General features: G+C 38.0%; 11 protein-coding genes and 2 pseudogenes across 36 annotated transcripts; 9 read left to right on the forward strand and 4 right to left on the reverse strand.

Moving 5' to 3' along the window:
- The first annotated feature begins 2,062 nt into the window (after window positions 1-2,062).
- LOC107269463 (cytochrome P450 6A1) lies at window positions 2,063-6,342 on the forward strand. 6 transcript variants are annotated; one of them, XM_025086709.1, is made up of 7 exons: window positions 2,907-3,112; window positions 3,194-3,378; window positions 3,749-3,877; window positions 4,247-5,141; window positions 5,225-5,446; window positions 5,624-5,875; window positions 6,053-6,342. In XM_025086709.1, exons 4-7 carry the CDS (start codon window positions 4,283-4,285, stop codon window positions 6,220-6,222), a joined length of 1,503 nt encoding a protein of 500 aa, XP_024942477.1. In that variant the 5' UTR covers window positions 2,907-3,112; window positions 3,194-3,378; window positions 3,749-3,877; window positions 4,247-4,282; the 3' UTR covers window positions 6,223-6,342. The 6 variants fall into 6 exon arrangements, with proteins under 6 accessions (XP_015598816.1, XP_015598817.1, XP_024942478.1 ...); XM_015743329.2 differs by lacking the exon at window positions 3,749-3,877 and having other exon boundaries at window positions 2,908-3,112; XM_015743330.2 differs by lacking the exons at window positions 2,907-3,112; window positions 3,194-3,378; window positions 3,749-3,877 and adding an exon at window positions 2,063-2,183.
- Window positions 6,343-9,155: 2,813 nt separating this feature from the next.
- Window positions 9,156-10,080, forward strand: LOC112494594 (annotated as a pseudogene).
- On the forward strand, window positions 9,159-11,541 carry LOC112494592 (annotated as a pseudogene).
- Window positions 11,542-16,998: 5,457 nt separating this feature from the next.
- On the forward strand, window positions 16,999-19,148 carry LOC107269443 (PI-PLC X domain-containing protein 3). The gene is made up of 2 exons (XM_015743292.2): window positions 16,999-17,666; window positions 18,118-19,148. The coding sequence occupies exons 1-2, from the start codon at window positions 17,540-17,542 to the stop codon at window positions 19,008-19,010; spliced, it is 1,020 nt and encodes a 339-aa protein (XP_015598778.1). The 5' UTR covers window positions 16,999-17,539; the 3' UTR covers window positions 19,011-19,148.
- Window positions 19,149-19,495: 347 nt separating this feature from the next.
- Window positions 19,496-22,914, reverse strand: LOC107269442 (coiled-coil domain-containing protein 47). 2 transcript variants are annotated; one of them, XM_015743291.2, is made up of 4 exons: window positions 22,774-22,914; window positions 21,052-22,048; window positions 20,668-20,839; window positions 20,346-20,585 (listed from the first exon to the last, which is right to left on the reverse strand). In XM_015743291.2, exons 2-4 carry the CDS (start codon window positions 22,041-22,043, stop codon window positions 20,346-20,348), a joined length of 1,404 nt encoding a protein of 467 aa, XP_015598777.1. In that variant the 5' UTR covers window positions 22,044-22,048; window positions 22,774-22,914. The 2 variants fall into 2 exon arrangements, with proteins under 2 accessions (XP_015598776.1, XP_015598777.1); XM_015743290.1 differs by lacking the exon at window positions 22,774-22,914 and having other exon boundaries at window positions 19,496-20,585; window positions 21,052-22,043.
- Window positions 22,915-23,052: 138 nt separating this feature from the next.
- Window positions 23,053-26,694, forward strand: LOC107269441 (kinesin-like protein KIF3B). Of its 2 annotated transcripts, none has more exons than XM_015743288.2 (2): window positions 23,053-23,696; window positions 24,210-26,694. In XM_015743288.2, exon 2 carries the CDS (start codon window positions 24,227-24,229, stop codon window positions 26,393-26,395), a length of 2,169 nt encoding a protein of 722 aa, XP_015598774.1. In that variant the 5' UTR covers window positions 23,053-23,696; window positions 24,210-24,226; the 3' UTR covers window positions 26,396-26,694. The 2 variants fall into 2 exon arrangements, with proteins under 2 accessions (XP_015598774.1, XP_015598773.1); XM_015743287.2 differs by having other exon boundaries at window positions 23,054-23,932.
- Window positions 26,695-26,747: 53 nt separating this feature from the next.
- Window positions 26,748-33,975, reverse strand: LOC107269440 (uncharacterized protein CG7065). Of its 5 annotated transcripts, XM_025086738.1 has the most exons (6): window positions 33,825-33,940; window positions 32,106-32,265; window positions 30,805-31,526; window positions 30,528-30,625; window positions 30,344-30,452; window positions 27,578-30,254 (listed from the first exon to the last, which is right to left on the reverse strand). In XM_025086738.1, exons 1-6 carry the CDS (start codon window positions 33,896-33,898, stop codon window positions 27,578-27,580), a joined length of 3,840 nt encoding a protein of 1,279 aa, XP_024942506.1. In that variant the 5' UTR covers window positions 33,899-33,940. The 5 variants fall into 5 exon arrangements, with proteins under 5 accessions (XP_015598769.1, XP_024942507.1, XP_024942505.1 ...); XM_015743283.2 differs by having other exon boundaries at window positions 26,748-30,254; window positions 30,344-30,625; window positions 32,106-32,218; window positions 33,825-33,975; XM_025086739.1 differs by having other exon boundaries at window positions 26,748-30,254; window positions 30,344-30,625; window positions 32,106-32,275; window positions 33,825-33,943.
- Window positions 33,976-34,037: 62 nt separating this feature from the next.
- On the forward strand, window positions 34,038-39,127 carry LOC107269457. Of its 3 annotated transcripts, none has more exons than XM_015743320.2 (6): window positions 34,038-35,652; window positions 36,181-36,330; window positions 37,375-37,535; window positions 37,747-37,849; window positions 37,921-38,330; window positions 38,465-39,127. In XM_015743320.2, the coding sequence occupies exons 1-6, from the start codon at window positions 35,373-35,375 to the stop codon at window positions 38,681-38,683; spliced, it is 1,323 nt and encodes a 440-aa protein (XP_015598806.1). In that variant the 5' UTR covers window positions 34,038-35,372; the 3' UTR covers window positions 38,684-39,127. The 3 variants fall into 3 exon arrangements, with proteins under 3 accessions (XP_015598806.1, XP_024942514.1, XP_015598807.1); XM_025086746.1 differs by having other exon boundaries at window positions 37,921-38,274; window positions 38,465-38,673; XM_015743321.2 differs by lacking the exon at window positions 36,181-36,330.
- Window positions 39,128-39,262: 135 nt separating this feature from the next.
- LOC107269456 (potassium voltage-gated channel protein Shaw) lies at window positions 39,263-47,824 on the reverse strand. 10 transcript variants are annotated; one of them, XR_003060182.1, is made up of 5 exons: window positions 45,259-46,283; window positions 43,920-44,114; window positions 42,563-43,550; window positions 42,034-42,097; window positions 39,263-41,944 (listed from the first exon to the last, which is right to left on the reverse strand). XR_003060182.1 is itself a non-coding variant. In XM_025086742.1 (5 exons), the coding sequence occupies exons 2-5, from the start codon at window positions 45,583-45,585 to the stop codon at window positions 42,098-42,100; spliced, it is 1,596 nt and encodes a 531-aa protein (XP_024942510.1). In that variant the 5' UTR covers window positions 45,586-45,617; window positions 47,391-47,824; the 3' UTR covers window positions 39,263-42,097. The 10 variants fall into 10 exon arrangements, 8 of the variants coding, with proteins under 8 accessions (XP_024942510.1, XP_024942513.1, XP_024942512.1 ...); XR_003060181.1 differs by having other exon boundaries at window positions 42,034-42,183; XM_025086742.1 differs by adding an exon at window positions 47,391-47,824 and having other exon boundaries at window positions 39,263-42,183; window positions 45,259-45,617.
- A 3,078-nt stretch (window positions 47,825-50,902) lies between these two features.
- Window positions 50,903-55,219, reverse strand: LOC107269424 (potassium voltage-gated channel protein Shaw). The gene is made up of 5 exons (XM_015743246.2): window positions 54,335-55,219; window positions 52,221-52,661; window positions 51,723-52,010; window positions 51,219-51,611; window positions 50,903-51,140 (listed from the first exon to the last, which is right to left on the reverse strand). Exons 1-5 carry the CDS (start codon window positions 54,611-54,613, stop codon window positions 50,946-50,948), a joined length of 1,596 nt encoding a protein of 531 aa, XP_015598732.1. The 5' UTR covers window positions 54,614-55,219; the 3' UTR covers window positions 50,903-50,945.
- Window positions 55,220-56,083: 864 nt separating this feature from the next.
- LOC107269459 (gamma-2-syntrophin) lies at window positions 56,084-74,815 on the forward strand. 3 transcript variants are annotated; one of them, XM_025086708.1, is made up of 17 exons: window positions 56,084-56,789; window positions 58,311-58,732; window positions 59,669-59,961; window positions 60,560-60,957; window positions 61,046-61,381; window positions 61,438-61,582; window positions 62,061-62,418; window positions 62,620-62,965; window positions 63,359-63,571; window positions 63,882-64,367; window positions 64,516-64,821; window positions 65,039-65,327; window positions 65,505-65,774; window positions 72,254-72,672; window positions 72,798-72,983; window positions 73,139-73,476; window positions 73,889-74,815. In XM_025086708.1, the coding sequence occupies exons 1-17, from the start codon at window positions 56,631-56,633 to the stop codon at window positions 73,938-73,940; spliced, it is 5,016 nt and encodes a 1,671-aa protein (XP_024942476.1). In that variant the 5' UTR covers window positions 56,084-56,630; the 3' UTR covers window positions 73,941-74,815. The 3 variants fall into 3 exon arrangements, with proteins under 3 accessions (XP_024942476.1, XP_015598809.2, XP_015598811.1); XM_015743323.2 differs by lacking the exon at window positions 56,084-56,789 and having other exon boundaries at window positions 58,404-58,545; window positions 58,602-58,732; XM_015743325.2 differs by lacking the exons at window positions 56,084-56,789; window positions 58,311-58,732; window positions 59,669-59,961; ... (8 more) ...; window positions 65,039-65,327; window positions 65,505-65,774 and adding an exon at window positions 68,622-69,173.
- Window positions 74,816-80,342: 5,527 nt separating this feature from the next.
- On the forward strand, window positions 80,343-86,526 carry LOC107269464 (protein bowel). The gene is made up of 3 exons (XM_015743333.2): window positions 80,343-80,977; window positions 81,645-82,401; window positions 82,653-86,526. The coding sequence occupies exons 2-3, from the start codon at window positions 81,656-81,658 to the stop codon at window positions 83,497-83,499; spliced, it is 1,593 nt and encodes a 530-aa protein (XP_015598819.1). The 5' UTR covers window positions 80,343-80,977; window positions 81,645-81,655; the 3' UTR covers window positions 83,500-86,526.
- Window positions 86,527-102,162: 15,636 nt separating this feature from the next.
- LOC107269465 (protein drumstick) lies at window positions 102,163-112,048 on the forward strand. 2 transcript variants are annotated; one of them, XM_015743334.2, is made up of 3 exons: window positions 102,163-102,728; window positions 105,986-106,602; window positions 109,255-112,048. In XM_015743334.2, exons 2-3 carry the CDS (start codon window positions 106,373-106,375, stop codon window positions 109,328-109,330), a joined length of 306 nt encoding a protein of 101 aa, XP_015598820.1. In that variant the 5' UTR covers window positions 102,163-102,728; window positions 105,986-106,372; the 3' UTR covers window positions 109,331-112,048. The 2 variants fall into 2 exon arrangements, with proteins under 2 accessions (XP_015598820.1, XP_015598821.1); XM_015743335.2 differs by having other exon boundaries at window positions 102,167-102,728; window positions 108,764-112,048.
- The last annotated feature ends 3,923 nt before the right edge of the window (window positions 112,049-115,971 follow it).

Consider the following 115,971-nt stretch of genomic DNA (forward strand, 5'->3'; position numbering starts at 1 on the left):
GAAACTTTGATTTTCGTTTTGAAAATGAAATTCACCTACCATGACTATTGTTTTAAAGTTTTCATTGTGAATGAAAATGTAACCTTAAATGTGATGTGAACCTGATGTTTCTTTGAATTGTTGTTCAAAAATTGTTTTTCTTCAAACGCATTACGTTTAACACCCTATGCAACTCGGTATCGATGCACAATTACCTATAACGATAAATTTATTTATTTGTCTCATTGTATCTAGCATTAGTGCATGTTATACAATGAAACCTCATTTATGTTCAAGATAATAAACCTAGCTTTTGTATATATCAGCATGATGCATTTATATCGCTGTAATCATTTAGTCATTTCCACCGTGTAGAAATATGATACGTGTACACAGAATGATGAATTGCAAGCAAGAAAAGTATGAATATCATCAATCTCCTCTGATTTTTTTTTTATTATTGTTGCGCCTCGAAACATTAGTACTTGGGCACTTCTCATTCAATAAAGAAATAGCAACAGTCTTCACTTGGAATAACCTTTCCAACAGACACATAAGGTCGGGCCAGTGATGGGCACTTACTGGCCCATTGCATCTATCAATGAACTAGTAACAGTTGCGTGAGCCGTTCTTGTGTGTTTACTGCGTTAGTATATATAATTATAGGTTAATAGTAGAATATTATAACAATAAAGTGAATAGTATAATTACTGTTATAAAAAGTAACGTCATATCGGAATGTACATTTGTCGTGTAGTTTAATCGCTTCGTGAGTACTAACAGTCGTTTGTTATCAGCGTTATATAAATAAAAAATAGTTTCCAAAAAGTTACGGCGCAGAATGTAGATAACGCACATACAATGTTCATACATTGTATTTACCCACTATCGTTGCGTTACTATGCGTTCGAGGGAAATCATGAAACTAAATCGAAATTAAATCTCATAGTAATTACAGTGGTTATCGATGTCCTATTTTAATGATTTTGTTCCATATCATTCATATTTGATGATTGTGAGTCAGCACAAATATGACTGGTGTGACGTGTACCGTTCATCGGCGTCGCCTACAAATAATCCGTGGCTGCTCCCAACGTGCTGTAATCGAAGAAAAGATCCGAAGATCTAATTTTTGGGCGCCATGTGCGGCTTTCCCGCACCACCATCCCTCACGACGGCCGTTTTCAGATTTCCCGGCGGCTCAGCCTCAGCGCACTGAAAATGGTAGAGGGGAACATGGGGGCGACGAGAGAGAATTTCGGAGTCAACGGATAGGCGCGCAAAATGATAAAACAGCGAGTAGGATACCGTTCCGTTTATTACCATCAAATAAACGGCGGATTTTACAATACAAATCCCGTCGCGTACAGTGTGTCCTCCAACGGCGGCTCACGACTATTCCTAGTTGTGATTTCTAGCCTGCCCCAGACCTGTCCCTATCTCGGTGTCCCTACCGAATCCGCGAATCCCCTCGCGGCGCGATTCGCGATCCTAACAGGTCTCGTTGGAGACGAGCCTTTCCTTCCTCGGGAGTGTGCCCTCTGACGTCGGTAGCCACCTGAGGCCTCCGTGTGTCGGCACCACTCCCGCTCGGCTATCTCCTCGCGCAAGATATTCTCTAAATAAGACCGCCCCCGCGGTACTTACCGAGAGCTGGCTGTCCCGTCAGTCCCGTACCAAATCCAAATCGTGGTCGCCGTGTCCCTTCGAAGAAAATCAAAATCAAAAGAAAATCAAAAGAAATCTCCTCTCCGGCGCCCTTCCCGCGGACCCGCAAACCGTAGCCGTTCAAAGTTCCCGGGGTACCGGCAGTGCGTCCTGGCGGTTGAGCACCCCTTGCATGCGGGCTCTCAACCCAAAAGGGCCCCGTGCCTCCGCTGCCAGTCCACTACTTTCCCCCGTTCCCTCCACCCGAACCACGGACCTACGAACTCTTTGGAGATGGAAGCCGGAGACACTGCCGTGCTGTCGGCAGCGCTCATTCCACTACTTTCCCCCGTTCCCTCCTCCCAAACCACGGACTCACGAATTCTTTGGAGATGGAGGCCGTAGGCACTGCCGTGCTGTAGGCAGCGCGCGGAGGTGCGGGGCTTTTGTAATGTGTTGTCCTGACGCCACGTTACACTGGATATATTCTTTCAAAAGTTAGAGCTAAACGTATAGTAGAAAAGTGCTAGTATCTCTCGTGTCACCGTGGAATACGGGTCGGTGTAAATTTACGGCTAATTGTGATCAGTGCTCACGGATTAGTAAAATAGACTCAATAATAAATACTATAACAATTTTTATTACTTTCTCGTACATATTATTAGAGTAATATTTTATCTTAATCGGTACAATCAGACAGGTAATTACATTACACTGATGTTGAACATGGATATACATATAGTTCTGAATTGAGCATAAATTTGAGAGTGGTTAAAACATTAAAACAGAGAAAGAGCGAGTGAAAATAATATTTGGAGATACGCTCTTATCAGTCTTCCCTCAAAAAATAGTCTCTTTATCTTTTTTGTTTCATGTTCCCATTTTTTTTTTAGATGCGATTTCATAAATGTTTGTATAAACGTAGGTGTGTAAGTTAGAACGACCCTTGTACCTTATACGTGATCCCCCCAAACATACTTACGTCTAAAAAAAACTATGCCAAGTATAGGGGTGGTGTAAATTCCTCTAATAAAAAGTATTGAAATCATATTATTAATTCCAAGTACATAAGTCACTACATATCTGCTTATTATATGATCTAGCACTAGCCCATCATTTTAATTGTATTTAACAAAAATTCCTATAATGTCTTCTCTACTCTTTTATATTACTACTGCTTTTCGTATGTAATTATGATTTAATGGTCATTTAATAATTAATAAGACTTTAGTTAATTTCTTATCAGGTACTACTTGGCGGATCCGTGCTGAAAACTTCATACTATTGTAACGTATGAGTACGCGAGTGATCTGAGTGTTTCTTTTGTCTGTGTATGAGTGTAGATGCGCCCCACTCAGCATATACTTATTAGGAGTCGCTCGATCCCCACCTAATAGAATCTAAATAATACCGGTCTAGCAAATGGTCGTCCCTTTCACCAACTAACCAGCAAACGAATAACAAGTATCTCCGAAAAATATAATACGTACGAAATTCTCTTTGTTATAATAATGCGCATAATTAGCTCTTATTTTATCATAGTTGTATTCTTATATTCTCTCTATAGGTAATACGCTCTGGGCGATAGGGCCATAAAATATATCATCATCTATATTGTACAAAATTCAGCTAGACAATTGAGGAATAACTGTGATCGGACACGGCGACAATTCAGCTAGATAATACACCGGAGGACCAAAGCAATAAACTACCATTCATCTACATCGATATCAGCGACTAAATAACTAATAGGTATATATATAAGTATTGAATATACAAAATAAATGAAGTGCGTGTTCAGAATATTGAATGAAAACTTTTATAAGTATGACTGTGGGAAGGCTGGCCTCATATTATTAATTAATTTGATCTAATGTATGACTTAGTTTTTAATAGATAATGATTTCGCTTAATATAATCATTCGCAAGATAATATATATAGATAATTTGGTTTGATCATATAAAAAATTAATCTTTTGGTCATTTTGTTACTATAATTTTCGAAAATTTATTTAGTTCATTGATATTAATGAAATGAACACATATACTATTAACTTCTAGCGAATTAACGTATTCATTGCTAATATTGCAAACGTTGTTATATATCGTTATATACATATAGATGCATATGAGAGAGATGGCATCATTCTTACCGTCTGTCAGTGAATTTCAAAAGGCATACTGAAGACTCATTTGTTTTGTGTAAGGCACGGACTCGCCAAGTAGTACTCGATATGGAATCACCTAACACGTAATTATTTATTAATTACAACTAATTTGATAATATAATTACTTTGATAATATAATTAATTATGTTAAATCATAATTAGATAGAAGCACCAGTAGTAACAAAAGAGTAGTGAAAGCGTTAGAGGAACTCTTGCTAGATCATATAATAAGCAGATTTGTAGTGATTTATGTATGTACTTGTCATTATAAATGTGATTACAATTTTTTTTATCTGTTAGGCACGTTTTTATATACGAAATTGTTTTGTTGTTACCAGTTGACTCGGGTAAAGAGTCTTGGCGGACCGTGCCCTGTATAGCCGGTTGTCTGTACCTGGCGCGAAACTCGACCGAGTCTCTTGATACGTTTATACATATTTTTCTTATTTTAGTGTCTTCACGTCAATAATAACTGCAACCACGATAAAATGGCAGCACTTGAGATAGTGTGTGGTGTCGCTGTCACATTTCTGTTGATCTATTATTACTTGACAAAAAATTATGGTTTTTGGAAGCAACGTGGCGTCGTAGGTCCTGTACCGTCGGTTCCCTTTGGAAACATCAAAGACACAATATTAGGAAAGTTTGCATTTGGGATTCTATTGAAACAGTTCTATGATAAATACAAAGGAGAACAAATGGTTGGTATCTTTGTCAGAAGCACACCGGCACTGGTCCTACGTGATCCTGAGCTAATAAAAGACGTGCTCATCAAAGACTTTACGGTATTTGCCAATAGAGGATTAAAGCACAATGCCAAAGTTGATCCACTCTCCGCAAATCTTGTATTTCTCGATGAGAAGGAATGGCGGCCACTACGTAAGAAACTCACTCCCGTCTTCAATTCCGGAAAACTGAAGCAGATGTTCTACTTGCTATTGGAATGCGGAGACATGTTCGACAAGTATTTGGATCATCTTTCTGAAAAGAATGAACCGATAGACTGTCGTGATATTACAGCAAAGTTCGCTACGGAGGTCATTAGTGCGGTTGCATTTGGTTTGAAGACAAATTCGATTGCTGATGGGAATAATGAATTTCGCAAAATGGGAATCAAAGTATTTGAGCCGAGCTTGAAGAAAACAACGAACGATCTTATGCGCGAAGCAATGCCCTGGCTCTACAGCATCTTGGGAAAATATCTTGTTAATGGGGAATGTATCGATTTCTTCACCAAGTGCATTAAGGACACTATGGAATATAGAAAACAGAACAAAATCGTCAGGCATGACTTTGTCGATCTTCTCGTAGATATCAAAGAACATGCCGACGACATCACTGACATTGGTTTGTGCCCAAGTGCAATGAATATCATTGATATTCAACACTCCTTCGTTCTAACTGATTTCATTCTTCGCCTCCCTTTGCAGAAATCACGGACGCACTTCTTACCGCCCAGGCTTTTGTTTTCTTTACTGGTGGATTTGAAGCCTCTTCAATAACCATGGGCAATGCTTTGTACGAAATGGCACTTCATCAAGAGATGCAGGATAAGCTTCGCCAAGAGATAAAAGAAGAGATCAAAAAGAACAACGGCGAATTGACCTATGAAGGCGTAATGAATATGCAATACCTCGATATGGTATTTAAAGGTGAATAAGGTTTATTCTGAAGTCATTCAATTTTTAGGGACGATCGCATGGAACGTGCGACAGTTTCTTACGCATTCGTCGTCGCAGAAGCAACAAATGCATGAGGTGCTGTCGCATGGTTGAAGCGATCGGCCGTTGGGGTGAACCTGTTTTCAACTGCTTTTTTTATTTTAATAGAAACTATGAGGAAATATCCACCTGGAGCATTAGTAGCGAGAGAGTCGTCTCAACCGTACACATTTCGCGAAACCAAGATTACAATTCCCAAGAAATTTAAAATTTTTATTCCGATTCTTGGATTACATCGTGATCCAGAAATATATCCTTCTCCGGAAACTTTCGATCCGGAAAGATTCACCAAAAAAGCCATTGCTGCCCGACATCCAATGTCCTATCTACCATTTGGGGATGGTCCTAGAAAATGCATTGGTAAATACTTTTTTTTTCAATTCCTCAATACAAAATTTGGAAATATCTTAAATTTCTACCAAACCATTGGGCTGTTCCATAACATCCTAATATTACACGTATAATCTGAATGCTCTCAAATATTTATTTCAATAACTAATTACAATAGATATATTGAAGTATCCTATTATTTTACAGGCGCCAGATTTGCCTTGTATCAATCAAAAATAGGCTTGATTAAGTTTTTGTTGAGGCACAAAGTAAATAAATGTGATAAAACAAAAGTTCCCTACGAGTTTCATCCAAGAACTACCGTTCTGTCACCAAAGGATGGTATTTACGTGAAAATATCGACAGTAAGCGTATAGCGATATAGTAAAGTTCTATTACAAGGAACAGAATTTTATTAAATGCGATACCATCATAAATGACAATGTCTAAGACGTATTCTAGAGGCGAGAATAAAGGTTGTTTCCTTATTACATATATTAATATTAGAAATGTGTCCCTCATTGAACATTGGATACACGCTGTATAATGTTAGTGTTGAATTAATATGGGAAAAAGTGTATTTGTTAAAATAAAAAGCAGGTATGGATTTCAACTAGCGCTTGTCTACCAAATACTTTTCTGTATCTAATTAATATACTTATACATTATAAAAATCTATAAGAAGAAACGATTAAACATTTATTGAACACAAAATTGTTAAATATGTATGAAAATTAAAAATTACACTAGATCATCTTATATGTAACATACTCTTCAGTTCACATTAAAAAAAATTGAGTACTATTGTAATACTGGAACCATACTTTCTATTATTTCTGTCACACAAGATTATACTGATAGTTGGTCCGAAGTGAAGATATAATCGATTATTTAGGGAAAACATTATGTAGAAGGGAAATATTCCAAACTAAAAATATGACATTATTCTCAAGATATGGGAACTTGTTTCCTATTAGTTTTATGGATTCGTCGCTTCCACGATTTCGCCCGTAGAGGGCTTTGTTGGGAATCGGGCATGTCCCGAGAATCTTCTACACGGGTTGCCAGAGAGAAACTGAGGACACGTATAGCAATATAGTTTGGTGAACATAACGCCCAGACAAACATTAGTAATCGTAATTAGGTTCTTCCAGCCTTGGACTTTGGTCGCTGTTACTTGTACTGGCAGATTTTGTGGAATTGACATACGTTAAAATGTGCCTGAGACGGCATATATTTATTTCGTGTTATTTCCAATGCCATTTCAGACACTTTTCTTCTATTTTCGAAAATCAATTTGGTACTAATTATACATGTATGTAGCATTATGTTAGAAAATTTTCTTCTTATTCTTATCTATTATTAAATACCGAAACTATCCATATCCAATGACTATCAGTTTAATGGATATTGTTAATAGAATAGTCGCAATACATACCAGTACGGTCAACATTACTATGATGTTCATATCAGATCTTTGATACAAAATATCGTTAATTGCAGTAGACTGACGACATACTATAGTGCACCGTTATGGCGAATCACTAGTTCCGTCCAGCAGAATGCATTTTACAAAGGATCATAAAATTTATCTTTTACAAGAACATTTAGTTAAACCATAGTTTCTTTGTGCTTGAAAAAAAATATGTATGGATTTTGACTTAAATTTTTTTTGCATATTTTTGAATATGTATACTTTAAGAAAATATAAACGAAAAAATTCGAAATTTTCGACCCGTCACAGTAGCTTTTTTCCTTGAGCACCTGTGATCAAACTACAGACGCGCCTTTGAGTGGGGGGAAGTTTAGTTCTCAACGGAGTGGAACAGTGGAGAAACGATCACTTATCGACTGGTGACTGTATTGATACAGTAAGCCTCTTGCATATACTATATGTAGATAATAATATTTTAATAATCATCGTGATCGTTAAAACACGAAATATTGTTTCGAAAATTATATCTAAACGCAGCACTTGATAGAGAAGTGCTAGTATCACCCGAGTGGCCGGGGAAGGCAGGTTGATGTAAATTTACAGCTAGTTATCATCATGTATAAATAAAACGGATTTCATGATAAGTGTTACGTAATTTCATTTGTTTTTACGGACATTACTCGAATAACTTTCCATTTAAGGACAAGGAGAGCGCATCATAACTTCAAAACAGATTATTGTAATTTATAAAAACGTTTATTAATTCTCATGCAAAGGCATTTTGCAAGCTGTTTATTATTATGCGATATAATTCAAAAACGAAAATGTAAGTTGCATGCAAATTTGACGTGTAAGATGTGCCTGTCGAAATTTCCTATAATTCCGATGCCCTTATTTCATAAATATTCCTAGCAAAAGTGCCATTTCAGTCATCATGAAACTTTCACAAATGCATCCATTTCAGTTTGATAAAGACAATTCATCAATTTCATGTAATTAACGATTTTCGTGATTGGAGATTCAAGATTAAAAATTTATTTACTTAAAACAATGTTAGTATGTAATCATACTATAGAAGCTTCTACCCTTATTACAGGAAACACATCTTGTAACAGTTAAAATCTCATTTACAGTAAATTCCATGTTTTATTACTACGTGTAATAGTGGCAATCACGATAACTGTGTTTACTGGGAAATAAATCCATTTCAAAAAATTATTGTTAGTAGCACGTTGTAATACGAGTGTGCACTTTTTGCCGCAGCTTCTGTGCTTTGTAAGAAATGCACAAAATCTCCCATTTTTTTCATGTCTGTGGTGTGGCGAAAGCTTGTGAAATTGTAACTAAAGTTTTTAAAAAGTGCGTATAAAAGTAACTAGCGTGATTTTAAAGGCATTTTTTGTAATACATGCACAAAATTTCCCTTTTTCGTGCTTGTAAAATGTAGCGAAAGTGGCGCTTCTTTGAGAGATCCACGTTCATTATTTAACTGCCACCTAGTCGACAAACTTTAAACGAGACAATTCACAATTCGTTAAATGTATCAAGATTGATCTATTCTAGTCTGAATTACATAACAGCCACGTTTTTTGTTTGCTGGATAGGGAGTGATTGAAATAATAACACAAAGAAAGAGAAAGCGCAAGAATAATATTTAAAGGTAGACGCTCTTATCAGTCTTCCCAAAAAATTAATCTCTTTATGCTATCCCTGTCATAATGTTTTATTTGCTTCCGATACTATGCCCACTTGATATTACATATCTAGGTTTGATTAGTTAAATTTTTTAATAACCATAGACAAGACCAGGTGTGTATGAAATGTTTATACGTAATTTTATTTTTTGCAGTATCTTCACCTTGATAACAACTTCTGTTACTGCACAATGGCAGTTCTCGAGATATTGTGCAGCATCGTTGCCATATGCGTGCTGTTCTATTATTACTCTATAAGAAATTATATTTTCTTGAACGAACGCGGTGTTCCAGGCCCTGAACCACCGTTTCCTTTCGGAACCATAAAAGATACAGTGGCTGGAAAATTGTCAACTGAAGTTCAATTGAAAGAATTCTATGATCAATACAAAGGAGAGCCAATGATTGGTATCTTTATGAGAAGCACAGCGGTTCTGGCTGCTACGTCATCCTGAGCTAACAAAGGATGCGATTATCAAGGACTTTGCTGCATTTGCGAATAAAGGAATAAATTACAACACGGAAGTTGATCCAAGTCTCAGAACCTTGTATTTCTGAATGAGAAGGAATGGCGGCCATTACGCCGGAAACTCACTCCCGTCTTTATTTTCGGAAAACTGAAGCAGATATTCCACTTGTTGTTGGAATGCGGAAATATGTTCGACAAGTTTCTGGATTCTCTTGCTGAAAAGTATTAACCAATAGTGTCGTGATATTACAGCATAGCTCGCTACAGAGGTCATTGGTACACGTGCATTTGTTTTGAAGACCAATACGATTGCCGATGGGGATAGCGAGTTTCGGAAATTGGGCATTAAAGAATTTAATGTGGACACAAGGAACGTTATACAGTTCTTTTGACGTTAAAAGTCGCCCTGGCTCTATAGCTTGGTGGGTTCACTTTTAGTCGGTTGGGAATTTGTCAATTTTTTCACCAAGATCATGAAGGACACTATTGAACACAGAAAAAAAGAATAACATTGTCAGGCAGGACTTTGTCTATCTTCTCATGGAGATAAAAGAAAGTTCCAAAAACTTTACTTATATTGGTACGTCCCCACATAGAATGGAATATGCTTGATATTTTATACTGATTCTTTTCTTGTTCCAATTGCTTATAATACCCTCTTGTGTTAGGTTAATTACACTTCGTTTCTCCTTGCGGAAATCACGGACAGTCTTCTTACTGATCAAGCTTTTATTTTCTTTAGTGTCGGCTTTGAAACCTCTTGAATGGCCATGAACAGTGTCCTGTACGAATGGCACTTGATCAAGACATACAGGATAAGCTTCGCAAGGAAATCAAAGAAGAAATCAATAAGAACAAAGGCGAATTAACGTATGAAGGCGCAAAGAATATGAAATACCTTGATAAAGTATTTTAAGATTATTAAGATTTATTCTTTTCATTTTATTTCTTACATTAAAAAATATTTGTTAAATCACAATTCCTTCATCGTAGACTAATATGATATTTTCTGGGAGATTTATGTGTTACGTATTACCGTCGGCTATATTTCCATTGGAATCGAATTGATAGTTGATATACTTGTCTAGGTATTATTAAAGTATATTATTAATAGTAAAATACCTATAGATATAGAAACCATATCAAGAAATCGATTGTGATCGGAACGTATAGTGGATTCACGAATTCGATTTGTTTTTTGACAGATCAATGAAGTCTCTAGTAAGGAACACGTGACACTACCTAAAATATTTGTTACAAAGTATAGGTTTGCTTATGTTTCGATTTTCTATTTTAGCATATATTTATGTTATTATTTGGAAAACCACGTGTGATTTGCTAAAGATAGCATTGCTTGCGAACTACCATATAAAGAAAACACATTGAACTTGTGGACTGACTATAGCCTTTATTATAATTGTATAGCTAAGAAGTTTTGTCGAATATAATGTACATAGTGATTTCTTTTTTTTTTTTTTAAACTTTGAGGAAATTTCCACTTGCGGCCATGACAGTAAGAGAATCGACTCAACCATACACATTCCGTTGAACTAATGTTACAATTCCCGAGAAATCGAAACTCTTTATTTCCATTTTGGCACTCCATCGTAATGCGGAACTATTTCCGTCCACGGATACTTTCGATCAGGAAAGATTTACTGAAGAAGCTATTGCGGCTCGACATCTGATGCACTGTACATATACCATTTGAGGATGGTCCCAGAAATTGCACATCTTCTTCGTTTTTTTCATTAAAAGATTGTCGAAATGTCATAAATTTCTCTCAAATCATATAAATTTTTTACAATATTGTGATTATATGTATTGCGATTATATTGTGATTATATGTACAATATAACCTGAATATTTTGAAATTTTTTTTTTATATCTCATTATTGCACATTTTTAATAGTATCTTACTATCTTACAAGCTCCAGATTTGCCATATATCAGTCAAAAGTAGGTTTGATTAAATTTCTGCTAAGGCACAAAGAAGTAATATCTGAAAAAATAAAAGTCCCCTTCGAGTATGATCCAAGATCTGGCATCCTAACATCAAAGGATGGTATTTACGTGAACATTACCACATTAAATGAATAGCGATATGGTATAATGAAAGAAATCCAATAAGATCTTACGCAGCAAATGTCGACAGAACGTCTTCGCAGAATGTTGTTTTGCTTCTTGACGTCGCTTACCAAAAAAAGACTTTCTTTTGATACGAACCGTAATAATTATTTTAATTATTATACAAAATAAACGTCGTTGAGATACGAAACGTAATGATTATTTTAATTAATATACTACATCCAATGCCCAACTAATACAATTTTATACTAAAAATAATATTTAAAAAATATTGTTGTGTACATGTGAATCCACGGCTGGTGGACACATCTATTTTTCAAATCAACTGACGTATGTATATGTAAATATTGAATATGTATAATGTAACAATGCATTTACTACAATTTTACAGTTTCTTATACAGTCCCGTGGTTAAAATTACTTACGATTTCGAGTTTTTGCGTTTTTTGTCGCATTCAAGTCTACAGGTCTGTTAAAGAATTTCTATTGGTCGACAAAATCATATGATCTTCGGTTAGGGGGGACCCACTTGCGCACAGACCCAATTAGACACAATTAATTTTTTACTGCAAATTCTGTCGAGTTTTAAATAGACGGGATAGAATTAAGTATCTTATTATAGTATATTGCATATGATTTTACATTAGTTTACGCTAGGTTTTGTTAGGTAAGGTTAGGATGGGGTGGAATGTTCAAACTTCGGCGACTGGATATGTTAGTAGATAAGTATATCGTTGGCGAGCAAGCGAACTGAGTGAGTCCGACTGAACAAAACATTAAATGTTCGAAAAGGTTTTGTACGATACAGATAGCTTATAATATTATTGAATGACTGGTGGAAGATCAATTTATTGTGTCTGTGCGCAATGTACATACATAATTTCTTTTCAAAACTGCATAAATACGCTTACTAACCTTCACATGTTATTGCGATAATATTTATCTCCGGGCAGTGGCCTATAATATATTGTATCCCTAATAGCTTGAAAACGAGTTTGCATGTAAAAATGAATTAACCTTACTATTGGAATTACTCGTATTAATGTATTTCATTCAATTATTTCCAAAATTGGATCATAAATTTTTCCTGCCTTAATGCTGGGATTTTATTTATTCTCCAAGTTGTTCTAATAATAGTAATTTGTTTTATAAAGAGGCTACAAATATTATATGTACCTATAATGAACAGTGGAACATCGATTCACTGGGTGGACGTTATCCGTGTGGCGGGTTAAGGGAATGCGCATGCACATCATGGCAATGAAGGGATACAAATTTCTCTTAAATATGACGTCGCAAAGATTTCTGAAAGAAGAGGTCGGATTTCTGTCGGTAATCAACGCATAAGACATCTTTAAAAAACAGGAACTACAAATGAAAGAAATAGTGATTCGATTACGGTGTTCACAGTTTACTTAAAAACATAGTTAACGACTCGAGTGTTTTATTCGTTTGTTTAATATTGTTATTGTTTTTAGTCTTTATTGTTGGGACGAAAGCAAGCATGTTTAAACTATGTATGACTTTGGATAGGATTCATTAACTTTTGGAAACTAATGTAATCTCTATTGTTGAGAACAAACAGTCGGTAATTACAATATAATGTAGTTGAGATATTGGTGACGAATTATTCAGAGAAATGAAGCATTTTTTGTAACTGAATGATATGGTTTTGATTTTAATTTATAGCGTTTAATTAGTTCGACAAGAAATGCAAATAAATTGTAATCAGTCGAACCGAATAAAATGTTATTGTGTTTAACGAATAGTGTATATTTATCAGTACCTACCTTGGCTAGAATAGGAATTGAAATAATGTCTGAAAGCAGGACGTAAGAAAAAAAAAAGATTTAGTCAAGAGTTAAGGGAATGAAAAATTTACAGTAAGAAAGGTGTTTTTAAAGTAAGAATACATGGAAATCAGAAGCAAAGCTGAAAATAGACTAAAAAAGAAGGAAAGAGACCAATGGAGATAAAGAAAAAAGTAGGAAGATGTAAGGACTAGAATGATGTAGAAGATTGCAATGAATGAGAAATCAGTATGTAAAAAAAAAAGGTAAAGAGAGTTGGAAGAGATGATATGAAAGAAGAAAGATTAAGGATTTGGTTAAAAGGGAGAAAGGATAACGAGTGAAAGAATTATACTAACAGAAAGTAGAATGAAAAATAACGGAAAAGGGAGCGAAATAAGGCCCATCCCGCCTATTTCCGTGGGAACCACCTCCACACAACGGAGCTGCGACCCCTCCGAGGCCCAACAAGGGACCGTGTTTTTTTTTAATTGAGGAAAACACCGAGTCCTGCGGTTAATGCGTATAGAACTAGGTCGGCAACGTCAGAAAAGAGAGAAAGTCGGGTCGAGCGACAAGGAAGACGCAAAAGGTAAATTAGCCGCAACGAAAGACCACGGGCGTAAGACCCGATGGTGCCCTTGCAAGCACCGCCAGGACGTCTCCAAGGACGAGACATATGACGCTACAACCTTCACCACTTGCCACCGACCAAGCTCAGTGGGTTAGGCGTAAAGGACTGCGTCCGTCGGCGGCGGATCCGGACAACTGTTGATCCTCGCGCAAAATGTCTCCGACAGAGGGTGACTTCAGATTAGCAGGTGCTCAATAGCATCTGATAGTTTACAATTTCAATTCAATTTTTATCTTTATATTTTGCGAGTTTGATTTAGCCTCAATTTTATATTCTGAATAGATTTTGAAAGTGAGTCAAGATTCAATAATATTTAGTAACATTCTCAGGTCTTGAACAATATAATGATGTTATGATAGTTAGTGACATAGTTAAAACAATGACACGTTTCAGACGATTGAGTATTATCTGGGGACTTGCATGATATTGCAAATCGGGAAATAAAAGGCGTTAGTATTCACTAGTTTATATACAAGAATCATTAACGCCTAATACTACCGTATCAAATTAAACTCTATTTTTTTTTTGTATACCGTTCTATATTTCAGATTTTGTTTTGAATGAATTCAAAAACTATTGTTTAACCCAATTTTTGAATATAACAGGAAGCTTGGGTCAGCACCATTAATATTGATTAATATTGCATTTTCCAGAAAAGAGTAAGAAAATGAAACAAGCGTAATTGCGGTCTCCAGGTCAGTTTGACAAGTCAAAAAAATACACGTACTCTACATCCAAGACGTTGTTCTTGAAAAAAAAAAGATTTCTGAATCCTAAATCGAGCTGATTCAAAATTTTTCTCGTGTTAAGAAAGTAGTTGATCTAATATTTTAGTTATTTAATTGTAAAAGAAAAAGAATAACATCTTCTATTGTTTGATATCAAAATGATGATATAACTTTTATTTCTGCTGATAGCAACTTGAAAAAGATTAAAAATAACAAGTAATTCGTGACATCTAACATCTGACCTTGTGATGAATAAAAGCAGAAATCAGAAAGAAATCTATATGACGATTCTAATCTAGTGACCCCAATTCAGTTTTTGTGTCACGAATTAATTCGAAGTAACAGCACAAAGTGCGGTTACAGCCACTTTTCTAGAAGTAAGAAAAGAAAAGGATCGATTTCATGTCGTAACTAATTCTATATCAGTATAAGTTGTAGGTGGGCCTCTGTAAAGAAGTTTAAATATACAATTTTGATATTTTATTTATTTCTAGCTTCGTGCCTTATCAATTAAAGACTATCTCAGATCAATAGTCTTTAATTCAATGTATCTAACGTCGCATTAGTGTATAGTCCGAAAAATTAATATTATCCCGTCATCATAGCCAACTATAAAGTATTCATACGATCAGTTTATTTAGAACAGATTTATGTATATGGAAAATTAATACTTCATAGTGTGTAAAAAATCAACACATACTTATATGTAAATACAGTAGAACCTCAATTATTCAAGCCATTGCAGACTGACCCTAGCTCGGATAATCATCAAACTTTCGGGTAATACGAGTTCAACTTTGTAAGGAAATAAAAGCACATTTTATGTATTTAGGCACAGCTAATCAAGAGACTTAATCGAGTCTTGCGCCAAGTACAGGCAACCGGCGGTACAGGCAATTCAGTCTATTGCAAACGCCCCAGTCAATGCATGTCATACGGTGTGCACAGCACATCAGTCTTGACGAGCTCGGATAATATGGTTTACACAAATATAATCCGAGCTCGATAATCGTAAACGCAGATAAAAAGAGCTTAAATAATATCAATTCTACAGTAGGTACCAAAAATTTAAGTTTAATAATGTATTTGCAGTGGACAATAACATCAAAATAACCAAACATATTTCTTACATTTAATTGTCAGTTTGCACGATAGATACATTGTATTCACGAAAATATTCTTATTCAAAAATTTATGACAATTTATTTTAACTCTGGAATATATCGTGTTGTTGAAAATTCGTAACAGCGTTGTACGAAATATAACAGGATATAAGGTTATGGTCATTAAAAATAGGGCCGTATCTATAGTAAGTCCACGAGTTCGGTGTGGTTTTTTGACAGATCGAAAACTATGAAATCCCTAGCCTGCAACATGTGCTTTCATGAGGCCTGCACCAGTAATTTCTTCTAAAAGCATGTCATGCTTTAATTTATACTTTTGCTCTTGTATAGTAAGAAGAATAAGATATAATTACACACCAAACTGCTGCATAATTGTTTGATATAATGAAATTGCGGTATTAATATTACGAAAATATTTTCTACCAGTAATGTTGGCAGTAATAGAATGACTGCAAAGAAAATCCAGTGCCGTCTCTGGCCGTGGTAGCCATATGACACATGTATGTTCCATGTTCATGAATGCATATAATTTCGTCCACAGCATGAAGTAGTAACTTTAAAAAAATGGTTTCTAATAAAAATATGATTCATGTTCATGAATTTGCGGTATTAATATTACGAAAATATTTTCTACCAGTAATGTTGGCAGTAATAGAATGACTGCAAAGAAAATCCAGTGCCGTCTCTGGCCGTGGTAGCCATATGACACATGTATGTTCCATGTTCATGAATGCATATAATTTCGTCCACAGCATGAAGTAGTAACTTTAAAAAAATGGTTTCTAATAAAAATATGATTAGTATATCATAGAATATGTAGGAGAGAGTTTCTAGGAAACAAAATTTTTTAGATCTTTAAGGAACCCTTTTCTAATACGTCAATGTTCTAAAATGAAGTGCGGTAGCACATTTTACTGCGCCCGTTAAAGTAGTGTGTGTATAAATTTATGAAATCAAATATATGATCATTTTATTTACATATGTGAATTAATAATAAAACTTAAACGTTTATTTCAATTATTTTGACAGACTGACGATAAGAACTTTAACTCTACGTATACTTTTTGATCACCTCGCGTGTTGTTTAAAATCATAGATCGACCCGTATTGGTGAGGGGTGGGGACGGAGGCTTGAACGCGTAGTAAAACCATTCAAAGTAACTAGGGACTACTTTCGTATGCTGCCAATTGCCTACACTGAACTCGTGGATATACTATAGGTACAGGTGATTTAGTCGTATAGAAAGGTTGGTACAAAACGACGCATGGCATATAGGAATTTTTGACGTAACCAACGCGATACATCACTCTATCGATTCTTTTGCTTTTGTTAACGATACACGCTACTCAATTACCGTTGGATGGTTGTGACACGCGTTCACACTTTTCGTTCGCTTCTGTACAAATAACACACTCGTATTTGATTAATAAAGGAATACATTTCAATCCATTCCGAATAACCGCTGGGCTCAGCGTCGCACTTTTCTTTTTTCTCCCGTCGTCTCCTTGAAAAGATCGTTTTTCTTTATGCCCGATGAGCATGCGCGACGCACCAACTTCCCTCCAACTTGCCCTCTCCAACTTCCAGCACTCTTTTAATACTCTTAATCATATCTGAAGATTGAGAAGTTTTCACTCTTAGTATTTCACTCTCGAAAAACAATCTTACTCGCGAGAAGCAGACGCGGATTACAGTTACATCGTTGAGCCACGTGAAACTTACTGCCAAACAATGGAGAACATAGACGGGATAATGGAAAATGAGGAGGAGCCAATTCTAAGCAGGAATCTTGAGTTTTGGATGAGTCAACTTCCAGCGACCCTTAAATCTCTACCTATAATACATTTGGCTATTCCCGGTAAGGTTTAAACATATCACTAATATATATTTGATCTGTATAAAAATACTTGAACATAGTTAAATTTTCAAAAAACAAGTACACTTAGAAATTTCAGTAAAATATATGTGTCCAAAATACAGTGTGTTCGTGAATATGAAAGATTTTTGAGCATTTGTTCTTATTGTGATCTCACAATCGATTAACATTTCGTTATACTAATTTCATATCAAGTAAAAAGTTAGGATTATAGAATAGTATGATAATGAAATGATACAAAACCTTGTTAATATGTTTAAAAAATACTAATATTAAAATATTATAAAAAATGTATGTGTCAATATGTAAGACCAGTATATAAATATAAATAGAGTCAACTTACGTGATTCATTACAAATCATACGTTAGAATTAAGGAAAATAGAATTGTATAGAACAATGAACAGATCTTAATAGCCTTCGACCTGCACTAGGTTCCCACGACACGATGACTTACACAATTGAAAAGCATGATGATGTGGGGCCAGACGTACCTGTCTTCGTTAGATTTTTGGGTCGATATTTCTCGTGCATCTCTAAACGGATAATCTTCAACTGGTCTGTCACCCAGTATGAAAATGTGACGCAACAACTCAATGGTGGAATTCGTTATTTGGATTTACGCGTTGCTTGGAAATTCAATAACAACATACACTTCCTGCATGGTCTATATGGCGCTGAAATTACTAAGCCACTTGAGGAAGTGGCTTATTGGCTGACAGCTCATCCTGGAGAAATAGTAATTCTGGATTTTCAACACTTTTACAAATTTCAACACGATCATCACGAGATTCTAATAGACAAAATACATTCAATTTTTAAAGGGAAAATATGTCCGGTCTTCGCCAACTTTAACCACATATCTTTACAGTGGCTCTTCCTGGAGAAATATCAAGTTTTTGTGATTTACAGATCTCCTATAGCTAAGAATTATACAAATATGTGGTCGAGCGGTATGTGGCCCAATCCTTGGCCAAATACCTTTCACCCTGATTGTTTGATCAATTTTTTGAATGACAAATTACATACAAAATCATCTGATGTTGCATTTATATTTCAATGTCTACTTACTCCAGATACTGCTTATGTTATCAAACATTTTTGGGGCAGTTTGCAAACGGATCTTGCTGCTGAGTGTAGAAACACCATTTTACCTTGGATTAATCAACAGATACCTGGCAGTGGAGGATTGAACATAGTGATCACTGACTATGTGTCTCATAACAATTTTCAATTTACGAAAACAGTTATTCAGCGTAACGCTAAGTTCCTAAGAAGAAAAACGGAGAATTCTTCCACAAAGTACATAGAAGTAAAACCTAAGTAGGGGATTATATAATAGTATATTATTAAATTGAAAATTTAATTATGATTAAATCTACAACGATTTGCCCATTAAATATAAGACGTAAGTATGTTACTACGTAAAATAATAAACCTGCCTTGGTATAAGTTCTAAAAAAAAGGAATAACTTAATCTACTATAAATGTGCCTAATTCATTTCAACAAGGGGTGTGTTCCGAAATTTACTGACAGTACTGTAAAAGTAATTGCATCTCTCTTAGATGCGTATGGATGAATAAGGACATAGCGTTAGTTAGAGTACTGGCAGTACATTTCGGAACACACCCAAGTTGTACATACTTTTCATAAAATAAAAAAACTACCATTTGCAGTAATACGACATTGCTCATTATAATAGGTTATAATTTTGTATTATTAATGTATTACGTATTTATACATATTACAATGATTCAACGATTTCCCTGTTAAAACATTTTGGTTATTAGAATAATCGGATATTAATGTGGTTTACAGAGTAAGAGTATTTATTGTTATTTACAATAAATTATACATGCACATTACTGTTACAAATGTATATGCACGCAGAGAAGGTTCTAGAAAATTCAAATTCCTTTTAAGATAGTAAGTTGTATCAGGTGGGGTACTTGTCGATTTAATTGGAAAAAAGACTTTAAATATATTAATGACGACCATACTCCTGCAGAAAAATCAATGTTCCTACAAGAGTTACAGATAGATAAGAACGTTTAATTAGTATCAAAAAGATAACAATGTTTTTATTTGCCTTGGCAACTGTAATAGTTGAGAATTCAATGATAGATGCAATGGATTGTTCTTTTAAATACCAATAAATGCTTCTATTCTACTAGTTTTTTATTAACAGGGCCATCTCCTTGTATTTTCATAATAATAAGAACGTAATGGTTCCGCAGTTTAAATATGCTTCTAGTATTTTTTTTAATTCTCATATCACAATCGTATGAAAAAATCATGTCAAAGATCTTGACACTCGGATGACGATAAAATCATAAATTGGCAGTAGTATACTGTAATGGTAGTTACATATAAATTGACAACAACGTGAAAATCACTATTTTGAGTATGAGCAAGAAATTATTTGCTCCATACGTCAAATTACTTCGTAAGTTACTTATCAGGCTTAAATGACTTACTCATGTCCCTATCCAGGTACCATCAAAGGTACATTAAACTTTTCCAAAATGTTTCCGTAGAAGAGATCGCTACTAAACCCATTCTTCTTCATACTGTGTGTTTGGGTTAAAGAGAACAACAAAAAAAAATAAAGAAAACTTACGGCTCTCTAGAATTCATAAACTGACTATCATTTTTGTTGGGTCACAAAGCTTTGACCTTAAGTTGTTTCATTCTAGGTGCTCGTTTCTTTGCCAGTCTACGTTGTTCCTTCTCTTCCCATTTTCTTTGTTTGTCTGGATCCTCTTCTTGCAGGATGCGGTCTTTTTCGGCTCTACGACGCTCCTCTCGTCTTTGTGCTGCAGCCTCAGCCCGTGCAGCATGAGTCGTTTTTAGAAAAGCCTCCTCTACACGTAAACGATTTTTTTCAGCCTTATTTTTCCCCTGAAATGCAAAATAAAACAGCATTACAGCAATTTCATATTTTAAAAAACTGATTACAGATAAGTAAATCGAAATACAATACCTCCTTAGAAAGCTTAAAACGACGCAATTTGTCTATAAGATAGAATGTCAATTGGAGCAAAGGTCTCATTTGTTCTTGTGTTTCAGCATTAGGCATACGCCCTTTGATACTTATGTTAAGACCTACTAAAAGAACTTTCTTGACCTCAGGCATGGTCAATTGTGTTGCATCTCTGAAAGCCAATATTTTATTTGTTTCAATAAAAAGTGTAAATTTTTATTTAACGCGTTCAATGGCATGTGAGTTTCTTTTGTCTTGCCAGCTACGCTAAAATTTTTGAAATACGAAACATCGCTGGAGCTAATCACGCGTGACCTTCATAACATTGAACACATTAATTAAGTTCTAGGTTTTTAAATTAATTTTGTCAATTTCTAGACTCACTCTTGTTGTTTGGGCCCACTGTATTGATCACTGATGTGGATGTAGTCAATGTATGGAGCATATTTGTTGAAGGCTTGAAGAACTCTTGTGTCCAGAATAGCTGAGGCAGCTTCTGCAATTTCTGACATAATTTGGAATCCTGCTGGTAAACCAAACTTTTCTCCAGGTCTTTTTTCTGGACAATATACACTAATGTCTGCCATATCTCTTGCTAAATGCATGGCTGTTCTCTTCGCTGCTATAGCCAGAACAAAGTTTTCCGCCTCATCCTTTGCCAATTCGATTCTTAAATGGGCTTGATCATTTTGTGGCCTAATTAATTGCGCCAAAACTGCTACTAGATCTTGTCTCTTGATTAATTTTAGTTCTATTAACAGTGAATCACATCCTACTCTGCCAGAACAGTAGAGACTGTACTGGGATTCACTCTCCTTAAACAAATCACTTTCTGTAGTTTCTTCGCTATTCTTCCCATTGTCTCCAACCAGTGAAAAGTTATCTAGGAGCAGTTGCTTGTAATTAGCTAACCATGACTCAGCAAGACGACAGTTTTTAGATCTACCAGCTATATAGTTTATAAAGTAAACCAAAAGTCCAGCAACCATTAGTATTTCCAGATAGAAACTGTCCCATCTTGCTCGTAAATGCAATGGAACTTTTGTAATTGTTAAAGTGGATGGTTCATCAGGTTTTGAGCCAGGGCTTGCACCTGTTGCATCCAGACCTTCGAACTCTTCTTCATCTTGAAAATGATCAAATTCACTATCTCCATCCTCGACTAAAACGTCGTCTTCTTCAAACCCCTGAGTTATATCTGCTTCTTCAAATTGTTCTGGAACATCGACAGGCTGTACCGGAACACTAGGCTCTTCTTCAAAATCCTCAAATTCTGCAAATTCATTGTCTTCTGGAAGATCTTCTTGAAAGTGTGCAGTTACCCATAAATTTGTCCCAACCAGCACTATATGAAGTGCCACCAGCCACAATCTCATGTTAACTACAACAGAAATAACGCAACCACTATTTATAAAAACTTTCAATTGCCAAACAATATTATCAATGAGAAAAAATGTATATATATATTTCAGTATATTCAAAATTAGTTGTAATTACACATGGATTCAAAATAGCAAAAGCAACATAATTGTTAACAATAAATTATAAATAATAGTAACAAATTCAATGAGTTGATTGGTTGAAATAAATACAAATGACAATATGTAAAGAGTCTGTCATTATGCAAGGTTACAATTATTAGAGTATTGTAAGAAATAATAGAAGCCTTAAACAAACAGTTGCATAATGAATTGATACTTAGAGATAAGATTCAGATATATAAATAACCAAACAGGTTTATAATCATGTTCATAGTAGTTCTGACATATAAACTACACAATACCTATATTTTTAAAATAAAACTTATTTGGATGCAATAGTTACATCTAAATTTAATGTTTCATTAACAGTAAAAGTACCTGGAACCAACCATGCATTGACTGTTTTAATTTACACATTGATGTCATTCGATGTCTAAATTAATATGAAAGGTGTGATATTTCACTTGCAGGTACATAATTTGCCAAAACAAGTTCTTTTTGAATAGATAACAAATATTGAACAGTTTCAAAGAATTTGATTTAATAAGTGTTTTTTATTGAATAAACGATACTTTCTATATATCTGAAGAATATTTCTTAATTAATAAGGAAATTATAACAGTACCTTATTTTTTTTGAAAAATGGATATATATCCAAGTCTTTTAATTTTCAAGCATGGGACTAATTAACTAGGCCAACTATCACAAGTGTAGTAAACTGTAGCAGAAAGGTGACTTGCACCATATGAAGGTTGCTGCAAAGCAATTCTCAACTCGATTCGTCATATCCGGTAACACGACTACCTACCTACTTTTGGATTTAAATTAATATGTAGAGAATTATGATCATTATGCTATCAAATAATCTTCTCAGACTTTTTATTGCATTAGTTTTAACAAGTCTTATATCGTACTTATACATTATATTTTATTTGTTACAATATCCTTAAAATAATTTTTACAGTAATAGATTTATTCAACAGTGTAATTTTTATCCCAATTAGTTTTTATTTCGTATGCATTTTACAGTTTTACGTCAAGAAGATACTAGTAGAAGGGCTCCTTGGTGCTGTTAATAACATATTAGACGTGAATATATCTCAATTTCTTTAGATATATATATAAAAAAAAATATACATATTTCTTATTGATCTGTTATCTCATCTCAGAAATGGGTAAGTTATGTGCACGAATTCCTACATGGCCAAAAGAAGGTTGGCAATGAATTTAATAAATCATTTGACTTTGTTTTAAATATTTTATGTTAAATATTTGTATAGAGATCTCTCGGATGGTAAAGTAGATCAAGAACTTCATTTGTCTCTTAATGTTCACTGACATGGCATAACCCATGACCTGAAACGCGAAACATCGATTCTGAAAATCTACGAAATTGACATTTACCTAAGGAAACTTCACCGCGCAAGCTCAGGAAGTTGAATGTTTTTCCTGAGAAAGTACGGCAATGCGTTTTCCACATAAACTTCATCTGCGGTGTTAAGAATTGTCACAGCATCGGAATCTTGATGCTTGGAGTTACTTCTGACAGTGAGGGCTATTATTTTGTATTGTTAATTAGAATTTCTAGCGCAGGATCGATAACTTGTGGATACAAAGGGTGCGTGTTAGCAGTAGAGTACAAGTATTCAACCAAACAATGGATCAATAGCAAATGTTCGCGTCGGATACGCAGTCACCACGGAAAATAATTCCTTCCTGTTGTTGAGTCTTGACGTTTCTTAAAGATTACTCAAGTGGGTTTATAAAGTTTTTGGCAACAGCTGGTAAATATTCTGTCTTTACTTTCTGTATCATCTACTACCCTCAATGACGTACACTTAGTAATTACATGAAATAACACAATTTCTTAAATACCATTGTATTATGTAGTAATTTTTAAAATATTAATGTCAAACTAAATTGTACTAATAGTGTGCACTCCATATTTCTCTATTATGTAGTCAGTGTTTGATATTAAGTCTTGAGAGGAATTCTACACAGATTGCAATTTCTATAAAATATATATTCTCAAAGTATGTACAATTGAATATTTTGTTATAGGTAATTATTGACACAGAATGGAGAAAGTTGATAAATCGTTAAAAAAAAGAGACACCAGGATGACAATGTCCACAGATGGAGGTACTCAGTGTGTCCAAGTTGTTGTCAGATGTAGACCCATGGATGAGAAAGAAACGGCTCGGGGTTATTCTCGAGTAGTTGATGTTATTCCATCCAGAGGTGTTGTTGAAATACGTCATCCCCGTGAGGATCCATCACGAGACAATGTTAAAGTCTTTACATTTGATGCTGTTTACGATTGGCACTCCAAGCAGCAGGACCTGTATGAAGAGACAGTGAGACCGTTAGTCTCATCAGTTTTAGATGGATTTAATGGGACTATTTTTGCATATGGACAAACTGGCACTGGAAAGACATATACTATGGAAGGCACAAAGTGTGATATAGAAAGACGAGGAATTATTCCAAGGTCATTTGAGCATATTTTCAATCATATTGGGAGAACAGAAAACATGCAGTATCTCGTGCGAGCCAGTTATTTAGAAATCTATCAAGAAGAAATCAGAGACTTATTACATAAAGATCAAAGTTTAAGATTCGAATTGAAAGAAAAGCCTGACACTGGTATCTTTGTCAAAGATTTGTCAACTGCTGTGTGCAAGAGTGCAACTGAAATTCAACAGTTAATGAATATGGGAAACCAAAATCGGACCATAGGAGCTACCAACATGAATGAGCATAGCTCACGATCTCATGCGATTTTTCTTATCACGATAGAAATGGGCTCCATTGGTGATAGTGCGGGAATAAGAGTGGGCAGACTGAATTTGGTAGATTTGGCAGGAAGTGAAAGACAAAGTAAAACTGGAGCTCGCGGAGAGAGACTAAAAGAAGCTAGTAAAATTAATTTAAGCCTTTCTGCACTCGGTAATGTAATTTCCGCTCTTGTTGATGGAAAAACCACACACATTCCATATCGCGATTCTAAACTCACAAGGCTTCTTCAAGATTCTCTCGGTGGGAATTCAAAAACTATAATGGTTGCTAATATCGGACCAGCCAGTTACAATTATGACGAAACACTGACAACTCTGCGTTATGCGAATCGTGCAAAGAACATCAAAAACAAGCCGAGAATAAACGAGGATCCCAAAGATGCTTTATTGAGACAATACCAGGAAGAAATAAATCGTCTAAAGGAAAAACTTGCTCAGAAGGGAACAGTGCAACGGAAAAAAAGGAAACCTCGAAGAAAGAAGGAAGATGAGACGGCTGAGACAGATTCTGAGACTGAAGATAGTAGAGAGGACAATAAAATAACAGAAGCTGATAAGAAATTAATAGCTGAACAACTGAAGGCCGAAAAACAGGAAGCTGAAAACCTCATTCTGAGGATAAAAGATCTGGAAAGCAAGATGTTATGCGGTGGTAAGAATATTATAGACCATACAAACGAGCAGCAAAGAGCCCTGGAGCAAAGATCTGCAGAAATAGCAGAACGAAAGAAACGTGAAGTTGAGATGCAACAAAAACTCGAAGATGAGGAATTAACAACCCTAGGAGTGCGAGAAACATATACGACTCTACAACAGGAAGTGGAGGTTAAATCTAGAAAACTGAAAAAATGCTTCACCAAATTACAAGCTTTAAAACAAGAACTTCACGACGTTACCGGAGAATTTAACAGAGATAGAAGAGACCTGGAGCAGACACAACATGAGCTAATGAAGGAATTGAAGTTGAAGTATCTAATAATAGACAATTTCATACCGGTGGAGGAAAAGCATAAAATCTTATCTCGAGTTCGCTTCGACGAGGATGAAGATTGCTGGGTAGTAAAGGACCCGGAGCCAAACAGCATGGAATTGATAAAACGTCCTACTTCAGTTCCTGGTGCAAGAAGACCGATATCAGAGTATGCACGTATAGCTCTAGCAATGGGCCGTGGTCAGCGCTATGCTGGTGAAAATATATTAAATTTAGAGCTCGACATGCCACCCAGGACTACTTTAGATTATCAAGGACCTGCTATAGCGCCAACTATACAAGCTGTCCTAGAGGAAGCTCTACGCGATGAAGGTGACATTGATGTAGACGCTTCGAATACCAGGCTCAGATCGAAGACTCGACTTCAATCTGCAAAAGTTCGACCCAAAAGCGTGGGAAGGATACAACAGATGCCGGTTCCAGTTTATCCGAAAACTAGAGGACTCGTGCCTAAGTAGTTTAGCTTCTTGGTTAACTTAATCTTTATCATTATTATCAAAGACACGTTTTGTAAATATTTACGAACGTGGTTTATGCTTATTTAATTTATTGACGTCTTATTCTTTGTGATACGGTTAACCTGGAGATGGTTTAACTCTAGACTGAATCCTTGTAACTCTCTAGTCAATGTGCAATGTCAGTTGCTTACTACGAGTACCGACTTACCTAACTGCTATAATAAAACATCGTATCGCTACATCGATAACTTTCCGATGCTCTTTTTTAAACATTTTCCAATAAATATGTTCTACTGGTATCATGTTGAAAATTGGAGGATATGGAACTTTGGATTCTGATTTACACGTATCATTTAAAAGATCTGTTCATATATTTGTATCTATCTGTTTTTTATGATACATTCAAATTATATCGTATATTACCTAATTCTAGGCAATAGGTAATAGGATTTTATAATCTATGTCTAACATAACATAATACATGTCATTCATCCGTTTGATTGTATAAAAACGAGTACACTGTTTAGTAGCTTCCAAACGTTTCAAACATCTCAAACATTTATTTAACCGCCAAGTACGCATATTAATAATTAATTATTTATGAATCTGCAGCAAGTACGCTTTTGTACAAAAGTTTAGACCAATATAAAATTCCATTTATACTTTCCCGCAGAATGTAATTCTCGGTTAATAATATTAAAGTAGATACCTGGAAAAAAAAAGTAAGTTTATCTGACAAAGACTTGTCGCACGTTAAATGCTCAATTGTTGAGTTTTCATCAAATAAATACGGGCGATGGGAGTGATGGTTTTTATACAATATTACGTCTTTGTGGGAACAGCCATTAAAAAAAATATCTTTTACTAAAAGTTATTATAAAGATCTGCCTTTATGTGCATTAGAGGAATTTATGTTGTAGCATTCATAAATTTTTCACAATTCACATGGAATTGCACAAAAATATTTTCCAGTTTTCAACCTGGAAATCTTTATCGTTGCTACTTGTGACAAATTCAAATTTTACAACCAAGTCACCCCCTTAAAAGTTATCGACTGAAAATTCATACTATAGCACTAGATGTGATTCCACGATCTAAAACGGAGATCGGTTACCGATGAATTCGCATACTTTGTCCATTTTGTTCTTTCTTTCAATAGAAAGTCACACTATGCATATTCCTTCAATAGAAACGTTGTTGAGTGTAATTTCCGTATTGCTGTTGCTGTTGTTGTTGTGGATATGTTGTTGAAGTACTAGATTGAGTTCCGCTATAGGGTGCTCCACCGTATACTTGCTGTGGATATTGATTAGGCATAGAGGCTTGATTGTATTGGCCTTGAGTAGGCATATTAGAGTATCCCTGATTATAGTTATATCCGTTATTCATGTAGCCAGAATTACTATCAAACATTTGTTGCTGTGGTTGATAATTTTGAAACTGTCCAGGCATTGCTTGATAGGACATTTGCGGTGGAGCTTGTTGAGGTGTTTGTTGCGGGTTCTGTCCATAACCTTGAGTATAAAGATTCGGTATTGTTACGTTTATAGATCCTGGTGGTCCCATATCTGGAATTGCTTGCATTCCACTCAAAGTTTCAATATCTTCCTTAACTGGACTTGGAGTAATGTGACATTTTGGCACATACTTGTTCGGCAGGTCGCCCATGATGTTAGCTATCAATCGTTTAGTCTCATTTAAAATAGCATTGGGATCACTGTTCTTGATGATGTCCTTAGGTTTTGAAGTAGGGGACTTTGTACGTGATCTGGAGGTGGATCTGGAATGGGACCAGGATCTTGGTGAACGTGATCTGGATCTGGAGTAAGAACGGGATTTCTTTTTCGCCTTTTCCCTTTCACTTACATTTTTATCAGCAGCCTTGTAAATGTCTTCGAATGTGTAATCATCGTCATCATCAGAGAGATCGATCTTGGGTTTTGATTTTTCAAGTTCCTTTCTTTGCTCTTCTTCATCCTCGTCCGCAAACATATCCAACTTCGGTTTCCACTTGTTCTCATCATCAGGTGGATTCTGACCACCTTTTCTGGTAGAAAAGGGTGAACTACTTCTACCGGCTCTTGGTATTTCTTCCAGTTCAGGAACCGGCGATTCCGACTTGGTTCGATATGGTATAGCAGTGCCCAGATTGACGAATCCTCGAAGCTTCTCAACTCTGGCTGGATCGGTAGCTTCAATTTTTTTCAGAAAATTAATTAGACCGTGCTGCTCGTCTGTTCCTAATTCTTTGAAATTCTGTAAGAGCATCTTGAGATCCATATCCGAGAGAGTTTCCATTCTAGCTGCTTGTAATTCTGTATTATCAAGCACTGCCACTGGTTTTGGAATTACCACTGGCTTAGGTGTGGTATTTGCGGCAGTAAGTCCTTTCACGAAATCAGCTGTTGTAACCGGTTTATCACTGTGTTTAGATGCTTCTGCCATTCCTACTACTGCATTGATTAGAGTTTCTAACTCATCTTGAGAAACATTGCTTCTACCTTGAGCTACTAGAGCAGCAGCTATTTGTTGAGCTATTGCGACCTTATCTACAGATCCAACACCAGGTACACTCACAGGTTCTGATTTTATCGGATTTACATCAATGGTTCTTGAAAATACAGATCTACTAATGTAAGACATGGATTTTGACATTTCTGCGAGTTCTTGTTGCTTCTTTTTCTCTTCTTCCATTTTTCTCTTATTCTCTGCTGCTTTGTGCAGAAGTTGTGCAATATTCTGCACGGCGGTTTTGGTTGGTGTAATAGCCATTTTTTCAATCATGCCAGCAAACAACTGACCTTTTAATTTCTCTTTAACAGTCTCAAAAAGCACATTTACTTCTTCATCGTACAACAATTCCTCAGCTGAATTTGGTTTCACCTTCTCAGCTGCCAACGCTCTGGAAAGTAGGGATACTATCCTTGGCCCCAGAGAACCAAGTTGCCCCTCTAATGCAGTTAGCAGTCTCAAAAGTCCTACGATCTCTAAGTCTTCTGAAAGAACGTCTTCCTTTGGCGGTGAAGGAGACTTGTCCTTCATACTGTATGAGCCGGAATAATGTCGTGGTCTTGGAACACCTCGTGGATAATAACTCCTATACATATTTCCCCCTCTTCCACGATAATACCCATAATCCCTTTCGCGTATCTCATGTCTCTCATGATAATCAGGCTTGACAGTCTTCGTTCCTACGTATTCAACGTCATCATCACTGTCCCGATGTCTACTTCGCTTGATAGGCGGGGACCGGTCCCGTTTACTAGCAGACGTCCACTTCTCTGGAGGTTTATCCTCCGGAAGTTCTAATCTCTTTCTAATCTCTTCCTTCCGTAGTTGTAGCTGTTCGTTATGAAGCTCTCGCATTCTTTTATTCCAAAACTCGATCCATTCGGGTTTAAAGTCATGCTTACTCGGATCCTTACCTTCTGCTTGAAGTTCCTTATACCTTCTGTTCCAGAATTTTTTCCACTCGTCCGGATAGGAGGGATGCTTTTCAGGATTCTTCTCATGGAATTTCAGAGCGCGATCGAGGGTCTCTTCAGCACGTCTTATCTGATCCCTATATTTCTCCCATTTGTCGCGTTCCTTGAGCGGCTCCAGCGAACGGGAACGGGAACGATCTCGGGAATATCGCGGTTTATAACGATATCTGCTGCTTTTATCGGCGGAACTGCCTTTTCTACTTCTACTGGGTGAACGAGACCTAGACCGCGATGGTGATGGACTGCTTGAAATACTTGACAAGGAGGACAACGATTTTACGTCATCCGATGGTCGTACTGGTGACTTTTTTTGCTTTTCTTCAGATTTTTCCATGCCGCGCATGTCCTTGGTGAGAATACGTATTTTGAATGTCCTAGGAAGTATCGTTGTTTTAATGTGAAATTATGTTACTGTAAAATGCTATTGTTTCTTTTATTTTATAGAGTTCAATGATGGACTTACGATTTATTCACTTCTGGTTTCGGCGGGATCGATTTGGACAGGGACTTTTCTAACTTCTTCTCGTCTTTCTTGAACTTCTCTTCGTGTTTTTCTTCGATGTCTGGTGCGTCTTCACGCAAAATTCCAGATAAATCAAGATAGAGATGACTTTCATATGGAAGCATTACCAAATTATTATACTCACCTTTTTTCGACCCACCAGCCATTTCAGCCATCTTCTCTTCAAAGTCCGTAACCCATCGCATATCGTAAACTTCCATAAACGTTAACTCAGGTGTTTCTCTGCACGTAGGAAACAGCCATAATTATATATGGAAAAGATGAAACATTATATGGGCTATGAGTATCACCGACATTCGAAAAATTTGATACATCAGTAAAAAGAAAATAACATGCCGATAGGCGATGATAAATATTGTTATTATTAAAATTTCAAATGAGCTTCACATAATCCAACATACCTAAAATGAAAATCCTGATAGACTCTTTTGATATACTGCATTTTGTTTTTCTCAAATTGATTTTTATCCACCAACTGAGGTTGCAATCTGCCGAAATGCTCTTCAATCTTTCTCGCGACGCTAACGGATATTTCATTAGCGCCACGTTTGAAGTTCGGGGTTCGTGGCAATTCGGTGATGGCACGCGATATTGTCGGAAAGTGCCGGTTCAGGTACGTAACGCGATGGTTGTAACTCGTAATATGCGCCATGACTGTACGAGGATCACCGCGCTTATCACACAAAACACAAGTGTAGCTTGGCTCGCAGGAGTCATTATCAACCAGTTCAAGGAGGTATTCCAAGCCGACCAAGGGCGAGCTTCTGTGACGATCCAGGCTCACTTGAATGGCCGTCGTCCTGGTCAACTGATCCTCCATTCCCGGTGGGACAGGTTCTCCTGGAGCCAGAACGTCCGGAATGGCTACAGCTGGGGCCGGTGCCGTCTTTTTCGCGATGTCTGACCGCTTCGACCATAACAAAACTGGATAGGGCCATTCATCTAACTTTATCTTGTGCCGATTGCATGAGTTGTGGCTGATCAACTTGTGGGAGCCAAAGAGCGCTATGTTGCATATGTGACACCATATGTCGCCATCATCCGTATGAGAATACACTGGTCTCAATGTTCCATCTTCAGCCGTAACACTGCTTCGCATCAAGCGCTTTCGGTCGTGCTCTTCCTGTTGAAAATAGGATACGTATAGAGCAAACGAACGAGTTTAAGATGATTCGCATCTCCCAAACAACATACAAGATTTTCGTTAGGCCTCGACGTAAACGTTACATGCTAGTCTCATTAAATGAATAATGAGAAATAACGACCGTCGTGAAGACCACCTAACGAATTTCCAAAAATAGATGTTCTGGGATACGCGAAGTCGACTCGTTATCGTTGAGTTGGAACCATCCTCGGCTTTATCATCGCACTATTTTTCTTTCTTTTCCACCCCTCATAACCATGGCTGCTCCAACATAATTCCACCACGGCACCAAACACTGGACACTGTAATACATCATACTATGTATGGTGTACTACACTTATTAATATAAATTAGACCCTCACAATTTGAAAAAGCTTCTAGCTCTTTCTTTCTTTCTTGGATTCTCTTTAAAAGCGAGGAGAACGATACTAATTTCGCATCGTTTATTTATTTGTAAATCGGCGTACACACTAATAGTTCACTGGTTAACACTATCGTATGGTAATTATAATATGAAAGTTTTATGGCATACTTATGCTTTTGGCTCACAACTGTTACCTTTTCCCGTTCCTCTTCGGATAGACGGGAAGGGTTACGTCCCTCGATATCGAGATCGTCGAAGTTCGTCTGCATGATTCCTCCAAAAGCAGAATATCTCTTCCAATGATGTTCTGAAAGCACCCAATTGTAATGAGGAAGCGAACCACATAACCCATCACTTCCTCCGTCTTATGATCATTATTGAATTTTTAGCTTTCTCCGCATTTTGAAATTTCTTAAACCACACTGTTAATCCACAGATTTGCCATTTACTTACCATCTTATCACTTGCATTCTATCATTGTCTATTCATACATGAACAGTAAAAGGATCCTAATTGAGCTTTGCTTTTCTCCTTAAATTTATAAGATACAAGCTGCAATTTTGGAACCAAACCACATTTGGTTTAACCAAGAGCTTAATAAAGTATTTTTAAATGGAAGAATTATATGGGATATATTCAACCAGTGGTAATATAAATTTGGATATACTATATAAGTTTTATTATAATTATGGATAATTCATTCCTGTTATATAAGTTTTGAATTTATTGCATTACGTTAATATGTTTTGAAATCAATAAACATGGAAACAGTTCTTGTATACAGGTAATATAAATTATATTAGTTAAATCAGGGGTTGTCTTTTAATTAATGCTACTACTGACATTATTCATATGTGCTGGAATATATTAAATATTCCAGCTACTTACCGAGTGACTGTAAAATATTATTTTTTATGTATAATTTTACTTGCATAAACACTAGTTTCACAAAAACTCAAAATCAATATCATTGATCTCCACTGGCACAAAATTATGATAATCCCACTTCACGCAAGGACAACTTTTATGTTTGCCAAACATACAAACAAAGTCTAACAACAAAATACATTGTATTTTGACAATTTTAGTTATCGTAACGGTGTGACTAGGGCCAAAACAAACTTTTTCTTCTGAACAACAGAATTTGGTGTGAACAACAGAATCACCAATGTGTTTAAGTATGAATATTAATAAATTATTATGATCCCCATTATTAATAATAGCAAATATATACTATACAATTGAGAATTAAAAAAATATGATGTAGCATGAAGTTATCTTTCAAAATCACATTGACCAAACAACCTGTTATATTTTATCATTTCTTTTAGCACATAGCATACTATTTCCTCACCAATCGGTGATTAATGATAGTACTGTTTACATCAATGAAAGCAATGATTTTGTATAAGAATTCTTACAATTTTTCAACACAAATAATATATTATTATGCGGATCACAATGCCCAAATATTCAATGATTTTTTGGGGTAAAAGATACATAGGAATATCAATTCATTATGCACTGTGTCATCGAATAACAATTAACAAGTCTTTCTCAATAAGATTTTGCGACTTTTTATTGCAAAGAGATAATTGATCATAAAACTACTAAGCATTGCTTGAGGCAGAATTGGCCACTCTTATTTCGGAACATTGGTTAACATTGACAATGGGATAAAAATATCGTGTAAATAAAAATTGGCGAATTGAACGATCGATAACACGACAAAAGGGTCAATACGATCGCCAATACCGCAAATATTTGGACGCAAACAAGATTTCAGAAAATTTATATGTTGCGTCCTTCATCCGCGTGAAATATCTCGAAAATTGCACCTGCGGTAGTACAGTTATCTTGTTCGCATTACATTACAATTTTTAAGTATTAGATAAACACGTTGTTGCACTTACCTAAAAGCCGATGCAAAATTTTGCGAAAGGTTACGCGTTGTGACCTTTATTGTATTTCTTAAAGTAGCTTGCATTAGAGCTCAACCAAGGAACGTACAAGGAAAACCATTCCGTCATTGATGCAATACAAAATTATAAGGGCTCAAGATCGGAAACTCACTTGTGCATACCTGGCACTGTTTTATCGACAGAAACCATTTGCGTTTACCGCTTTGTACACTCAGCATCATTAATGCCTGGATATACCGACTGAGTTTACATATTTAAAATACAAGAATGGGAGAGAGAGACAATAATAGCCATTAATGACGCTGGCTGTACTACATATAATTTATTTTTAAACAGAGTGCAATACTGCAAAAAGAAAAGTTTCATTTGCTTTTTCATATATCGTATAATGTAATCATTATAAAGCAGTTATTGTTCCGTGTAAGATTAGATACTCATATAAGCGCCAGCGCTTGATTGTAGTAGTTTGGATTGGTGGATATCAGATGGCAGAAGAAAATTCATAATTTTCTACTAACCAAAGTCTTGTGTTTCAGCGCATATATAAGGTTGTGGCCTAATATTCCGGCGAGAAAAATGTCCATACTCAATGATAAACTTTATATAGGCAATGGATGCAAAATATAGCAAATATTTTATTATTCTTATTATATGCCGTTTCTAGAGTTTTTGTATGCATTTAATAAAGTATATGCACTATAATGAATATTGCCAAGTATATGTTTTTATCACTGATGCCATTTCTAATTCAAGCATTGGTTCTTGAGAATTCTTCCCGACTAATTATTGGTTGGCTCCAAGAGAAAGTTTTCAAAATGACCAATGGTACAACAATACTTAAATTCGAGCAAGCTATAAATTTATAGTACGATTGAGGAATAAACTCCATGCACTATGAATGAAAAATTCTTTTACTTTTATTTTTATTATTTTCGTGTTTATAATTGTGTCTTATATTTGATCAGTCAATTTATCAAGAATGATTTCTTCTTTTTGATTATTTTTCACTATCATTGTTTATACGGTCCATTATGGGTAACCTATAATATCGTTTCAGTTGAAGTTATTCCATTCATTCGATTTGTATTTTAAAATACTTTCAGTTGGTGCAAACTTCTTGAATAACCCTGTATATAATCTAGCTTACTTGAAATATGGATTCATCGATACATTCTACTCATCACATATTAATATTCTATATTATCCTATATACATAAAGATACACAGTTTCTCCTTGTGATCATCACGTTTTATATTTAAATTATTGTAAGGTCCTGTTCCATTTTTTCACAGATCAATAAATGTAGATATAAAAATTGCATAGGTTCCTGCAAGACAATTGGACAGTAACTTGTCGGACTTATAAGAATTGTTGATTATAATATCATCTTACCTGTAGCATAAAATATAACGGAACAATTTGTCGAGTTCACTTTTCATTCTGCATATGCCGAAAAATTAACGAGTACGACATAATACAAATCCATCAGAGATGAGAATATATTGAAATTCACTTGAGTACATAATTAAAAATATACAATGTTTCTGACTATCAACTCTTGGAGTAGGGGCTTGGTGGGACCTTGTTACCTAGTTTGCACGATACTCTGTGTCAGTGCAAAGACCTTGAGACGCGAAAGATCCGTGAAACTTGAGAGAGGAAGGTCTATGGTGTTCAGTTCGGCCATGACCCTGCGGTGGCTCGTGGTACTTCTCCTGGTGGTTCCTAGTTACGAATGGTCGTCCTTTAAACTTTGGTTAGGAATCAAAGATCCTCCCCCCGTAATTTCCCAAGACGAATCCATTCAGAAAGCCAGAGGTATGTGGGGAAAAAATGACAGATTTATCAATTTGTAGCAGTTTTGTTGATAAATTTATATTGTAAATTATTTTCAATAAAGAAGTAAATAATTGATTATAATTATGTGATATATAATTATTTTTAATTATTTCTCACATATATATCAACTCCTTGCACAAATGAATATCTCATTAGTATTTATAATCGACAACAGCCTTTGTGACAGGTCGAAGTGATAACTACATGATAACTTTTCAAAATAATTTTTCTTCGTAGCAAATGTTTTCTTAAAATTCCACGAAAAGTTTTCGCAATGTAAATTTAAAATGTGACTTTCAAATCTTAATGCACGAACTTTTGCAGTCAGAATTCTCTGCTGTTATGAGTGGCAATGTGTACAAATTTAATCACTGCACGTTAAGGGGATTACTTTAGTAGTGTTTTACGTGGTTGTGATATTGGATAGAGCATTTCTATATTTGCAAAGGAATTCCTGCAACGGCAAGCATCCGCTGTGGCGTTTAAAGTGTTTCTGTATATTTACAGTCTTAAATTTCTTCCCTGTTCCTGTTGAGGAGGAGTGCTTATCGTTAGACAAACGTCGAAAAGGAATATGCATGAACACGTACGAGTGCCGCATTCAACACGGCACGTCTCATGGGCCTTGCGCGTTGGGATTTGGGGTTTGTTGTATATGTAGGTATACTTTAATTTAAACAATGTATTTTTAATAAAGAGCAAGAAGATAACCTTACATAGGGAATTAGTCAGTATTACGTATATTCCAAGATATATATATATATATATGTATATAAATATATATATATATATATATATTATTGTATATACATATATATATATTACAGAGGCGTTCAATCACGAAGGCCTTTACATAAAAACATAGCCTGCATAAAATTTGATGTTGCATCTTGATAAGATTGGATATAAAAACTAACAGAATTTGCATGACGCTATATTAACATTACAATGTTGTAGTTTGAAATATACATTATGATATAAACACTTCAATCAAGCAAGAATCTAACGATATAATTAATAATGATATAGTTAGTTAAGGTCTATAAGGTCCATAAGCTGACTAATTGAAGATTATTAATTTTCTTTTTTGCCCTTCGTTATATAGTCGTATTTGATCATAAATCTATGTGGAATCTTACAGTATCATGTAGAATAAAAAAAAAGTAAATTGTTCGCCGAATCGCTCAAATGAAAAACAGTGGATTCGAATGAAACGGCTCCTTGAGGTACAGTTAGTTAGTAGCCTTTCGGTATCCGCGTCCCACATTGCGTGGAAGAAGTTACGCGATGGAAACTGGATCCGCATCAGGGCCGTGTGTTTCGGGTAGCTATAAAGATCCGTGAATTTATATCGTGTGATAGCCGAAATCGTTCCTTAAATTTTTATGAAATTCAACACAGAAACGTATACATTTTCCGAGTGCAAATTTTTAAAATAAATTCATCCTTAACTGGTCGTCTTTAAGTTTCCTCAATATTTTACGGTGGGACTCGTGCAAACATTCTTCGAGGGATGAGTGAATGGAACTTGGGGATCCCGAATAGGTTGAATACCTCAATGGGAACTCGTTATCAGGATTTCAACTCCGAACTGATCCAGGATGCCTTTCGTGCTTCTCGATCCCTCTTGACCTCCCCGAAGCAAAATCAGGTCAGAATTAAACTCATAATTCTGTACCGTTATTATCGCTTTCATTGTAGTCACTACCAGCTGTGGAGGTGAGATCCAGAATAATTTGACATACGTCACTAATCCAGGATTTCCGAATCTGATTGACCAACCTATGAACTGTTCCATCGCTATTAAAAAGGTTGAGCCTCAAGTAAGCCAATTGAGGATCGACTTCTTACATTTTAATATCGTAAGTTAATATATATTATGAATGTTAAGCTAAGGATAAACAATGTTAAATTAAATTTAAAAGGCCAGTGAGTAACGTTTCGTTTGCTCCAATGGCACGTTTAAGATTCATATTTGCCAAGAATAACTTTTAAATGTATTATTTCCATTAGACGTTCTAGATTTTCACGTCAGGATCCTATGTAATAAATAATAATTGTTCATTACAACAGGGTCAGCCAAATCGTAGGACAGGAGTATGCGACCAAGATAGAATGGAAGTTATAACAGGGAACAAAACTTTTCAATTATGTGGATGGAACAGTGGGCAGCACAGTAAGTATAAAAAATGAAAATGAACTAACATATATCTATGAATATAAGAATCTGTTAAAATTTATTTTCAGTTTATATGGACGTCACGGATGGATTAATGAGTCTGGATTTCCGATTGCCAAACACTTATCAATCTCGAATGTGGGAAATCCGAGTAAGCCAACTGGGATTTGAGCAACGTGCCCCTGCAGGATGTCTACAATATTTTGAAAGTCCAAGCGGTGTTCTGAAAACTCTAAATTATCTCCCTAACGGCCGATTTCTAGCTGAGCATGATCATCTCTTATGCGTACGTCAGGCCCAAGGAATGTGCAGTATATCGTACACTCCTTGTACTGCTGACTCCTTCAGAATTGGTCCACCGAGAGTTGATGATAATGATCAGAGCGAAGGATCAGGAACAGGACCAGAGCCTGATACTGCCAGTAAGCGTTGTCGGGATAGAGTTTTGATACCTTGTGATTTTGAAGAATTCATAACGGTACGCCGTCATACAATTATCAAATTCTTTCAGTCTAAACTTGAACCAGTTTAAAGATTGAATTATTTTTAATAAATTTGCATAGTGATTTCGTGTCGACATTATCTACGTGATTTTCTAATGTATTTTTGCAGCCCGGAAACGACGGTGCTGGTATCTGCAATCTCGAACACTGTGGGAGTTCATTGTGTAGTCCAACTGAGGTTGACGAAGATGGAAGTTGTCGAGTGGAAACTTCGGCAACACCCTTTCATATCAGGGTGGCTTTTGGACCCGGCGAAGACACCGGAATTTCGCCGGAAAATAATGCCGGAATGTGCTTGAGTTACGAACAATTACCTTGCAGTCCTTGAAATAGATTTATTTGTGAAATCTGGATTTGCTGATACGGATTGACAAACGGTTAGTTAGGATGACCGAGTCATTGTTAAATATTGAAAATATTTGGCAATTACATAACACTATACTATATACATCATTTCTGTAAGATATATGACAATAACGTAATAGTTATATTCTCAGAAAAGAATGTATACGACTATTGCACTGCTGTGATTAATCGTGTTTCTCGTGTAATATAGCAGCATTAGAATTGCCAGAAAATAATAACTTATTTCTTGATAATTCTTATAAAAGTTGCTAACTGTTACTATTAATATTACACCAATTGATATTTCGTTTGTGTTAATAGAAACGCAGTTATCTCTACGATTAACACATTAATTCTCGAATATTTACGTATTTTCATAAAAATCCATCTTTGTCACTGTACAATATCTATGTTACGTGTATAAAATGTAAAAGGACAACCTACCTAGTTCAGAATGATTTCGTATATCAAAATCATTCTTAATAATTAATTATTGACGTATCAATATAATTATAGTAGAGATCAATGAACATGGTGAGCGAACGAATGATATAGACAATGATTCAAAGAGTCAAATAGTTTATTTACAAACCAGCTATGTTTATCGTAAACGCAGCGCTTAGCCGGCGGTATAATATATAATTCACCTTTACTTATCATAACTTATAGTAACCGTCGTTAATGACTCATCAGCCAGGTCCTTTAACATCCGAGCATTTAATAACGAGATTAATAGTAATCATAATAAATTCGCAGCCACAGACAAGGCGACGTAATTATAATTAAATCGTGACGACAATTTCATAATGATGGCGATACGCAACGGCAACGATAACTCCGAAATATCATCAAAATGACCTCGTCGTAAGAAAAAGTGATAGCTTAACTACGGAGATTAATCGAAAGGGGCATTTTTCAACTATGTTTAATTCGCTTGTTTTTTTTTTTAAACCTTTTTCCAGCCTTCTTGCTCTCTTACAGGATGTCGTGAGAAAAGGGTGTAACGGCTGTCTCCTAGCATACTTTTTTTTTGTTTTCCTTCATTTTTTATAACATGCGTGACCTCGCGTACGTAGCCTGATGTTTGTGTCGATGTCTTTATGTTTGAATTTGTTAATGTATGTGATCGTAAACGATGCATAAAATCGTGCATACGTGCATGCTAGCCCGCCGCGGATATGGTATATTTTTGTTCTTGCTTTACTTGATTTCTGTTGTTGTTACAGTAGCGATATACTTTGGTCTATTGTTTTTCGCGTGTGCTATCGATCTGAACTTTCAAACCCGTTTGGTTTCATGCCATGTACGCTATCTACAGTTGCTATGACGAAACTGCCGAATTCGACCTTCGGATTTACTCGTGTGCGCATGCTTCAATTTAAATCGTATGATCGTGATAGGATATCACGGCTTAAATGGGATTTTATCATAGGCAATTCGTGTCATCGTGTAAAATTAGGTTTCGCCGTTTTTCTCGTGCGATCGTCTGTAATTAGTGTGTCTTTGGATTTGTGTAGCATTAAATATATATATATTTATATATATTCATGTATATATTATATGTATAAGAGTACGTGTCATGAAGGTGCACTAGGGTGTCGTAGGGGTTGATTATAGAGTAAAGAAGGGCTAGGAATAAAGGAATGACGAGAAAAATAATCGTAATAATGAAGATATCGGAAAAATGGAGCTTGGCATTGTCTAACCTTATATAGATAGTTATATACATATAATTATGTATATATGGAAGGATATGTAAGTTTCGATTGAACGTATTTCTCCGTACAGTTGTAGCAACAACCGCAGATTCATTTGGCTTAAACTTTTTGAATTTTTCTTTTTTTTTGAAAGATCTCTTGCGTATCCCCATTGTACAATAGATTTTTTTTTCAGATTCACTTTCTGTTATGTGATATCCCTGTAGGTCCTTGACATCCCTGTATGCACGTGATATGCCTAAAGTCTATAAGGGGTGAACTTAAGTAAAAAAAAGGAAAAACTTTTTTTTACATTTACTCGTTACGGGACACCTCGAATGTATGATCGAGAAGTAAAAAAAAATAGTAAATAATGTATTTATCATAGAAAATACATGACACTCCAATGGCAGATCATAATATATTTTTTTCTTAAAATTGTTAGGTTTTACTGTCAAGCTCCGTTATTCCAAAAATGACATAATTTTTGCAGTCACGACACGTAGGAATGAGGTTTATAGGAATTTTATGTAATTAATAGGGCTTTAGAAAGAGGCGTCCGATTGGTCCCGGCGGCATCAGGGTGCGCAATAAGTGAAAGGGTTAATTACATGAGTCCGCAGTCGAATTAATTGATAGTAAAGTCGTTAACGAATTAGAGTAAGAATGAATTGATATAGAAAAAATGTTTAGAAAATGTCTGAAAAAGGGAGATGAATAAAATACTGCTCACAATGTTTCCAATAGAATTCTCCATCTGTTTTTTTAAACCACAGTCTTTACAAAATTCGACTGGGACAGTAATGGTGTGTTAAAGGATTTTGGGATAGCGTATTCGTGTGAGGAATTCGTGATTTCGTTACGAAGACTTTTCGTGTGATAGTGGATTAGAGGTTTGGTCAAGGGATGGGTGTAGGAGAGGGACAGTGTGGGGTCATAGGGCGCTACACTATGATTGTGATCGATCGAAACGTTTCTGTTTCCTTTATACTCAAGAGTGTAGGGTCAGTTATCCTGATCTCGAGAGTATCCCTGATCATCTCCTGTGATTCTTCCTCTACGTCAGAATTGGGTAAACTAATCGCGAGGCTTTTTTTCATTAAATATAGCTGTGAGGGACGCCTTTGAAACGAGAAGAGAGTGGAAATTAAAATCAACAAGAGAGTAATAAAAGCAATAAAAGAAAGAAGAGAAACAAAGTGACAATGGATGAAGGCAAACTCATCTATACGAAGCCTTGCGAAAAATTTGTCCATTTCTGATTCGCGAAGTTCTTTTTCACTTTTTCGGTTTCTTACTTTCGTCCTTATTTTTAAGGCTGCTTTTCCTTCTCTCTCTCTCTCTCTCTCTCTCTCTCTCTCTCTCTCTCTCTATCTATCTCTAATTCTCTCCAACTTCTTTCTTTTTCTTTCTCCAACTTCCAGTCGTAAGAGAACTCGACGCGTCACGGGCAGTGGAGATTTATCCGGTATAGATTTTCTGTTAGCCCAAGCCTCCGGCTGTCTTGGTCCCGTTGGTTCGCAAGTTAGAATTCCTCCAGTCGTCCTCTAGAACCCAGCGGGGAAAAAAAAAGAAGAGCTAGAGCCATCCGGTCGACCAGCCATTCCGATTCCCCTCTTCTGTACACCCTCCATACCCATCATCATAATCCTGATCCACCTTTAAGCACACCCTAGCGCCACCCGATCTTCAAGGGCACCCTAGTGTTGGGAGTTGGTTAGGAATTTCTTACAGCATTGCGCATCAGTATCGTTGTACTCTATTCTAAGACTCCAACTTCTAACTCCTAGACGCCAGATATATAATCTACACGAATATTTACATCGACCATTTCTACCGACGTTATACCAACACTAGCTTACCCTCGACCAACTTTAGTACGTTCGGTAATAAAGCCAGCGTTGTGTCGAAATAGCAAGCATTGCCGAAGCGCGAAGTTTGAAATCAGTAAAGTCTTGAAATTGATTGGTCTTTTTATTTATAGAATTAAATAATCCTCGAAAGCATCGGATGTTTGTTAATTTTACGTAAAGCACGTAATAGTGACTTGCTGGTAAATATAAATTCAAAGGATATAAAAGTCAATTACGTAATTAGTAATGGCATTATTATGAAACGTACCAAATGGCCGATAGCCCGTGTTTATTCCTCCAGCATGCTCTTACCTGCTTTCGCTGCAAACGGGTCCTTGGGATGGTTGGTCTTGATGGCGTTCATACGTCTATTTTGAGCTGCAGGGGGTTCACCCCCACAGTCCCCCGCCCCCGGGGGTAGGAGGGCTACCTGCTGTCCACAAGCTGGCTGGCCAGAGCCAGGCCCACCGACCCCCGGGGCCCCGAGTGCTCTGACCCGGGGTTGCTCCACCGGAAGCACTCGACGTCTCTTCTTCGGAAGCTTCGCTCGCGCCTGCGTGTGACTGTAATACATCGCAAAGTTGCTGACGATCACGGGCACCGGCAGGGCGATTGTTAGGACACCAGCTAGGGCGCAAAGGGCACCCACGAACATTCCCACGTAAGTCTTCGGCACCATGTCCCCATAGCCGACGGTGGTCATGGTTACCAAGGCCCACCATAGACCCAGTGGTATGCTCTTGAAGTCGTTCTTCGGATTGTATTGGATACGCTCCGCATAATATACGAGACTGGCGAAGATGACGATGCCGAGTACTAAAAAGAACACTAGGAGGGTGAGCTCCTTGGCGGAGGCTCGGAAGGTCTGGATGAGAATCTTCAAGCCTGAGGAGTGTCGGGTCAGCTTGAACAGCCGCATGATCCTGATGATGCTGAAGAACTCGAGGATATCGGCGTTCTCAAGATGCGAGGCGAACTTCTGGAGCGCCAGGTCGATGTAGAAGCTCAAGGTCGCAATCATGTCAATTAGATTGACGGAGCTCTTTATGAACTCGCACCGATTTGGACTTGCGATTATTCGGATTAGAAATTCCAGGGTGAACCAGGCGTTGCAAACGCACTCGATGTAGAAGAAGGCATCATGGGCGTTCGTGTGCGTCTTGTCCAGTGCCCAATATGTAACGTTGGCGCTTTTTACCGTCTTGTTTATTATAACGGGGACGCGCATATCCGGGTGCGTCTTCAGGCAGAAGGACAGGATCGAAACGCAGATGAAGAAGACCGAAACAAGTCCGATTATCTGAAAAACGCAGCGAGAAACAGTTGGTTAAGTTTCCCTTACGGGTTATACCAGGATTATTACTAGATTATTTTAAGACGTCTGTACTTCACAATGCTAGTGAGATAAGATGTCGTTAAAGTTATTTGAACAAAAATTACTCAATTCAATTAATTTTTAATCCACAGCACAACTTAGAATATATAATGTAAAATTTAATTTGACGTACAAGGAAAATATATATTATAGCTCTATCAAATATTTTGCGATTACTGCAAAATTTATTTGTTTACTTATTATACATACTTGTTTGCAAAAATTAAATTGGGAATTTGTAGATTAAAAATTGCCTGTATTATTCGCTTGTCAGCGTAATACAATTGAACGAACCTTGGCAGCATTCGAGGAGTACGGTTCATCGAACAAGGACCACATTTGTGGTTTAAGCTTCTGCCACCAGGATAACGAACCGTCGTAGTAGGCCTCCTCGAATCCAAATTTTCTAGCCAATTCTTCATCGCTTGGCTTTTCTGTATCCAAGTCGAGTCTGTCTAAAACCGCTAAGGTCTCTTGCGTGTCTCGGTGCTAGGAATAAAAATGACGATTAACATACAATTCTGGCCCTAGTCCAGAGGGACTAGAAAGTGGTTCGCAAAAGAAGTTACAATATTCATATCTGGCTCCTTTGAAGATTCCTTGCCACCCCTGGGTTAATCGAACCTCCTAGGAACTGCAAGGACCTTTGAACCAGATTCAGACATTCATCATGCATCACGCTTTGGTATAGTTAAAACTTCAGATACGAGCTATGAAATACAGAAGGAAAAAAAGATAATAGAAAGAAAGGAAGCAAATGTCAATTTATTTCACTCTCGACGATCCTTGATATAAAAAAAAATACAAAATCTGTACTCATTTATGTTCATCTTCCAAGAATCACTGAACCATCCAAATTGATTGTCAATGCACAAACAAGTGACTCAGCGCCCTTTAATTATTAACAATTAACAAGTTTGCGTGACGTAAGAAATAAGAACGTTTGCAAGCCCTGATCTATTTTCTTTCTGGAACGAGCAATCGATAAAATGGGCACTGCGTGTGTGGAAGACAACCTGCCAGACCACAGTTCGCTGGAGGAAATAAAATAAGTTTACCTTAGAAAATTAGATCAGATCAAGATCGTCCTCATGGTCCAAGGACAAAGACAATTCACGTAGATTCGGTCAAGTACATTGACTGCGTGAATCTTTGAAAGAAGTAATCTGCCGAGATATCAGTCGCTTACCAAACATCGTCTTCTGATATGCTAATATATACCCAGGGGAAGAATCAATGACTACCTACTTCATTCCGTATACTAATTAAACTCTGACTCTAATTAAAATCTAATTACAACCAATGTCGGATCACGTTATACCAGTTGAAGTTTGGGAATTTAGAACCTAGTATCGGGGTCCGTAATGAATAGTCCAAAGGAAAACGATAAGTTATCCATAAAACCAAAATTTAAAATAAAATCTCGTATAACCCTCGACAAATTGAAATTGATAATAAACGTGATTTCAGGTCAGAATTTGTTCGTTAATAAGGAATCCCGAGCTAGATTACTAGCTAACCGACTGGTGACGATGTGATCGAACCGAACCAAACTGGTCCTTAGTGGTCAAAACTTTTTGGACGGAAGCTTTTTATAATCACTGGACGATAATTACTCATTAGAATATCGTACCTGTGTGTATGTCATCCAACAGCATGGTTCCACCTGGTTGGAGTCCAAACCCCAAAATTCGAGTTCCTCCTCGAATAGTGGACCGCAGACATCGGTCGGGTAATGAAGTTTCCCCGTCCGATAGTAATTGAGTACCTGGGCGAAGACACCAGGGTGCCTATCGAAAAAGTACTCGTTCAGGATGGGATCGTAATTCGCCAACGCTTCCGTGAGACGTGAGAGTCTTGTCGCCGGGATCTTCTTCAAGGTCGCTTTGTACGTCTCGTGCCGTATACCACCCACGTTCAGAACCACGCGGTTCTCCGCGTCCATGTTTATTAGATTCATTTTGACCACGGCTCTGCTACCGTTGGCCCCAACTGGAACAATAATAGCTGCGGTGAATGCGGACTTTTCAACTCTCGATGTACTCGGTAACATCGGGATGACGATTTCGTCTTCTAAAAAATTCAATTCTTCATCCTGGAAAGTGAAGATGGATCGCTTGTGTCTCTTGTGTCTACGTGGAAACAACCCTTGAATATTTCATACCGCGTAAACGCTTTCTCAGTCTCGGACTCTTTTCGTGCCGCTACTTTCCTAGGTTAGCTCCATCTGCGTTCCCTTTTATCTTACGAACCCTACAGTTCCCATCCCACGATACCATCCTCCCCCTTAAGTACACAGCGACTTCTCAGGAAATTCCGAAACTTCGTTCTGTCTATCCAATAATCCTTGACCAATACCGAAATAGCAAGGCGTCCTAGCAATATAGCCAATAAACAGCTTCCATTATTCATTGGATTGTTACCAAATATGTCTTTACTATGTCGAATAGTATTCCGATACTTTTTCATTAAGCTAAATTTACGCATGGTCGTCAGAAAAAAAAACCCATAAGAAAAAATTAAAGCAATTTCATCATTTTTAATATCACCGCTAAAGGAAAATTTTTTATTAAAAACTATCTTCGCGCGTAATAGTGATTTACAATAATTATTTCACTGATCTAAAAAGTACATTAGATTTGTCGATATAACGTGAAAAAGTACATTTTTGCGATTCAACATGGAGCACAACGCGCAGTGGCGATCGAAACGGTATCTGCTCACCCCCCCGGTGACGTCACACATCGTGCAGGCCAGCCGCGAGAATCGATAGGCTGCGTGCACGCACGCAAGGTCTACCGATAAGCACACTATCATCGTGATTTCCGTGACACTTGTGCCAATTGATCAGCTGGATTAGCGTCGCGACGACACCGTAGGAGAAGAAAGAAGTGGTGGAAAAGAAGAAACCATGGAAGGCGACGTCTGTCGGAAGGGTGTGAGAGGTTAAGATGTAAACAGTCCTGGGTCGAAAGGATTGTTCACTATTAGATGTAATATATGGAGTTACGGTTGACTTCCACTGTCACGATATTCGTGCGATTCACAGTTTCGTAGTCGTGAGTAAACAATGTATTTTCGAGGAATTCAAGAAAGGAACACGCACCCCTAGTAACGGTCGGAGGGACAAAAGGGTATAGGTATAGAAAACAGGAATTGCCTTGCTAACCCTCATATATGAAGTAATAATATTGCAAGTTCAGTCCCGAAAGTAGGGCGAATATAGGTTAGGGTGATCAGAGGCCAGAAAAAAAACCATAGAGCAATATGGTCTAACGTAGCACGCGAACGTCGAACAGGTATAGAAGGAAAAATGAAGGTTTAATATAGAATATTCTAGTGTCTATTAATATTGAGTTTGCCCCGTGGCGTCAAGATCGTATTACCACCATAAAGAAGAAAAAATTGGGGGTGGTTAACGTGTCAGACGCTGAATATATAGGCTACGGTAACGACAAGCAGCGCAGGATAACAAAGAATTGATTGAGAAATAGAAAAATTATAAGTTAATATAAAGTATTAAAAAATATGTTATGTACTTTCGGTTTTGTGGCATATTTACGAACAAGACCAGAATTTGAATATTGTGCAGGTAGCAGATACACAGGACACTGCCGTTAAAAATTACTGGAACAATCACCAGGATAAACGATAACGGTGTCTTCCACCAGGAACCATATTTATCCAATAACGAATCTATGCTTGAAAGCCAAAGAAGTAGATCAAAGGCAGGGATGAAAGGGATTCTCAAGGCACGTCACCCACCCTTGTCTCTTTCATGTCTCACGAATCCTCCGCGACATCTCAGCGGTTCTGGCTCTTCTCCATTTCGAGATTTCTTCCTTGAGGTCGGCACGGCACGAGACCTCCACCAGGTCAGAGTACCGGCTTTAATCGTTCCCGAGATCCCGTACGATCCAGGCACGTAGTGGCGGCCAATACGCGGCGTCAAAGAAGAGGAAGACGTCGCGATGCCTCGTTTATAGCTGATTGGGTATCATCCTTCCTGATTATCGTCCACTAAGTGTCCCATTCGGGGGTACTGATAACGCGAGCAAGAGAGAACGACACAGGATCACGAGGGGAGGATAGGCACGTCCAAGGAGAGGCGGTGGTGCTGATGATGGTGATGATGGCTGGTCTAGGTGGAGACGCGACGCGGCCTCCGGTTGAGCGCAGACTGAACTGACCCCGAGTGAAAGAGACGCCGGGGGCAGAGGACGAAGAGCGCAAACTCACTAGCGTCAACGACGACGTCAACGTCGGCGATACACTTCTCTCCTCTCGCACCACCTCTTGCCCTCTTTACTCAAATCGTCTCTCCAATCATTCCTTACACGCTGGTCCTTTTCAATACTCGCTAACGTACCTTGCCAGTTCTGAGGTCGCCTTTGGCATAAACCTTTTTTCTTTACTTTGTATGAACTTCTCGATCATTTTATATATATCGTCCGACTATATTGAAGTTCTCATTGATTTATGCCTGTAGGATGAGTTCAGTGACATTTCCGACGAATTGCAAGATATTTCCGCTTTAAATGTCATTATAATTACTGAATAATCAGTTTAATGATCAGTGACCTATCAAAGCATTTCATTCGACAGGTATTCATGGTTAGTCTGAAAAAAAGTAATGATAGTATCAAATATACGGTATTTTTGAATCTTTCAATTTTACGATGAATTCACTGTTATCTTTTCCTTTTTAAGTGATTCATATGTGTATTTCTGGATATTTCAATTTTACAATAAATTCGCTTTTATGCTTTCTTTTTTAAGTGATTCATGTGTTGCCTCCTTCCTTTATCTTAAGCGAATATTTCTGCTTTCGATTGACGCCATATTTCATTCGTCTCTCTCGTCTTCGATCAACCATTTGTTACTAGCTATTTCTCTTCTAATCTCCCGAAATTCAAAAAAATATTGTCTACCATTTTCTTCAGGTTACGAGACGAGTATTCAAATATCTCAGGCACATAATAATTAAACACAGACGCGCTAAATCGATAAAATGTTTCATGTATTTTAGCAACTAATTAATTTTCCTTCTATTCAACATCAAATTCTCTCTAAGGCTAGTCGCTTGTTCAGAGATTTCTATCTAGCTTAATTTTCTGTAAATATTCAAAAGATACTATCTTCTCTTGCCAGTCAAATATTATTTGCGAAAATGACATCCCAACCATGCGGAATAATTTAAACAGGTTTATGTACTTGCCTCTTAGGTATTTCGAATTACCATGGAATTTCTTTAAGACTTTCGAACTTCTGGAGCGTGCAAAACTCCTTCGGATCAATAAAGTGTTAAGCCGTTGTTATATGTCAAGACTATCCAACATCATTAAAATATAATTATCGATCCGTACATAATAGTAAACACGCATCAGCTAATTCCGAACTGCAGTTATTATATAATTCCCCTGCAGTTTCAACAAAATTTCCCATCTTGTTTCGTACAGTAAACACATATAAGTCTGACAGTGCAGCAATTCGAATGATTAATTAATAGCGTATCAGTGCCATCACCTAATTCGTGAATAAAAGACGATGATGATCATCATTATAAATACAGCCTCGAAGATCGATACGGGAAAACAAACGATTTCTATTACGTGATGAGCTAAACTGGGTCGTGTTTAGATTCGACGCAGCATCCGTATCTGTTAGAGATCATTGAATTTAAATTGCAATAAACCTTTGTAAGTGTACTAACCAGAAATTTTGAAATTAAAACAGTCGTATCATCATTGTCATAATCGTTAATCAAAATCGCTTAGCATAAGCATACATACTCGGAGCACCTTTAGAATTTCTAAACACTGCATAGTAACCCGAGCGTACTATTATTGAAAAACCAAAGAAACTAAAATCCCCAGCAAACTTCTAAGATAACATGTCTCCACTTTGGAACCCCTATATTAATTACGAGTAATTAACGTCTGTGGACAGTCCTTCAAGGGGGAAAAAGCTAGCGTCGCTCTCAACCAAGAGACAAGTGTAGAAACGACAAGTGGTTAGACAGAGCGGGTAGTATGGGGGGTGCAGGAACGGACGCAGGAAGGACATGGCAGATACGTCACGGGACAGGAAGAAAAGTGACGAAAAGATGATGAAGTAAAAGAAGAAGGAAAAACTAATCAATCTCGAATAGTTGACCAAGTCCAATGTGCTGGAAAGAGACGGATGGAGGGTTGAGGTGGATGAGTAGAGACTATGATGACGCGTACACAGAGGTACGCGGCCACGTTACGTCAGGTTTACCGGTTGAAAGGCAGTTCGAAAACGCGATGGGGATGGGTAGAGGGTGAGGCCAGTACTCCTGAGCAAACGAAGGGACGGTCGATGAGACGCCTGCGCCGTCGCGACCTCAACTTTTAGCCGCAGCGTCGAACTTTACGTATGTACGCAGCACGCTCCACTCAAGAAGCGACCTAACAGTGACGCTGACACTTGACAAGCGTGGCTATCACGATGTTCCTTTTCTAATATAGTAGTTACTCCTTTATACTCTTTCTTGAATATCAGACCTACGAACATTCTCAGACTCGTGAAAATCGCGTATCTTGGCTTTACTGCGTATCTCGACATCTCATCATTTTCTTGGCTCCTTTAAACCGGGAATAGTCGATTTTATTCTTCATTTGAAAAGCATTGAGTTGGGACATCTCAGACACTCCACTCACCTATTCCCAGGTTAACTGAATTACGTTAAGATTTGCGAAGAGATGCTTTTTGTTAGATTAATTTCTTTCTTTTTCTTCACGAACTTTTTATTTTTCGGAATGGCGAATAGGACCAATATAGAAATCCGGATACAGGTTTATTTCTTGTTTATTGGGTAAATATGTCGGGTCACTTTGTTTTCGATCACGAAGGAGTTTGCTCGATTTTAGCTCTTTGATCGTTTCTTTGAAATTCCATTAAGCTTCCTAATCGTTCTGAAAATCTGCTTCCACGAGTAATTTCTCTGAACTTAATTACGCGCTGGTTTAAACTTAGGTTTCTTTATTTGAATTATATTTCTTTTTTCCTAATTCTTATAGGTCATGAGTTTTCTTTCTTGTTTTGTGGCGATGGCGTTATTGACTCCTGTGTTTTATTGAATTTTTCATTATCGTGTTAATGCTTTCAAAGATTTTTTGTGTTAGCGAGCGACATATTAGGTTGAATGAAGGCAACATCAGATTTAGAAAATATATTTGGAATCATATTGCAAAACATATGTTAAGGTGTGAGGAATCATAATGGTAAATTTGAAGGTAATAAAAGACGATTCAATCTTTTCATATTTTATTTGCGAAAATTCAAAACAACATATTTTTAAATTTCTTGCAAGATCGTAGGCGTCAATTCCGAGCCAGGATGATGATCTTGATTCGATTCGATCTTAACTGTCTCAAGGTCCGTCTGCTGAGTTTGGAAATTATTGAAATTATTATTTTCCAATTCGATTGAATCCTTTATATCTACAGAGGAATCTTGATTTCGTTGGGGAAGTGCAGTCACTATACGTGGCTACGAGAACATTTCCAAATGAAATTCAACGTTTCCATATATAACAATTTTTAACATAATTTTGAAAAATAAGCCAACCTGAAGTTGTAACACGGCATCCAAACCTACAGTAGCTGCTCGTGGTGTCAACGGAGTAATGATCCTTGGGTTTGATGATGTCATTTCTGATTCCAAATTATTATTGTGCTTGCTCCTACGAATCCTGCGGGGCACCTCGGCTGGCAAAACTCTTCTTCTTTGTTTTGGAAGCTTACTTCGCGCCTGAGTGTGCGAATAGAACATGGAAAAATTGCTGACGATTACCGGAACCGGAAGCGCTATAGTCAGTACTCCAGCTAGAGCGCAGAAACCACCAACGAACATTCCCGGAAATGTTTTTGGTGTCATATCACCATATCCCACGGTTGTCATGGTAACCAGAGCCCACCATAAACCCTGTGGAATACTGTTGAAATCATTTCCTGGATTTTCCTGAAATATTCAGTAATCCTTATGAGAGATAAAAAACATTCAGCCTTTATTATCGATTTGCGATATATCTCGAGTCATGTTCAATATATATTATTCATGCTATTGTCTTACCTGTAATCGTTCGGCATGAAAAATAAGACTCGCAAAGAGAACAATACCAAGGATCAGAAAAAATACCAGCAAACCCAATTCCCTTGCCGATGCTTTGAAAGTATGTATAAGTATCCGAAGTCCTGGTGAGTGTCTCGTTAACTTGAAGAGTCTCAAAACTCGAACGATAGATATTACTTCTAAGTAAATATTAGACTCCATTAAGAATTCGGTGTAGAAACTTAAAGTTGCAGTCAAATCTATTATATTTACTGGTGATGTAGCAAACTGTCTTAAGTTTGGGCTAACCTGTAACACAGCAAAGAAAAGTTGCAAATGTAATTTGAGTCTAGGCAAAAGGAAAAAGAAGCTATTAACAAAGAATAATTTTCCCTAAATTTAGATAATTATCAAAATTATAAAAACAGACTGAATTAATAATTTGAAAAGTAAACTTTTTTTTTTCAAATTTCTATAAAATTAATTAGTTCTATAAAATTAAGTATTTCGTAATCTTACAAGACAGCGCAATATAATTTCTATTGTGAACCATGCGTTACACGCGTGTTCGATGTAATAAAATACGCGATGAGGTCTTGTTGTTTCTTCGACATCTTCCTCCCTGGCAATCTGATGCATATCGTTATCCGATTCGCGCAACGCTTGGCTGGTTTTTAAGCAAAACGAAAGCACGGATAGGCAGATAAAGAGAATTGAGATGCCGGCTATCCATTTGGCCAATGGAGTTGAATAGGGCTCGTAAAATACGGCCCAAATTCGAGGACGAAGTTGCTGCCATTTAGAAAGACTGCCACGCGCATAGGCCTCCTCGAAACCAAAAAGCCGAGCGATTTCCTCGTCGCTCAGTCTCTCTCCATCGACGTCCAATTTATCCAAAATGGCCAGAGTCGCCTGAGTGTCCCTATGGATGCTGTATGTGCTCCAGCAGCACGGTTCGACCTGCATGAATAAGGACAATCAACGAGGTCTTTGTTATTTACGTTAATACGGATTTATACTCTAATTATTTTATAAATATATAAATTAATAAATTCATGAAATTTATCTTTAGGATATGTCATATTAGAATGACTCAAAATCATTCACACTTATTAATGGTTCTACGATTCAAATATTTTTGTAACTGTTTTTTAACATTTTGCAAGATGATCAATGAAACTTTTCTTTATATTTATACATATATTTCCTTTTTTCATATTTCTTTCCCTTCCGTGAATCTTACACGAATAATTTTTGCCTAGGACGTTACCTCATCCTCTAGGCGTAACAATTCCATATTAAAACATCAAAGAGAAACTGCTTTATGTCTAGATTGTTTGTCCTTCTTCTTGTTAACGTCGAATAACACGCGAGAGCAAGATCATCAAAGAGTTCGGTATTTCTGTTATAATGTTTTTTTAGGTTAGTTTATTCTTCCGTAATCTCACGTATAACAGAAAATCTTGGACGAGACTTAATGCCGCGGATGGTGGTTATCCGATAAGGAAATACAGACCTCTTCCGCGTTACCTATACAATCTATAGAAATGGCGCAAATAACAAGTTTAAAATACATTTCAGGAGATGCAACCATTTATGACCACGCTAAAACGTTAATGTCGGATCTTTACGAGCAGCGGCGTTGTTGTGCGGTTAATGTTTAGACCGGATTGAAATAGAACAAGAACTGCAAGGCGTTTCGTTAAATACCCACCTACCTAACTACCTACGTACAACCATGTTTTAAGGATCAGATTGGTTTAAGAAAAAAAAAAAGAACTTTAGGACACTTTTGATAAGTAGGAATTTTTTCTACTCAAAAATAAGTCGGCTATCTCGTTTAGTTTGTTTCGTAACACAATAGCTAAATACATGCCGTTTAAATCTGAAAAGCGTCATTTTGTTCTTCGTGACAAGTAGATAAGTATTAACGTTTAAAAATATTTCAAACTTTTAAATGACGAATGTAGCATTGTAATGTAGTATCCAGTTCTTGACCACCACCCAGTTTCTGAACCGATGCGTGCATTTTGAATACAAGGAAACTTTAAGAAATCTTATGGCGGTTAGAAATTGGGTTTATAAAGTTACTACATCTTAGCTAAAAATTGTTAAAGGGTCAGAAATTGAGTAGCTTTACGTTATAACAATTTTTAATTTTTTTTAAATTTTAACAACTCTTAATCGTTGATGATTGTACATTTTTTCGAGATTAATTGGTAATTGCATAAGGATGATGTTGTTTATACTTATATCCGCTTAAGTTCTATTCAGCCTTTCATCGTTTCAGGAACTTCTTGTTATCATTCATGCTATCGATTTCCCTTATATTACTCTCCCTTTATTGCTTGGTTCTGCCACTCTGCTATAATATTAAAGTTCGTGATAGAAGAGATAGTAAATCTCAAGGATTATTACATCTTATCGCCTTCACGTATTTAATTTAGCGTTTAAGAAAATTGTAAAAAATATAAAAAATCTTAAGTGTTTTCCCTTATTTTTTTGTCAATGATACAAGAAAATTCAATTTTCTTTTCAAAATTTAGAAACAATTCGATCACTTTTGGGCTTCAGTGCGAAAACCCATAGGAATTTACTGAAAAGTAAAGTGTGAAGTTTTTTTTTTCACATACCTGATTGGAATCCAAACCCCAAAATTCAAGTTCCTCTTCAAAAAGTGGACCGCACACGTCCGTTGGGTAATGAAGTTTTCCTGTACGGTAATAATTAAGAACCTGAGCAAAGACTCCGGGGTGTCTGTCGTAGAAGTATTCGTTGAGAACAGGATCGTAATTTACGAGAGCTTCCGTTAAACGAGAGAGTCTGGTAGCCGGGATTTTCTTAAGGGTTGCTTTGTACGTTTCGTGTCGTACGCCACCCACGTTGAGAACGACTCGATTCTCCGCATCCATTTCTTCTTATTTCGCTAATTTCTTACGGAATTTGTTATTGGAAACGACGCATGTTCTAAGTCTCAATCATGGAATCACGTTACTTGCTCAACTATGATGTAAGATAAAAACAAACTTCTATGTTTGAAGAAGCCAAAAAAATAAGCCGATCTTCTCGATCGACACACACCCCTGTCAGCTTAATCGTTGGATTGCTTAATTCAACCAAGTATTTATCCTTTAATCAGATTTCCTCGAAGCGATCAGTGTTTTTAAAATTATTAAGTCATTCCGATATCAGATGTAGGATATCGGATTAATCAAAGAGCAAATCAAGTTTTTTTTCGAATCATTATTCCCTCTGGTAGGTAGAGTGAATTATCAATAAAAAGTATCAGAATCCGTATATTAAATTTTATATACTTATACTTGTAATAATATAGTCACTAAAACTGGTTTTTGTTATTATCACTAATATACATAATTTTGTCCGTGTAATTTTTTTTATTTTCAAAATTCGTCCTAAACCGTGTGTTCTTCTTATGAAAATTTTCAAAATTCTACATGCGACGCGATTGGTTTGCGCGTGAAAATCGCACTAACCGTCCTTTTGGTTTGCACGCGTAATCCATTGGTCCGTGGCTCCCGCCGTGACTTCAGCTTCTATAAATTCGTCGGCGTTTATTTTTACAGTAAATACAGATGGCGAACGTGCCGTAGTTTTACGATTAATAATTCTTTCTGAGTTCATGCCGTTCAATTCTTTATAGGTTTGCGATACGCCCGCTCTCTGCTCATCAATATATCCACAAATAGTTGCTAATTCATCAATGCCACGCTAGCTCACGATATCTCCGTTTGCATACCGAATCTAAATTTCACTTAGCCTTTCACCTTTTGTCAAATTTGTTGGAATTGCATTGCAGGTACTAACTTCAGAGAGAACAATAAGACTGCGACGTTAGAGGGATTCTGAAGCAAATGTACATTTGTAAACAATACATTTAATTATGAACCATTTTATATTATATTTAATAATCATATTGATTTGATAGATGCTAACCTTTAATTGTGAGTACGTTAAATTATAAAATTTGAAGGAAAATTATTTTCAACTTTTCAGTGCAGTTTCGAAAACTTATACCTATCCGAAATCGATCGATATCATTCAGTAAATATCATAAAAATGGATTAATTAAATTGTCGCGTTGGACGATATAATTATGGAATTCCCCCACGAAGCATTCGGATAAATTCTCAGGTTCGCGTTTCGATCGGTAGGTAAGCACTTATCCCACCCAGTAATTCCAATAGAAGAGAAGTAAAACACCAGGAGTCCTGTTCATATCAGAAAGAAAATATATCACAGACACGAACCATTTTTAACGTAAAGTTAATAAGAAGGAGGTCTTACTTATCGACTCCGTCGTCATGACAACGCTCGACTGGTCCAGAGACGCACGCGCTCGTCGTAACGACGACAATCCACCGTCGACGGTGGCGCTGGCTTGGATCTCGCGTAGGCGTCGCGGTGTGGACGCCGCCCGTTGTCTTCCTGATCCGTGGCGTCGGTCGCGTCGTCTTCGTCAGTCCGTTTGCAAAGTCGCGATACACGAAACGTTCAAGTAATCGACAATCCCAAGGAGACCAAAGTCAAGGGATCACAGAACAGGAATTCAAGGGACCGAAAGGTGGAGCTCTTACGAATTGGTAGAGAGAGAGACAGAGAGAGTGAAGAAAGTGTGATCAAGAAAAAGAGAGGAGAGAATAGGTAAAGAGTAATCACGAGTCAGAGAGAAAGTTGACAAGAGAGAATTACACAGGGATAGAAAAAGAAAGAGCGAGTCTTCATTGAGACGTAACGTAACACGTACACCGTATAGTAACGTAACGTAACGAAAGTGCGGCTGCTACGAGATACATGGATGAGGATGATACGTCGGGGTCGACCACCGTCTACATAGTGTGAATCTCGGTGGGCCCCGTTCGAGTGGGCCCCTAGAAAAGGGCCGATCGATTGGGGCGCGGTCCCGTCGGCATGGCCGGGGCCCCGATTTCGGGGCCCACCGGGCCCCAAGGCATTAGGAAGCCTGCTGAGATTGCCATAGACCCGAGGAACCTTCAGGCTACCACGACTACAAATCTTCGCAATGAGAATTTCCTCGTCGCCAGGTCCACCAACGCCTTTAATCCCCAGGTTAGAATTATAATGGCATAGACCCGTTCTGGTGCATTTGCTTATCATATTTTGTACTTGCACCGTACTCGTTTTTCGTTACCTGTACCTAGGTAGCCTAAAAAGTTGTGTCTATGTCATCGACAGAGATTTCCTCGAAAATGCGCAAGACGTTAAGAGGATATTTGAAAGTAACTTCTTAGCCGAAACTGGAGACGTTAAATGTACTACCCTCGAGTCCCTTATATACATATAGTTGAAACATTTATTTACAATTTGCGTGTTACTTATTTCATCCTTTCATTATCCCGTATATCATTGCACCCTTATGATTAAGCCATGTTTATATGAATTTTTTGATTTGCTTATAATGCACGTTATCCTGTATCCGTTCATCTTTGCTCTGAGAGTAAATAAAACAATTATAATTTAATTCATGTAATTCTTACGTACCAGTAAGTAGCTTATGTATAGTTATGTATAATCTAGTATGAACGAATTGTACTTTTTATTAGTATCGTTCCATAGGCGGATGTCTCGTTTTCATAAATTAGATACGGTTACGTACCACTTTTTGTTTATGTGTTAATAAATGTTATTATTATTAAATATAGTCTATTGATTTTTATTATACTTTTATCGAAAATATATATCATTCTCATTTTAATCATCTAAATCATTTCTACTTTACGTGTATCCTGTATGCATCTGTGTGTTAAATATATATGTATATATAAGATTATAATTAATTATGCGCAACGTTTTATTTATCATTATTCTTACTTTGGCTTGTATCATATTTATATATCACTTGTATCGTTATTCGTGTTAATTACTTCAATATAACATATTTCGTTATTACTAGATTTAATATAGGTACTTGCACTTATTATTCGCGGACAGACTATCGAAGTAATTCATACTTGATTGCGGCAAAGCTAAGGTACACTAAATATATGACAAGTAGTTGATATAATAATAATAATATTCATCAAATCAAATATATGAGAATTAAAATAATCCTTAATTAAAGTTACGGCAAACGTACAGTAAAGTGTATACCACCTATAACATCTCGATGGGTTAATCATTTTTATGAAATTATAATATCTTTTAATAGCATTTATCATACTTCATCTCGATATATTACTTTATCCCCGGTTACGCGTATTTCCAGGAGAAGATAACAATCATCCCCATAGAAAGTAATAACATGATTAGAAGCCTCGTGTCCATGCTTTTATTATTATCTCTTGGTTTACGCTTCTGTTCTGTTCGCACTAGCACGCAGATAATAATAATTATCTTGGCGCAAAATAATGTCCTTCGTTTTACAACACGTATGCATATACATATATAGTACAAGCACAGGGATATATATACATATATATTCATAACCGAGGCTGTCAAGAGGGACAACCATTGGCTGCCTCATCATCATCAAAGATCCTAAAAATATCTTGTAACCGTTTTTTGCGCCCTATTAGTGCTTATGAGGTTAAAGGGGTAGAGAACTGTCCCCTTGCAACTTTCTTTCGAAAGGTGGACGTGTCGACTCAGGTGGATCTGCACGGGGGTGCCAGCCACGTGGACTGGGATCGTCGTGTTACGCCCCTGTACTCTCGTGAGGACATCAAGGAGCAATATTGCATAACGAGCCGGCAATTGGACGCCGTCGAGAAGTCTGGGGGTGGCATATTCGGGTGCCTATCTACCAGAGGTCCATCACCCTGCGGCAGCAGCAGGACATCCTCAATTTTATCCGCGTGTGTTCGAGGTGCACCCAGTGATGAAAATATCTGCGATGCACCCTATCCAAGAAGACCATTGCAGATTATGTACCAGCAGCCTTATCCAAACTGTCCCAGAGGACAACGATATGACCTCGAAGACGAAGACTGGGTCGAGAGTTCCTACTTTCGACGGCGACCCAAATCATTCTGCACCGTTCCTGATCCTAAGAGGTAAAAGAACTAAATCGAGATAAACGGCAGTGCACGCTCGCTGACTTCACTAAGTGCTTTGCAACCCGCTCAACTACTTTACCTTTAACCCTCTACCGTATGTACGATATGGATATAGTATACGGAGTATGCTATACATCATATAAAAGTTTTTTAGCTTCGTACGATACCTAAGAAGCGACTCTCATATATACACAAGTTGTTCAGCCCCAACGCTCCACCTGAAATTGGTACCCATTTGACTCTTATGGTAAAACCATATTCAGTTGGTGCATTTGGGTTGAACAGCCGGATAAGAAGCGGGTACGTTTTGTGTTGCTGGTTAGATGGTATACGAAAGAAAAAATGATGGCTGGTGGGGTGGTCTGTTATTGACAGGGACCGAGAATTTTACTGGAAAGAATGATACGGGGTCGCCTTGCTTGAACGCGATTTCATTATTTAGCGGATATTAAAATTTTCCAGAGTTTCAGATGGCGATAATGGTGTCCAGGGGTGGTTATAACAACTTCTGATTACACTATTACGTTATATCTACCTACTTAGGTACAGGAATTGTGAGGAAGACATTTTTAAGACGAAGGCCACTGGGTGAACCTGATTTTCCAATATCTAGGTTTAACGCTTGTTTATACGTAAAGGTGAGCCTTGAATACAGTAGCAGCGTTCATTATATACACTTTCTGCAGTGCCTATGTATTATGCGTATACATGGGACGCGATGAACGCGAAGCTCAGGGATATTAGTGAGCTTTCACATTTTCTCGAGATAACGCCAGTCACACTCGCTGTATTAGTAAAGCTCATAAAATGCATATACATATAGAAGACCACACAATGGCGTGGCGCATCCTTTAATAGAGAACGTAGTCCTGTAGGTAGGTCTCAAGGATCTTTCTGATCATGATCCATTGACTTCGTCCTGTCTTTTAAAAGGTATACGTGGCTCCCCGAAGATGAGGAGTCAACCAGGTTGGAGGGACCTAGACCAGTTTTACCAGCGGTACCACCTCCACCTCAACTCCCTCAACCGACCAAGACTAAACACGTGAGCTTCGCCAGGTCGCACACTTTGACCTCATTTGAAGTTTCACGCAGCAGAAGTCCCACGAGGCCGCACAATCAGGAACGACTCATCGATTCGCAACCCACCATGCAAGGATCCCTTTCCTCGACTCTACCACTGACGCATCCATATCCCAATGCTGAACCTAGAGTACTCGTTCTAGGTAAGTCGCGCTTGCCATTGATTTTACAGTTCTTGGGATGTCCATTGATATCGCGGAAGGCGAAGACTTTGGATATTTTATGAAAAACCTCCGAATCAATTACGTTATGTATAGCAACATGAAAAACGGGGAAATATATGTAATAATATTGAGAATTTATAGATTTTACAGAATTTATAACGACGAATCGTTATTTTTATAGTTGGTATAAACAGAGAATAGTGAAAAGTAATATTTATTAGTATGTTTAGCAGCGAGTCACAGCACTAACTCGCACTTTATAGCAAAGTATTCTTCACTGAAAAACCCAGTGAGAATTACCTTTGGAACAGTAATGGTTATAGTCTTCTAAATAATCAGTACTGTTTCGTTTCGTTCGTCGCTCATTTTCTGTAATACCTGAAGTTCGATGCTAATCAGGCTAGTAACCATTACTCTACACTATAATTAGGTCAGAATAGATATCGGATGGATATGCTAAGCGTTTAATCATTGAATAGAAATTTTTTATTGGTAATTTTGAACATGATAAATTTCTTTCTAATTCGATTACGTGTTACATGGTGTATGATAAAAGGATTGTGTTGTAATATTATAGAAAAGCCACCTAAGCGTGGCGTTATGAAGACTCAAGCGACGCAGACTGAAATTCCTCAGATACTCCGAGGTCGAGTAGCACCTATAACGTTAAGTCCACGAACCATCCATCGAGTGAAAATGGTGTCTCAAGGAGCTCAAACGAATGGTTTTCTTAACTGTCGAAAACTCACTAAGAGCTACTCGGAAGCTGGACAGTTCCGAGAACCCCTGGGCACTACAGTGCCTGGGGGTGGTTCAGTCAATGGGAAGGAAGAGGTGGAACATGAGCCTTTGCAAAGAACGCAATCTGAAGAGCCACCCAGATCGCCATTTATCGTAAATACACCACCGAGAAGTCCATCGATATCACGATCTATAGATCAGATCAATGGCGACTTAGAGGAACCCGTGGAACAGGTAAGTAAATCGTGTTGTCTAGAATATAAAAAACGTATAAAAAAATTTGATTAGGCACGAGAATAATTGATGAAATTTCGTTCCCCAGGTCCTCGGAAAGAACATCAAGCTGGATGATCAGGAAATCCTTATTGACTTTAAACCAGCTCCTGTGTCGCCGGATGCTCGCGCGCTACTTAACCAAACTCCGAAACCCTGTCGGCGGATATTATCACTGCAGAAGACACTTTCCGATGGTGAAATTCAAGTGGAGAGACGCGAACTCGTTGGAGAGGCTGGCGAACCAAGTTATCCTCATACGTGCAGAAGGAATCATCAGGATCACTGGAATAGAACAGCGAGAGCACCTATTTTGTTCTCTTCAACCCCTGAGGATTTATCCTTGTTGAGAACTCCACCGCCGACAGATGATCATCGCGAAGAGGTCCGTAAGGAGTAAATCAGATTATATTCTTCAGTAGTATAGAATTTATCTTTCAGGAATTCCATGAAAATTTAATACGTCGTGGACTCTTTCGGAAAAGAAGCGTATCCCTCGAGGATGGTGTTCAGGGACTGTCTGCTGGAGAACCGTTGCTACCTAGATCCTTACCTGCATCACCTACAACGCCGTCGTCGGTTCCGGGTCTGTTCACACTCTGTAATGTTTATTTAACTTTTTTTACTGTGCCACGTGATCATTGTTCGCGCTTGCTTTATCTTTTATACCACATCTTAAACAATTTTATGAACGATCTTTCATCGTTTTACGATCACTGATCTTTTTCTTATTTTGAAAGCTTACACAAGAGCTTTTATCTTTCGACGACTCCGAGAAGATAAATACACAGTGGAAAGTTTGAAGGACGATGACGCTCAAATGAACAGTATTAATTGTATAACGTACAATTTTCACGCGAATTCACGTTATCACGATGTTGTATTAATTTGCGGGAAGGCATTGAGCTCTTGTAATTATTGGAAATTGCATAACGACAAGTACCAGTAGGTACTAGAATGCCACCGCGAGTGCCTATTGTTTTGAATGAGGTCGTCTGGAAGAATGGTTAGTTATTCGGCTAATTAATGATTTATTGGATGGATTGCTGGTTCCGTACACGTAGGTCCTCAGAGGGTTACGCAAAGTCCGAAGAGTGAACCAGCCAGTCGTCATCTTTTACATGCCGGTCACATTGTCGGGACGTCTTCGTCCCCGTTCGCATCGAGCGATTCTCTTACGAATGACGCAACACGGGATCACAGTGATGGCATTTGGAACGAATCTCAGGCCACTGTTTTGCAAGTAGACTCGTTAGCCCTTCTTACGCCATCATCGAGGAGAAGACATCTCTTGCTTCTTCAACATCAACAACGATCTTCCATGGACACCGAAGCTTTGGACGCCGAGGATGAAATGGAAGCTTGCCCACCCAGTCCTAGAATACGTTTAGAAGCTGCTACTCCTGCTACTTTGACAACAAGGCAAGCGACCCAATAGTAGATCAGTAGAATTATTTAAAATTCAATTTTACTCTTCGCGAGCAAATTGTGTCCACCTTCTTCTTGAGTAATTAATAAACTTCGTACTCCATTTCTATTTTTATAATCCGACGAAGAATGTCTAATTCAATTTTATTGAATTCCAATAACGCTCACCACTAAATATTAATATTCTATTTTTAGCATCGAATCCTCCGTCTCCATAAGTAATGGCAGACCCAGAAGTGGACTTCATCGACGAAGCCCGGGACCGCCGATTTCGCAACCACATTCTCAATCATCCAGCGAGTTCGGTTTGAGTTTAGCGAGAACAGATTCGGGTGGTAGAACTAATACCGATTTGTCGGAAACGTCCACGACCGAGGACTACGTCACTGCTAATACGTCAACCGGAACAGGGACTACCACGGGTACTTCGGCTACGACGAGCTCTAGATCGCGACAGCCACAACTTCCGAATATGACGCCAACAGCTGAAGGAAGTTCTTTCGAAAGTGCTAGTTCTATTTATAGTCTGGCCAGAAGTGAAGTGAGTCCAAATATTCAGTCATAGTTTATGGGTCATAAGTTAAATGTCTGAGATGATAGTTTATGTTCCCCTAACACAGTAGTGTAGGTGGAATTCAGGATAGCGAGAAATAACTTAACCGTGGGTCAAGCGGTTTAACGTTGAATCACAACTTGCCATTAATTATTACAGTGCTTAATGATATTCTACAATTTTAATAAGGGAAATTCATTTTAGTAATGCATGGACGGTACGATTATAATAGGCGTTATTATGCCTGTACCGAGTTAAATTTATGAAAACGTATGAGTACAGTTAATTCATTGATTGTGATTAATTGATTTACTTTTAAAAATTTAATTTGTTCATACGCTGATGCAGCATGGCCAATATCTATATGTTTTACGTTATCAGCCAGTTGCCGAGGAACCATGCAGTCCTCCAGCCATTTTGGAAGAGACTGAGGTCTCTCCAGCATTGGAACCGCCAGCTTCACCTGCGAGATCAACTAGTAGCAGTAGTTCCGGAAGTTACGATCTTGAGGACGCCATGCCAGATCCTGTACAAGAAACGTATCCCACTGCGCCACTTAGCGGGCACACATCGGAAACTGAATTGGATCATGATGTAAATATAGATATAGACATATTTTCATAACTCCCGACGTTCGTTTTATATTTTTGAAATTCTTCTATGCTATTTATAATCGGCTGAACATTCTTATCATAAATTCTTGTTAGCGAAACCAAAATATAATGGATCTAGTTTATCCTATCGATGGTATGCGTATATATTTTGTAATAAAATTTGCAACCGGTTGTCACTTTGATGCGTATACCATTCGCTTACATTTTTTTATATTTCGAACGTATTGAACAAGTGTTGCGACTTTTCCATTGAGAAGTAAATAATTGAAATTTATAAATAATTTTTATAGGACGGACATCATTCATCCTCCGGAGGTTATGCGGAGTCTCCACCCGATCCTCATATATGGACGGAAGAGGAACGACGCAAAAAGAAGAAAATGTTTACTCTAGATTTTCCAGCAGGTCAAGAGGAAAATGCAGACAGAGCTGGAGAACAGTTACTAGATACCGATGTGAGTCCAACTCCTAGTCATCGACACAGAACCCGTGGGAAGCCTTTGAATAGCAGAAGTCCACATCGAAACAATAAGAGAAGAGATTCTTCTCAGCAACAGCTGATCCGCAGTCCGCAAAAGGAGGAGTGGAGAGAACAAACCGAAGATGGTACACACGTGGCCACTTCGGACGACTCCAGTTGCAGTCATCACTATCATCTTCATCATCATCATCACCACCTACATCGTGAAACCGGTGAAGGTATAAGACACAGAAGAACCAGAGAAAGTCCCAGAAGAAAATCTGGATACGTGTCTGCAAGAAGAAGAAGCAATGAGGTGACATATTGAAAAATCACTAGAAGTGGTTACGTAATTTGCCCAATTTGTTTTTTTCATCGCACCATGTATTATAATATTTCCTTAACATTTGTATATCTGTTTCTTTTTTTTCATTATTGTCTTAAACAGCAATTTAATTTTCTAGGATAAGAACGCTGCATTAACAGGCAGTCTGCCAAGAAGAAGATCCCGTCCTGTTGAGGACGTGTGTTCTAGTCGGTTAAGTCCTGCGGGACGTTACCAAAGAAGTCCTGGGCATAATGGTCACACTGCCGTCATCGTAAAATCACCTAGTCCTGAATCCAGGCTCAAGGCTCTATCTGCTGAGTCTTTGAGATCCGTTAGTCCCGGAAGTGATAGTGTCTTCTATAGTGAGGGTGCCGATCAACCTTGCGTCACTACGAGTTTGGAGCCTCTGGATTCGCATCATTGTCATCACTGTGGTCGGGAGGTACGTGAACGATAGTATTATCACTTCTAATTTTCCAAAAGTCAAATTTTTTACAGAAATTCAAAAAAAGGATCTGAACCTATTATTAGCACAGTACGAAAAAAAGTGACAATCTTGATACCCTTAAAATTGTCTTGGTAGCACTTCTATTTGATGATACGTAGGCCATAATGTATTAAAAGCTGCCGATAATAAAAAAATATTTCCTGATCATCAGGTATCGGAAGAGATTGTACAACCGCCGGCAGGGTTCGCAGATTCACCGGAAGGTCATAGGGTCACTACGAAACACGTGAGTCACCGGCTGTATAAGAAGTTTGATAAGAGGTACAGATCGGAGGATCGTGGAGAACGTAGACATCATCGAAGTAGCGTGAGTCGATCGGATATCAGGGCGAAATCTGAAGAAAGGGGTGGAAGGTCAAGTAGTCGCGGGTCAACCGAGGAAGTCAGTCGTAGGCGACTTCAGGCGCGAAGTACAGATGCCAGTATGGAGATTCTCACAGGTATTGATTTAACTTATGGTCTAAATATAACATATGACATTGTTACTATTTCTCATGCTACTTCTATACGACTTTTGTACTATTATTATTATTCGTTTATTCATACCACACGGTGTGTGTGTGTTGTAGCTGTCTAGGGTCTGATGATGCTAAAAATAAATTTTACCTCATTTTTAGGACGAGAGGACGAAGACAGTTATATTGAACCTTATACGAGTGGCGAATGGATCTACATAAGTGACCTGGAGGAGAGTCACGTGTGGAAACGGCCGGACAGTAAGGACAGCGACGACGAGATCCTTGACAGGAACAAAGATCGGCGAGGATCGCAAGAGTCGACAAGTAGCGAAAAGACCTTCCGTAAAAAGTACCAAGCAGCGACGCATAGAATGGTGCATCGAAAGAGTAGCGGGGAAATGTACAAGAGGATACAGACCAAGAGTTTTGGTAAGTTTTGAGTACATTATTTTTTCTTGATTCTCTGACTCGTTTTAATTTAATGCTATGGTTATAATTTTTAAGTGGTGTTCAAAGCACACAAATTCTCAAGTAGGTACTCGCTGGTATATTAGATTAAGATTTTGACTTTATTCAAGCCCATCCATTGATCTAGGAAGTCGGTATTGGATTAGAGGGCTGATAAATTCGTCAAAGCTTTCGGGGAGCCCTCTTGTCTGGTACTTCAGTGCTATTAGGAAATATAAACAGAGAAAGAAAGTAACTTAGAAGGAGATGGGGAAGGTAAATTAGAGGGTAGAAAAAAAAATTGAATGTAGAGAGGAAACAGTTTATTATTTTCAAATATTAAATGCTATCTAAATAAGTGGAAATCTGTCCTCTTCGTGTGTATCAGTGTAGTCGGTGATTTGTGATAATAATTGATATTAGTTATTTTATACAAATGAAATTATACCTTGACAATATTTTCATAAAATTTATATTTAATACTGTTAGTTTAACTGAGATGTTTAATAGTGTAAGTCAGTTTTAGAAATACAAAATTTAAATAATTTTTTTCAACATGATCGTTTATATCTTCAAATTAGAATTTTTATTGAAAATAGAATATAGTTGTATTTTGTATCGTTTATTGATTTGACAAGAGTATTATATACTGTGGTATGGTAATATGTCATGAGACAATTTAAATGCATTTGAATATCATTACCATAGATTACTGAGATGAAATCCATGATCCCGTTATGTCACTTCTGCAGATGGCGAATTATAGTCATTTCCAAATGCAGAGGGTGAATCTAATACAGAAACTGACGTGACCCGATCACTTGCAGTGTCTGATTCTAACGTCTAACTATGGTACCATCCAATTTAATACTCAAACTGCTCACCTACGGTTGGTGAGATACGATATAAACTACATGTAATTTTGCAGTCAATAGATTATATAACAGGTTTAACGTCCCAAATTACTATAAGCATTAAAGTTTGCGTGATGTAATATTTGCAAATATGAAATTTTTTTAATACAGGATGGCGTTATATTCGAAAATAGATTATATTTTTTCAATGTCTTAAAACGTATACTACGTTGCGAGTAACTCTGAATCGAATTTGGATTATTTATTTTTGTCTGAAACTTCACCAATGTTTATTTTCAAACACGCGAAAACAGTAAGTAAGGGTAGCAGGGAAAGATGACAGATAAAATGATCTTGTTATCTGACAGATCAATTTGCCATTTACTCTGTTTGTTTCTGTAGTTCAGATTCCAAGAGGTTCTTAAAGATACGTCATATTAAAAACAAAAGTCTTTAATCCTGTCACTCAGTTTCAATGAAATATAAAACCGAGAGTCTAACAAATATAACGAATCAAAGATCTTAGACATACAATAATACATTGTTATTATTATATATATATAATTTACTATATATATTATATTACAAACTTCGTATCCATTGTTATTGTCATCTTCAAAGAAAAAGTACGTATTTTCCCAGATAAACCAAAGGATTATCTTCATCGGGCTATTTAAAGACACAGTAATCCTATACTTTGATCCAAGAATTATTCAAAATACTACAATCTCTATATAAGCTGAATGTAAATTAATTTTCTTAATTAATTAACTTCAGTCTGAAGCAGATAACAAAAACAGTTTTAATTAATTAAATACACAAGTCTTTTACATCTATATTTTTAATCTTTGTAGCATCGAGGTACACTGGAAGACTAGTAATATGAGATAGGGAAAGCACGGAGGGTCGGAACGGGGTGCGATGAGACGATGAGATGGAAGGATAGGCATTAAGCACAGTTGAGCGACGAGAAAGCACAGTGACGTAATTTCGCGTGGCTTCGCGTCAATCGTCTGACGGATCGTCACTTAATTGAGCGATATTTTTACGCGTGAGGAGAAGCGAGAAAATCTTTTTTTAAGATATACGAGACAAACGATGACGTGGGTACATGAGGTTTTCCTCTCTCCGATATTGTGTAATTTTTTCCCGGTTCACCCGTCACTCATTATTTTCACATACAAACAAAAAGACGAACATGTGCGACAATTGAGCGATGATCGACACCTTATGGCTATGACATGTTTGTATAGAAGCGATGGTATTTTAAGCGATTGTTAAATATTTATCGTCACTCGAAATTAATTTTGACCGGGCAGCACTTCAGGTTCGTATCTATCGACAAGTTATACGATAAATGAACAACATGCGGATCTAATCTTTAATCTCTACGCAACAATCGTCAGCCCTTATGACCACACAAATCCGTTGGTATCGCTGGTGTTCGCGTTCGTTTCCAACTGTTGACTGTCTATTTATAAGGTATCGTCGTGAGGACGCGGCATTCCAGCATACCGACTATTTACTGTAGAAACTTTTTTTACCAGCTGGTACCGATTTCTTTCATTTTCATTCTTCACTTGCCTATATAACGTCGAAAGGAAAATTGTTAAACTCCCGGATATCTGTGGCAAATGAAAAAAAAAAAATTAGCAAAAATAATATAAAAATATAAAGAGGAATTTGCAACTTTTTCATAGAAGAATTTATTGATAATACTTATCAAAATGTAGAATCAACGCAATCGATACTTTTGGAGTTGTAAGAAGTACTTATATTGTTAAAAAAAAAAATTATTAATATGGTCTCAACAACCAAAAATATATTTTTTCGCGTGGTGATAAAAGTATCGAAATTCGCTATTAGCGGGAAAAGAGCCCCTTCTTCCCGATTCTTTAAATAAGCTTCACGTAATACCGCGTGCTAAATATAATCGGGGCGTCGCGGCGCTGAACGTCGTGCAAGATCTTCGTGAGGGAAGCTCATAGTAGCATTGGAAGGGGTGATATGGCGAGGGGGTTCTGTGGAAAGAGGCGAAACGGGCAGCCGAAGAAGAGCTTTCGGCTACAGTCAGTGGGTCAGGGCGCCGAGTCGCATTCCAAGAGGCCATTGGCTGAAAGTGTCGTCGTGTTACGCGTCGTCGTCTTCCGTCGCGTTCTCACGCCGGGCGTCCTCGTAATATTACCGAATAAGTATCAACGATAAAGAAAGTAGAAAAACAAAAGGAAAGAAAGAAAAACGAATCAGAGTTACAGCAGCTATAAAAGATACGGCTCCGAATTGGCTCTTGGAAAGGAAAGACAGTGCAAAAGAGCCAAGGTGTCGTCATCGACGTCGTCGTCGTCATTGTTGTCGTCGGTGCTGCTCGCCGGCAAAATGGTGTGCGATTCCGCGGGTTCGGAATGTCCCACGGAAATTGGGGAAGACGTGTCCCTCAAGAAGGCTTTAGAAGATCTACTCAAGTGCATGCTCAGGGTCTGGTGCAGGGAGGGTCAAGCATTGACGAAGCTCGGCGTCCCGACGACTGGTAGATTATTTATTGATCTCTATAATAAAACCTGTTTAGTACCTTTTTCTTCAATTCTTTTATCATTAAGCACTAATGATTTTTCCAAATTTCTTCATGATAACTATCTATCGCGTCATTCGAATCTCGAGCATAATAAATTTGGCGCCATAAGTGCTAATATAGGGCTCCATTAATATTCCCATCGGTTGGTTAGCGTTCATGGTTGTAACGATGATACCATTTTTTTTGGCACTTATTTTCAGAAGGTTGGATAGGTCAGGTTCCTTTTTTCTTCATAGCTTTCCGTTCTATGAGCAATCTTTTTTTTTTTCATCGAGCTTTTACATACATTTTTTTAATTATATACCTTTTACACGATATCCTTATTTATTAATGAGCAGTACGTGTTTGTATATTAATATATAAATTTACAGTATAATCATAAGAATTTGAAGCTTGTTAAACTATCGCTCATTCGTACTCCAAACATATAACGAAAAACTAAATACACGTAATTCATTAACACTCATATAATTAACAGATTCCGGTTTAGATTATTTGATTGATGTAAATATACGAGCAGGCTCAGGTGTTGATTAGATCGGGCGTCCCGACGCCCGCAAGGTAATCACTCGTTTTATCAGTACCTTCTTGACACCCTGCCTCACTTGGATGGCAACAATGACTTCGTCCTTGTTGAAAATGATAGTTTCGATGTTTTTTTTTTCACTCGGACGCTCATAACGGCAAAGGACACTGTACATTTCAATGCCATCTTCAAAGTCCATTATCGCTTAACGTTCCTTAATGATTTAAGGTTTCATCCAATTGGCAATAATGGCGTCGCCGTCGATCATTCTAAATCAATCCTCTCGATTGGTGAGCCATCGACTTGCAATGTTAGCGTGATGCTAAAATTGAACCAGATGATTGGTGAAGTGTATTTAATTGACGCCTGGCGTTTATCAAGGAATTTGTATTCCTATATCCATTTAGTGCTTCGTTCATTTCCTTTTTCAATCACTATATATTTTACTTATACGTATATCACTCACAGTAAACTTTCCGTTAATATCCGATAGCATGACTTATAAGCCTATTTTCATTCCATAGAACGAATTGAACGAATTGTATGACGTACGTTTAATGGCACTTTAGTATTAATGGATGAATTTCTTCGAATACTTTTATCAAAATTGCTTTGTCTGATTACATCGTACTCTTATCACGATGAAGGTTCGATCACATTAGAACGATTACATAGAAATTTGGAATATGACCAAAAATTGGTGCCTCAGTAATTTTTTAATAAAAATGTCTTTTTTTTTAATGATGATCACACAAATTTTAATACGTTAAACCAAAGTGAATATATTAAATTGATTTTCACTAGATTTCCTGTAATTCTGTGATTTAAGTATATGCGACAAAGTGAATAATAGACTTTTATTAATTTATATATTATAGTCGTTTGCTCTCCGTTAATTAATCAGATATCCTTCGTCCTCGATTAGGAGATATTTTTAACATGGTTTTATATGTATTTCATAATTTCAAAACGTAAAAAGCTCTTTTTAACGATGACACTATTCTTTCTACTGTGTCTACATTGCTATTCTACTCATGGTCTCATGTTCTTACATAATCCAGGATAATTTCGTTTTTTTATTTTTGCACGCTTCACAGTACTGAGATAGAAGTACGCAGAAGTTCTATATGTATTACTCGTTAATACATATGTACAAAATAACATGTGCTTATACGTACTGCATCGCATATGTATGTACACTATACCGCATCGTTGACCTAATTCTGTGACAAGAAATAATAAAAAGCTGCCAGTTGCGAAACGTGGCGGCAGGTATGCGTGTACATGATTATTGGTTAGTAATGACTTGTTCATTATTAATTTGTGGTTAATGCAGCATACACAATGGGGATTGTTACAAAAAATATTATGCAGCAATACTTCATATTTGTAAATCGACTTGTTTTTACCCGAATATTTTTGTAAAATGTATGGTCGATTTTATGTCTGCAAGGATCTATAAAAAGCACACGATAAATAATGTATTTCCTGGCGCCTATGGAGCCTGTTTACTGTTAAGCGTAATCGTTAAAAATGGACCGATTGCAAAATTCGTTCCTATCTTCCTAAAGGAATTTTGGCAAATAAAGAGTGAATTTTGCCAAATTGCAATGTACATGTGTGTCTCTATTTATTTTCGCAAGATTTAAAAATAAAATATTTAAGAAAACCTCATTTGGTCAAGGATCGATTGTACCATGTCAAATCCAGACGGATATATTTTTTATCACTGACTAACGTGATGATAAAGAAAATTAAATAGTTATTTTCATGACTGCGACTACTGAACGAGTTCAGAAAATTCGTGAAAATCATGCGTTTCCGCAGATCAGATAACGGCCAAAATTCGTTGCCAAAGCATGTAACAGGTAGTTTGACAATAAGACATTCCAAAAGAATACAATGATAACGAATGATTCTTCATGTTAAAAAATTAAAATTGATATTCGCACAACAATGAAGTTTTGTGATATCGAAATAAATATTTTGAAGAGATTTAAAAGTTGCATTAAAATGAACACGTGGAATTGGCATATTTTTCAAATAACATAAATGCTCCATAGTTTTGCAAGTGATTTTCCAAGTTTTTTCCACATCCCTCCAAATATTATTATTATTATTATTATTCGAATTACAACAAGTTCTGATTCACAAACATGACTCACGTAACCGAATGTTTCCTATCAACCAAATTCCATCATATCCTTCCATTTTGTCCGAGGAATTCTAATGTATCTGGCAGTATGCAGAAATAAAGCTGGCACCACAGTCACGTGATGTATCGTCCGTAACGTATGACGTAACTTGGTTATTTATTTTCGCATCATCCAATTTGCTCTTGAATGTGTTAAGTTCTGTTTAAGCAGAGTACAATGAAAATCCGAAATTGTTCAAAATTTCAATAGCTAAGATTTCCTTGCCAAAATGATTCTCTTCAATTTCAAAAATTTATATAAAAAATAATTTATCTCGAGCAACATAATGTAATTCCAAACAATTCTGTTTGCAGAGAGCGATAAGCGGGTTGTGGTGAAACGAGAAGCGGGAGGTGAATTTGGCTTCAGAATTCATGGATCAAAGCCTGTGGTTGTGTCGGCTATTGAGCCAGATACACCGGCTGAAAGTTCCGGACTCGAAGTGGGCGACATAATAATGTCGGTAAATGGAAAGAGCGTAATGGACGCGACGCACTCTGAAGTCGTACGATTGGCACACTCAGGTACTGATGTCCTGGAACTGGAAGTTGCTAGGACCTGCAATGTTCTGGCACCCCAATTGTCCAGGGGTGGACCAAAAGAGAGTGCCGTTGAGGCTCCGCTTTACTCTGGTTACTTGTGGCGTAAAGCCGCAACCTCATCGAATAAATGGGTTCGAAGATGGTTCGCTCTTCGGCGCGACAACTGCCTTTACTACTACAAGACTGACGCTGTAAGGATTCACGTATATTTGTACATTTTCAATTTCGATTCATCGTTTCTTTTTAATTTTGGTATTTTAATAGTTTGTGATATAAATAATACTATTTTCGATCTTGTTCTTATTCTTTGATTTAGGATTCGCAGCCTGTGGGAGCAGTAATGTTACTTAAATATGACGTCACACCGACGCCAGATATTCGACCACACAGTTTCGCGATAACGAAACCGGGCGCACCGACGCTTCACTTAGCTGCAGATACTGAAGATGCCGCGTCTCGATGGAGTACAATTATATCTGAAGCCGTCGAGAAAAACGAACAGGTAATCGTAATAATTTAATTATTACAAGATGCCCGTCTTGCATCGACCGATTTCATTATTTTTGAGTAGTGAAATACTTTGAAAAAATTGTCAAAAGATACTCATCTATTTTGAATTTACCTTAATTAATATTCATAAATATAAAATTTTATTAGGGCGACACGTGGTTAGATACTTCACTGAGGATGCAACAAATGCCGGCATGTGCGATCCAACGACCCGACTGCTTCGGTTACCTAAGCAAGCAACAGGATCACGGAAGAAAGTCTACCGGAAGTTGGTCCAGACGTTACTGCGTCCTCAAAGATGCGGCACTTTACTTTTACGACGATGCGAACGCTGAAAGAGCTTTTGGTGTCGCCTGTCTGCATGGTTTTCGTGTTCATGGAAGCGCACCCACCGCCGGACGGAAACACGCCTTTGAACTTCAGCCATCAGATCCAACACAGAGGACTTATACATTCGCCACAGAATCCGAAATGGATAAGAAGAGGTAATTGATTTAAAAAACTTATAATATTATCAAATTCTTCATTTCATTTTCATTAGAATTCCTCTATAATATACATTTGGAGTTATTAATAAAATTTCATATAAACCAACCCTGAACCGTATGTATCATATTTATGAATTAAGTAAAATTTCATTTTCATCTCTAATTCAAAAACTATATAAACAATATACTTAAAAAAGTATGAACATCGGTTTATATAATACAGGAGAGGACATCCTAATTCCATTACAATTATACATATAATACACAATAATACCCAACCTTCTATATATTATATAGGTCGATTTTCCACAGATTATATAAAGTATAGAAATACGCCGTCCCTATAACTCATCTGTAGAGAAATTGCATAAATTGATTGATCAATAAATCAAATTAACTCTGATTACAGATGGCTGGCGGCACTAGAGTATTCGATCGACCGATGGATAAAGATAGGTTGACAACGAACCATCTAACACGAAAGAAAAACGACGTAACTTTAAAGAGAAGAAGAAAAAAATGAGAATCGAATCACGTTTCCACGTTCCCACATCCCAAAGCGAAAAGAAATTACAAGAAGGCAAATAGGGTGAGATCGAAAAGAGGTGAAAGAAAAAGGAGATGAAAAAAAATATATATATAAAAAAAGCACAGTATCAGGAACCAGGCCAAGAGTTGTTACTATGGATTATAATTTTGACGTTTATCGTTATTACAATTATGATATTATTACACTTACGATTATCGTCGATGTCGTTTACACACGTTAAACGCTAAAATTTATTTATCGGTCGTGATTACGATTAATTGTTTATGTCCGTTATAAATACATTATCGCTTAACGTTCAAACGACTACGACTATTGTTTCGAGCGCACAAACATAAACAATATAATGTGTATAGAGTGCGATTGGATATTTTAACGAAAGAAAAGCGAGCGGTATCGTGTGTTTTCGAAATTTCGTAAATTTGCGATAATTATTTATTCGTGTCGAGTGCCTGAGAGCGTGACTGTATATTTGTTGTTATAATGCGAGGATATGATTATGTGGACGATGCTAATGATAAATTATCACGAAGATGACGAATCTTCGCGATCTGATGACGACGACTACGAATTTGTACCTCGCGCGCATTTAAAGGTAACGTTTATAAAAATTGAACAGATAAAAGAGAGCACTATAACCATGCAAGTTATAAAAAAATGAAAACTTAATTACGTGTTAATAAGGAGCCGAAATAAGAGGATTTAAGGTGCGAAAATGATATTGATACGAAGGAAACTAAGTCATCCGCTCAAAATCTGAGATAATAATAAAGACTTTAATACCAGTTATCTAATGGCAACTGCCGCTCACTCTACCCTTATATCACTATCTGTGGAATTTATTCTAGGAAATTTCGTTGACAACGAACGTATGCCCTGGTATGCTCTCTTCGTTTCGTCAAACGAAATTCCCTATGCATACAGCTTGTGCAGACAAAAGTACATCCGTAAGGATATTCCATGACCATTCACGAATTTCTTCCACAATTTTCCAGTATCACTACTTCCCTAAAACAATCCATGATTAGACCTTTCCTACGTACTACCAACGATTTCCGCTTAAAGATCCAAATTTCCAATGATCCTCCCATCGTATCCAACGTAATTAAAAAAAATCCCATTATTAACTTATATCGTTTACACGTGCCAAAGATATTGTTGCAAGAACAACAACAAGGAAACAGACCATGAAATTTATACTACAAAATCGAAATTTTATTGTCGCGCGCCTCGCGCATCTAAATTTAACGATAAGACGAAAATCAAAGAAAATTCAGTGTCTTGTATAACAGATTTTTTCAAGTTTTTCTATACTAATTATTATAAAATTGTTTTTTGAAAATTCTTTTTTATCACGTAACACACGTGTTATTTGCTACCGAGCCGCGCGAGTATTTCGATTAACGGAAATCACCATGGTAAACTTTGGCAATGTTTCATCTTATTACGAACTAATGTACTCGGTGTAACGCTAAATGAACGTCGCTGTAATTATGTGTCTTAGTCAGAATTTTGTAGGAAGCAGCTAGCAGGATTATCAGCTTGATTCTCTCGGTGCGTTATACCAAAGAAGAGCACCATCCCAATTTAGGTACTACCTGCTGGAGTACTTCGAGTAGTGGAATGAAGTACTTAGATACCTATACTACTACTGCTACTGCTACGCAGTGTACCGAGAGTAATGGCCATCCGGATTGAGAATTGAAAGCTAAGAAAAGCTTTGTGTTTAGAATAAAATGATACGACAGACCACCTCTCGTCATCCATCTTCTTGAATTCCACTCAAACTGTATCGTACTCTGTGTCGTATTAAATTGTGCTGTACTGTGTTAAATTCTGATGCTGCACCTGCTGCACCAGACCCGTTTCGCGACTGCAGTAGCAGCTTTCACACATACACTACCATTCGAATATCTTTTTTCACCTCTTATTTTAGTAGATCTGTTAAGATACATACCAATCGATTTCATTCATTGATTTTTCATTCTTAATCAAATTTAATCGCATCATTAGCAAACACTACTTACAGCATATATACCTACGACTAGCACTATCTTAAAGTTAGATAATATTATTTGTACTTACTTGCTGGAACTTTTTTCTTTAAAATACAATAGGCTTCTATTTTTCACACAAGAAAACATTGATTTCTCACTGTAATCTGATCTCCTTCTTTAATTAAGAACTTTACTAGAAAAACAGTCCATTGCTTTAAAAACAACGATAGAACTCAGAAAATATTTTTGTTGGTTCTTAAGGCAAAATTAATTCCCATCAATCGGACAGACACTAGATCACCAATCATATCAGATATATCATTGGCAGATTGAATTGAGAATAGAAAAAAAAGTAACCCAACTTTATGTCCCTAATGAGACCCAAATCAAGTTCATGTAGAACGTAAAATCTGGTGGTGCCAATCAAAGCAGTGCAATGTACCTATAAATGAACATGGTTGCAGTATGGTAGTATTCAGTAGTGGTAAGTATTCCATAGTAGATAGGAGATTGCCGATATGTTCTCATTACGTGTCGTGTAGGTATGCGGCGAGTCCGCGTTCTTCGCGTCCCGTGACGTGCATGCGGTGTATGGGATAAGGAACCGTGTCTTTCCCGGTGTGCTGGAGTGCCGACCAGGCCCAGTGGAGGTGGCGCTCGAGTTTGTGGAGGTGGATACTCGTGGGCCTTATGCTGCTGGAGTCGAGGAGAATGGCCCTGCGACGTCAGAAGGCAGGGAACTAGTTCAGTGAACAAAACGACTCAAAAGGCAGTTGCACGCTGAGCAAGATGTTGACTCTTCGAGACTTTCAGAGACTGTGCAATGCAGTTGCTTCAGATATATTTTATGTTTCCTTTACTGTATATATCGTATATTGAATTTAGTTCTTTCCAGTCTACTATTCAATTTCTTTAGTTGATCGAGCAACATCTTATTTTACATATTGATTTCTTTTATAAAAATATTACACGGGTGCTATGGCCGTCTGTTTGCTATGTATATCAATGCACATTGATTGATCTATTTGGTTTAAATATATTTGAACGTTTTTAATAATTTCATATTTTATCTTTATTGTCATATATTTCCGGCGACGAGATCAATTTGTTTGAATTTATCGCTTATCTTTCATCAATTTTGTATCTTGATTTTGGTTTTTCGATAATAGTATGTTAGTCAAGAATACTCTTTGATAAGAATTGTGATACATTTTGTAATATTATATATTTTCTTTTATACTGAAGACTACTATCGTTGTAGATAATATCTTAATACTACTAACGTAGTTAAATTTGGAGTCGCTATATTAACACTTATTAATTCAGTAGTGATGCGATAGTCATTAGTCATTATACACTCGTAGATCCTCATTAATGCTATATCCTTTTCATATGCATGATAATACAGTGTATAGCACTGTACGTTATAACGAGGCTTATAGATCGCATTTACATTACAGTATGGATCATCAGCATACATTGATGTGCCTTTTATTCTTTTATCCAATAAAAAGGAAATTACCGGGGTTACTGAAATACGTGTTGGCCGGTTCTCAAGGCACGGCAAAAAAGGAATTTCCGTCGCGAGAACGTGACGTGGAAACAAACGAGCGTAGCGTGCGACCAGACTGAAAGATCAATTGGCAATGTCGAGGATCGATAAGATCACGAAATTTCCATCGATCAGGTGAGAGTATGAATTTCTCTTTTTTTTCGGCTTTGGCAAATTGTTTAGTGATATTTTGTCGCGAATACAAGTCGCGACAATCGCTTTCAGCGCTTATCGCGAGTATCGACGAATAAAATAATAAAATTAATCTCCTACCATATTTCCCGAAGAAATGTCCGTCCTCCATTATAGTTATTGTTATTACGACGATAATTCCAGAAGGCGACGATTCCGGAAAATTTACTTAATTTTTCTTTTGCAACTACACGTGCTAGGCAAACGTAGCACCATAAAAATAGTTTGGGATACAAAAGGCCATGATGGTCTATTGTGTGTTTGTTTTCTTAACTTAAGTCACGCAATCTTTACTTTTTATACGAATGTTAACCATTATACGAAATGTCAGTGTTATTCGAAAATTATTTCAAGTGGAGTAAATAAATATTAATAGAAATTAATTGACATGCTTGTGACAGATCTTAATTGTATCTATACAATAGGTACTATTATTTCATCCCTGAATTTATTAAAGCAGTGAGAATTATAAGGAACTGGATTCGCTTTTGAATTATCATTACAAACAGCATTCCTAATTTTTATCAAATACACCAATAGTTAAATTAATGACATAATATTTTTGATCGTATACTTAAAATCAAAATGAGACCAATAAAATGTAGTCAATGCGTATTTTATACGTTTAACGTAATTTTGTCCTAGTTTAAATATGGATTTTTAATAAATATTTAGTTTTTTTAAGCGATACTGTCTTTTTAGTATACATTCAGTCCAATTTACAGAAGTGCAATCGCGATTGTCCATCCATATTAATTTCTCTAGAATTTTCATATATTTCTGTTGGGTATCGTGAAGAGTTAGCAAGAATCGTCTTTTCTATTGGACTGTGTAAGACTGGCTGGGCGTCGGCGGCTGCCGCAGCCGCCGCGAGTCCGAAAGACTCGATCTTTCGAAGTGCCTCTGGCTGGCGTCGGAGTGCACCGACCATGCCTCTCTCTTCTCTTCATGCAGCCCGACAACCAATCTTTTCTGTCAGTGCCGTCCCCAAACAAGCTTCCTACAGGTGCACTTACAACCTGTCCTCGTATTTTTGCCACCACTGATCCGCGCCGCGTTTCCGATTCGCGCGACACCGACTCGCGATATTTGCGGTGCCCACAGCAAACGCGAGTCCGTCATGATATATGGTTTGGTTATGAAAATGTGAAAAAAAGACTTTCACGTTTCATCGAATCGTTTCGAATTTGTATATTGGCACTTTTTGAGGCCTATTCGGATGGTCGGCATGGTTTAAAAGGATCCTTAAAAGGATTTTTCTATGGAAACAGGTGTACTCGTATTTGTCGAGAAGAAATATTCTATTGATGCATTGAGAATGGTTTCTCTTCGGAATTGGTATTCTTTAGTTTTCACGTTTGTCATTTATTCTTTGGAAACTTAATGTACTAGTTATTGTAGTTTGTTATACACTATAGTTTTTCTATTAAAATACGTACATTTGGGTAGATAGGAATTTTTTATTTGAAAAAATTGTAAAAACTTATTTAACGAGAAAATTACAGTTTCTACGCTTAATTCTTGATACTACATTCTATAAGATATTGAGAAAGGAATCTTTTAAAAGTGTGTTTCTTGTGGAACAACTCTTACGTAACATACTGATCTGCATGATGTCATTAGAGAAGATCCTCAGGTTATTCCATGACCTACTGTAATCAGTTAGAAATTGACTCCAAATGTAGAAACGCATATTACAAATTTTAGAAAAAAAGAATCGTTACTTTTTTCATAAATGCAATATTTTTTTTTAAATTATATTCATATACATTGAACTAATGACAAGTTTTATAACATGGTATTATCATGGACCTAATTATAAATAACGGAAAATATGGAATAAATATATAACCACGCACAGGTAAAATTTTTAATAAATATTACCAAAAACAGTATAACATTGATATTAAATAAATATGCACGATACCGTTTACAAGAAAAATGTATTTCACATCCATCAAGAGTAGTGTTAATATTACGACTAATTGACCCCCAATTAATTTTCTTAACCCACCAATAAATAGGATACCCAATAATTGAAAAGAGCTCCTAGAACCAAAGGAACAGTAACTCAAGACCCTAAGTAACCTAATTTGAGTGGAGAAGCAATAAAATCTGGGAAAAACCCTGAAGATACCTCGACACCCTACAAAATAGCACAGTTCCCAAAAAAAGCCCCAATAACCGATTCCAAGAGAAATGATTATGTTTACGGAAAATCAATTGAGAAAGGTGGAAGCGTATCGCAGGGTCCGGTGCCCCAATATATTCGTCCCTGGCCCCCATACCCCAAGTGAGCCTAAACCTTCAATGTTCAACCTGCCCGGCTCGATGTCTAAGGTAGGTAGGTAGGTAGGTAGGTAGGTAGATAGGTAGGTAGGATCCCAGAAAGAGTAAGGACCAAAAGCAAGCAAGATGACTGAAGAAGATGGAAAGAGAATGAAACAAAGAAGATGATACACGGGAGAAGGAGGTCGAAGAAAGAAAGAAAGCAAGGAAGAAAGGGAGAGAGATAAGTTAAAGAGTCAGAAGAAGAATCGTTGGGTGTATCGGGAGAGTCTCTTCTCCTCGTGGCCAAAGAGGAGGGAGAAACGACGCGCAGCATCCAGCAGCAGCGCTACTAGCGGCAGCCGAAAGGAAAGAAGAAGACTGCCGCGTTGGTGAAGCTGGTGTGCGTGCGCGCGTGAGGTCCGTGCGTGTGCCTGAGTTGCGTGGGTGTGGGACTGGAGAAGCCTACCTGACGGCGTCCGACACGCAGTAAACCGCGCACCGTGATATCTCCAAGCGGAGCTCTCGAGAACGCGTCCATTTCTGCATTAGGAAAGTACCTTTATCGGCCAACGGAAGCCAGTGTAATTTCTCACCGAAGGAAGATTAAATATCTTTTCGAGGAAGTTCGAGACGGAGCAAATCGTGATCTGAAAGTTTGTGTATCGTTTCGGGCATTCATTGGTACTTGGTAGTTGGATGGTGTATACGTGTCTTTGGTGCAACGATTCCTTGTTCAGTGTCTTCCGTACCGACGGTGAAAACGTGTGTCTACAGAAGTGGGCAAAGGGAAGGTGGAAAACCGGGAAAATACCTGGGAAATATTAAAGTTTATTATTGGATTGAAGGAACCCCCTCCCCTTGGACTAGCCCGATAAGCGGATGCGAGATGCTTATAGGATTCTTTTAGCTTCCTCGATAAAGGAGTCCCGTTGGTTCGAGGTGAGTTTTTGGATTGCGATTGATTTGCAGTTTTCGGCAGCGCATTATGGGCCCCGAGTGTAGTGAGCCAATATGGCTGCCGGGGCCAGCTATGGCGATCGCGGGAGCCATGTTGGCAGGTGCGTTTGTCCAGATAACCAGGCTGCGTTCGTGGAACTCATTCCTGCTGCGATTCATGCGGATGTTGTAACGGATTTTTATGGGTTCAGGACGATGAGAGGATTTCATAGATATTTTATTTTAACTGGAGGCTTCGTTTTGTTTATCAAGTATTTCATTTTTTATTTCATCTTGGCTCCACTTATAATTCGATGATCAGGTATCGGTGATCAAGTTTGGCCTCCTCCAGTGAAAGTAACGCCTGTGTACCTTGCTCGATATTTCTTGCAAAGCAATTATCATCCTAATACGAGGAAAAACTCGTTTCTTACTTTCTGTATGTATATATCGTGGCGTACACACGATATGGGATACAGATGCAAATGGAATGATCTGGACCAATTATTTTCTACCTGCTCCAAGCCTGTTTTCGAGTAAAGCTGAATATTATTGTTTCATTTTATAGAACTGGTTTTAGTTTATGGAAACATTAGTTATACGCTGAAGTTTTTAATTTATTGTTATTCTTTCTATTTATAAAGTAACACACGAATTTAATGAATTCCAGGAGACTCCAAAATGCCAACAGACCTGGTGGTAACATCGGCTTCAGGCTCGGAGGACTCGAGCCGGTCGCGGGATCTTTTGGGACCTTCCTCGCGACCAGGACCCTCATCCTCGTCCTCTTCCAATGCAGGACCCTCGTCTTCAAGGAGCTTTGATCCTGCAAGTGCGTTACAGGCGTACCGTCACCACCATCATGGTTTTGTGGCCGGTCTGGGTCATCCACATCACCGGGAATCATCCGCCTTCGTACCGGTGGTTCCATCCAGACTTCATTTGGCACCGTATCCTGGTGAAATGCACCCTCACTTGTCAGGACCACCCTCGTCTTCGTCTTCCTCAAATCCTGACCACGATGGACCGGAAACGTCAGCTAGGAAGTCGTCCTCGAGTTACGAGATTATGGCTATGATGGCTGATAAGAGAAAAGAATTGGCAGCAAGAGCGCTCCTCCTGCCGCCTCCGCCGTTACTGGAACCACCTCCAGGATATCCTGTCTTCGCAGGGCCTTTTCCAGGAGGATCTGCCCTCTATCCTCCTGGAGGACCTCTGGCACATCAACACTTAGATCGTAGACTGCTCAGAGCTCCGGGCAGAGCGTCAAGACCCAAGAAGCAGTTTATCTGCAAGTTCTGCAATCGGCAATTCACAAAGAGTTACAATCTTCTAATACACGAAAGGACTCACACCGATGAGAGACCTTACTCCTGTGACATATGTGGAAAAGCCTTCCGTCGCCAGGACCATCTTCGGGATCATAGGTAAATCTGAATTCCTGATGAAATTTTGCATACCTAATTTTTTAAAAATTTCCAGACACTACCTTATCTCCCCTTTCAACTCCTTAGCTCCTTTCAGAATTTCAATGATCACTATCCTTCTCAACAATTCAGACACATCGTGATTAACGGAACCTCCGTTATCGGTTTAACCATTCTCTATTAGACAATGCTCCTAATCCTGAACCAGTATCTTTACTACCATTTATAAGCATTTTTTGAATTGATTTCAGGTATATTCATAGCAAGGAGAAACCATTTAAATGTGGCGAATGTGGCAAAGGATTTTGCCAGAGCAGAACCCTGGCTGTGCACAAGATCCTTCACATGGAGGAGTCGCCGCACAAGTGCCCCGTCTGTGCTAGAAGTTTTAATCAGCGCAGTAACCTGAAGACTCACCTACTGACGCACACGGATCATAAGCCCTACGAGTGTACTTCCTGCGGTAAGGTCTTCCGCAGGAATTGCGATTTGCGTAGACACGCTCTGACACACGCGGTCGGCGACGTACCACCGGAAGCACTAGAGGAAGCATTGCGGGACGATGACAGTCCCGAGGAAGATTGTCCTGAACCAGGACCTTCGTCCTGTCCCTCCAAAGCTCCATCCACCTCCTCGACCTCCTCGACGACAGGTTCATCCTACCCACCACCACCGCCACCACCGCCGGCGTCAACGTCAATTCCTTCAAGGCCGCAACTTCAGATTCGCCGGGATCTGCTCCAAGTTAAACCATCGACGATAACCAGTGGAGGTGGTTTGTCCAGTTCACAAAATCCACCACCTCCGTTGCCACCGCCGCCACCACTTATTCTTACGTCTTATAGACGTAGACTGGGTTCACCCGGTCCTTCCAGGGTCCTTTTGGAACTTCAGGAACGGGAGAGGGAGCGAGAAAGAGAAATTGAAAGGCAGCGGGAGAGAGAACGCGAGAGGGAACGCGAGAGAGAACGAGAAAGAGAAAGAGAAAGAGCAGAAGAGAGACCTCCTAAAGATCCTACTCCACAGCCACCACCACCTCCGCCAAGACCAGCTCCAGCTAGGCAAGGATTCACCATTGCGGATATTATGCGGCGGTAGAATGATTCCTCCGATTATTTGGATTTTAGTAAAGTCATCCGGAGTGTTGATGAACTTGGATTTCAACCTCTGTAGCGTCTTCATGGAGTAGCGGAGAGAATCTTGAAATTTGGAGTATCGAAGATCGGTTCACGATCGGAGATCGACTTAACTTTGAACGATCGATCGAGAATTTGTTTTTAAGTAAAATATGGCGATATCAGTGAATTCCCAGTAAAAATGATTATTCAGTATTAACTGAATATATTAGTATGCTACACTGTTGAACCACTATTGTTGATACACATGTATGTGATTGAACTCTCGTCAAATTCGGCTATATCGAAGAACCGTGATTTTCCTAGCGACCTGTTGGATTCGTTTAACTCAATGATAATTTTTCGTCAGCTAAGTCAATCGAGATGACAGAGTCGAGTCTAGTAGATTCGACTCGCTTCATATAATACGTGTATTACTACAAAATGCAGGATCTCCCAAAAGACTGCTTTCGTTATACTACAAGGACCTGGATGAACTTCACGTGAATATTCACTGTTATCCCGATTACTGGGATGAACGAATAGACAGAGTGTACGAGTGTGTACAAGGTGTGTAATCCATGACAGAGAGATATCATTGGATTTGATGATAGCGAGAAAATAATTTGTGCCAACGTGAAGTCATGCAAAAGAAATGTATGGACATTAATATAAGTTCGTGTACGTTGAGAACGTCTCGATTCCCTGAGCAATTTTAAAATATAAGCATAAATCGAATCGGTAGATTAATCGTACCGTTATAATTAAAAGTGCCTTGAGTAATGAACACGAAGGAAATATATCCAAGGTAACAGTTGTTCCCAAACATCTGACCCACGCGAAAAGGGGTCACTCTCTTTAAAAAAATTAATAATCGTGCAATCGCGCCATACAATTACAAAGTGACGTTAATGGAAGAATATAATAATTCTTGCGATCGAAGTAATTCAAGAAACTCTTAATAAAACACGTCTCGCGAAAAAGGAACGAATGAGTAAAAAGGACAAAGAAATAAAAAGGGACCAAACGATTGCCCAACAAGGAACCGCGTGAACGACTTTATTGTAAATAAGAAAAATCCATGTTAAAGAAAGCACCGTACTTGGGGTATCGTCCAGTGAAAAAAAATAAAAGCCCAGTGTTCACTTTTATATTTTAACGTGCGAGTCAGGGAAGAACTTTCGAAGCGGATTAAAGTGGACGAAGAAAAAAGAAAATAAAAAATTACAAAAAATATTTATATAACAAAAAGCAGCCCTAAATCCGGCATGCCATTTCTCGTGTCATAGGGACGAAATATATTTACCTGTATAATGTCGCAATTCTGAGATTCTAAGATGCGCGTGCGTCTCTTACGTTTGCACGTGCGAGAGTGCACGTGCAGGTGCGTGTTTCCTTACCGCGAGTGCATCTGCGCTCGAGTGTATCTGTAAATAAGTAGGAAAAACGGGATGGAAGTATTTGATATTGAAGTTGGACGGGAGCTTAAAGTGAAGAACGAATAATGGCAGTGTATTTTGTTAATGAGTGGTTCAATGAAGAGAGCGATGTTGAAGAAGAGAGAGAGAGAGAGAGAGAGTCACATAGAGTTGAAGTTAAAGAATGAAAGAGACAAGCACAAAAAAAAAGAAGAAAAGATATAGGAAAAACGGTAGAAAGGGTCCTTTGTCCTGTCAAAGACCGCATGGACCTATGATGCAAATTTCACCTGACCGAGCTGTGTGTGCCACTGTAACGGTGGCAGGTGCAATACGGTACCCAGGCTACTTTTCGAATACTACCTGCACTTCTAAAAATATTCTCTGACCCTCTTCAGCACTGCCACGTTTTCGTCCTTTTCTAATTTTTTTTTGTTAGCCTGCCGTTTTTGTGATCGTCTCTTTTTCTCTCTCGTTCTCTTCTCCTTGTACTCGAAGAGGACTATTAAGGATCCTTTTGTGGCTAAACGTCCTGCGTGGCACCCCAGAACTCGTTCCACCTATTATACCACGTTCCGAGTACTGTCACCGCGGCAGGATATCTTCGAAATGCAATAATTTTGGTCTCCTTTTTCTTTTTCTCTTTCTTGCTCTTTATCCCTTCTTTTTTATTCAGGCTTCCTTCTTTTCTTCTCATTCGAAAGTATCGATACCTGCCGCGATCTTGTTCTCTCGATTGCTCTATCGCTGAATCTTCTTATTCAGCCTGATTTTTCTTTAATCCCTTTTTTTAGCCATTTTCATCCTTTGCACTGGAACGTTCGACGCATTTTCACTCGTTTTTTTGCACGCATGTTGATCAACGTTTTATGCATTATATGCTCATTTAATTATTATTTAATAATATCTTTATAGCAGTGTAGATTGAAGTGGTTAATATGCTTCGTATTTAATAATATTGTTGAATTATTAAATTGTGAAAATTTAATATGCTCGTGCTACCAAAATAACCGTCGCGGACGTTCTAGTTGTCACCTGCCTTGTTATTTTTCGATTTTCTTTCTTCTTTATGTGACATCAATTCCCTTCGTCTTTTTCTCTTTTTTTTTTTTTTGTTAATTACGAAGTTGCGACAGACTACGTGAGGTGTGTTTATTTTATGTTTATCTTTTATTTTATATTTTTAGCAAATCGACTTAGAGACTTTAAGGCTCAGCTTTACCATTTAAATTTAAAGCCAAGCATAGCTGAGCTCAGTCTGGATTGTTTTATGCCATTAATATCATAAGCGTTAAATCATTGGGATTAACTGAACTTTAAGTCGAACTTAAATGGTAAAACTGAGTCTGAGTAATGTATAGTGATTTATGCTATGTACAATGTACAACGTACAAGGAGACCGATGCGTGATAGATTCGAAATATGCATGTTGGTTTCACAGTTTCCTGTTAATTTTTACGACCTAATTTTACGTTTACTTTAAGTACCTATACTTATTGATTTGTATGAGAGCGCTCGAGTAAGAAAATTTGTAAATTATATTAAGGAGGATGAAAAATGAGAGAAATAAAGTTGCCTTACTTTTGACAGAATATCAAAAGTTTTGAGAAATGTCTTAATACCTGCTCCTTTGAGACAATAGCGATTGAATCGTTTTCATTTTTGGCTTTTTCAATCAGACAAGCTCGTTATTCGTTTAACAAAATTGCACAAGTCCTCAAACCAATATATTCATTGAAATTCTTGTAGAATTATTTTACTTACCATTCTATGACCTTTACAATCAAATAATTATAAATAAATTACTAAAAGGATCTGGGCACTGTTTCTCCATACCTATTTTATCTGACTTCCAGTAGCATACATCAAAGATTGCAATGTTCCTTGGCATTTGGTATGTCTTGAAACGTGTGAAAATATTTATATCGTGCAAAAAGAAAAATAAAGTTAATACGAATCTCGAGCGATTTTCGTGATATTGGTACGTCGACCACGAAGACGTGGTGTAAGGCAGGACGAAGACCCTTTGGCGTTCCGAATTGCTCGAAATACAGTCGAGTCGACGAGTGCTCGGCTGCCCTTGTTCTTGGGCATCCATCTTGATCTTCATGGTCCAGGGATGCTGTAACGTTCCGAATCCCATGAATGATACAGTAGAACCGACTAGTCTTCTCCGCCAGGCAACGGGTTTTCCGTCCGTTTCGTCGCTAACCGCCATCAGGTTGAACTGTTTATGAAAGAGTATTTTCGTGCCAACTTCGGTATTTAATAATCGCTAATATGTAATCAGGCATGTTTTGCAAATTTCCGAGAACTTCTAATTTTATGGACTGTTTGGTATCTTCAAACTTTCTAGAATGTACTGATTGCTCGGTGTCGTTGAAATACTTTTCGGAGATCCTTTTTTATTTTTTTATTTTGTCCTCTCACCCGCGGGCACGGACTCAGAATTTCGATTACGAAGAACCTAGTATGGATGAAAGGACATTTTTTTCAGTTTCAAATGAACCGGTTATTCTCACTAGCGTTTCTTGGAATGCTCTTTAATAATTTTGCATTATGACCATGTGAATTCTGTTTTTTTTTTCTAGCTAGAGTTAATTAATTACAAAGTAATTATTATGACGTTACCAATATTGGTTCAGTGTAAATCGCAAAAAAATTGAGCACTGTCAGGACGTTTGAGTATAAAACGATTAAACTATTAAATAGAGTACATCTAATTTATAATTAATTTATATAATAATTTATTTCGTCGTCACAGAAGAAAAAGATTTTTTTATTTCTAATCATACGACGCAAAAGATTTAATCCACTGATAATTTATTGAACCAAAACGTAAAATACGAAATGTAAAGACAGTTAACTTTACAACCGAGGGTTGGCTTTGTGATGGCAAGAAAAAAATAAGTTACCAAACGGATTGTCGGTAAGAGGTACTCTACTGTACCGACCTAATTATAATCACAGATAGTATCTACTGTCGGTATGATAAACATCCTCCTCTTCGCCCTGTGCTACGTTATCGATCAAAGGTAACAAAATTGCTACGAACGTCTCTGCATTACCATCCAGTTTTTGCAGATCCTTACATTGAAGAATTACCCATCGTAGAAATCTTCATTTAATGCTACCCTTCGTTCAAAGATCGCCACACGGTCCAGATCGATAGACGTACAAAACTACGACCCATTTCACAATAAAAAGATTAAAAAAAGACAATTCTTTAGACCCATATCTTTAATACGAAATATAATAAAAATGACTATCTTTAATAGGCAAATTGTATTCAATCAAAATTCCGTTAAAATCAAATTAACTGGGTATTAAAAATCATGCCAAAGTAATTTTTTTTATTAAACAATTCTTCGAAATCGTCGTTTGTACGTTATCTCATTGTAAATTCTTTTGCTTATCACTTATCGGTACGCAATCATCCATACTTCGAATCACGTTCTATATCAAACGATACGATATGATACTGGATATCCAGGAAGAGAAAATATTTTTGGTTTCAGGATCGAAATGGACTGGTACGAACTGACTGAAATGGACCAAAAGTCGCGCAAGGACATTACGTAAATTAATTATATGACCAAGGATTGGTACTTTAAGTAGGCAAGGGTGGCAACGTATCGATCGGCCAGCCATAAAGAGACGATGACACGAAAGAAGGAACGCAGGGCTGGTGAGTTTTACGCGCGCTAAAGAGCTTTTTACGAGGGTCTCTGGAGATAAAGGGGACTTTATCGAACTACCAGCCCAAGAGCCGTTTTCAGGGCCGTAGCTACGACCTGCACGGAGGTCCATTTCGATTTCCTATGCGAGGGAGGTAGGACGCGTGGGCGAAGTGTCGACGGGTAGAAAGCTCCTCTTCCATGCATACAATACTTAAATTCATCCAGATACACAACAAATAGTAAGAACAGCCTTAGGTAACGTCCACAGACACATATTTAAACTACGTGAAACTATTAGATCATTGGATATAGATCAACAATCACAAAAATGTCGAACGATATAAAGAGAGAGATTGAATATACTGAAAATGTAAGGAGCATCTATAGAGTGAAACTAGATTATGTTTAAAAAAAATATTTTAATAATTTGTCGATAAATTCATTTGAAAAATATCTTCAATTCACTTTTGCCATGTAAATCGTACGGATTAGTGAATAATGCTAACTATTTGCTTGACAGTGTTTTTAATTACAAATTTGTATTGGCTTGTTACGATAAAATCACATGCTCCATAGTGGAATCGGTGATTCGTAATATGCAGCATGTACATCGCATTAAGACTCAGCGATGAAAATATTAGAGACTTTTTATTGACGATAAAATAATGCGTAGGCCCAGGTTCGATGGACTCTTACGACTCTGGGTAGAAAACGAATTCCTGTGATAATGAAAGAAACAAGAGGAGTAAGTGTTTATTGATATATAGGGCAACGTACGTCTTAAAGTTAGCTAAAGAGCAGGTTTTGATATGGGCAGGAAATAATTTTAAACGTCCCTATAGAGACAAAAATTTTCACTGATATGCCCTTAAGGCGTGATTTTGAACAATATCCTCATTTCTTCGTTTCTAATTTTAATAATTAATTAAAAGCTACCCACACAGCACATAATGTCAGTAGTACGTCCATAGGACGTTTATAGAAATTCTCAGAGACGTCTATAGGACGTTTGTGCTAAATGAGTAAAAACCCTTATGACGTTATGCAAAGTAAGTGTTGTTAAATGGAAATAAAAATTATTTAAAATTATACTGTTGATATTTAGTATTTCAAAATTGCTTCAAAATCCTAATCCTAATTACAACCTATTAGTATAGTCTAAAATGCATAACCAAAACACTCAATCTCAAATACCCTAATTGTCAGTCTTTCAGATATATTTCTTTAACGTTAATTTTAATAGATCATCCAGCTTTAACTGCTAATGAATATAATAACCGAAAATTATAAGCGTAACCTAACAGGATGAACTATCTAATATTTCTAAGACAAAACTGTTATTCGTACGAATAAATCTTGGGGTTTCTACAGTAAAAATAAAAGAAATTTACCACCGTAAGATATTGCCACTCCACGTTAATATCTTGACCTAAACGCCATAGGGAGTCGACAAATGGTTCAAGGTCACGCGAATAGTTTCGCCACCAATTACCAAGTCAGGTAGTTGAGTGGCACGTTCTGGAGCTACCAATTAAGAGAGCGGTAGTCTTTTTTCGGTAACCGTGGAGAACGCGATGATTCCGGGAGCACCAGAGATCCAGTAAAAAGGTCAAAGTATATTTGCATGGCTATGAAAACTGACAAAATAATTCATCAAACTGCAAGTCGTCCAATGGTAAGTAAAGAAGCTCAAAATTATTCGAGCAGATAACAATCGACGTTCTAAAAGATCCCATCACGAATTCCAGATCCGAAGAATCGTTACTGAGGGAAATATCGAGAGGACTTATGAATATAAGAATCTTTTAAAATCCTGGAAATCACGTCAGTGTCTACCGGATGTTTCGAGTAAGCTGATTATAGCAGAAGGGAACCTTTAGGGATACCTCAAGAAAATGGATGGAACGTTGACAGGTAGATCTTTGATCGCAGAAGATTAACATATTTTAAAATAAGAAATGTCATTCTGTGCCCTGAACGTGGGAAATGTGTTGAGATTATGCAATAATAAATACACTATAATACATTTACAAAAAAGTCTAATATTAGTATACCAACAAATGGCAATGATTCATTAATATCACTTAAGAAAGGATAAACTACATATATACACAGAAGAGAAAACACAATGATGCTACATATGTAGATTAAAGGTGAAGAAGGATGCAACGTAATATCGTCAAGAGCGTGTTAAATTAATTGTAAAGTCATGGAGCGTCATAAAAGCCATAATGGGCATTTCGCATGCGACCACGTTAAAGACACAGGTAAGGGCTGTTTTGTACAAACGCAAATATAAAGGACTTGGTCACGGTATATGCGACGGTTTGAAAAGAAAAAGAAAAGCCCACCACCTTCCACCTATACAGTTTCTTCTCTCAGGCGACGGTACGTGGATTCTTTCCCAGTTTTATCATTACAACTAGCTAAGAGTGAGAGAGAGACGAGAGAGAGAGGGACATCGTTTGAGGAAGACATAGCTACGAGGCCCATACAGTTTTACAGCTCTAAAAGTGACTAAAAATCGACAAACAATCTATTCCGGGCGCGTCTGGCTGTACTAGATGATAAAGTCGCAGACGCAGTCTAAAAAGAAACGCAGCCGTGGCTGGCAGCGTCGTGGTGTCGGCATTCTATGAAAATGTCGGTCTTTCACAAAAAGCCAAGTCAAATATGGGCGTGTTTTCTGGCACGTCGAGTTAAAGTTAAAATCCTTTAAAGGCATTTTACACGGAGTACAAGGCGGTTACAGTACAGTGTTAACATATCCACGTAATACTAGTCTTTATTGCGGCATCCTTGACACGGTCGATCAGTACCGTGGATTATTAGCGTCATCATAACTAATATTGGCACAATCATCGTTGTCTTTGATCAGCGTTCCTTTCTAACATTTCTCGTACCTGATACTGATGTCATTTGATTATCTAAATGCGTCTCTGATTCCTGGAACTGTGACTAACTCCAGTTCCACGTATCGTGCATGGCATTGTGTGCATAGGTTTTTTCTTTCCTTTTCTTTTATTATTATTTATAATTGCTTGCAGATACTTAAATCTTTATAACGGGGAATCACTTGAATTTTTTTAGATAACGTCAATGATTGTGCCTTACAAGTACGTTAGTTATGAGAGAAAGAAAAGCCCACGCGTCTCTAGTAAACAAATGACATTCGTCAATCAATAATGATCGATGGTCGACACCCATAACGTCGCAACTGTAATACGCAAATATAAATTGAGTTGCTGACAAGTACATTATGGATTGTAGGTATTGGCTTTTACTATATGCTATAGCAGTACCGTGAACGAAAGAAAACTATCGTGTAAAGACAGACGTAGGTAGTTGAATGAAGAAATCATTAAATGCACCCCGCATAGTGTTTCCTATTTACGAGGACTGGAAGCTTGGCTGTAGCCATCGTAGAATGGAGTCATTAAGGAACGAGAAAGTCGAGGAAAATAATGAAATTCTCATTCATCGAACTGGTTCACGGTTCATTCAGAAGGCGGCCTCTGCGATTTCATTGTTCTACAGGAGTTCATTCATGCGGAAAGAAAAACGAAAAGGAGGCTTGAGCTTTTCAGACTTCCAAACGATCCTGTTCAGCTATGAATCTTAGCGGAGTCTCCTGATGGATACCTGAAGTAAAGATTTAGCTTGTCTTAAGTTTCCGCGTCGTCCATCTTGTTGTGATTCAATTCGATCTGTCGACCAATGAAAAACGACGTGAATCGTTGAAAAATATTTGTTAAAGGAAACTGGCCGACTCTTAGAAGGCGAATCGTGCGATTCCTTTGTCTTAGGTTTCTTTATCTTTCTTCTTTTTATCTTCTCTTTTCTTCTTCTTTTTCCTGGTTTTCTTCTTTCTTCTTTTCTTTCCCTCCTTGGCTTCGCTTTCAAAGGTAAGAAGTCTGAATAGTGGGTATACACAAAATTCCGTACCTGCTATACACGCGTGGTTCTCTGTTGAGCAAATAAATCGAATAAATAAAAGGACGCATGTCTTATCTCGTTTCTAAATCCTTGAGAAAATTTGCATACCCGAATCTCGACCGTTGAAGTCACCGCTTATGGCAAGCATAGCTTTGAATCTGTCTCTAACACTGCAGTGTCAAGAAGTACGCTTCACTGTGGAACCGTATTGACATACTTCTTTAAGGAATCTGTAACTGTTCGAATTTCATCGCCACATATGGATCAGACAGCAATTTTAAGTAATTCAAGTAATTTTCTAAAAATCTAAAATAAATTGTGTTATTTCAGATTTCTCTCTTCTTCTGAATAGAGATTTATTTGAGTCTCGAGTGAGTTCCGTACAAGGAGAATCTATCTTATTACTTTATGAAAATTGTCATGAGCAGGAAAAAGCTTTTCAAGAATTCCACACGGTTATTTACTCGGGCGTGATAACTGTCGCTAGACAAACTGTCTCTGTGTTAAAAATAGCAGTGCTTATTCTTGTACAGAGATCGAGTAAATTACATTTGTTATATAAAAACAAGAAATGTACTGAAAAGATTCTTTAAAAAATAAGTAGGTACGTTTTTATTTAAATTTGCCGCCATTGAATGTATAGAAAAATTGTTTGCATATTTATCAACATAGACACGAATGAATGTGCGATAGTATAGTGAGATTTGTTACATAACTAAGGGAGTGTTCCTAAATTTGCTGACAGTACTGCGAAAGTAGATACGTCTCCCTCAGATATGTATAGATGAGTAAGGACACAACGGCAGTAAATCTCGGAAAACATACCCTGAGAAGCGTAAGTTCACTGGCTAGATGAGTTCATAGGTGTGATGTGCGAGTTAAAACGAACATTAGAGTTGAGGCTCGAATAAGTATTGTATGATTTAAAAGTGAATAAATAGTTTTTGCAACACTGTACGGAAAGTTCATAGTTTGTGCACCAAAAAATAAGAACAAAATGGTCCATTCTTGATGATTCCCTCACACTCTGAACTCATCAAGAATCGGCCAGTTTGTGTTTCTTTTTGGTGTATGAACTGCGAACTTTCCGTACATTGTTGCAAAATAGTACATTATAATACAGGCGTAAATCTTAAGTGAAAACAAGAACGTAACAACGTTAGGTTACCTTGCGAGAAAGAAAAGTTCTGTCGTACAGAGAATGTCGTCGAAAACGTCTTTGTATCCATTCTTTGTAATTTCCGGGCCTTTCTACGATGATTCCTTTGGTATTGGCTGCTCGGTATAAAGGTATGGATGGATAGTTCGTTTTATTCGCGTCGGAGACTCGACGTTGCGGTGGTCGCAATAAACTTTGCGTCGCTTGTGTTGCGGGCGTAGCATAACGTGCCGCGTACGGTTAAGGTGCGGCTTCATCCACAATCTCGACTTCATCCTATATCCATTATGCGAGCAAACTCCTTCAGTGCCTCCCTGACCCGGAATAAGGGCTAATTCACAATGGTTTCGTTACGGGTGAGTCGCCCTTTGTGAGTCCGCCATTCTTCCCAAAACTGTCACTGTGAGTACTGCCTTCAAAATCCGCCGAGAGAGGCGCTAACGTCTATGTCTCTACTTTGTCGATAGGGACGTTCAGTTACCACGGTGGCACGAATGTATTTCTCTGAAGTGCAACATTTACTGTATCGTAACTGTTACTAAGTACGACGTAAGTAAAGGACGTACACGAACGTCATTTATGTAGCAGGCTATAGCAATGCGTTACAGCCTAACGTATTTTACGCTTTCCGCCAAAGCACGATGACTGTTGACACGTGTCTGTCAAAGGAAATATAAGGTAAAGTCTAATTTAATGTCACGCGGTAACTATCGGGTGTAAATAATTGATTAGGTATCTACGTTAGCTTAATGAATTCTATTGTATACATTTTACAGTGTTGACGTATTCTGTGACATAATGATGTAAAGATAAATATCGATTTATTATACGGATCGTTAGAACGCACGGCTGTTCCTTTTTATCATTACATATCGAACCATGTTAAGTGTATAAAAAATTCTTTTCACGTAAAATTTTTGTTTAGTTTAACGCACCTGTATCAATTTGTATTACAATTCTAGTCTTTGTCTTATTTCAGCTGTTGTGAGTGCTACTTCAAAAAATTATTAAAAAAGTTTTAAACGTCAATACCTTTCTTTGCTCCCTTGTGAATCAACCGTAAGATGGCAGGGATTAGAGAGGGGGAATAGGCGTGTGCAAGCACGCGCGCGCGAACCTGCAAACATATAGGTATACACCCGCGCGCATATGTGCACACCAGTGACTCCGCGCGTGATGACACGTATGCAAGTATGAGTAAAGCCAGCAAAGAAAGACACGAGCGCAGCGCTGGGCGCGTCCTCATATCTACGACTCGCGACTTCTCGCCGAGAGAAACGTAAGTCTTTGAAGTCAGCCGCCGTTGCGGAGGACAGATATTATCATCATCGTTGGGTTTTAACGGAGCCTTGGTGGCGACCGCGTGGGCCCCACGGATCGCGCATGGACTCATGTCCTTTGAGTATTCTTTGCCAGGATCTTACTCGATCCTCGGAATTGGGGTACCTTTTGACAAATCTATTCGTGTGAACGCACCTTTACGATTAATCCCGGTCTTCTCTCTTATCAGATTCTTCGTGGTCCCCTTATAAATTTGTGAACGCGAGGCGATCCCGCACGAGTGTTTTCTTAAGGAACGGATAAACCACCGGGTAAAACCTCCTGCAGATCGAATTCTTTCGAGACCGGCGCCATCATGATTTATGTACTTTTTTTTTTAACTATAAATTTCTACCGGAGATGTTATTATGCAGATCTTGCTGTATCAATTTTTCTTATACGAGATCGTGTATTTTTTATGGTTAGACAATTTTTTAATTATTGTACAGTCTATCAAGCTCCTAGGTAGGTAAATTGTAAAAGTGTTTATACGGACGAGTCGAATTGTTTTGAAATGTGAAAAAATTATTTTCCTTTCTCCTTTCTCATACTTTCTCCATTTTACGTCGTAAATATTAAATATTTCGTTCTTCATAATCCGCTCTTTTCTTCTCGAAGTTTTATGGTAATAGTGATAAAAGGGTGTTTCTATTTGTATACGGTGAATATAGTTGGTTACTCGTGAGTAAAGAGACCAGAAGTCAAGAACGTGCCAGTCGCACGTTTAATGCGTGATAAGGAAGATCGTATCTCATCGTCAGTATCATCTATCATCCATGTAAACAAGTAAGAGATGAGAACTCGATAGTACCAGAACCTTCTCATTGATCAATCCAAAGAAAATCCTTCTCAAATCCAAGAAAATAGAATAATGTTTTTCACTGGCCGAAGAGATAGATAACTAATAAGTGACAAAATAAAAAGAAACAAACCATTAAGTTTTCCACTATTTCGCCAATTGAAACACAAGAAAATTACTATAAATAATTGACTCAAAAAAAAGTATTATAACCACCAGTGCGTTACCCTATCAATCAGATAACACGTATTAGTACTACAAGTCGTGGGAAAAATAGGCCCAAGAATAATATATATTCACGGTCAACCTATAAATGGCAAGTGACTTACCATGGACAACACGTGTCCTCAGGGTTGGCAGTATATCAGAGAAGACGAATTGTAGCAAGAAGAAAGGAAAACTAAAAGTAAAAGTGTTAAGAAAATGTAAAAGGAAAAGTAAAGAGAGAAGGAGGAAGAAACGGTGGTGGTCATAGTTCGACCGGTGAGATTTCTTTCGGCGAGCAGTATTTCAGCGCAGACGTTGGGGCCTATTTGTATTGTTTTCCCAGTGGGTTTTGTCGCCGTAGGCGTTATCTCGGGATCTAGTCGGTGCCCTGGGACCGATCTACCTGCTAATTCGCCAGGGGCTCGATTGCGGTTCGTTATCTACATAGGGTGGTGGAACGTATTGTCGACGCTACGATATACCGTAGACTATAGAAAATAGGTAGATATAGCGATGAAGATAGAAGTAGAAATAACCATAAGAATAACCATATATACGTATATACATATATAGACGGATGGGGGTTGGTTCGACGGTTTGGACGTGACAATATTTGTCGCGCGTTCTTCTTGGGGCCCCGCGATAGCTACAGTCTATTTGCCCTTGTAATATTGCCCAGGCGGCGCTGCGGTCTATTTGCCGAGGCTTTGTTTCCGCCAGTTTCCGTTTCCTGCGCTATCTTGCCGAACGGCAAACATGGCGGCACCTCTGATCGGCTCTCCGAATCCGCGCCTTAACCATCCACCACCCATCCGAGGAATGTGTCGCGACGTGAAAAACCTGACGCCGGAATATATACGTGATACGTTCTAAGAATTTTGACGCTTCGCTATAAAATGAATTTTTCATTACTACTATGGATCGTTACACTTTTGTTTTATTTTATCGCATCGAGTTCAGATATCAACTATATATTTAACTTGTAGAGGATTTAATATTCGATAGGTAAATAAATCGTTGATCGATATCTACTTTACCTTTCCTATGTCTTAACCCTTTTAGTGCCGAGCGAAAAACATGTGCCTATGCGAAGATAACCTAATGAATTTGACAAATTTATTAAGGTTTGGGAAAAAGCTCATAAAACCCAAACTAAGAATATTTAAAAAATTCAAAATGCAACGTATTACGGAAGAAAGGGAGAATAATGTAATGCTAATTGTATTTCCCAACATTTATTTTGCGATGCGAAGAATAAGGCGCCATCGCATACGCAACGATATATCGTTGTTGGCACTTTCCGCAAGTGTAGCGAACGACGATATATCGTCTTCCGGCACTAAAACGGCTAAGGGTCGATAGCGAATTTTCGAAAAGTCAAAATTAAAATTAAATATTTAGTCTACTTGTCTAAACTTAACTGGTGCAATATTTTCGAATAACCCTGTATGGAGTTATTAATTTCTGTGGTAGAACCAATTTGAGGTGGTGCGATACTACAGGGTTCAAATTAAATGCACAGCCTCACTTCAGTTGGTAAACTACCTCTGAGTAACCAGGGGTACTCGGTACAAACATACCAACCGAAGTTTGTCCTTTTATAGAAAGCAGATAGACTAACTTCAGGGAGTGTGATTGGACCCTATATTCTGCCTTACTCTTGTACACTGTTTATTATACCACGAGTATAACTTTCAATAATTATTTTTCATAATAAGTTTTATTTCGATGACCACTGCAATAGTTAAAATGCACAACAGGTAGACAGGTTGTATTTAAATATATCTATTAAAAGTAGTGCTAGTTATGTGTTTAGAACATACGTACATATGTGTACTGCTGGTCCATAATTCTCCTTTGAACAGTGCCATAAATGCACTACCTGATTGGTAATAATGATTATCGGGCACGAGGCGCCAGTCAGTCGATTAAAATCGTAACGATTGGACTCTCCTGTGCTACTTTATAATTCCACTAAGAGGTACGTAAATAAATCCTTAACGGACCCTTAACGCCCAGCAGGTTGCCGGCTGAACTATAAACCGTGCTAATCGCTCCACGCTCCTTTATATCCGATTAAACGACGACTACGTCAATTCGAAACGCGTATTTCATCGGCAATCGCTTTGCCGATAAGCAGAGCATCAACCGAATCGCTTTTAACGTGGAACTTTTATGCGCGATCATTATTTATTGGGAACCGGATTTTTTCATTTCAGCTGGACCGAATCGTGTACTAATAGTTTCATTGTGCTTTGAAAATTTTATTTTTTCCCGATTAATTTGCTGTGCATAAATTCAACTGCGATTGCCCAATTTCACCTATATTTTTAAATTTTTTGATAATTAACGTTTATGACAGATCGAGCTCATTCGATGTATATTTTGAGAATTTGTATTGAAAATACAATATTGGTATGATTTTGGAATTTTTATTTTTTTTTGTTTCGTTAATGGACCTTTTAATAAGATATAGGAAATTGCCGTGGATTGGTGAGGTCAATCTCTCCAGGATGAATTGGGTGAACGGTGACGGGAGTAAGTAGGTGCGAGAACGTGTTACTCTTCCCAACTCGAGATAAGGGACCACCAGCCATCTTTGATTTAAGACACACTCCTCTTCTTGATTCTTCTTATTTTTTACATTTACTCCCCTGGGTACCAATACGCATTTAAGACGACGTATTTTTATATGCGTATGTGCTCGGTCTTCTAATCGAAACATTTCCAGTCTCATTGGATGTCATTAGTAACGGGGATTCCGACAATCCTTCTTGTCTACGAACTGAACTTTCCAACGTAGACTTCTTGTCAACTCATTCTCAATCTTATTCGAAGATTTGACTGTAGAGAAACGGCTACAACGGGGTGACTGAGTTACAAAGAGTTATAAAATCATTAGGTTTATTATCATTGTCCATTAACTATATTTTTACAGTAAAAAATGGGCGATCTTTGATGCTAAGAAAAATAGTTATATGGAACCAAGAAGCGTCAATTAAAATGATTCTTGAGGTAAGTTAAAAGACATTCCAATGTTCTAAACACTTTTTACTACCTACCCTTGCCATTATTATATAATGTTATCGATAGGCAATATTGCCGGGACGATTGCACTGGTGATCCATGCTATAAATGATATAAAGAAATTAGTAGATAAAAATATATTTTATTATTTTGGACGGCAATTTGCTCAATTCTGCGTGGAAACTAGATGTGGATTAAATATCATTAAATAGGACATTTCATTGTAATTTCTAATTTTTTTCTGTGAAATATGAAAACATGTATTATCTATGTAATAATATAAAATAAAAAATGAATCGTTCGATAAGGTTTAATGACATTTTGTATTTTGTACTGGAAGAATTCTGTAAGTAGATCACTCCTGTGGTCTCTCTGTATACTTATTCAAATTGACAATCGGGTCTCTTCTGTTTCTCATTACTATTATTCTTCGTGATTTTCAGTGGAAGTATAATATTTTTCTTCGTACAAGTCAATTTCGAAATAGCTTCTATTGTCAAGAGAATGAAAGCAAAATATTAGTGAAAAATTAATATAAGCCAGTGATAATGCAACATGGAGAATTGAAAATTTAGAAAGCACTGTCTTACAATGTGTAAATAATTATTTTATTGCAAAATCACAAGCGCTTATTTAATGAAATATTATAAAATTTATTTGAATATTTTTAATTTCCATATTGGCAAGGATGTTATCTCATGCACCTAATTTTGTCATTAGCGTGTAATAATAATAATGAAAAATTGCAGTTTTCATAATTAGCTTTATCATTAAGCAATTTTGTACATTATTATTATATTATTCATTTCATAAGAGTACTACGTACTCCTGATGAATTTGCCAAGGATTTTATTGTACGAAGCAAAAAGTAACAATTCGCATCCTCGAATCGTAAAGACCGTATATTTTCACGTATTCAAAAAAGAACGACACCATGTACAAGAAAAAAGAAACAAACAAAAATCCTCAAAGAAAATGTCAGACCAAAGAAACCGATCCGATGGAAAATCACGAATACCCCATGATCTCAAGAAGAACCCCATCAGCTTGATTCCCATAGGCGGAGGTTCATTACGCGAGACATCGTGGTCACGTCCGCGTGCTCGGGGGTGTTTGGGGGCGGCTCGTTCTTGCAATGGCGGATGTTCTTCGTTGCGCAACCCACGCGTCACCTCTTCCTCCTGGTCTTCGTCCTCTCGATCCTCTTCTTAAACCTCCACCATGTCCAGCATTGCCACGATCAAGACAACCACAACCACAACATCCACCACCACCACCACCACCATCAGCACCACCACCACCATCATCATCACCATCATCATCATCATCATCATCAATATCAGCGGCCGCCGCGGCACGATTTCCAAGGTGGTGGAGGTGGCTGTCACGAAGTCCTAAGAGTGGATTTTTCTTATTTGGAATCGGAGGAGGCTAGGGAGGTGATCATCTCGAGCAAATGAACCAATGAGGCGGCCCTGCAAGATCACAAGATCACCGGAGGCGGAGTCGGACTCCTGGCGATGGTTCACAGATGCTGTGGTGGGGGCGGTGGTCCAGCCACATAGTGGGGGGTTGACAGCGACTACTGTGCATTTCCCACGTGCCCTGGGAACCCTTGCGGCGCTGCTGTGGCCCCCGACTCGTCTCTACGGCTTCTCACTCTCTGGCTTCTCTTGACGTCTCTCCCTCGTCTCTCGAACCACTCACTCTCTCTCTCTCACTCACTCACTCTCTCTTTCTTTATCCTGCTACCTCTTTCTCTTTCTCTTTCTCTCCCTCCCCCCGCCGCATCGGCGCTATTCTGTCTCACGATGGTATTTCCTTCTCTTGTGCCTGAAGAAACTTGCCGGAGCAACGAGGACCTTGGGATCAGAGAGACGCATCTTGATAGCTTGATAGAAATGTTTAAGCGCTTCAACGATGTAAACCAATTTTTGCTCATTCCTCCTTCATATGATTTTTCAATAATTACTATTATAGTATTACAGAACGTTATTGAGTAATATAGAATTACAGATGTTTGGATGAACTCAAAAAATTGGCCCAAGTCTCAGTGCAATATCAATATAATTTATTCGACACTCTTAATAACGTTGTACAATCGAACGCTGGGATCTCTGTATCTGTCAAGTTATTCTGATATACTGTATATAATTGACAGTACAGTATACACACTCGTTTTGTCCATGTTAACATTTACAGTAATTGATATTTATGGCAAATATAACTTTAGCTAAATCAAGTGTACTCTATGTAAATGCAACAAGTACCTATTTAAGAGATCTTCATAGCTTATCAAAATATTATAAATTTATCATTGCATTGAATTTGCGTCAAATTAACTAGTAAAGATACAACTACATTCCGATAACCATATCTACTCTTAAGATTTAACCCCTCGATTGTAAACCATACTCATGATTTCCCTAATAAGAAATTTAAAAGGGATCTCTCACCAGTTCTTAAATTCCTGATCGATACCTAAACCCCCTAAGAAGTCGAACCATAAGACTCCCAGTATATCCCAGAGCAAGAAGAGTCAAAGTAAAAGAGTTCAGAGAATCAAAGAGAAAGAAGCAGAAGATGAAGTAGTAAAAGAGGGAAAGAAACCCTGGTTGGCAGGACCCTTCGGTGCCGGTCCGAGTGCTACCTCCGCAGCCGGGTTCCAGTTCTCTCCCTAGCGGAATAGGCTACCGCCCCCGCGGGAGGGCAACCAACACAAGCAGAACGCGCGCGTGACGTGCTGAACAAAGACAGAGAGAGAAAGGCCCGATACAGTAAGAGTCATGCACGAAGAGTAAGCGAGGAGGAGTGAAAGAAAGAGACAATGGACACGTGATCCAAGAGGGAAGATCTCATTGCAAAGGGCTAGGGGCGAAGAAGAGAGGCGCCGCTCGGTAAGGCGAGGCAAGAGACGCATGTATGCAGGGACCCCGTGCACGAGGGCGGTCCTTCAAACGGTAGAAGGGATGGAAGCCACCAGAGAAAGGGAAGAGGATCCCGATGCCGGGAAGGGAAGCGGACCCTAAGCGGGAGCTCAAGAAGCTGCATCGCCGAAGGATTTGTGAGTAACCTCGCTGCTATTCGGCGACCCACCAGACGAGGACCGCATCACCGGATAAAAAAGCGCTACTACTACTACTAGTACGACTACTACTTATACTACTACTAGTAGTACTACTACTACTTCCTCTTCTTCATCATCATCATCATCATCATCATCCATTTCGTACTCTTCTTCTTCTTCTTCGTCTTCCTCCGGACTACCACTACCAGAGTACCATATCGTACAGACCTCGAGTTCGGTAGGGAGGTCCCGGTCCTCCAACCAGAAGAAACCTTTGCGTTACTACGACCTACCGTCTTCCGTCTACTATTCGGGCTACCAAGTTTCCACCGCACCGACCCGGCAGCCGCAGTTCAGTCGACGCCGCGCTCCCAAACGGTCCAGACCTGGTACACACCTGACAGCATCCAATACGTGATTCGTTATCGTAGACGTTTAACTGTGACTACGAATTAGATTCTGGACGTGATTCATCCTCAATAGCAACTACGACTCCGATACGCGCCATCGACCACTGCGACCTGCGTCCTCAAGCTCAACGGGATCACTCGACGTTGGACAACCTCAGACCCGTTTTAACTGCGCGTCACGTAATCAACGTAAGTGACATTGACTTTATGGAATCTTCTGATTTATATCGCGACGAGAGACACGAGATGCATCCTGAGGATGGACCCAGTTTGGATGGCTTGTGCGTTATATCGGTACTTCATACCTACCACGGACACTCTGGCTCCTTCGCATAACCGGGGATCCTGTTTTGTATGCTACTGACTTTTATGGGTTCGTTCACAGTGCGCGAACTCGTGGCTGCTTGTTATTTTTACGTTCGCCGTATGGTCTTACCTTGACGCTTAATTCGTTACTCGTCAAGTTCAAGGATCCTATGGTCATATTTATTAATCACTTCGCGTTGTTACTATACACGCGATATACATCGATTCGATCGATCGGAATTTGTTTGTTTTATTGGGGATTTGAAAAATGAGAAGCGCTCATCGTGTATGTAGGTTAACGAAAGTTATACAACCGGTTGTCGCACACTTGAAACTATATTTATGCATCACTGCATACGTGATCCTGAAATTATCGTTCGATAACCACGATGCTCACCGTCGCTACATGCGAATCATCGTATCGTAAACTTAAACTATCCGTCGGACGATCGTATACGCTAATTATAACACTCTTACCGATTAATCGTACCGTTCGGAGTCACGATAATTATATTACGCAACAGATTCATTTTGATTAACATAAGTATTTACAAAATTTGCAAAAAATTTATGTAAATACGTTATCACTTAAAACATATGTGGATACCGTGAAAAATGTATCGTTCACTAGTCAGTATAATTTTCTTTGCAATTGATCGCGATAGATCGACTTTAGGTGGGGTATCGATAGCAGCGACGTATCTGACCCAAGAAAAGGGATCCTCCATTTAATCGGGCAATCAAATGGAAGGGCCTTAACGTACATTGGGCCCTTTCTCATATGTGAATAAGTTCCCTCGCGAGGGAGGGTGTGGTCCCGAGTTGGGATCTCGGGAGCGACTGGCCTAAAACCGGTAGCTCGGTCTTTTAGCGTAGGGCGGTGCACGGTAGCCGATCTTTGGTTGGCTACGAGTTGCCGCCAAAGAGCTGCTCCCTTCTTATCCGGAACGACGCACGCACGGTAGCTTCTCTTTGGTTGGCTACTGGCTTCTTATCCGTCGACGGGCGAATCAACGCTGCCACATGGTAGCCGTTCTTTGGTTGGCGCACTTCGCGCTGCATCAGCTCGACCCCTTATTTTTTTCGTGAGCTTGCTTTTACTTTCTTTAGCATATTCTGATTTGATTGTTACAGCGAAACTAATCCCCACTTGTAGTGTCAGGACTTTGTTCGTCTGAGATCGAATGACGATAAACTATCATTAAAAAAATCTAGATTTTTTTAAGAAATAAAACTTTCGACTTGGATTTTTAGTGAACTTTTATATTCAATTTTTTAAGTTTTTTTTTGTCCAACCATTGGTTGTATGACTAGTGTAACCCTGTTTTGGTGAATATTCGGAGTCGTTAATGATCTGTATTGATTTGGAGCATATGAAAATTTGTGTTAATGAATTTCGAAATTTTTTCGGTATAACATATATTATTTCATGAGCGAATCGTATGAGTGAATAATACAAATAGTGATGTAAATAATTATTTTTAATTTGTTAAATTATTGAATTTCGAGAAAAACGTCATATTTCCTGGGTTCGTGCTTATCAGTTTCATTATTATCCATGGTGTCTCGGCCTATCAATCTTTTTTCGACTAGTTAATAATATTCTGAATTTAGCCTAGGATCTCTTCACCGATTAACAAAATCATCTCTCGAGTGTCAGCGGTTGTTTACATTTGATTTTCTTATTCGCACATTGGGATACGTATAATTACTTGGTTATAGTCTCTACCACTGCACGCTCGTTACTACACACCTTTTATATTTTGAAAACTGGTAGCTTCGTTACTTTTCTCCTGTACCAATAACCAGATAACACCGTTGTACCGTTCTATCAGCCTCATACAATTTATTATCATTAATAACTCCCATATCAACAGTACAAAATCATAGTACATCCCCACAGCCTCATAAGACCCAGAAATCCCTACAATGTTCACCAACAAAATAGACACAAATAATATTCAACATATACTAAAAATAATTGAAAAAAAAATTATAAAAATACTCCCTTAATACCCATGATCAACATACAGCAAATTGCGACAAAGCTGCTATAAAAGTTAAATATTTTGTAAACTTTTCAAAAACAAGTCCAGTATCATAATCACAATGAAATTCCATACCTCCATCCTACTCTGTTTGTCCCTGAAGGTGAATTTTTGCCAAGTGCACGTAATATTCTAAACGGTAGCCCATCGTTTAGCATTGGAGTAGAGAAACTTAAATGGATGAGAAGCGTGGGGGCAGTCGGTATCGGATGTTGTATAATGTATGTGTGTTACGAGGTGGGCTGCGTAACACAGAGGCCCAATTAGACCCCACCGCCGTTAGCCTTGCTAACCAAGAACCAACCGGACTACGCCCCGACACGCTTATTACTCATTCGGACACGCCACTTTATTCGAGCACGCTTCGCCACGGTAGCTGAGGCATACAATGGCCGCGATCGGCTTTTATTACGGCGGAGCTCGCCCGAATCCAAAGTGTCCACGCCTTCACACTTCACGCGCTCCTTTGCTTTGTCAATATAACCTAACCCTAACCCCTAACCCGACCGCACCCAACGAAAAGCGACTCATCGCGGATCTTTTGATATTCTAGCTCGAATCCTTTATTTGCAGAGAACTGATATTAGAGAACAGCCAAGGTCTTGCGCAATGGTCTGGGTTTGATTGTACTACGATTATACGTGGGGACCGATCGTAAAATTCGTAGCAATTAAGAACATTTCTTGAATTTTCTAGGAAAGAATTGAAATTGAATTTTATTACATCAAAGTTTCACTAACGCAAAGTCGTATGCTTCATAAGAATAATTTTCATAATTCATTCAGTATGTAACTGAATTTGACATATGAAGAAAATTAAATTCTGTATCAATTGAGATCAATCAATTTTTTTCGATACGGTATCAAATACGAGAATCCCTATGAACTCTTCAGCCAATCAGATATTCCTAAAATTCTTTCTGTGATCGTCGAATGCTTAGGTTACGGTCCAATGACAGATTGTTATTCTACAAAACCTTGTAAAATTCATATATTCATAATCCAGCATAAAAAGCTGATTTTTCACTAAGTCTATTCTTAGTCGTGTTCTAGAATCAAACGGGCGAATAGAATCGAGCGATTTTGTCTGCAGGTAGCGATCCGTCGTGTTCGAGACGAGGCAGTGATCTCACTCACGGAGGCTGGAGCCGAGGCGACAAGCAGTACGAGAGACACGTGGAGGAGGAGAACGAGAAGCACACACGAGCCGCACACTCTCTCCCATGTGTGCGCATCGATATACGCATACTTAGACGGGCATATTCAGGAGGACTGAGAGTCGGAGATTGAGAGAGCCGGCGAGGTAGCAGTAGAGAGAGAGAGAGAGAGAGAGAGAGAGAGAGAGAGAGAGAGAGAAAGAGAGAGAGAACGAAGAGAGGAGAGAAAAAGAAAGAGAAAGAGAATAAGAGTGGTGGGGGGAGAGAGAGCCGACGATAGACAGAGAGTATAGTCAGCGAGGGAGCGGTGGGAATTTATAAGGATGTTCGCGATAATGCCGATGGAGACAGAGGGGCACGGCAGGGAGTTCGGCCGGCGGCAGAAGATGCGCGCCAAGTGCACCGTCGAGTTCGTCTGCAAGTATTGCCAGCGACGCTTCACGAAACCCTACAACCTCATGATCCACGAGCGCAGCCACAAGGACGATGTGACCTTCACCTGCGAGGTCTGCGGAAAGTCCTTCAAGCGGCAGGACAACCTTAAGCAGCACAGGTAACGTACCTAAGAGAACTCTTTAATACCCTACACGTTCTACGTCGTTTCCATGTAACTTCACTTCACCGCGAACGCGGCTCATTGACAGAATCAGTTTTAACATTCTCCTGCCTCCTTTTTCACCGCTCTCGTGCTCCTCGCATTTTTCTTTTTCTTATTCATCGATTCGCATCTATGCGCGGCTTGTCAAGACTATGAAGTGTCATTCTCGTTGGATTTCGATCGTGTTTCACTCGTGCCTCGACCGGGTTTTCGGGACTCCATTGTCTTTCTTACGATGAACGGTTTTTAGTTGCGTGTGTTGTGCTTCTTTTTTTTTACCGTTTTTGACAGCTCTAAAAAGGCTTGGTTCGATAATATGAATATCGTGGGTGGTATCGAGTGTCTGGTGAGAGTCGAGTCCAGTTTTTACGAGTTTTTTGGTGATTTGATTTTTTTTTTCAATTTGGATTCCTTTTTTTTACCGTAATATCACGGTTTGAATTACGTATGTGGAAATAATATTTGTCTGTTCGAGTTACTGGATTTTTTCAGTTATGTGTTCAGGAGCTAATATAGGTTTTTTTGAACTTTCAAGTATCTTATGAGGAATTTGACTGTCGTTTTCAAAAATTTGTTAAAAAGTTACGTATTATCTAGATACAGTATATATGCCATTTTTCACGTTTTGGCATATATCCCTGATTGCCTTGGTACGAATTTTGTTTTTTTTTTTCATGGAAAATGGCGGCGTGCGTTTACTCCGAGAACCGGTTGGTTGGGCGTACCTATTACTTTTTGCGGTTCTTCAAATTGAGTTTGCATTTGAAAAATGACGTAACTTACGTAGCTAACCGCGGAAAAAACTAACTTTCCAAGATTTAACAAATTTTTCAATTTCTCATCAACGACAAGACTCATCGGTACGCACGGACACAGAGACGTTTCTATAAGAGGCGAATGCTGAATAATCAAAACCTATGATCAAAGCAAAGCAGCGTTTATGAATGACCATAAAAATAAAAGTCGCGTTACAAGTTCAAATGTCGCCTACTCGACTATCCAGTATCCATACTGGTTTTTCCCACTTAGAAATCATGACGACGAATGTCCTTCGATTTTCAACTAACAGTTAAACAGATTTTCATATGAAAATCACCGCGTTTCTGTCAATGCGCCGTAAGGTCTCTTATAACGTGAATATTTACCTGGTTTTTCAATGTAGGTGAAAAATCACTGAGAAAACAGTGAATAGAATAAAAAACAATAATAAGTGATCAAGATGGAAAGACTTTAGGACAAAGTGTGGGTGTGTATGTGTGTATGACGTATACGCAACATGGAAAGCGTCAAGTCTATAGTATATAAGGATGCACTTTTGTACATATAGAAATATACAGATTGGATGCGTGGGCGTGGAAACATCCTCTCGCCTACAGAAATTACCAACGCGGTAATGTGTCCTTAAAGGCGCGTTTCTACATGACGGGAGGCTTGAAATTCCATGTGCACGTATGCGCAACGCTCTAACGCGATGCACTTGCACGAAGATTGCACAATATTAATGACCTTTTTAATGGAATATAACGGCCTCTTCTTCGGAATGATTATTTAGCATGGAGACCCAATAACACAGAATATACTCTCGGCTCTCGAGAACGAATTCTTATTATTTTTTTCGATGTTCGCGTCGCGCACGTAAATTTAAATTGATTTCACGTATCGACGAAGCATCAGCGTGAAATGGAAATATGCTGATTAAGTTGAAATAAAAAATAATTAAAAATATTATTGATCTGTCAAATCTCTCGTACACGTGTCATTCGTGAATATTGAAAAAATATAAAATCGTTTCGAGAACACATAATAAGACTTACATGTGGCTGTTGCATCTTTAATAATTGACATGACGTGTACGCGCGGGAAATTTGAAAATTAAATTCTTATTTATACCTTGTTGTAAAATTTTTATTGATACTTTTATGAGGTATACCTGATTTTTTTTATTAGTTTTTTTTTATTGGTAACATTTGAATTCATTGAACGATGAAAAATATCTGAAGTTATCGAGAGCACCGTAATAACGTAGAATTCTGGGACTGAAGTGGGCCTAATGCCCAAAAACGGACGATGGATGAGTTGTGTGTAACAGCGGTGGTCTTGTTCTGTTCTGTTGTAGATGTGGGTGGCGGTGAGCGGGAGCTCCGAACCTCCTGCCTTCCCAAAACCCCATACGCCTTTATCCCGAACCCCCCATCATATGAAATCCCATCATAATGAAAAAAAAAATTCCCAAAAACCGCTGCCTCCGCGATCCCGACTGAAAGAGGGAAAGGAAAAAAAGAAAAGAAAATAGAAAAGAGTGAAAGACCGCCGCGCTACCCAGCATGCCCTTCATCTACTACTTCCATTTCGAGAACATCATCTCCTACTTCGTGGTTCTCACATGAACTTCACATGAAACTTTCTTATTTCCACTTCGGTGTAACTTTTCATACTAACCAAGTGACATCGATCGATCTGTAACTCTCTGTCGCTCTCTTTCTTTCTAACCTTACGCACTTTTGTCTTATCTTACCGATCAATGACTCTTGATCGATTATCCGAAGTCTCTTTGAGCAAACGCAAGCTAGCCTCCTCACCTTCCGAATTCAACGATCTCTGTTCCAGGAGCATACACTCTGTTCCCTACAAGGGCTCCAACGGCTACTCAAACGGCTATTCAAATGGTTACTCTAGGTACTAGAAGCCATTCGCCGGATCCACCCCCCCCCCACCTCCCCATCCCTATTACTATCTCCAGAGCATCCCTTATTCCCAAATTAAAGTAAAGCTTAGTTTACGTAGATCCACTTGAAAGTACCTAACATTGTATCCAACATTTTTACCAGCGCTAGCCCTGCTAAAGGGTGCTTGCTAGTCCAGCAGTCCCAATTCCCGTAGAAATACCTATACGCGATATCATCCAAACACCCACTTCTCGTACCCCATGACCGATTCATCTACGGTTCGTCTCTGCCGCCTGCCTGTTTTGACACCTACGACGATGTTCCCATCGAAGGATGTACCGGTGCCGTTGACCTGGTGCCAGCATCAACTTCCGGCTAACCTTGGAACTACCAACCGGATCGAAGCCGTCGGGAAGACCTGTACCCGTTCATCAGTAAATTCGAGCAAACGATCTCGATCGTCTTTCGAGATTCTTTGTCAACTATTGGCCAAAGTTTATCACATCAGATTTAATCGGAGCCACCGGTACTCATCATCCTGAGATCGGCAGGGGACCGGCACCAGATCCTTTGGGATTAACTGATGGAACACCAGGATTTCCATCAGCGGATCACTCGGAAGTCTCGGATTTACATGAACAATCAGCTCGGTGGTGTGGAAATTGCCAGGGTTTACATACGTCTGTGATCAGGATTGTCTGACGCTTGAAGTCTCAAGGATTTGTCTTGGTGCTAGAACGATACTTAAAGTTCATCATCGGTAACATTGATTCAGGTGGATGCAGCGGGATCCAAAAGGAACGCCTAGTACCTATCTATGATCTAGGTAGTTGAGAATGATCCTGACAATAGGTTAGCGGCAATGCTCGAGTTTCAACTTGGAAGATCTAACGAGTTCATATTCAAGCAATTGAAGGTTAGGTCCGGTCTTGGTATACCCAACAGCAAGATTCTGCATCGGTAATCGATAGCGGACCAGTTAAGCGAAAGGATTTACATCTACCAGAGGAACAGGACTCCTCGAGGCTGATGTCCTAAATTGGACTACATAATAACGGACCGTTCACTCTGCAAGGATGCTACTGAAGTATACTAAGCTTGAGCTACCGTCGACCACGCCCAAGCCCCGGGCGACATCAGGAACCTGGACTCACCATCTGTCGACTACCGCTCCGAAGAACTCGAGGAATTCGAAGACGCTGGAGATGCTAAAGAGATTTTGCTTAAAAATTCACACGGACATCTCTTCATGTACTAAAGACATCTTCGCGCAGTCATTCTTGATCTGTTTCGTCAAATAGAAGATACGCAACATACGTCATAGATACTTTTGAGCTTTTTCAATCATTTTTTTTTATTTTACAAATCCAGTGTCTTTAACAAACCGAATTTTAAGTCATCGAGAGGCCGAAAGATTTAGGTTAATTAAATTTGTCAATGTGTCATCGGAAAGCTTTCAAGTACAGCAATTTTAAGTAACTCTTAACGATTTAATTTTTACATGCGAATTTGAGTTGACAGTTTCTAAGGTAGCGAACAAATAGTGTCATTTCTATTCAAGTGATTTCAATCGAGCTGGTGGCCATAGCGATACTGTCGGAGCGGAGGTCGATCAGTTGGGAATGAATTTTATGGGAATGAAGTAATTGCACATAAGCTCGATGAAGCGTTCCGCATACAAGACGGTCTAGACGATTGCTGCATTCAATGATACCAATCGATACGTCACGTTCGAATTAGGTATCTTTGGAGTATCGCAAAATTGAAAATCATACGGAATCCAGTAACAACTTATACTGTATTTTGAAGGAAAAAAAATGGATCGTTTATATTCGCATTAGATTTCCCTTACGTAAATGAACGACTAAATAGATTAGTGATAGGTATATTTAAAGAGAGTGTCTATGAGGCAAAATCTTCTTCATTCGAATTCTTCTTCGGGAAGGACAACGAGACGTTACCGTGGCTCGATAATGAAAAAATAATAATTTAAAAAAAAATATATTTCTTCTTGCCCATTCGAAAATGCAGCTGCGGCGTCTCGAGACTTACTTCGAGACTTGCTTTTCAGCTTGCCTTGGTTTACTTTGAACTCGCGTAGGAAATTAATGTTGAAAAATGGAAGAACGAAAAACACTCGAAACACAGAATCGTAGAATGTTCAATAGAAATAAATTAAAGCGATTGATTATTGTTATCGCGACGCTTACACAAGATGTATCAATAATTAATGGCGACGAATATCCGTGCTAGCAGCAAATTATAAATTACAATAAAGGCCAGGTCCTCACCGAAAATGAGACTGCAGTCGCGCTTTGTATATAGCTTATATGTAATACTGTGTTTTTAATATTATTATAAATAATACGGATTATCCTCCCGAGCATATTATTATTATTTTATAAATACTATCGGATAGACCTTAGTCATCTTAGCACGATAGGCAACCTCGATCATCGAGGCCCCCTGTTGTACCTAGTACTAGGAGTGATAATAATTTTATTAATTATTATTGTATCTATATTCTATTTTATAATCTACCGCTAGCTTTACACGAATACGACGCGCGCGTTTCTATACGGCTATCAATGTTATTTTTGCGTAACTCTTTTTTCCTTTGTCATCCCTTCAAAAATAGTCGAACGCCGACGCGCGCTCTTGAGGTATCGCAATGTATTGTGGGTAAACCCACTACCGGCCTACCAATAAATTCACCAAGTCGTAAAAAAAATGTATACAATGGTTTCTTTTCCCCTTTACTCCTTCCTGATTCTTTTCTTTTGACAGCATTTCTTTTTGCTACTCTAGTTGTACTGATTGGAAGTACCATTTTTGAGTTTACATAAATTTGTATTTTTGCTGTTGGTCGCATTGCCAAATTTAGGTGAATAATAATAGGATACTTGTGTAATATTTACTATTGTTCAATTACTCAAATGGTATACAAATATTTTGTCTATGCAGGAAAGTATAGGACGATGTAAATGTCGATATCGAAATAATTTTTGGTATTGCGAAAATCACACACGCCATTATCGTAGTTCCAAAATACTGCTTCAGTGCTGTTTCTACAATGGGCAATTTAATTTAATAGTTATGTATTTGCTTACTGATTCGTAAACAAGCTCTTTATGAGGTATCACGATTTTTGTCAATATCAAAATTTTATTAAAAAAAAAGGTAATACGTTAAAAAAGCAAATATGAAGTATATTACGTATAAAGCGGTGTGATAATCCTGTCTGAAAATTCGGGCTTTACAAGCTGATCCACATCTCCTACTAATTTATTGTTACGTTCGTTCACCAGGGAGTAGACATTTTGAATATTTAGAAATGAAAAACGTCAATCCAAAAACACGTTAGTTCCCCGATCGGTTAATTACCAGGATGTAATTAACGTATCGTTATGAAAAGCCGAGTGTGGGCGTGTTGAAAGTAAAAGTCAAAAAGAAGAAGATCGAGCGAAAGAAAAAGAAGAAAAAACGAATAAAAGAAGGAACAAGAGACGCGTGCTTATCCTATTCATCGGCTCTCACCACCTCGGGCGAAATTCGTGAGGAACCTAGAAACAAGAATCCTTATATATTTTTTTTCGGTCAAACTTGCATTGTTACATACATGAATTATTTCTGGAGTTATAGTTTTTTATTCAAATTTTTTTTTATTAAATTATAAATGCTGACTATCTAACGCTTAACTGTTTTATCTATATGTTCTTATATATTATGAGGTTTAAGTGAAACATAAATGCCTGGAAAATTGCAAAGCTGATGATCGCATATCCGTTAGATGTTTTTAGAGTGTTTGCGTGCACGGGGATAGCGGGCAGAAGCTTCACGTGGTTTCCCATAATATAAGATTATTTATCCTATGCAGACTCTCTCCTCCCCGGGCGGAAAGTGAACTTCTGCCACACTTCTGTATTGACGATACATGTGCCTCGATTCAGATTGGGATCATTTTCGGGTTAAAGGTCATTGAAAAATTCTGGTGATTGCTGCTAATGGTTTTACGTGGCTTTCTATATGGAAATGGAAAGTTTTGTACATATGCATATGCGTACGGTGCATCTTGATGATGACGATTCAATGATTTGATCCGGTAGCAGTCACGGAATCATAAAATATTTCAATAAAGCATAATCGTGTGCAACGATGTAATTAATGACAAAATAATTGATTTACTAATTGAAAGATGTTTGAATTTTATATATTTTTTACGATTGTGGTTAAGTATATTATTGATAATATTTTTAATTTGTTGTATAGGACGATATAGGTTTATTTAAATAAAAATTTTTTTATAATCACTGACTAAGGAATCAATTAAAAATATTTGCATCATCCTAATAATTATTACAGATGGTAAAAATAACTATACCAACGTGACACTAGCGATAGTAACGATAGTATTCTCTGAGGGAAATTCAAGTAACTTCGTTCCTACGTTAGAAGCTAGTTAGATTATTTTTAACCTCAATTTTTCCTATCACCGTAATTACAGTGTACCTCATACCGAGGTAATATAATATACATGACATACGCCAAGTATTTATTTAACAATAAATTTAGCCTTAGCAATTTCAACAAATTGCACAACTGCCGGAAGATCTTCATATATAATATTTAATTATTCCCCATAAAGGCACAACAGCAAAGAACAACAGAAACATTAAAACGCAAAAAAAACTCCAGTCAAAAATAAAAAAAATATCCTATATCGAGTTCGAAAACGTGAATCAAGAAAAAAAAAAGTCACCATAAAAAATCCTTTGTCGAGCATCCGTGATAAAAATGGGTAAATAACAAGAAAAAAAGGAAGGAGAAAGTTGTTTCAAAGGGGCAATAATATCGTCTTGTAAGAATTCGATATCGAATAGTAATCGTTCGTGTAGGCGTTTGTAGGATGGTAGAAGCTGCGAGAAGGCGAAGTGAAGACGCAGTAGGTACCAACCTAAAGGTTACTACCGCAGCATCATCGCCACGTCAAACTAGCAGGGAGATTAGTCCCCTTGGGCGAACACGAGGTGTGTTTTGCTCGACTGGTCTCTCAGGCACAGTTCACGATGTAGTAACTGCCATACGGCCGGAGCTAAGCGGTATATTAAATGATCCAGTCTTCGGCCTAGGAGGCGTAGGATCGCGAGACGCTCTAGGATCTACGATCTGTGGGAGCGCCTTTCACCTAATTGTTGGCACAATATGTGAAGACGGAACCTCCGCGGTTCCCATCGACTTCTGGGTTCTCGATTCTCGATTCTGGACTTCTGAGCTCGAGATTGGACTTACCAGTATGTTTCACTTGGAATTGCTACCAGTTCTCCATTTACAACCTGACCCAATATTCCGTACTATTATTACATTACTTCGTGCTCTTTGTATGCTTTAAATTACAGGTTATTGTTTTCCTGCCCCCTCCGAAAATTAGGTTAGGTTAGATCCTTGGTAACCGACCCTGTTAACAAGATTCCTTTAGAAGGTAAGAGAGAAAATCTTTCTGTTGATAAAAACAATCGTATTTTATTAACATATACACGTAACGATACATATCCTACAGTTCGTATACAGGGTGTTTTAATTCGAGTGTCGGATGAACTTGTTGAATTATACATGTGGGTGAGGCATCTCGTTCTTTCTATAACTATATCTATATGGCAATCAATCAATCATATACTATCCTGTCTTGAACGTATACCCAGAACTTTTATCAAGAGCTCTTTGGACTGACGTATATTGCGTGATAGTAGAACATTTTATTTTACTACTATCATTTCAAGGATCACTAACCTACCGACCATTTCAGTATCAGTAGTCGTCCCGACAACCTCAAAGTATCTACACGCCCAATACGTAATGCCTAACCTACTGATTACAGTGGAAATGACCAAAAATATATTCCCACCAGTAACACTCCGGTACACCAATTAACCGGAACCTATAATTTGTACAGTGGAAAGATGAAGTTCTAAAAACGTTATTACCCGGTACAGATTATTCACACTGGTGTTCATCTCGATCGAAACTTAGGTATGTACCACGGAGGTATACTATCTACGTGCAGACGTATATATAATACGTATATACAGTAGGCAGAAAGTTATCCGTCCGAACGTACCATAGCCAAGCGACCTAAAGCCGTAATTTACATATTACAATCTACGAAAATAGCTGCCGTATCCTCCGTAACTGGTAGGAGCGTCCAGCATCCCACAAAAACTCGTCGTGGCTCTTCCTCCCGGGCGATTTGCTCTCCGATCTATAAATTACAAGGCAAGACCGCCTCCGCCGTGAGTCACCCTGGCTCTCTGGCTTCGATAATAACGATTATTTACGCCGTTCCGCGATCGACGTTGACATTTAATGCTCGTCCGATTCTGCCGAGGACTTATCTAGCCACGAAGGTAGGTACGCGGCATGCGGCATATACGACGTATGTTAGGTTAGGTAAGTCCCTGGCCCACTACCGGCAACCACCTTGCACGATCCTTTCCACGGGAGTAGCGCATCTTGGGATCCATGTCGATTCCTACCTTCCGGTTTCTATGCTAACGACCATCGCGTGCTCGCGTGAGACTAATGGTATACGTGCTAATCGCGAGAATGAAATATCGTTTCGGAAGCTCCGGAGATCCTACTTCCTTCTCCCCCCCCCCCCCCC

This window comes from Cephus cinctus, unplaced genomic scaffold (genome assembly GCF_000341935.2).
Source record: "Cephus cinctus unplaced genomic scaffold, Ccin1 Ccin1_scaffold0661, whole genome shotgun sequence".
In the NCBI taxonomy this organism is placed as follows: Eukaryota; Metazoa; Arthropoda; class Insecta; order Hymenoptera; family Cephidae; genus Cephus; species Cephus cinctus.

Coding starts and splice junctions, on each gene's coding strand:
- LOC107269463 (XM_015743330.2), top strand. CDS start 4,283: ATGGCAGCACTTGAGATAGTGTGTGGTGTCGCTGTCACATTTCTGTTG. Junction 5,142..5,224: donor CGACGACATCACTGACATTG/GTTTGTGCCCAA, acceptor CTCCCTTTGCAG/AAATCACGGACGCACTTCTT. Junction 5,447..5,623: donor CCTCGATATGGTATTTAAAG/GTGAATAAGGTT, acceptor TTATTTTAATAG/AAACTATGAGGAAATATCCA.
- LOC107269443 (XM_015743292.2), top strand. CDS start 17,540: ATGGAGAACATAGACGGGATAATGGAAAATGAGGAGGAGCCAATTCTA. Junction 17,667..18,117: donor AATACATTTGGCTATTCCCG/GTAAGGTTTAAA, acceptor GACCTGCACTAG/GTTCCCACGACACGATGACT.
- LOC107269442 (XM_015743290.1), bottom strand. CDS start 22,043: ATGAGATTGTGGCTGGTGGCACTTCATATAGTGCTGGTTGGGACAAAT. Junction 20,840..21,051: donor AGTGGGCCCAAACAACAAGA/GTGAGTCTAGAA, acceptor ATTGGCTTTCAG/AGATGCAACACAATTGACCA. Junction 20,586..20,667: donor GTTTTAAGCTTTCTAAGGAG/GTATTGTATTTC, acceptor TTTGCATTTCAG/GGGAAAAATAAGGCTGAAAA.
- LOC107269441 (XM_015743288.2), top strand. CDS start 24,227: ATGGAGAAAGTTGATAAATCGTTAAAAAAAAGAGACACCAGGATGACA.
- LOC107269440 (XM_025086737.1), bottom strand. CDS start 33,898: ATGCAAGCTACTTTAAGAAATACAATAAAGGTCACAACGCGTAACCTT. Junction 32,266..33,824: donor AATTTTGCATCGGCTTTTAG/GTAAGTGCAACA, acceptor AGACGGAGGAAG/TGATGGGTTATGTGGTTCGC. Junction 30,255..30,343: donor AAACCAGAAGTGAATAAATC/GTAAGTCCATCA, acceptor GATACTTCCTAG/GACATTCAAAATACGTATTC.
- LOC107269457 (XM_015743320.2), top strand. CDS start 35,373: ATGTTTCTGACTATCAACTCTTGGAGTAGGGGCTTGGTGGGACCTTGT. Junction 35,653..36,180: donor ATCCATTCAGAAAGCCAGAG/GTATGTGGGGAA, acceptor GTATATTTACAG/TCTTAAATTTCTTCCCTGTT. Junction 36,331..37,374: donor ATTTGGGGTTTGTTGTATAT/GTAGGTATACTT, acceptor CTTTCATTGTAG/TCACTACCAGCTGTGGAGGT.
- LOC107269456 (XM_025086740.1), bottom strand. CDS start 45,678: ATGTTACCGAGTACATCGAGAGTTGAAAAGTCCGCATTCACCGCAGCT. Junction 44,115..45,258: donor GTTGGATGACATACACACAG/GTACGATATTCT, acceptor TTTTATTCCTAG/CACCGAGACACGCAAGAGAC. Junction 42,184..42,562: donor CCCGTTTGCAGCGAAAGCAG/GTAAGAGCATGC, acceptor TCTGGCGTCTAG/GAGTTAGAAGTTGGAGTCTT.
- LOC107269424 (XM_015743246.2), bottom strand. CDS start 54,613: ATGGATGCGGAGAATCGAGTCGTTCTCAACGTGGGTGGCGTACGACAC. Junction 52,662..54,334: donor GGGGTTTGGATTCCAATCAG/GTATGTGAAAAA, acceptor TTATTCATGCAG/GTCGAACCGTGCTGCTGGAG. Junction 52,011..52,220: donor AAATTATATTGCGCTGTCTT/GTAAGATTACGA, acceptor GCTGTGTTACAG/GTTAGCCCAAACTTAAGACA.
- LOC107269459 (XM_025086708.1), top strand. CDS start 56,631: ATGGCCGGGGCCCCGATTTCGGGGCCCACCGGGCCCCAAGGCATTAGG. Junction 65,775..72,253: donor GATACAGACCAAGAGTTTTG/GTAAGTTTTGAG, acceptor TTCTGTTTGCAG/AGAGCGATAAGCGGGTTGTG. Junction 73,477..73,888: donor TCCGAAATGGATAAGAAGAG/GTAATTGATTTA, acceptor CTCTGATTACAG/ATGGCTGGCGGCACTAGAGT.
- LOC107269464 (XM_015743333.2), top strand. CDS start 81,656: ATGCCAACAGACCTGGTGGTAACATCGGCTTCAGGCTCGGAGGACTCG. Junction 82,402..82,652: donor GACCATCTTCGGGATCATAG/GTAAATCTGAAT, acceptor AATTGATTTCAG/GTATATTCATAGCAAGGAGA.
- LOC107269465 (XM_015743334.2), top strand. CDS start 106,373: ATGTTCGCGATAATGCCGATGGAGACAGAGGGGCACGGCAGGGAGTTC. Junction 106,603..109,254: donor GACAACCTTAAGCAGCACAG/GTAACGTACCTA, acceptor TCTCTGTTCCAG/GAGCATACACTCTGTTCCCT.